Source organism: Lipophrys pholis (assembly GCF_963383615.2).
Source record: "Lipophrys pholis genome assembly, chromosome: 20".
In the NCBI taxonomy this organism is placed as follows: domain Eukaryota; kingdom Metazoa; phylum Chordata; class Actinopteri; order Blenniiformes; family Blenniidae; genus Lipophrys; species Lipophrys pholis.
Window position 1 is genome coordinate 16139573 of NC_137648.1, and position 144179 is coordinate 16283751.

The window sequence follows — 144179 nt, forward strand, 5'->3', positions numbered from 1 at the left end:
AGCAGAATGTAATAGTTTTAATAGACTTGAAAGTGGGTCCGTATCTCTGAAAGACACGCGTATTTGGCTTGTTTAATCATTAATTGAGCAGCACTGTGAAGTGGGAATATTTGAAGGAGGAAACAAAAAAAAAAAAGAAAGAAAAAAAACCACCAAACCAGGTGAACTTTTAAGATATGCATGTTTATTTAGTCATGATTTCCGTTTGAGTAGGTTGCAGGCTGCACGCTGTCATTTGGGCGCTGTAATTTTACGCACTATAATGTGAGGCTGTGAGAGGCAGGCGGAAGAGGTGAGGAACTGGGTGAAGGGGAGGGAAGAGAGACTTGCAGATGGATGGAGAGAGAGAGTGTGTGTATGTGTGAGTGTGTGAGTAAGAGAGAGAGAGAGAGGAAGAGTGCACGGTGCGCTGCGCTCCATCCACACAGCCTCAGTACATCGGACTGTCATTCTCAGTGCGGCTGCCTGCGCCTCCACCAGCTCTCTACTTCTGGTTCATGTGGCATGGATACGATTGAACAGCCGCGGTACTACTAAACAATCAGCATTGTCTTTTTTTTTTTTTTGTTCTTTCCTGTGAAATCTCTAAGTCGGGATCATGATGGAGTACTGGAGGCAGTGCGCGCTGTGGTTGATAAACTGCAAGGTGCTCCCGGCGAGCCACCGGGTGACATGGGAGTCCGCGCAGGTATTCGACCTGGCGCAAACCCTCCGGGATGGAGTCCTCCTGTGCCACCTGCTCAACAACCTCAGGCCCCAGTCCATCAACCTGAAGGAGATCAACCTGCGACCGCAGATGTCACAGGTAAGAGACAGACTGGAGCCGTCCCCCGACGTTGGTTCCTTCGCCCCACCGAAACTTAGCCTCGGCGTCGAGAGCTCCAGCCAGACTCCGTTGGCTTTATGTTGTTTTTGAAGTTTTAGCAATCTTCCATAAAAACGACAACTCTACTAAAACACAACTGAATCTTCAAGGCACCAAAACGCACATACACACCATTCGGCATGATATAAAGGACACTCTAGTGATTGCTTTGTTTAATATTTCTACTTTTGAAAATCTTGTTTGCGTTGATTAGCTCTACCATCGTCAAGTCAACACAGCGGCGGAAAACGGTGCAAATGTTATATTTTCCGCAATTTCAGCGGAGATCATAGCGAAATATGTTATCCGAATTGAAGACAAGTCCATTTCAATTACATTAAGCTACAATTGGTTGTTTGTTATACGAGTATTTTTCCTTTTTGAAAGATGAATTAATAAAATGGGGGGAAATCGTAGGGAACCTGGTAGTGGGTGCCAACTTTGCGTTTGGTTGAAGTGAAATCGCAAATGGCAAAAACTTGACTTTTTCTAATTGCTTTACCTGCTTTTGTGTTAAATGTCACTTGTATTTGTTGGTAACATTGAGCAATACTGCTTGTCATTCTGCACTTTATGGATATATGACTGATTCGTCTTAATTATGGATTATCATAATCACATGCATTGATTTATTTAAAAGGATATTCTAAGTGAAGTGAATGATAGGGTGTGTCATGCCTGTGTTTAGTTTCCCTTACAATAAGTAGAGATTGTTTTTTGGTTTGTCCTCTCATAGACGGATAGATAAAAAAAAGATAGAAAGAGCTGTGACCACATGCGTCCTGTTTGTCAGATACCATCTGCTTCAATAACAGGACAGCCTGAGCCTGGACCAGATTAATATTCCCCTTCATAACAGTGAATCTGTGCATCTGGCCTGGTGACAGCACACAGTGAGGTAGACTTTCACCTACTGAGTCTGCAGACCTGCTGGACGAGTGTCAGACTGTGCCCATAGAACACACACATATACAAACTACAGTGTGATTGAGGCCCTGATGCTCCCACACATGCAAAGCAGGTGATTATGGTATGAATATCAGCATTATGGTGTGGCCACATCTGATGGAGAGGAGGGATTATCTGTGCACGGGGAGGAAAACAGCACTCAAAACTCAATGTCACTGTGGCACAGTCAATATGATATGCAGTTAGCGTTCACTTACAAACCAATAGAGTATCCACTGACTTGAGCATACAGGTCAAGTGGACAATTTAAAACAAGTACAAAGGTTTATAATGTCATTGGGGTTTTTGGAAATCACTTGTCTGAAGATCTGTTTACTCGGAGAATTCTGTCGAAACTAGATTTGTTCTGTAAAAAGACTCCTTCGCTCCATTTGCTGATAAAGTTATGACACAGCTAATAATATGGCTAATAGTAGAGAGACATCAATACTTGAGTGTTTGCCATCGGTCATGACATAATGACACAGAGCAGAGCAGCCCCGCTTAGTGAGTTTATGAACCATACATACACTCAACGCCCCAGACCGAGTTATTTATAGGTCGACTTTGTTTTATGCATGGCTGCATGTTTTACTCACACTGTGCCAGCGATGAGGCAACATTCAGTGTGAAGTTAGCGCCAGTAGTAGGCCAGCGCAAAATCCATTTACAAAGTGTTGTCACAAGGTCAAAAGTTATAGCCTGGTGGTGTATAGCGCTACAAAATCTTCATGTTATACGAGCAGCAAGTTGTCTGAATAGGATGAAGAACAAGGTCGTGGCGGCGTCATCCTGAGCCCTGATCTTAACATGAGCATGTTTCATGTGTACACACAGTGAAACGACCGACAGGTCTGACTACATCCACAGAAGATCTTAGTTCTCCAAAATGTGTGAAAAAAACCCTTTGTGCAAGTTCCTTTAAAAACTGTGTGCAGAGAACTGATGCCGTTTAGAAGGCAAAGGGTGGTCGAACCAGATATCTACGTCTCTCCTGCTAATGCACCTTTAAGTGATAAAAATAAACTAACACATCATTTGTAAATGCACTTGTGCAGCTCTCCCCTCCCTCCGATACACGCCTAAAACCTGTGTAACAGTACTGTATGTGTGATATATACTTTGCACATGGATTGTTTGTGGTGCTGCCTGGTAGATTGTGCGGTTGTTTATTATAATTCTCTTATGCACACCACCATCATTCATTCGTGTGTTTCCAAATTCCAGAGAAGGAACTCTGCCTCTTGTTTTTCCATATAAATGGAATCGGTTTTCTCTTCTCCTGACCGGCCTGTGAGTAAATATTGTGGTCACATTTGGCTCACTCAGTACTGTATGCCAGTGTGTCAGTAGAGCATGACTCGCAGCTTTCCCTTTGATGCACGTTCACCTCGTGTGATGCTGGATTTTTAATCTATACAAAGAAATACAAATGGGTGTCACAACCCCTCCCCGAGCAACTCCCCCCCCCCCCCCCCCCTTGTCTCCTCGAAGTTAAATTTACATAACTGAGGGTGGAGTTGCTTCCCTTTCCACCTGCATAATTCATGAGGGCCATGGCAGCTACTTTGTCATTGGCCAATATTAACACATGGGACGCCGTTGCTGCCTCACCCGTGGGACCTCTGAGATGGAGAGACAAAGGCTGCGAGAGGACGGGCCTAGTCTGTCTGGCCTCCATCGAAGCATCTCAGAGGACATAAAGAGGACCTGCGGGGCCGCGAGCCCGCCACGCTGGAGCTGGCTTCTTAATTAAAGCACAATGCATCAGAAGCTCTGGAGAGTTCACATGTGGGATGCAGCCATCAGGGCGAGTTGCCTTCTCTTTCTGCAACATTAATTGTGTTTAGATGCTTTGTGTGGGCTGTATACTGAGACAGTCCTGTGGTGAAATGGACCGTGTGGAAGCAATAAGGAGGCAACAAACATCAGAAAGAAAAAAAAAAAGAAGAAGCTATGCAATGATCAGGTGTAGTGGCTGAGGAGTCTGTTTACTGTAAAGTAGACCATGAAGAATTATGCCAGTGCAAAGAGCAAGGATTAAGTGTTTGCCGTCTGTATACATGAAGGGAATTGTGTTCTTCAGCCTTTCTGCAGCTTCCATAACACAACGAGTAAATAGACAGTTAGATTTATTCTGTTTATGTTGCACAGGTGAAATACTTTCTTTTCCTGCTCTTCACGATGACAGAGACACTTCATAACGCAGCAGAAATCATTTCTAGATAAACAAAGTAAATGCAAGTCAGTAGTTTTTCTGCACGTGTGCAAGTAGACCGTCAACAAACAGAATGGTGGATTGTGGGAGTGCTGCTTGTGCTTTTCACCCATTTGATTTTATTGTAATCTCGCCATGAAAATGTAGTTTTACATAAACACAGCAACAACTAGTGGCCTCCAATGCAAACGACAGTGTTTCTAGGCTTTCTGTCGTCTTCATATGTACTCCGATCGTTACTGAACATAGACGTCTCATTGCAAACCTTTTGCTACCTCAACTTAGTAGCTATGAATTTTGTGTAGATGTGCGTCTGAGTGTGTGATTGTCACACTTGATGAAACTTGCTGACATTTTTGAAAATGCTCTGTCTCCGTGGAAACGGGGGGGGGGACACACAACTTTTCTGAAACACTGCTACTGTTTTAGTAAATACTTCTTCTGCTAGATGGACAATAACAACAATGCTTGGCTCCTGAGTGTCATGACTCCCAGTCCATTTTCTCCTGGGACTTGGCCGTTTTATAGTCGAGAGTCACCGGGATAATGACGCAACTTCATTGTCTGTCCGTTCCAACGTCCGTGTCCTGCCATTGTTAATATTTAGAGTCTGGTGTTCTCTGTGTGCATGTGTGTGGTTTCATTCCAACAACAAACGGCGCCAACTCGCGGTCCCGCATGTTAACTACATCGTTTTCGGCGTCTCTTCCGCTTCGGTGTAAATGGACGTCGTTTTAAAAAATGTTGCCGTGTAAAAAGCGTTTTCACTTGAAATGTAGTTGTGTAAATGTCGCCTTAATTGTGAACTGGTTTTAGTAAACAATAGCTAAAGTGATGATCATGATCATGCTTGGGTCCAACAAATGTAAACATTTCTTTACATTTTAACCAAGGATGGCTCAACCACAACGAGGTCCCGCTAATATTATTAATGAGGAGAGTGATCTGTGCAGATTCATTTGTGCAAACTAAAACAACAGTTTCTAGTGCAGACGCTCACACAACCGTTTCAGGGTCATAAATGAGCATTTAAAGTTGTGCTGTTTTTGTTTTGAAAGTTAAACATGTTTGTGAATAGCTTCACTGGTTAGGTTGCAGCTCCTTACTATAGAAATCACATTGGGGTTGAGGTTTGAAGATCAGCGTGAAGTCAAATTTTCACCCTCTTTGATCAAAGCTCAACAGGCCTGTAACGAGCCACTTACATAGTCTAGACACGGCTCAACCACGGCAAATGCAGCTTTTGGGTTTTATACCAGAGAAAGTTCCACATAATCAGTATTTCAAATTATTTTTGTCTTGCTCAGTGGAAATCAAGGTTTGAGCTCAGAAGAGGAAGCATGGATTGCTTGTCATGGTGCAACGGGCCGACCATGTGGTGATTCGTGCAGCAGTCATTCCCTGAGGTGTTTTTGGGGGTCGTTGTTTTGCTGAATCTCATTTTTTACCGACGTCCTCCGCATCCTGCTTCTGTAAGTTGGCAGGAGGGCATACATGTACTTTTATTTGGATTTCAAAGCCTAATGGAAACAAATGTGCTAGACAAACAAACGAATAACCAGTAATTCACGTGAATTATCTGTTGAACTCATAAAAATGGAGCTGTTTTGGAGTTTGATGCAGTTATTTTGATGGAAATTGTGCCCCGACACAATGAACCGGCGCAGCCTCCCGGTTGCCCTGCTTTCCATGACACGCGGTTCGACGCTACTGTGAACCCACCAGCTGCTTAAAGGTTCTCACACGGGCCAGCCGAGAGCCTCGGCGTGCACAGGAAATCAGGAAATGGAATAGAGGAAGGAAGCGAAACCAAACATGCCCTCGATCAAGCTCAGACCAAAGCACTGAGATGTCAGACACAATGAGGAGAAAAGCCGCCGCTGTCTTCGAGCAGCATTCAAAGAAAAAAAAGAAAAAGAATAAAAAAAAACCTCACTCTGCTCCTCACAGAGTTCGCTTCAAAGATGTGGCTCGCTCTTCAGTTTTGGAACGTGAAAGTGAGTGAAAGAGTAAGTGTGAGCAAGAATCAGGTCTAATTTTAACGAGCGTCAAGAAGCGAGCAACAAAGTCCGTCGGTACACAGAAAAACAGATTCTAAAGCAGCACAGAGGTACAATGAAGGTTTGATTGCCACATTTATGAATTAATGATCTGTTTATAATGGTATGACGTGAAACCCTGCAGTTTTCAGGCTACGTAACATCAGATTTATGCTTTGATCATGAAACTTTTCTGCGCACTTGTTTCAGACTTGCCCTCCAAATTAGGCCGTTGGTGTCATTTTCTGTCTATATTTCAGCAGGTAAACATCTGAATTAAACTCTGTGGCTTCGGCAGGTGATTTAACGATTGTCCGCAAAGCACACTTGGAGGCCTCTCTTCGAGATTATGCATGGCATGTATGTATATTTTATCAAACTGAGACCAAAGTTGTGTGATGTCGAAAAAAGAGGAGAAAAGCCGGCTCGGCACAGCGAGCGCGCCGTTGCAGCAGGCTTCAAAGGCTCCGAGGATCGAGCTTCACATGCACAGACAAAAGTTTGTTTGCGATAATGTAGGAGAAAGGGGGAGAGAGAGAGAGAGCGAAAGAGGCAGAGACGGAGATGGAGATGGAGATGTCTTCATTTTCTTTTTGGTTGCTGCACAGTGAGACAACAAAGATGCACTGGCCTAAGGAAATAGAAGTTACATAACTGTAACAGATCGTGATTCTGTGTGAACTGTGACAGGCGTCGTCTTAAAGGTTGGCTTGCAAAGTTTGGTTTAATTTTAGCGGTGCAAAACCGAGGCCCTCAAATTAGATCTTCAAGTGTGATCAAGTGGTAATAGAAACAACAAAGGAAACTATCACTGTCACAGAAATAAAACAGTTGTGCATCAGAGGAGGAAGTGTGATCGCTAATCACGTTAAACAAATTTATGAAATCACTTTTTGAACTTTAATCGCTGAATATCAATCGACTAGTTAATTACATAGATGTGCTTTTAGTAATGGTTGAGCTTTTTCTGCTACTTGAAGTCAAAAAGGATCAGATACAGTAGTTACTTATTGAAGACGGAATGAATTTACTAGTTACTTGGAACTCTTGCCCCACTTTTGTCCCCTTCATTTTGGCCTGAAGTACCAGAAAGAGCTCTCACCTAAGCTGTCAAAGCCGTGTGGGATTTACTGATCAGGTTTATTTGAGGTCGCATTAGTCATTTGAAGGAAGATGCTCTATAATCTCGGGTTAAGCCGGGTTAATTTAAGACTAAAGAGAGCCCCTCTGGTAATAATAATATTACCCATAGCAATCAGTCCAATCAGATATCCGCAGCAGCAGTAGCCTCATGCAGGCCCTATGGTTTTGTTGTGGTTGGCTCTCTCGCTTCCTCGTGAGAAGGTCATGGGTTTGAGTCCAGGCTGGGACTTTCTGTATGTGTGTGAGTGGATTTCGTCTGGTTAAAAGTTCAAACCATGCCTTTGAGGTTAATTGGCGGCGGTAAATTGCTCATCGGGTGTGGATGTGATTCTGTCTCTCTGTTTGTTCTGTGATGGACTGCTCATCTGTCCAGGGTGGCCTTTGCTTTCACCCATTGTTGTACAAGTGGTGTACAAGACTGATAGATTTAGCAATTGGCTGACACTCTGAGCAACAGTGACCAAGTAAGGCATAACTGATCACTCATACCTTTAAAGCGACTTGTTGTAGCGTTACTTAGACTACTGCTGCAGACCTAAATAACTACAATCAAGCATTATGGCTACAGTCACAAAAAATAAGTTGTTTTAGCTGGCAAAACGACACAATTGTAGTGGGTCATATAAGGTATTTTAGCTGCCGTTGAGCTTGACTGCTGATTTGTATGAATGGGAGCAAGAAGACATAATAAGATTTATGGGTCAGGTTTCAATGACCATACCGCACTTAATAATCTCATCTATATTGCATGCATACTCACACCTTGAGCGGACTAAATTTGCATACTAATAATATGCCTACTACCGATTGCACGCGATTGGTATGCAATGTGCAAAGTGTGCAAACACAGCTCGTGGGTCCGACGAAGACTACCTACTGTCTTTCTGAGGCTTGTCTACTGGCTTTGATTCATTCTGAAGGAGGGACTGTACCTGTCACAGTGGAAACGCCATGTTACTGCAACCGTGCGTGCCGCACGCTGGCCCCACGACCTTTCTGTTACAGCTCTACGGCTCTCTGGCTGTTGGTGCTGTGTCACCGCCACGACGCCACCACATATTCCTCGATGCCTTTATGCACAGTGGCACGGACGCAGATATACGCACGAAGACAAAACTACGTTGTGAACTGACCTTTCATTTCCGTCGCCACGGTAACAAGTACAAACTAATGCCGGCCAGGAAAAGGCTGTGCCCCATTGCACATTAAACCATGGATAATGTATACGCTGATTTTATTAGGAGATATTCAGCGATGGAAAATGTGCGTGCAATCGATGTGTATTACGTTACTCGGTTCCAGCGTGGATTCTTCAGTTAATCACTGTTGAGTGCCTTTGAAAGCTCTCAGGATGTCAATACTAGTCAATTGTCTTTACTGGCAAACAATCATCATCATAAGTGACGTTTTGCTGCTGAGGGCTTCCTCACACACAATAATTACAAACAGTCAGAGAGCAACATTAGCAAATGATTACTGCACTTTTTCCCTGTTCTTGCTTGATGGAAATGTTAAGCTGCAATCTGGAGTCTTAGACAATGACACCAACTTCAGGTCAGCATTGAGGGGGAGCCATTACATTGATAAAGGTGTTGGAAGAAATTGCATATTTTTTCAAAACTGAATGGAATGTAAAACTTGAAAACATCACCTGCCAGCTAACATTTGCAACTGACCAAAGAACCTTAAAGCCGAAATAAGAATCTTCATATTGAAACGTAAGAGGTGGCCCTTTCCCTTGCGTTCGTGCGCTGGCGGTAAACCACCTCACCGTCTTTACTGGCAGTGCCGCGAATAATCCACTCATCCATAAATCATCAGCCACTTCATTTTCGGCAGCACGCTCATTTAGACTAATGGTACCTGGTTTCAGTAACAGTACAATGGCACAGTGTGGAAACGGCGTCAATGCGATACTCAAGCTGGTAATGAATCTGTGTTGTCAGGTGTGTGGAGGAAAATGGGAGGAGACCAAGATATGGATGCTAACAACAGAAAATTGGCCTTTATTTTGCTGCAGAGCTCCTTTGTTTTGGGGGGGGTTTTTGCACCTCCAACACAATATAAAATACTTAGAGGCTGCTGTTGTCTTTACATATGATACCAAGCTACAGCCATCAACATTGTTCATATCCATGTCCACTGCAGTGGAAACCTGGAGCGACAATAGACTGCATCATTCCTTGCTGAAAGCTAATAGTAAGAAATCCTCCGGAGAACAAAGTGTGCACAAGAGACATTTTTTTTTTTTTCAGTTGTTTGGACCGAGAACGGACATGGATAAAGCCTTCTGCAGCATATTACATTAGTGACCTTATGTATTTTCCAGCTGGGACAGATATGTGTGAGGTGTCCTATGCAGACTGAGTCAGGATGGAAGTGATGGACGACTGTTGTCTATTGGAAATGGGAAAGTCCTTATTTGTGTAATGGAGACGGAGTGGGAATGAGAACCAGTGATAGATGAAGCACAGCACAGGCACCATACATGTGTAATGCAGCACATACAAGCAATGGAGACGAGTGACGGGGTCACTTTCAGGCCAGTGTCTTCTTCAGATGTATTTTTATAGTTTCTTGGGAAGATCTAATTTCCCAACTATCCCACCTTGGCAGGCCCCGATGAATCGTTCAGGTTCTTTCAGCTCAAATTTGTGCCTTTTTGCAGTGCACATCCAGATGTATTACTTTTACACATTGCACATTTGAAGGAGTTGTAACCACACCGTAATCCTTTTTAAAACAAAACCTTTCAAGAGGAGGGAGGAGATGCAGACGGGCGGTGGAGGGGCAACGCTGTCTGCTCACGCCGTTCATGCTTCAGTGTTTGCTCGTCGAGTGTGTACATTTTACATTTTACATGACATTCAACTCCCCACAACCCTTCCCCTTTGACAATCCTGTTTTCTCAACCAGTCACGCACGTTTGAAGCTACAGGACCCGCGTGGCTGCAGTCGACAGGGTTCATATCTCACACAGTTGCACTAATTCAATTCTCTTATCTAGCGGGGGGATGGAGTGAGCTTTGCGTATGCGCTGGGGGTCACAGAGGTTAAAACCAGGATTTAATAGAAAATGGCCTCTGAGACACTTAGGGGTGTTGTGGGGGGAGGTACGGGGTTTTCCCTTATTGCCCCATTGTCATTAGATGAAAGCGGCTCGGTGAGCCACGCTGTACGCCTTCGCTGTACGCCTTTGTCTTCTCCAGAATCAGAACGCAGGTCCTGCAGTGTGAATTCTCAAAGATTTTCAGAATCACGTCAGAAACGTCAGCCACTGTCATCTTCAGTTCCTCTAGTGATTGTTCAGACTAAATGTCAGTGTGGCTGATCGGGCCCCCGGAGCACAATTAACCTTTATGTTTACTAATGTTGTCAGACTACGTTGAACATATCCTGTCAATAGGGCATTTTAATGTGGACTGTATGATAGACGAGGCGGGGGTGTACGGTGCAGCTTGTAGCATAAATATCGATTCTGAGAATGAATTTTGGGAATATTTAGCATAGGTGAAAGAGGCTAACTGTTAAAAACCTAATAAATACTTTGCAGGCTGCAGATTCTTTATCTACATTATTTAATCTTGTGATGCTGTGTCATTTTATAGTTTTCTTTATGTTTTTACCCTGTCTTTCATATATCCCTGATTTCATACACATTCATTTTATTTGTTTTATCCTCATGTAATGCATATGTACAGCACTTAGGTAGTAGTCTGTGGTTGTTTTAAGTGCTTTGTAAATACAGTTGGATTGGATTCTATTCCAAATAACTCTGCTCCTCTGAGGTCCTGTAGGAAATTCAATGAGAACAACAGTGATTCCACACACTAATTTTGTATAATGAATAAAATGCTTGAGTTAGCTTTGGCTAAAGCAGCACCTCCAAAGCTAATAAAGTTAAAACAGTGCTTACAATTTAATTTTCTTTCTAATCTTTGCTTGGATCTCCGCTGCCTCCTGAGGGAAATATGGGGCATTTAGGTTTTCTAGTTTTTGTTCTGTTCCAACAGCTTGTTATTTGCTTTGTCTGTCTGCCGCTCGCTGCAAGCAAGGCAGCAAACACTGGCTTTATGGGAACATTTGTGCTGAAAACAGCAGCCTGCTGCATCTCGAAATGGGTCTGATGCGAGCTTTGAAAGCTGCGGGCTGAAAGAACCCAAAACAAAAACTATGCGAAAACACTCTGTCAATCAGGTGACATTTCGTGGATTGGCCATCACAAATTGCCCCCTTTAGCATACATTGTTTTCTCCCCATCAGTTAAAAAAAACAAAAAAAAACAATTTCTCATTTGCTCTCCTCCTGATAGTATAACGCTGTTCACCCACAATAACTCAGCACCCTGAATGGGAGGATTAGCAGGAGTCCCGCACACAGCTACCTCACTATCTCCTGGAAACACAGACCACTGTTATGCACATCCACTCTTCTGGTAATGCGGGCGGTGACCATTGCTCCAAACTCCTGAAAAAACAGCCGTCACTTACCGGAAATGTGGGCAGATAATGGTGCGATAAGAACCCTGTCGGAGACCGTTAAACACGGAGAGATATTCAGAGTCATGACGTGTGGAAAAAGACAAATCTGTATGCACTGTCAGGGTTTTTCAGGCTGGACACCAACACTGTTTAGTAAGCCTGGACCACTGAGTCAGTCGCCACATTGTGCTGCCGGAGTCGAACGCTACCTAATGTTGACATTATTCTGTTGAGATAAGTGAGATGGTGTTCAGACGGGAGGGAGGGACGAAGGTTTCCGTCAGTGTCAGCAGACCTTCGCCTACTCGCCACCTCCTGTTTCCTGGATACACAGCTGACAAAAGCGCCAACATGACATGGAAGTGACCCGATGGTCATACGCCACTTACAAGTTAATACATAAATAGCCTCAATGGATGTGCGGATCTGCTGACCTATATATATATATATATATATATATATACATTTTAATTTGGTGTTCTTCTAGAATAGGTTGTCAAAAACAACAAAAAACGATAAGTTTAACATGGCTAGGCATCAGGTGTAACAGTGTTGACTGCTGGAGTACAGAGCAGTGGTTCCAAACCTTTTACAATGACTACCACCTGAGAAAATATAGACCCTTTCATGCCCATCAAATAATAAAAACCTTAATTGATTATCTTTGGACAGTACACAAAGGAGACACATTTACTCTTAATATGATTTGGTCATTGGTGTACAAAGCAGCAGAATTACAGCAAGTCGCCTTAAGAAGCGGCATCTCGTCTTTAATACTCATGAATACAGCAACCCAGAACATAAAGGAAAACTGCAGTTTTTCATCAAGTATAAAAAAAAAGATCATATTTATATTAAATATGAATTGTCATGATAGTGTGCAACCAATAGCTCAACAATAACATCATTAATGATTGTTTTAATAATATCATTAGGTGAAAATGTGAGATTATTCATGAAGTATCAGTACAAAATAATATTTGCTGCAATTCTGACAATCTGGTGCAAAAAGAAAAACCCTTTCAACTACACCTAAGCTGCCGTGTATGAAATAAAGATATATCAAGACTGTTTCTTTCTAAAGCCACTGCCAAATCAGTCAAGCTGTCAATATATGCTCAGTGTCGACTGTTTTGTTTATAACTTGTTTCCGGACAGAACAAGTATTTCTTTCCTTTGATGATACAACTAAGACCTTAATGTTACTCAAGCTTTTGTTGTTTATGTAACTAACTCGTTCTGCACCGTTTCACTGTCACTGCTGTTTCATGCACAAACTCACCTCTTGTGTTTGTGGAGGGAGGGAGGGGGGAATGGCAAACTGGTGTTGATCTTACTTTTTGGAAATTATTAAGATCTAATTAAAACAAAACATAACTTTGCTTCATGTACAACAGTTTGATTAACAGTGTATTGTTCTCACATGCATGTTCATTATCAGCTTTCCTGCCATTTTCATGTAAAGAGATGTTTTCAAAAAGTTACAGAGTAAACACAAAGCTTTACTGAAATAAAAACGTTAAAATGATGCGCTTTTGCTTGAAACGTTGTCGTGTAAACGGGGTCTAAATGTACAGGTTCGGCAAACTAATATCGAAGCACCACAAGTCAGTAACATAGACTAGTGTGAGTGTGTTTACAGTTTTTGATAGAATGAAAGGAGAAGAAGATAAAGACATGAAACCTTTCATCTGTTTCTTATGAACGTAGTCTGGCGGTTGAAGCAGGAAACTATATAAAGTTGAAATATGTTTGAGGATGACAACTTTCATCTCTTTACACCCCTTGCAGCACACTTTGGTCTGAGCTCTTACTGTCACTGACACTGCAAATGCACATGGTGCAGATTTGAGAATCCTTTTTTTTTTTTTATAAGCTGGTTTTCACTAAGACACACAACAACAAAATAATCCAGTTTTTAAGGCCAGCAAATCTGAATAGAGGAGTCTTGACTAGAGCTTCTCAGCCAACTGTCATTGACGTAATTGAAAGTAGATGCAGGAACCAACCCAGCATTAAAACGTGACTGGAATATATTTTAATCTATTTTCTATACTTTTTTTTTTTTTTTTTATGGCGGCGTCTGTGTCCCTTTCTGCTTTTATCATCTGACAGTGCCATCAGTAAGCAGATGAGATAGACACACAGGCTGTGAGAGCTTTCAAATACCAAATTCAATTGTTGTTATTTTTTTTCTGCACTGGCCTCAATTCCTGCAAGAGATGCATCCATTTTATTGCCATTAATTGATGCTCCGTGAGGTTTAAGCCACGCTCTTTCATTGTGCACGTCCATGAGAGAACAAGTACAGGATTTCATTAAGCACCACAATACACACTGGGGCCATAAAAAGGCTCCAGCTTGTTGCTATGGAGCCTCGACTCGTACCGAGGAATACACGAGCAGAAAGTGGATCCTTATTGCAGATCCAGAGCACGACCCGGCTCATATCAAAAAACACAGCAGTGAGGTATCTTCCCTCAAAGGAATTTTTTCACACTCATATTCCACATGGTTGATCTTAGAAAATGAAACGCACTGGAGGGACTGTACGCCGGCCTTCTGTGAACTATGCGTTTCTATCCCAACCCAGTCAGCATGTGGGGGGTTTTCTTGCTGCGATGTCACAGCTTTGCCTATTCTTGGTTCATTTCACAGAAAGAGCATGTCTACTGTCTTCTTTGGAACACATTGATCCGTGCAGCAACATTGATTCAGTTTGAGTCAGGACAATTCTCAATAGCTGTAACGTTGTGTTTCTTTTGTCGTTTTTTTTTTTTTTTTTTCCCTCCCCGGGCGTTCATCTATTCATGCAGAGGCGTTATGAACCTCACTTGCACATGTTTGATAAATGAATAAAAAGATTCTTAGCCTTCAGACTAAGAATCGAAACTGGCTAAATGATAATATCTACGTCTGCAAGATCTTTCTTTCCGAACTGTTCCGAACTGCACAGTTTAGGATGTCAACAGTATGTGGCAGATGACAGGTTTTATCTAACCACATATTGTTTTCATAGCATGAGCTGAGCTTTGTTGCTTGCTCCTTATGACTGTTCTGGCTGGAAGAAACTAAATTCTTAACTGGAGGGGGGGTTATGTTTGTCCCAGGTAAGTTAAATTGTTTGATTTTAATAGTCCGAATAAAACACTCACTCTTGGGAAAACAAAATCAGTTTCTATAGCTTTTCAAATTGAAAATGTGTCTTTTCTCGACTGCAGCTTTTAAGTAAATACCAACATCAGAACACTCCAAATCAGATGTTTCAAATCATACAAATTCATTATTTCTCTCTGTATTTCGCTTTCCTCTTCAAATAAGACCTGGATGCTACGTGTAGAACTTTTTCAGTGGCTAAGAAACTGTCATAACCATGTATCTCCACTTGGATTAATCAAATTTTATGTAATTAGAATATATTGGAAAAAAACCACAAACAACCACCCTGATTTATTTTAGCTCAGGATGATGGCTACGTTTGCACATCAAGAGCTTGCATGCAAAAAAAATGTAGTCGCACACGTGTGAGTCCATGGACTTCCTGAGTTGCGGAGCCACTAATGCAGAAGAAAAGCTGCCAGTGGAACAGTGAGTCGTTGCCTCATGCTGCCACAGTCTTGTTAATACAACCTCCTCCCTCTTCTTCTGTCTCGGGCTCAGTGCAGCAGAGCCGCTGTCTTTCATACGTGCTTTGTGAAGCTGCTTCCCTCAGATAATATGCCGAGGTCCTTCGGGACTCTCCAGAGACTCCAGGCTGACAAGATGTGCTTGTCTGATAAAAGAAAGTGATGTGTACAAGTGTAAACATTCAATATTATTCACTCACGGCTTGCTTGCTTTACTCTTATCTACAGCCCACTAGCTGAGGGCTTTTCTCTCTCTTGTAAAACCATCTGTAAAGCCAATTGGAGTGAAGACGAGTTATATATTTGATGCATGGACACGCGTCCTGCAGGCCTATCTACATTTGCACAGTGCGAGGGATGACGGTGTGTCATGCATAGTGAAATGGCCTTTCCGGGACGACACAGCCTGGATTGTTTTCTCACGAATTGTCAAATATAGTTAGTCAGGTTTCTGAGAATGGACTTCACTCGTTTTAACGGGGCAGTACAGAGTGTGTTCTTTTTAAGAAACAGGAAATGGCTAACGAAACGCTCCTTCCTGCAAAACTTATTACCCAAGTAGAGAAGGAAGAAGATGGTACCATAGATGAGGGAGCGCTGTGAGCGTCATTTTGGAGATATGTCAGAACATTTTAAAATTGATAAAAATATCGAGCAAGGAATGTTTTATTTAACTTTTAACTGTAAAGGTCTCTCGAGGTTAAACCTCAATGTCAACTTAATTATTTAAAAATTCATTATGCCACCTGTGCATTTGTATAGTTTTTTTTTAAGTATTTTTACAGACTTTAGGTTGATTTGGTTAGATTTTTTTGAAATTGCTGTTTCGACAAAAAGAAATACGAGCACTAAAGTTTCTTCAATTAGAAATGTATAATAGATTGGTTGAGTGGTGGGGCATGGTCACGTCTGCCAAATTATGTTTGTTTTCTTCTCCATGTCACAGTGATTAATGTGATTTCATCAGCAGACTACGCAAAACACAACAAATCAATGCATTTTGAAATGCAAGTTAAAATGCATCATAACTCATGTGATTATCCTTAAAATCACATTGATATTTGACTTTATAACATGTTTTCCTGTTATTTCAATAAATATAATAATATCAAATCAAATACATGTTTATATAAAAGGACTTTTATGACCAAAAGCTATTTGAATGTAGTATTACGTCTCCTCTCTTTAATGTTTATTTCTTAAAAGTGTCTTCATATACATCAGTTGTCACTATTTATTGACTGAATACAATCATCAAACTCTTATTTTCTTTATTTCTTACAGAAAAGACTCACCTTGAGTCGGATCTTACATTTGGCTTCAGTGTATTATTGTGAAGTCACAAATTCGTGGGAACACAAACTGCACAAAAGTAAGGTTGTTTTATTGGGGATATGAGCACTTCTCAATGGACACGATAATATAATGCTCTCTCAGAATCAATATAAATGTCAGGTGCACAGTCATTCATTTTAAAATGTGAATCAATCGTCCCGGTTCAGCTAATAGTGTATATCTCCATGGTCAAAGCCACAAACCATATCTGGTTCAACTAGAGCAAATTCCAAAGACCGCTGATTACCGTGGATTACCAACTGTTATGTATTGGTGGACAATGAAGTGGCCAAAAATAAGTTGTTGCGTACCTGAGTCAGCAGAATCCTGCTCACTAATTAACAGTGTGTCGACACATTCCATTTCACTCTTCGCCCACAGTTTTACCCTCTTCAAAACGAATGTTAGAAACCCTGCCTCAGAGCTCAGCCTTCACGTCCTCTGTGTTCTCTCTGCTATTGATTAATGTTCCTCACCAGCATTCAGTGGTGCTGCATAATTTGGATAAATAGTTCCTGGATGGGGCCCCATTAGGATCATTAGCGCAAGTGTGAGGTTGCAGATGCGGCAGGAAAAACACTCGCAACCTCCGTAAACAACCTTGTTTATCAGTGTCATTGATTGTTTGATTTTTCATGTCTTAAGGTGCAGACTCAGCTCTATAATTAAGGCCACAGTGTATAAAAATCAGCTGAGGAAAGGTCATAAACACAGAAAGGATCCGTCCTTGTTAATCCCTATGGAAAATAGACATTAAATATCATTTTAGATTCTACTTAGTTTTTATTTATCATGACTTCTTCCAGTAACAGTTACAGGACAAAAGGGAAACCTTTGACTAGGAAACTTTCGTCTATTGATTTTCAACATATCTCGTGATCGATTATGGAACGTCTTTGAGAGCTGCTTGACTTAAAGCAGCCATCTTTTTTTCTTTTTTTTTTTTTTTTAACATGCTCTTGGCAGCAACATCAGACGGTATCTATCAGTCGGAGTAAATAAGATCTCTGCCATTCTCTCCATCCTCCATCGAGTTATCTTTTCCTAATTAGACACCACTCCACTGCCCTATTTCACCAGAAAATACATCATATTAATGAAACAAGATGCTCTCGTGGCGCCCATAAACAGTGATTCATCTCTCTTTCAGAAAACGTGGCCCTCCAGTGTCCTCCGCTGCGTGGCCTGATTAGAAAGCCGGAGTAAAAGTGAGAAGGCAGAATAGGGGAAAAAAAAAAAAAAGTCGATGCACACACACATCAGAACCCTTTGGATGAGGAAAAAAATGAGAAATAATAATGGGTGGTGTCATCCGTGATGCACTTATTGGTGATTCACTTCACGGCTGAACCCCTTTCTGTCTTTCCCCCGAATGCAGTTTCTGTGCCTGAAGAACATCAGGACCTTCCTGGCGGCGTGCAGCGATACGTTCGGACTGAGGAGGAGCGAGCTGTTCGAGGCCTTCGACCTTTTCGACGTCAGGGACTTTGGAAAGGTAAGGCGCAAAGCGGATGACGGCTTGCATCCTCGATCACAGTGCCTGCAAACTGTCCCCAAAGCCAGCACTGAAGCACTTTCACGCCCATTGCTGTGACAATATGGAACTCGGTCAGACATATTTGTATGCAAGTATTCGATTTGGAATCATGATGAAAATCCTCATGCGTGAAATCCATTGTCTGTAGCCTCTATATAACCATTAGTAGATGTTCATCCTGTCATTACAGGTGCTAATAAACACAGTCGGAGGCTACTTTGTGGCTTCCCCAACACATCTGAACTCCCAAGTCAAAGCTGGAGTCAGCAACATGACCCAGCAGTTTAATCGCTTCCTCTCATTAAAGTGGAAATGCCTAAGCGTTGCAGCCTTTACGAGGGGTTAAAAGTCTGGCCCCGGGTTCCTTGCTTTGATAGGGCTCTCCGTCTCCGCTCGCAGCGCTGTGAAAGTGTCTGCGGCTCTCTGACAGCTCCACCGCTGCCCTCCAGAAGTCCCCAGGAGGTTTAATTAGAAATCTCGAAGTAGCAGCCTGAAGCAGGGAGAGAAAGAGGGTGGTGTTGGATCCTAACGCGTGTGAAGCATTCATAAGATGAGAGGGTCATTTCTCTGTAGTGCACTGATGTCAGAGGAACAAAGACAGTGACTTTGTTATTCAAATAGATAAAAAAAAAAAACACACACGCCCTTTTTATGAGAAATCAGCTTGTAACAGACGATGTTTATGAAAGATGAGTTTCAGTGAGAGACACTTTGTGGTGGAGTGCTTACTGAGAATGTGGCGACGTTTTAATGTTCTCCATGGGCCTGAATGAGCTTCCTCCAGGCACTTTGGTTTAATTGACCAAAGACCTGCGTATGAAGATGACTCTGAATTTCCCACACAGGATTAAGAGATGTAGAAGATGGTATTCTTTCATTGCAAACTCTGGTTCAAATCTGAATTTGGAATTTGCATGTTGTCTCTTTGTCGGTCCTATGGAGATGATGTCGTTATTTATCGATAATCTTTTTATTTGATTTTTTTTTTTTACTTTTCAACAAACATATAGATCCCAAACAAAACAAAAGGGACAAAACATCAACCAACGACGACAACAAAAAAGGGCACAGACCATGGTCAGAATATGTGACCATTTTTTTGTAATATTGTATGAAAATGAAAGTACACGGCCTTACATTCCATCACAGTCAGAGGTCTAAAAAAGGTTTCCAAATCTCGATGAAGGCATCTCCTTTATTTCTCAGAGTGTGTGTCCGTTGTTCCAGTCTTGGTGTTTCAGTCAGAATTAGTTTGATATGATGTGGTTATGCCCACCTCCGCCTACCAGCTGTATAATATAAACAACTTGTGGTACGAGACAACAGATCCACCCTCACATGATTTAGTAGCGGCTTGGAGGATGCAGGGGCCTATTCACATTTTTTTTTATCCCCAGTTTTTTCCTTTACCTGGGTATGTTTTCTCTGGGTACTCTGGTTTACTCCAATCAGTTATAGATATAAATATGTTGGTCGGCGATTGTCTCTCTACTTCAGTGACTCTGTCAGATTGGATCAAGCGGGTATAAAAGATGTGTCAATAAAACAATGGCTTGTAATAAGGCCTTTATTTAACCGGCTGTCTTCTCCTACCACTATTACATTATTTCGCTATACCCACCTGATCCAGACTGTTGTGAAATGGGCCCAGATTGAATCCCACTGAGCGGTGTTCGGCGTAATGGCAGGGCGAGCACAGCGAGGCAGCAACCACGCTCACACTTACAGGGAGGTTTTGGATCCACCGACTCACCCAAAGAAAACCCGCACAAGCCGAGAAAGAACATGCAAACTCAACACGGGAAGGAATCATGTTACGGTGAGGTGACAACACCAACCACTTCACCAATACGCCGCCTGTGTTCTCCAGTCAAAATATCTCCACGTCCGCGCTGAACTCCGCCTCGCTGATTAAAACATAACAAGCCAAATCATCCATACACCCTCAGCAGGGGTTGATTCTCATAACTGACAATTTAATATGACTAATTGGCCAATATCCAATGAAAAGATCCTTTTATATAAAGCTTTGACTTACAAAGGATATATTAACATTATCTCTGGGAACTGCTAATGATGAAGCCTGTAAAAAAAAAAAAAAAAAGTACAATCTGAGGGAGTGTGCAGGGAGCTTTGGATGGAGTCAACAGCACATTTTTATCTCCACTTTCATGTTCATTTTTACTCCTGTGCCGAGCTGAATTAAGTGGCTGGGAGAATTAAATCATCTATTCATTAAGTCATTTATAATTAAAACACATTTGCACCGCAGGCGAGTTTCTTTCTTTCTTTCTTTCTTTCTTTCTGCTGGCAGGGAAATATTTTCACCGAGTGGCTCGTTGAATAAATGCAGGCATATTCGAGTCTTTATCCATGCTCCTTAGAAATGCACAAACAAAAAAAAAAATCCTTAAGATTTACTCACGCTTGTGATCATTTTTTTTGTTTTAACAAAGTAATGAATTTTCTATCCTCTCCTCAGTAGCTCCCGCGACTCTCCCCCTAAAGGATTTAATGTCAATACTTGATTAAGCTTTGTCACAGTGATTTCTCAATCCATCAAGGAGTGCAGTTTCTCCCCGACACTTTCAGATGAGATGATAAACTTTTCATTTATTTCTGCCCAGCCGTTTTCCCGCAGCGCTCCTCACACTCGGCTCAGGTGAAACTCTTTGATGGCTCTTGAATGAATCCCACGTTGCCCAGAGTGGATCTCACATCTTTGAAATTAGACGGCGAGCCGGTGGGTAATCCTCTCTCGGCTGACTCCGTCGAGGCTAATGGAGTGAGGACGGGAGGGAACGGTCCAGGCTGCCACTCACCTGCCCTCACTGCGTCTTTAAAAAAAAAAAGAAAAAAGACAGAGACATTTGTTTTGTTTCAAAAATAGCAAGGCTGCTTCTGAATAAAACATGAGCGGAGACTGTTTATTTTGTATGATGGCCTTGATGGAGTGTGTGGAGGAAGCCTCTCGCTGGGATTGCACTGTGTGTAATCTTCAGGCATTAAAGACCTTGACTCCACCACCTTAGAGGCGGAGGAGGAGCGGTGAAGTAAGAACCCTTTGGAACGAGCATGACTAAACTCGCAAACAGCGTCTGTGTTGCTGGAGATTCGTACGGTGGCTCCGCAACGCTGTTTATACCAGATAAACATGGATACAAACGCAGCAGGTCGGCGGCACTTTCTCCTCATAGCAACAACATCTGGTGAGCACATCTGTCTCGCAGACACATGCGTGGTTGTGGATTCTGGAGGGAGAAGGGGAACTTGGCGAGGCAGGTCATACACACCTGGCAGAGGGCGAGAGGAAGGGTGATGGTGTGTATTTAGAGGTGAGAGCGAACCACGAGATTCTCTTTCTCTTCCATGTAACATGTTTATTCTTGTGATTTTCTATTTTCACGTATAGCTTGTATACAGTGCATGCGAGCAATATGACTGTGCATACAGTGAACACTATCGTTAGGGCTGCACAATAGATCGCACACTTATGATCGCGATATGAGCATTTGCAGTATTTCTATTATAACTACGGTTAAATGCACTGTGCATGTGCCGACAGCGGCTTGTATTTCACTTCAATATTTCATTATTACATCATACCTCGTGATAACAGGCCAGAAGTCAGAAGCTACAAAGTACAGAAATCAAGAAAAAAAAAATGACTGAAGCCAGCAAAGTCAAAGCTTCTCTGCTTTGGAAACACAGCTAGTGGAAATTACATTCCATTACAGGCGCACATGTGATCGAGAGAAAAAAAAGGAACAGATGCAGTACAGTTGCGGTCAAAACTAGTTCCAAGAAAAAACTAGATCACTGTTATTTGGACTTGCAAATCCCACAGCAACATCAACGTGATTTACTTATTGTTTTTTATTTTTTTCATTTATCATATCGGAATCACAATACTTAACGTTATCACGTATCACATCCTGAACTAATATTGTGTGCAGACCAAACTATAGGAGTGAGACTAAATCTCTCCAGAAGTTAATTTTGTCCAACATTGCATGTCAAAGTTATTCTCCATCCATGGCTTCCTGTCCATTACAGAGGAACCGAGACAGACACACTTTGATTTACACCTACTGCCACCAATTACCCTCAAACACATGTCATGGACTGTGGGCGGAAGCTGGGGTAAACAACATATGAAGTTCTTCCGGCTAAGCTTCCAAGCTCAGTGTAGAACCAGGATTCTTTCCGTGAAAAGGTTACGCAATAAACTACTGTCAAGATGTGATAAACAAACTGTGACTTTATATTGTGTCTGATGTTACAGAGTTCTGTCCCAATTAAATAAATGTTGGTTTTGGAAAGTGGGATCTATGATGATGTAGAGCAGGGGTGTTTAGATCAGGCGCCACAGACGGGGCCAATTTCATCTCGAGTGGGCCGGACCGGTAAAATAGTGTCATAATAACCTTTGAATTTGCACTTTTCCTTGGATGTGGCGCAGAGTATACGTGATGAAACTATCTATAGTTTCACAAAACCAAAGAAATAACATAAAAAATCTACAACAATCTCAACAGAAAGGCAATTTTAATGATACATTTTGGTGCAAAATACAGTGAAATGTCCCAAAATAACTTGCTTTATGCATGTTTTTACAAACTCACCATGGTAGCATGGCTTTGAGGCAATGATCTCAAGGACTCAGTAATGTGTCCATTAAAGTAAAAATTTGATTTTAAAAATCAAATCTGTGTATCTTTTGTTTGGTGGGCCTTATGTTTGACACCCTGGGTGTAGTGGTTAATACTCCCTGAGAATGACTCCGGTTTGAGTCCTGGCTTGAGTTTGAAATCTTGTGCATGTGTGGGATTGTTTCTGTGTTTCAGGTTGATTGCTGACTGTAGAAATAGAAATACTTTTATTAATCCCAGAGGGAAATCTGTGCAACATAGCTCCACACAGAAAGGAACACAGAATAAATAGCATAGAAGTTAAAATATCATTATGATCGAATAAAGTATGTGAAATAGTAGAATAAGTACGTAAAATATATAAGTAATATTAACTATTCATATAAGGGCTCAGCAGTGACTGACATTAGTACAGAAGAATTAAAATACCAGAAAAACACAGCGAGCACTATTTAAATCCTCGTAGGTTTAACAGCGTTGAGTATCTGTCTCTGTGTTTCCCATGGTGATCTATATCCAGGTTGCACCCTTCCTTCCACCACTGGGATTGCCTCCAGCATCCTGCAACATCCTGAGCTGGACAAAGTGGTATAGAAGATGACTGGATGGATGTTGGGAGGCATAAAGCATCATCCTGTGCTCGTGCGTGGGGAAAAATAAAAGAGTTGACATCCCAGTTTGAATGAAAAAAAGGTGCGGTCATCATCGTTCCCGGCTGTGAGTGACTAACTGTCTCACTTCAAAATAGAATCAAAGTGCTGACAGGAGCTTTCCGCGCTCACTGTCACATGACGGACAGTTTCTTGGAACAAATGATTAATTTTTTTTTTTTTCTTGAGGTGTATGCAAGCTGCTTACTCCATCGTGTGCTACTGGTAGCGTTTTATAGTTCAAGGCCCTTATTGAATTTCTTGCAGTGAAGTATTAAATTCAGCATTAAACAGGACTTTTATGTGAGGGCTATAATTAAATAGACGCTGTGGAGACACAGTGATTGATGGCTACTCCATGGGTCTTCAGCCTTCATCACATTACGGTGAAGTAACCTCGCATCATTCACGTAGACCAGGGTTTTTCAAAATGTGAGAAGATGAGCCCTGTCTTACTGACCTTGAACTGCAGTGTGTTCAATCATTTCAAAAACTATGTGCTATAAAAAAACAATATTGTTAGTTTTTTTTTTTTATAAGCAGTGTTTTTTTTTATTAATTTTGAACTTTTCGAACAGACAGGAAACCAAAACAAACATGACTGTGAATACGAAGTCCTCGGAAACAGATGAGAATCTCAGATGTCTTTTGGCATAAAAAAAACCAGGGAAGCCACTTTTTTTTCAAAGCATCCTTTGTGTGCCAGGTCCCCGGTGTCATTTGGGAGATGGTTGGTTTAGGATTGTTGCCCACAACTTATCAAGCATCTTCTCATTTCCTTGTAGTCTTGAATTTAAACGCTCCATTGGCAGAACCTTGAAAATCTCCCTGTACAACTGGTTAACGGCCTCAACCCACTGGAAAAGATCTTCTCTGCTCCAAGAGACACATTTATTAAAACCTTTTTGCTGAGTGTTTGGAAGAAAGACGACCCAGGATCTGATTGAATATTATTGTAAAAAGCACTGATTTGTTCTATGACTTTAACCAAAAACTGAACTATAAGAGGAGAAACCAGATGCAACCTCCTTCCCGCACGATGTTCAAAGGGGGATATATTAATAGCTTTACCCTCCAGTTATCTAGTTTTGTCACAATTTTCTACTCCTGATTTTTTTTCTTGAACTCACCAACGAGTCAGTACGTGACACACCTGCATGTTTTTAAGCATTTAAAATGCAAATATTGTGGTTAAAAGAGATTAATGTTGCATGCTAATGCATCCAATGAAACCATTTGCATATTTACTGTAGATATAACCGACAGATAACAAATTACAGGAAGGAAAAATAATTCATACGCAGCTGCTGTTTTACAATATAATGGTGATTTATTGTACAGTGTCTGAGCTGACTGGGGAGGTGAACACCGTCTTTCTTTGCTTGTTCTGATGATTTTCCAGCGGAGTCTTATAAGGATCATGCCGTATGATTGTCTTTATTCATACTATACAGCGACCTTACATGCTCCTTGAATGGAGGTAGTGTCATTCTGGTGGAAAAAAGAATAATTCCTATTAGCATAGATGTGTAATCACAGCATAAAAGTCATAACATAGCATTGATTAGAGGTGACCCTTTCCAGTAAAGGGCCAAGTGGATCCAACCCATGCCAGCAAAATGCCACCAACTCCTTCTCCTCCTTCTCCTCCTCCTCCTCCTCCTCCTCCTCCTCCTCCTCCTCCTCCTCCTTAAACAGTTGCACTCATAGTAGGGGTCAAACATTCACGTTTTAGCTTTAATTTGTATCCCGTCTATATGTGACAGCTTCATTAATGAGATCAGGGTTTCAAGGTTTCAGCAGTCGTGTCACCGTTTCACTGTACACTGATACGTTCAGTGTTTTTAATGGGTAAAGACTACCGCAAAGATATGCCTGATATAGATGAAGTTTTAAAGGCTCATTGCGGTCGGCCCTTATCGCTCTGCCGCTAGTTCTGCGTATGGGAGTGTGGATTCAGTGGGTTTCTTTTTTTTGGTTTTGGATAGGGTGTGGAGAATGAAAGCTGAGATGGGGCGGAAAAGGGAGACAGACAACAGAGAGAGGTTATTGATTAGTGACTTCCTCTTCAGTTGACTGTGATAAATTTAACTGTGGAAACCCACTAAAGGCTGATGCATCTCCTGACCACCACCCCTCCGCCGCCTCCTCATCATTTTCTCCGTCTCTTTCCTTTGTCCTTCAGCTGTGCTCTCCCCAGCAGATCGCTGTGGTCCGATATCACATATCTGCTATGTGCTAATGGATTCTCGGGTTGTATCGCTGCACCGCAAGGCTGGCCGAGCTGCTGGCACAAATGTTTTAGAGGCTTTTTTTTTTTTTTTTTTTTAAAGCTGCCGTTAGATCAGTGTAGTGGGTGGTCAATATGTTGTGTGGAATTGGCCTTTTCCAAAATGATACACCAGGGTCTCTTACTTGACAGGGATTCTTTTGATTCTTGCGCTCACATCAAATGGATTACCACATAAGTCTTTCCAGTAGGGTTTGTGGGAGGTTTTTTACTTCATAGCTTTGTAGGTGTCACTGGGTTACAACCGGCAATTAAGCTCTCCGCCTCAAGTGGCTGTCCCGCCTGCAACAGATTAATTTGTCTGCCTATTCAAGCACAACCGTACGTCACCATTACAGTATGAAGGTTTCTCTATTCACACACCGCGCAAGAGAGGAATATACGCATTTTAAGTGTAGCACGTGTACACTTGTGGTGTTCTGAAATGTGGCCCGCAGAAATCCACACGCAGCCTCTGCGGAAACAGTTGGTTTGAGTTTACAGGCTGACAGCTGTAGAGCAGACCGCTCCCTGGAAGACAGTTTGATCTGTCAAATCCAGGTGAAAGCCCTCACTTTAACAATGACTGCGTTCCACTTGTATTCTGCAGACTTGCTAAACGGACACTGCTACATTTATTGGAAGAGGGTTTATTAAATGACAGTCTCCCTCCTTTCAAAATGGACAGAGTACATAGTTGTGTGTGTGTGTGTGTGTGTGTGTGTGTGTTCACAGTACATACCTGCACGAGTGTAAAGCAGCATGATTTTGTACTCGGTTCTAGAAAAACCTCAATTCAAAACCCTAAATTATGGAAGGCATTCACTTGACTTCCAGCAGGTCTGTCTACAAGAAAGTGTCCATGCTTCGCTTACGTTTTCCTCACAGTGCATTTTGGACTTAAAGCAACAACAATTTGACGGAACCTGCTGTAAAGCCGCTATGCTGAAAGCTCTGTGGATAATTCATGGACTCCCAGTGACTGGAACCACACGTCTTGCATCAACTGGCTTTCTTCAAGCGTGAACACACACACACACACACACACACACACACACACACACACACACACACACACACACACACACACACACACACACACACCCCGAGCCCAATCATGGCTTGCAGGAGATCACTCAGCCCACAGAACCTCCTGCCTCTCTGCTTGCAGCCGACAGGACTGGATTGTCTCTTTGATTGTTTCAGCGCCTCGAAAAAAACTTCTTTGATGATCGTGGACATCTGTTTGATCCCTCCGTGAGCCCATTGGGTGTCTTAGCCGCAGCAGCCGTCGACTTGTTCTCTGCACACACTCAGGCACGTTGATAGCGTTTCTCCGAAAGGAGAAAAGTAAGCATGTCCATGAGAAGCAGGTGGGTTTTATATCAGGGGGGGATGTGACATTTTGCAGAGGAATTAGAGAATCTAGAATGATAGTGTGATTATATCATGTATCCAAGAGATTGGTCATCTCGAAGATCAGTCACGAATACCAAAAACCTGCTGAGGTTTCCTTTAGTGTCAGGAACCTAAAACGTTGCATCGTGAGTGTCTGCAATGCTTCATGCTGCTTGTTTCTGTTGGTGAACCATGGAACATATTTCACGATCGTGTCCAATCTGCCAAATCTGGAGCAGACAATAGCAGCTTTGATCTTTGACCCCACTCCGTAGCGAAAGACCAGCTGGCTTTTCTTTCTCATTAAAAATTTATGCTTTTTTTTGTGTCATGTCAGGTCTAAAGTACTTTGTCCTTGGTGTCAGTATTAGCTTTCAATTGTATTTGGAGTGTTTTGAATCAACAACTTCCTGCTTCTCGCTGAAGCAACATTGGCAACCGTCAAGTGGATAAAAGTCGTTTAACATTTACTTTTCTGTTCCGTTTCATAGATTTCAACTAATTTCGACTCCTCCTTTGCATATTGACTTGAAAAGTTGTTTTGTGGTTGATAAGAAATAAAAAGGGAAGCTGCTAGATTTAACTGAAAATACTGTTTCTTGTAATTTAAAAGACTTTGGTTCTACATAGGACAGCATGACACCACAATTTGTGACTGGCACCCATTCTATCACATCTGCAGTTCCCACCATAGTGTTTCAGAAGCTGAGCATTTTTTTTACTTTATTGGTTTTATTAATCTTATTCTTGATTTCTGTACCACAACTTTGAAGGAATTATTTGCGATTAATCCTGCTTTTCTTTCAGTTTTTACAAAGCGTGAAAGCAGTGTACATGGAAACAGACGAGTTACTTTTTTCCAAGATATATGAGGGTCAACAATAGCAATGTATAGTTATAAGAATTAAGATATAAGAATATTTACCATCTTGTAGTATTATGTTACTAAATAACCTAGTCAAAGGTAAATAAAAGTCCAAACAAGTACAGCAGCTCCTCAGTAGATAATGTCCAATATTTCATTAAAAACATACATTTTAGAATTAAATGTAATCAAGACAAATTAGAGTTTTAAAATAAAGTGCAAATAACTCACATTAGAAGAACTTTTTTTTTTTCAAGCAAACCCTCCAGTTGACTTCTGGAACTTCTTTTCCACCACTGCTTCCAAATATGGTTATGGATGACAACAGCTGCTATCAATAATATAGGTGAAATACATCTACGTGAGAAACATTTGGAAGTCTTGGCTTTCCACCAGAAATGTCTGCTTTCCCTGAGACAAAGTGCGTGTGTGGCGTGGGCGTTCGAGGTGCTGGTGGGGCGCCATGTGCGTGGAGCCCTGTGATGGTGGGCTCATCACCCCAACACTTTGAAAATCCCCAAAACTATCTGATTTATTAGTCCTGATATTTAAACCCCAAATGTATCCAGAGCAAAGTGAAAGTATGGTTTCGATTGTGAATTCAGATGGATCGACTGAAAAAGAACCGAAGAAAGGGATTAAGATAAGAATCAAAGCGCGCAGATTGAAAATGCCGTCATGAGGGGAGCAGCCGTCAAACCGTTGAAGGAAAATCTGCTGAAATTAGAGAAGCAACGGCGTGATGAAAGCCAACACTTATTACCACCGTTATGGTTTTTAAAGACGCACACAGGATATAACCACGCTTCTGACGGTAACTTTCTGACATTTAATAATACCACACGGACCTTTGAAACGCGAACGTGGGGTGAAAGTGTTTTCTATTGAGTGTACCGGGAGTGCTGTGTTTGCATACGTGTGTGTGTGTGTGTTTGAGAGAGAGAGAGAGAGACTCCCCTGACGACTGACTCATCTCCACTCTGCAAGCAGCAGGAAACAGGAAGAGGAAACGGCCACCACAGAGCCCTCCGGAGTTATTGTTTTTTTTTTTTGGTGTGTGGACCGACTCAAGTTCTAGTTCAGGTGTGACGCTGCGTTCACGGCCGTACAGTAACCGTATCGGTTTAAACCAAAGCTACCTCTCTTGACGTGATGCCACGCAGTCCTCATGGGGCCAACAAGCCCGTCAACACTTTTGTCAGTGTGAAACAAAGACCACCTCACTGACCTGTCAGAGCGGACTTCCTTTGACCGGTGGATGTGTGTGTGTGTGAGAGTTTATGACACAGAGAGGCTCGACAAACTCCCGTTGGGAAAGTGGACGATCTGCTGGTGGGGTGTGTGTTAGATTTATATGCTTTCGGCCTGCTGGAGAGAGTGTATTGGCCCCATACCAGTTCAAAAGGAGCCACCCAGTGAGTGTGCAAGACGTGAGCCCTGCAGGGAATGCCGCAGTAACAAACAAAAAAAGAGTTGCTTTTTTTTTATGATGTGAAAATACCTTGTTGTTTTCCCATGAGTCTTAGAGACATATTGCTTAACAAGCGAGATTGCTTTGATCAGCTGGAACTCTTCATCACGGCATTCTGTAGCTCAGGTTTTGAGGTTAACTGTACTTTAGCTTGCGGGGACATTACTGGAATATTGAGGTTACCGCTGAATATTGAGGTTACCTGTCTGTGGAGGCGCGACAGGTATTTATAGGCCACCTCCGAGTCTCGGGCCAGCGAGAGAGAGCGAGGGAGCCCGTGAAGCTGTAAGCCACCGTGGTCAGGATCAAAGACGACAAAAGACTGAAGTACAGGTCTACAAACCAGCCCTCCTCCCCTCGCTGTCCTACTTTGACAGATTTTCTTTTTTTTTTCCTCCCACGGCTTCAATACTGAGTATTTCTGCTCCCTGGGACTAGAGGGGAAAGACCGACATCTCAGTGTGACTGAATAGGGTTGAACTGATGGATCGATTCGAAGGAGCTTTTTGAAAAAGCTTGATCCAATGCAGACAAGTATATACATATATTTTTGATTTAAAACAATCGGTACTACATAACTTTTAAGAGTTCTTGTACAGGAGTGTATTGGAGCTATTTTTACACACTCGTCTGTATTGTTGCTAATCCTTTCTTAAAATTACCATCAGATGAAGGAAACTCCAAAAACAGAACTTGATCAGAGCTGATCCAAAGGAAGTTACATCACATGATACAATACAACCCTTCATTTCTTGGCCCAGTGAAAGAATTCTTAAAAGGTTTGATTTTACTTGACCTGATGGATTTTTGACACAAGTTAAACCATTGACTCTCGACTCTCCCTGGACACTCCTCTTTAGTCCCTCCTTCAAACTCGGGACTTTTAGTGATTGGCAGAAAAAGTGAGCCAATCAGGCACAGATACCTGCCACGATTCAAATCAGCTGAGAAACAGAGGCTGGTTGTACTGTTTTTTTTTGTTAATTTACAAGATTTTCACATTGAATTCTAGCTGATGATGTATGATGTCAAGACTTCAATATACTTTAAAGATGCACTGATTCTTTTTTGTTCATCAGGCAGTTGCATGAAGAAGTACAACCTGCCACTTACAGTAAGTTGCTCTACTTGAACGCCCATCATTTCAGAATACTCACTGCCGGCGGATGTGCAAACCACAAGACCTTTCAGGTCTGGAGGAGTGTAGTGTCACGGATCTGCTGCTTAGTTTATATCTACAAAGGGAAAGCAGAACTGTGTGATTGACCAGTTTATTCTAAGTCTTTTGTCACTTTGTCACCACGTGAGGGCAAGGAGTCGGTTTAGTCTTTGAAGTTACTCAGAAACTATGTTTTTTATTGAAATTAGGGCAAATAATTTAAAGCGATACGGACTGTATTTTAAGTGTGATCGTTCTAAGGATGTTACGGATTCAAACTCTTTGAAAGAACAAGTCAAAACACAAAACGTATCCATTGAACTCAATAATAAAAAAGTTTACGCTACATTATTCCAAATGAAAACGCGTTGTTTTTACATTTTCATTTGAGAAAAGCTTTGCTTTTACACCATAGGCTGCTGTCCTTTTGTCTTAGAAGTCGTGATGGTGTCGCGCCCTTGGAAAAACTGACTTGTGATGTTCCAGTTTATCACATCGTTCCAATGAAAAGATCAGAAGGAACACACTCATTGTTCTTAGCGTTTTCCAAGGACATTTCTATTAACAATGACACTGTAACTTTATATCCACTTGTGGATATAAAGCGCTGAGTCATTAGATTATTTGAATACAATTTGGTTGAAATGATTTCCTACTGAAAGGTGATACTTTGCGCAGCCACTATGGATTCCTGGTCAAAGTTCAAACTGGGAAATTCAACCTTTTAAAGTGGGTCTTTTCCTCAACTCAAAAAAGGTGGAATCCTAAGGACTCCTAAATCCCTATATCATTCAGAATGCTAGCATCAAAGCTTTTTTTCCCCCTCAAAATTTAAAAGTCTTCCTGATGGAAAAGCGGGCTATGTCATGTTGGAATGAATCGTCCTTGATTGTGTCTCATCACTATATTCCCAAATTCAGTTTGATTAACTAGAGCTGTGCGGACATTTTTCGTTCAGAAACAGACCGTGACTAAAACTTCCATGCAGGGGTTTGATATGAAGTGTATCCAGGAGCAACACCGTTCAAAATGTCAAGTTCTCCTACCTGCACATTTTTCAGCCTGCTGACTGTAATAAATCAGACATCAGCTTTATCCAGAGCTGTGAAAGTTAAAAAAAAAAAAAAAAACGCACCATCACATTTCAAGTTTAGACATCAGAGTGGAGCCGTAGAGCTTTGATCCTGCACGCAGATGACTGTACTAAGAGAATTTATTCGGGGCAGGAATTGCCCGTGGTCAGTGCTTCCAGTTGGGCAACCATGCATCTTCAGCATAGAAATGTTTACATTCGGCATGTTTGTTTCACTCTCCGCCGTCCACTGACATTTTTTTTTTTTCCCTGGGCACCTGCTCGCTCCATCTATGAGGAGACGAACGCGTGAGAATCCACTTTGAACAAGTGTGTTCCTTGTTTGACACATCTTTAAAAACTTCCCCGCTAAAACCTTTGACAGGGCGCCGGAGGCGTCGCCTGTCATCTCTGTAACGTATCCGAGTTAACGGCGGCGAATGGGATTTCACAGGGACGTTTAGCATCTTCTGATCTCGCCGAGATGTTTCTCTTGTAAAGATTCTCCTGGAGCGGCGCAGACGACGACAGTGTGCATGACAGCGATGCTTTTTCCAGATGCTGAAAGGGGGGGATGGGGTGGGGGGGTCTTTTTGTCATGTTATTGCTTCCCAAAGGTGGAGGTGGAGTGGGTGGATGCGCTGTCATTCACAGTGTGGGCGATTGTGAAAGCCAATCTCCATCCTCCACGCTTCACAATAAACTGTGTGCAGTTACATAACACTCAAAGAGGCAGTTTGCCTTAAATCACATGGTCTATAAAAAACCCTAACTTTGAATACATGTAGTAAATGAAATAATACAAAGCGGCAGCCTTGTCATTTATCTTACATTTAAAAAAGAAAAGCTGCGGATCGGTTTCTGGGTGCATGGAAAACACTCAGCAATAAAGCATTACTGCATTGATATTTAATGGGAATCAAACAGTGGCTGTATAGTCTTACAAGAGAAATATGAGAAGCGTCTGATACATTAGTGTTAACATTATTACATAATGGATATTTATTACTGTTTTCATTCAGATTTCTTTCTTAATTACCCTAATCAGAGACACGAATAAAGTGTTTTAGCATTAGCAACTTCACTGTCAACATTGTGCAATTTGTTGACAAAGGATTGTTGGATCAAACCCTTTGTTTGATGTACTTTTATTGCATGAGGGGGATAAAATCTGGTCTTAAATGAACTTTAAAGTCATAGTTGAAGCTTTTGTCTTTTGGGATCCATAAACAATAGAAACTTTTCATTTGTTGTGCCAATTAGAGAACTGCAATTCGAAAGTAGAAGTTTGTCGGTCATTGACGTGAAGGCCTGATCTTGTCATAAAACTTGTGGTTTTGCATTTTAGCTTGCTTTATCATTTTAATATGCAGCGTTTTGTCCACTTAAAATTTTTTTTTCTAATAATGCATTGTAAAAAAAAAAATCTGTTAAAAAAAAAAAAAAAAAAAAAAGACGTGTTTTAAGTAAAAGCCAAACTTCTGCTCCTGGTGTGTTCACAATTGAGCATTAGTGGGTTTTATATTAACGGGCACTTCAAATGCAGGTGTTATCCGCAGCTTTAAATAAACCGTTTATAATCAGCTTCTTGAAAACGGGGTTTCATCCGGTGACTTCTAATGTCTCTCTCAAGACACAATTTATAATGGAAGATAATGTATGTGATCCATTACATCTCACATCTTCAGGGGAGGTGTTGATCAATACTAATCTCTTCATCCAGTCTGATGTGTGATAGGAAGTCTCATCAAACAGCGTTTCCCTGTGCGGCCTTCCAAAGGCACAGGGATAACTGAAAAGCTCAGGGAACATAAAGGCATGCATCGTAGACGCATGTTGTTTTGTGTGTCAGTGTGGCGACATTGTCATGATTACAAAGCCATCTGAACATAAACTCATGCATCTTGTAACATATCAAGAGTCCATGCAAGCAGCCGGTCTTTCCCTAACCCGGAGATGTTTCCCCACTTGTATCGTCACGTCTCAATACGCGTTGTGTTTAAACCGAGTCGGACTTGGATGTGACGGAAGAGCCACAGTTTACATGAGATATATTCAATTTATCAAGCCAAAGTAAAATACCATGGCAAGATTGCACACAGCTGCATGACTAATGTGCAGAATCTGCACAGCGAGATTGAAACCGTGCGTATTTAAGCACTCGTGATTATGACGGCAACTCCTCGGGGTATGCTAAATGATACTAACCCACTTATGCCATATAGATATGACAAGCCTGGCTATTTGTGGCTGGAGCTTCAGCTGCACACATCCAGAAGTGGAAAAACATTTGTTTTTTTATTGCAGATGAGCTGACTGTGCTCAGTCTGGCCTTTTTTTAATGGCTGTAGTTTCAAAGCAAGTTTGGAATTTCATCACTTGGTTTGATGTGTCATGTTATGTATATCAAGAAGATCTCGCACATTACCATAACTTACATCAGAATTGAAATTGAGCAGAAGAAGTAATTTCTGTTTTGCAGACTTTTTAATTTTTTTTTTTAGAGAATCGGTCGACATATTGGTCCTGCCTGTTGCATTTTCAGTATACACTACTGTGTGATGAAGGGGCCAATAAAAAGTGCTAAAGCTGACAGGTTAGTGACACATTTAAAACCATTGAGCTACACTGACAGCCAGGCTTTAATAAAGTGGGATGTTGGAATTCCTCATTTGCTTTCCAGGCTTTTAGTCTTGAGCCAATAATAGAGGTGTTTTTATATTTACCCTATTTCATGGGGATTTGGATTTATGGCGTCATCTCAGCGAGGATTTGCCTGTTATGGCTCTGGTCAACACTATATAATCCCACATCGATGGAAGGAGGCAATAAAATGCTTGACATGTAAACTACCATGATGAATAGCACCTCGAGCTGCTCCAGCCCTTGTTTACCTGCAGCCAATGGGACTGTACAACAAGCAAACGCAAAAAAACAAGTATTTTGTTTGCCAGAAAACACTATATGTGAGCTTTTAGAAGGTGCTTGCTACACGGTTTGATGGATGGACATGTTTGTGTTTGTCCCCTGAAAAGCTTGCAGTGATAAGTTACTTCCCATCAGAGTGAGTCTTCTCTGAAGCACCGCAGGCCTCCTGGCTTATCTGACCTTCCAGCCACTTAATTACATTCAGCCGATGTCCCAGGTGGAAGTCACCTTCTGATGTGTGAGTACAGTCTGAATAAGCTGCACTTCAAGTTCAGGTCATATTGGTGGGAAGAAAAAACACTTTGAATAATTCATTATTTAAATATAACACATATGATCTTTCTTGCATAATGCCTTGCTGATTTTTTTTTTCTCTCTTTGCCTTGCTGACATTGAAACTGACAGTCCAAACCAGTGACATCATCATGAACAAAACACAGAAAAGGAAGATAGTGTTATATTTGAAAAACAGGAACTGGGAAATATTGAAAGAAGATATTGATTACTGGAAGATATTGATCACTTTTCTGTCACTACAATCATAAAAGCCTTATTTTTCACAAATGCATCTCGTCCATGGATTGATCCATCCATCCATCCATCCATCCATCCTACCATCCGACCATTTATCATTCGTTAATGTATGCATCTATCTGTCGATTCATTGATACGTTCATCCATCGTCTGTCTTTCCATCAATCCAGCTGTTCATTCATCAGTTCATGTCTGTCTGTCCATCTGTCATTCATGCATGCATGCATCCTTTCATTCCATGATCCATCCATCCATCCATTTATCACTCTCTCTTTGTCCATCCGTCCACTCCAGTGAGGCTAAAGTCCATCCTAACAAACTGGATGTGAAAAGTAATTGTCATTGTGCTTTTGCAGGTAAGATGCAAGGAATCAATAGACTTTACAGTGTCTTTTTGAAATGATTGTATATGTTGGCATGTCGGTTCGATTGTAAACTTGGAAAGTCGCTGAAATTCTTTCAGGAGGAAAAAAATTCTAACATTTTTCTTTCTTTCTACCCCCTAATGTAAGGTAAATCCCCTTAACTGATTTAAACACTGGGCGTCCACTCTTTTGGCTTGTAAGGTCTTGCTGGGTGAGACTGTATAGACTCAAACTGAGGCGTAGGGCTCCATGACTGATGCAGCAGGATCAAAGACTCCTCGAAAAAAGAAAAAAGGAAGAAAAAAAAAAGATCCAGAGGAATGTCCATATGGATTTTCACTGACTGCCTTAGGACATCGTTTACAGCACAGACATCCCACTCAAACTCGCTCTCGCTCTTTGTTACGGTTTTCGGAGAACCTTTCAAGTCGTTGCTCACCCAGATGAAGCCCACGAGGAGCCGGAACGTGCATCTTTTAGGAAACGGCGTCCCGGTAGTCTCGCTACGACGGCTGCTCGAGAGACCCCTGAAACTAGAGTTTATATTTTCAACTGGAAGACCCCCTCGGGGAGACAGATTTTCCCTCTTTCGCTTCATTTCATCCTCACTTAACTGCGAGATAGTGTTTCAGCCGTGAGGGAATGAGATTGCCTTGTCAACCTGATGAAACAATGGAGATCGTCTTGTAGATTGCTTTGGGAGTGGGCGGAGGGATGAGGTTATGTCTTTAGCGCGGCTGCCACGATGAAGTCAATGGTAATAACAGGAGTGAACACAATAGAAAAGGAGCTCGGGGATGCTTGGTGCTATCTTTGAGTCGGGGATTCTTCGTAATCTTTTAGTATAATGTCTTGGATTTTATTCTGCGGTGATCATTTACAGCAACGCACAGATCGGGTCCTCAGGTTAAAAAAAATAAATAAAATAAAATAAATAAAATATGGTGACAATTGGTTTGTAAAAGTGCCAATACTTGCTGCAAAAGGACTTTTATGAGGGAAAAAAAAAACCCTGCTTCATCTTGAACTCATCAATTAAAAAGAGTAATTCACTGATGTAACGGAAACACAAAAACGACACGTCAACCTCCGAAAATATTGCTGGAAACTTTCTTTTGGCCCTGAAAAAAATCCTTTTTTATGACTTAGAAAATTGCTCTAATGATACTGTCATAACTCTGACAGTTTCATTAGCGATGTTATGGATTGAGTTTGGCAGAAATCCTGAATGAATTACAGATGTATGCAGAGTTTGAAAGAAAAGAGGATCCAGAAGCTGAGGCAACTCCCCTCATGGGAATTGTAGGATTGAGTATTGTGGGGCTTTAGGGACTTAAAATCAGGCCATTTCTTCTTTTGCTGCCGTGCCCATGACAGGTTCATTCTTTCACAGTAACATTTGTTGTGTATTGCTGCCGATATTCTTGTTGATAATTTAGTCCAAGTCTAAAATAAATAGATTTTCATCCACCAAATGCTTTGCTCTTCTGTACACGATTGCAATAACCGACTTGCATCAGTATGATTTTCAAGATGTCTGAATTACACGAGTTCACCAACTACACAAAATGATTTAAGACAGCCCTCCGTACCCACAGTGGTTAAATCTTAGCAGTCCACGTCGGTTGCCGCTGGTTGGGTGTGAGCGGCGTGCTGATTCTGACGGTGTGGGTTTCAGCTGGAGTTAAATCACCTGTCAGCAGCAGCAGCAGCAGAGGAGAGGATTTGGCAGGTCAGATGTGTGCCTGGGAACATCAGTATGCTTGTTGCACACTTGTGGGTTTGTCTCGGTGTGAAAACCAATGCAAATGTGTGACCGTGTGTGTAATACACTCCCCTATCAGTACAAACAGAAAATATCCGGGAAGGTAGGAGGAGAGGTTTTCTAAGATCTACTACTGAGAGTGTGAACTCGTGTGTGTGTGTGTGTGTGTGTGTGTGTGTGTGTGTGTGTGTGTGTGTGTGTGTGTGTGTGTGTGTGTGTGTGTGGGTGGTTCCCCTGAGGGGCTGTGCTCCGTGGAAGTTGATGTGATTTACCTGGACAGCTAGGATGACCTTACTTTTGACCTTTCGTTGTTGAGCCAGAGTTATTAGGAGGAAAAGAGATGAGGGCAATACCCACAGCTTATACACTTTATTGTGAGTTCCTTTGCCGGAGCAATGATGAGCTTAAGCAGTGCCCACTGTACCCTGGCTGCACCCGTATAAAATGAATTTCTCTTATTATTTGGTCTGATTTTGTCATTATGTCATCTAGTGAGGTTAGTTTTTATTCTGTCAATCATGGAAATCTGTTTAGCTGTTACACTAATAGAGCGTTCTCTCGCTGGAGAATTTCTTTCTCCTTTCCAGTAAATGGTACGTTTGAAAAACTGAAATGCTCAGAAAACAGTCAAAAACGTTGGCGTCCGTATTAAAGCACAATTTGTTCTGCTTTTTTCCCCCGTATTTGTCTGTTGTTATCAATAGGGAAAACAGAAACCTTCCTGAAGCCTTTACCTTCATCAAAGTGGAGATGAAACTTCATAATTAAGGCCAATTCATGATAAAACACCACATCGGCAAAAGTCTCTGCGTCGCCCGGCGTGTACCTTTAAAAATCCGTTACTACACGTCGAAACGACGTAGACTGTAAGGGCTGTGATTGGTCCGCTCCACTATCAGGCCTTGCCTGTAAAAGAGATCATTTGATCTCAATTGACTGCCTTTTAAAATAAAGCTGAAATAGACATTTCCGATACACCTCTTTTCCGGTTTGTTCCTTATACTGTAAATTGCTGGTACCGTTTACTGGTTGTCAGTAAAAATGGACCAAGCTGAGGAACAGACATTGGAATAATGTCGTCTTATAAATAACTCACTGCGTTCACCTGAACAATAAACTGGACTGGCCAGAAAACACCACAGCACTTTATAAGAAGGGTCAGGAGAGAGCAAATCTTTTTATGACTCTTATGTGACATCAGCCATTTTCTACCTGGTGGTCAGCTCGGGAGGAAGAGGCTGAACAAACTGCTGGCCGATGCCCCCTCGAGTTGTGAACAAACATGATGTGTCTTGATTTAAGTCTAAATTTGGGGGAGGGGTTTGACTTGAGGATTTCTTACTGTCTTGCTTAAACTATCTGAAACTGTCAGGCTGCGGGTGATTTCCACACTTTCAAGGTGGACATTTCACTTTGCTTGGCCGAAGTGGTTCGACTGATCTCATGTCATTCGCGCAAATTGTCTTGAGGGCGCCACATTCCGACACGAGTTTATAGTAGTTCTGACTTGATGACTTTGAACGGCTTCAAATCTAGCTGACTTGGTTTATAGGAAGTTGCTTTGACCATATGCACAGCTGCAGAATAACGCCGGGCTGTATTTGATGAGCAGGGAGCCGAGGACAAAGTGAGGCAGACAGTAAAAGTCATGATGAGGAACGGCCTACGTGCGCTGCACTCCAATCGACTATACATATGTATACCCAAACACACTAATTATGTATTATGGGCCTTAATGAGCCATGGCGCTGATTGTCAAACATTAGCTACTCTTTCTCTCCGAGGCAATCAGGGATTTTATTGGCTCCTCTCTGGGTGAATTGAATTTTCTGCGCCGGGCTGCATCTGTCACACAGCCGTGCTCGGAAACACAAACATGTTCAAGTGTGCATACGTGGACAAATAACAGTAATTATTCACATGTGCAACAGCAGGCGCGCAACTTAGCGAACACATTAGTTGGGAGTCACACATGTTCTGCATCACCTGCATAAACACAAATACATTAAAAAAAGGCGTATTGTATTTGCTCAATTAATTGCATAGTTCTATGTAAATTTGAGTTTTCTTGTCATTTCAATTGGTAAAATTTGTTTATCTCCAAACAGGAAACGTTTGAACGGCAAAAAGAAAATGTGTCTTCTGGTTTCCATCACAAAATACAAACAAGATTTATAAAATGTGTCCGGCAAACACTGACACAGTGACGGTAAAAGGTCTGAGAGATCCTGAAGATTTTCAGACCTTGAAGATTAGTTTGATTGATGCACGTCGGCAGCAAAGGAAGCACGCCACCTTTTATATACGCTCTCAAACGACCGCTTTTCTTAGTGGCTTTCAGTTTTTCTGTGCTGAACACAAACGGAACGCGCTGGAATTGTACACGCTCCAACTCACCCTCTGAGACACAATCCCGGGTCCTTTGTGCAGAAAACAAACTGAACCAGTTCCAAATGGAGGCTGCCGTGTGGGAGGACACTCCCGAGACACGACGCACTGCCATCTTTCAAGTGACCGCTGAAGCGGTTGGCGAGGAGCGCTTGCTGATGCTAACACGCTGTGAAGGTGTGTTTGCACCTGTTTGTTTGGGGGCGGACAGATCGACCCCCGCAGGGTGAACCTCCCGGGATAACTCGGACGGAGCGGGGCGAGATCCCCTGAAGGCAGAGTGATGTCAAACAGCTGATCCGGGAGGCGGAGTCACGTGCTGCGTTCGTGTGAACGCTGCAGAGATGGAGTGAAAATAGACGAGGGAAGATGCAGGTGCAGTGGTGAGCAATCTCCCCTCACAGCGAACAAGTACCTGGTTTGAATCCGCGTGCAGCCCAGCATGCAAAAATGGAAAATACATTATTTTCTGTGCAGCGCAGATAAAAAACCACCATGTTTGTTTGTTTGTTTAATTCTTTATTTCATTCAAAAGTAAAAATAAAATAAAAATAAACAGTCTCCGTAGCAAAACTTCCAATTCACATTGTGAACAAAAAGGAGCAGAAAAGAAGATTACTCTTATTATATCATACTATCTATCTATCTATCTGTCTGTCTGTCTGTCTGTCTGTCTGTCTGTCTGTCTGTCTGTCTGTCTGTCTGTCTGTCTGTCTGTCTGTCTGTCTATCTATCTATCTATCTATCTATCTATCTATCTATCTATCTATCTATCTATCTATCTATCTATCTATCTATCTATCTATCTATCTATCTATCTATCTATCTATCTGTCTGTCTGTCTGTCTGTCTGTCTGTCTGTCTGTCTGTCTGTCTGTCTGTCTGTCTGTCTGTCTGTCTGTCTGTCTGTCTGTCTGTCTGTCTGTCTGTCTGTCTGTCTGTCTGTCTGTCTGTCTGTCTGTCTGTCTGTCTGTCTGTGTATGTCCATCTGTTCTTCCGTGTACGCTTGCATTTTCCCCATTGAGCCGGAGCATTTTCAAAAAGTTCTACCTCGGGAGCCATTTTCCAAAAGTTGCGTTTTCAGTGGCTTCGAGCACCGTTGTCATGTAAACGGACACCCAAAACGCAATGAAAGTTTTCTGTTTTCATTCGAAAATCCTATCAATGGGTCCTCCGTTTTAGTTTGATAAGGTCTTCAACGTGTTTTCACAAATTCCCAACTTTCATGGTTATGGTGGTTTATTACTGCATCTAAACAGCGTTTCTGTCGCCTACTGTTGGGTTCTGTGTGTCAGTGTTGTGTGATGTCCTCCACCCACTGGACAAATACTTTAATGGCAGAATGGTAGTTATCTTTATAAAATGTTTTTTACTGCAGGTCAGTTGACGGAGCTTCTCTTCTCATGGAACTCCTCTCTCGGTTTGCTTGACGCCCCTTCTTAAGAACATGAATTGATAGATGGATGTTCCAGTTTTTGCAATTACAATTGAGTGATTATATGTTTCAGTTCTCACAAAGAACAGCTTGATATGTTCTTGTCTGACATAGAAAATCAGTCAAACTAACCGACAGTCCCGCTTTTAATGCATGATTCTCTGTCAGCTTGACAACTGGTAAGCAGCATTTTCTCAGCACTGATTTCAAAGCCTCTTTCAAAGCGTATACGTGACCTCAATTGCAATGTGCAATCAAAAATTCCTTTTCTTGTTTTCTAAAAGAGAAAATGTGTACGCAAAAACACATAATGTGACCGGCCGCATACGCACCAGCGGATTACCTAGGTGATCTCTATTTTTAGGCTGTAATGAGTAATTTAGGAGGACAGAGAGGAAAGAAAATAAGAGCGGGAGTGAAAGCAGAAAGCTGAAATCTGGGACAGCACGCCGGCGCGCGTGTGAAAGCGATGCAATCGTCGACACGTTAAGACGTTCGAAATGCATTGGCTATTTTCACGAGAAGGAGCGACACCTGTGTCGTAGTGAACGAAGACGCGATGATTAACAGATACGAGGATTTTGTTGCTATTATTGATCGGTCTGTAAAAGAAAAACAAACATGTCAAACCATGCATAAGGCTGCCTCTCCAATCAGTGGAATCATAGGGTGTTAATGATCTGACTGCAAGATTCCCGAACAAACACTTGTGTATGTATTTCTAGGGAGTTTTTACATTCTGCAACGTGATTACAGCTTGCATGACATTATGATGTTATGATGTCATTATTTTTGTCAATCTCACATTTCCAATTTGCAGAAATCAGTGGAGAAGTGTCCAAGATGTTTCTTGAGACATTCATTGACGTCTTTTTTTTTTTAAACAAACTAAAAAACTTCTAGTTATTGTGCATAAGATGTTCAAAACTCAAGCAACAAGTTTGCTGGTGAGGAAAAGTGTGAACTGTGGTAGATGTAAGTGAGGCTTAAATACGTATACTAGAGTGGGATCCATGAGTTAAACTAAAAGGAAAAGAAAAATCAATACAATGCTGTTGTGCTTTTCATAAATTCTTAGATGTTTTACAGGATAAAATCACAATGAGAAGCACAACAAAGGCACAAATATTAAAAGTTGTTAAAAAAAAAAAATACACACAGGATGAGGAATTACAAGCAGCTCTTGAAGTGTGTATTGATTATCCTCTCGATGACTTGCTTTTTGTCCTGGCAAAGATGACAAGTACGCTGTGCACTCGTCTGGCTGTCTGCTGAGCAGACGCATCACTCACCCTGCTTTAATTGCTCTGGTGCGGCTCAATTGGTGCAGTGGTGCAGGTTCATTAGAAGGCAGTCCTGATCATGTGCAGACACACACACACACACACACACACACACACACACACACACACACACACACACACACACACACACACACACACACACACACACACACACACACACACATTGCAGACCAGCCTTTGACCTCTGATGCTTGTACAGCAGAAATTATTGATATTTTTGTTGCAATGCTTACTAATGCAGCCCCATTGCTAAAATTATATAAGTCTCATTTCCTTTCTGGACATTGCCTTTCTATTATTAGCGGTAGCTGATGGATGCAATACTTGTTGTGAGTGTCCAGAGAGCGTTCTTGGCTTTGTGCAGATGGTCAGATCAGTTTGTGAGTGACTCATGGCGTCTTGCGAAGCCAGAAAAATGCACAGCGCTTCACAATTTGTACCCTCCCCACCACCACACACACACACACACACACACACACACACACACACACACACACACACACACACACACACACACACATCCTTCGTAACTCGTCTGCCAGCTACAACTGGAGCGCCTCCAAAGCTCTGTTCTGCACGCCGTGGATCCTCGGCTTTTGGACATGCTGTACCTGCCAACTGGCCTCCGGATGTCATGCCCTCCATTCATTATTGGAGCCATCAGCTGGATTAATAACTGGATGGACGAAGGTCGGCTTTGAGCGTCTGATGATTCAATTAGAGATGTTGTCTTTTCTGTATTCAACTCACTTTCCCATGTCTGCGACTCTGACATCGCTGCGCATTTTGAAGTGCTCACGAACACACTCGGTGTCCTCGAGGGTATTGTTAGTGCAATGTTGACATGTTGCAAATGCATTGTTTCATCACGGCACTAATGAAGTGCAAAGCAAGTCTTTACACACAGAATTCTTTTTTTTGCGGCAGAATGTTTGCAATTACACTGAGAAATGCCTGAAGTCTGAATGTGTTTCCATGCTGAAAGGCACATTAATTCCAGGGGTTGTCGAACCTCCAGGCACCTGCTCCACAACATCTGCCTGCTTTTGGCTGATAGTTTGACAACGGCTTAAAAAGGCTTTTTATCTGTTAGTTTTGGTTCTTGTTTCGGATGTGACATGCAATAGAAGTTTCCAGGCTCCACTTGGCTGTTGTAGGCCATCAAAAGAGCTCAATCATTCTGAATGGTACTTTGTTTTGTCGGGTAGAAGAGTGACAAGGGCATGCCTCAGCCACACAAATGAATGTGAGTGCTGTTTTTGTTCTAGGAAAAATAGAAGATTTGTAAAAAAACAACAATTTACGAATCTGTAGTGGTTTGAGTTTTTCTTTATTGTGGCACCGAGTATACATGACGGAAATGTCGATATTTTGACAAATCAAACTACGATCTCAACAAAGCCAATTTCTATTCTGCTGCAAAAAACTGAAATGTATAAAAGAAATACTTTTCCTATAGCTGATGCATTATGCATGTTTGTTTGTTTTTTTACAAACTCATGGTTACAACATGGCCGAGGTCTTAGTGTTGTATGTTTGCTATTTCTATGAAATTTGTAAAACAATTAAATAAGATAAATAAATCTATGTTTTCTTTGAAATTCCTACATTTGGTGAGCCAGACTGGAGCCAGAATTTGCTCTGTTTCATTAATGACCTTCGAAACGGCTGACAGTTCTAACTAATGTTGATGAATATTCCGTCGATCCATCAGATTGTTCTGTCGTACCAAATAAGATTTTTAATCACACAAAAAACTCAGTGGGAGGTTGTTGCTCCATTTCTTTCTTACCGTTCTGTGAAGCTGGACACAGGTGTGATGGAAGGGGCGGGGCTAATCAACCAGGAAGTGCACCAGCTACACTTCCTGGGGAAAGGTGTGGCGTGAGGTGATCAGACAGGCTGGAGAGAAAGATACTGACTCAAAGAGAATAAAATTCAAAGAAACTGTTGAGACATTTCCTGAAACCATAGAAGGAAATTGGAAACAAGATGGGAAAATGGACTTCTATGGAACTGGGATAGTTTCCAACTGGGAAGGTTTCATTTCCCAGTTTGGGAAGCAATATGGCCGCCTCAAGCCTGTCATCACAAACAACAACCGAGAGGGGAATGAAATGAGGCTCAGGAGGTACGATTTAATTTCAAACTTTGTTTATGAACATTCAAACTTTTGTTCCCTCTTTACTTTTCCAACAATAGCGATACTGTTACCATGGAGCTTTATAGTTGCACACAGTGAGTTTCTGTCAGTGAAGTGGTGGGAGGAGGGTTGTGTTAATTTATTCCTATGAGTAATGACTATAAATACAATGAAGATGACTTCACTTCTTAACTTTCACTAAAACTTTTGCCATATTATCAAACATGATTTTCCCAGTTTGACTGCATTTAGAGGAATTTTCCCCACATCAGTTACTCATGAACACACTGTAAACACTTGTGATAGTAAGATATCTGCTTGTCTGGAAGTCAGCAGATATTATTGTTAAGATTATTGATGACAGAACAGAATCAGTTTGATGATCAATATCACGCATGCTGATTAAGCATCATGTCTGAAACCCTGTTTCACCGCCTCTCTTCCCACATGTGTAATCAGAGTGCTGCAGAGCTGCGCGTGCTCGCCGCATCCTCCCACTGTTCAGCTGCTCACAAACTAGTCCCTCTCTTTGATCACGAGCTACAACTAATGAACTCCGCTTTAATTCGTGTGTCACGGTGTTATTAATGCACCGCTGCCTCGATCCCTCTCATGTCGGGGGGGGGGGGATTAAATGTGGCGCCGCATTTGGGATCTGACAGATTTATCAGGCACGGACTGTCAGTCAGTCTCTGGTGTCATGGATGTGATGCAGTTGGATTAGATATTGTGATGCGTATCAATATGCTTATCTGTTGGAGATCGTCCCGGATAATAAAAAAAAACCAAAGAAACACCTCTGTTCTCACAGTTTAAGGTTTAATTGATGTGAACAGAAGCTGCACGCGTCTGTGTCTCTGTCCTTTGTGTTTATTGTGCTCACAGCTGGGGGGGGGGGCAGGCCTGTTGTGTGATCAGTATTGATCCGTAAGAGCTTGTGCTCCAGGCTGAATGTATCTACATACAGTGTGAATGTGAGCTTGTGGGCCACAAAGAGGTTTAGTGGGCCGGTTGCAAAACACCAACCAACGGGGCTCCCTTGTTGCGGTGATGAGTTCTGTTCATTGTCAAAGAAGTCATAACACACACATGCACACTCACACACACATACACATACGGGGTCAAGGGCACTCACAGGGCTGAGCACTGTAGTGTGAAATCACGTGTCATACTAATAGCAATCATGTCGGCCCGTGCGGCCGCACGGTTAACTTCACACTGCAATCAATTGCGCGTCGGGTCATGTGACGCCGTCTCGCTGTTACAGCATTACGAACTGTTGAGTGTGAGTCAACCCTCCTCTTCTGACGGCTCTCTATTCCTCGCTCATTGCATTTAAGTATGAATGGAAATTCACCTGAAACCACAAGTACACAATATAAGCTGCCTAGTTTGGTTTCAATTATGAAGAACAGAACAATACATCACATTCTCATTCATGTCTGTGGACAGTTTTTTTTTCATGTTTTCATGAGAATCCACATGTGCACAGGGAGAACATGCACTCTCCAAATACAAAGACCCGAGAATGAATCTGTTAGTCAAGAGTGCTAACTATGTCATCATTACATATCCTCATTTCATGGAGTTTCTAACTGACCTGGCTTGTGCAACTCAACTGAAATTGAGCGTGTGTTGGTATGGTGTCTCTCACACACTCACACACTCACACACACGCACACAAGTGATCCTCAGTGTCTGCTTGCTGAAGTGTTGGAAAATGCTGCCCTCATGTGTTTCTTCTAGGAAATGCTGCATGGTAGTATCACTGATAACATTTCTATTTCTTTCTGTTTCAGGTTATGGACACACTATCAAAACTTTCCCACACAGCGATTGCACAACAAGCTGGAATCAGGTATGTTCCACACAATAATATATTCTTATTATTATTATTATTTCATGCAAATCAATTTCTTAATTTAAATATAGGGAAGTGTATATTCAGAGTATTACAGAGTCTGTCTTTTTCCTCACAGAGCCTTTCCAACAGAGGAAAGTGTTGAAGATGACAACATCTACAACCACCTGGAGGACCTCATAGAGTAGGTCTCATCCGTCTTCCTGTGAATAACAAAACCCTGTGAGATACCTTTCTCCCCCGTGAACATTTCTGTGAGACATTAATTTCAGAGAGTCAGCCACGCTTTTAGCCCGGAGATCACTTAAAAATTTACAGTCTGCTGTAGACTGAGGCACCATTTGTTCCCTGGAAAGCAGCCACCTCCTCCAAGGCTTTTTCAGCACTCTCCTCTTAGTTACCCACAAGTTGTGTGGGACTGCGACTTAATCATCTGTGATTCAAGCTTTATGCTGTGCACAGCTCTGCTAATTTAAATGACAGATTTTTCTCTATTAAAAATAACCCGGAATGCTCCAGCAGGGTGACGGCTGCAGTGTGTAGCTACGGGTTTTACAGTTTAGTCCATCGTTTAGGCGCCATAACAAAAAACTACATTTAAATCAACTATATCAAAACAGCTAAATAATGCAATTCCCACTTCTTGAGGTTGGAGGAACAAAATAATAAACATTACATAATCCTCCTCTGCCGCAGACGCCACTCTTGGCACAATCCCATCCAAAGCCGTTTATCAGAATGCGTTGATGTGAAAACTCTCGGCTCTGCTCAGGTTAAAATGGATTTCTGTATTTGACTGAATACATCTCTCACCATGTAATGCGAATGTATTCAAAACTGTTAAACTCCTCGCTTATAATCCCAACAAACCTGCAAATGTATGGATACATATAGAGACATGCCGTTAATGTGGATGTCGCCTTTTGATGTTTCCCCTTCAGCTCCGTTTCTCTTCGCTCACCAACTCACTCCATGTTGGCCCGACAGGTGTGGTGCGACTTGTGAGTGTGCTCCTGAGCCACTTTCACAGCCGTGGATTAAACATTGTCCCTGGCTAACAGGATTTGCAATGTTGTATTAAAAAAAAGCAGAACCATGTGTGTCTTTGTGCGACGCTTTCATGTGGCGGTGATGAGGAGTGAAAACCCACCAGAAGTTTAAAAAAAAAAACCTCCACAATAAAACTCTGGATCAAAGAGGCTCTGTGATGTGATGTAACCTCGCTTCCATGTTCCATGTGTGTCCTGCAGCGAGAACGAAGTGGAGGATGAGGAGGATCTGTACGACTGCGTGTACGACGATGAAGAGGGCGGAGAGATCTACGAAGACCTGATGAAGACGGAGGCGATCCCTCCTCCGGTTTGTCCAGCCTCACTTACTTCGAAATTAAAAATGCACTAAAAGTATCAAGTGTTTGTTGGATTAGTTTGAGAAAGCGACGCAACGTTCATACTCGGATCTGCTGCTCATCACCTAAATACAATGTTCCTTACAAATGGAGAATCATACAAAAGGAGAAAAAAAACAGGCTTTTCAAAAGTCAAGAATTCATTTCAAGGATGATTTCTTAAAAGAAAGAAAAAAAACTAATTTCCTTACTTTTTGTGTATAGTTTAGTTAGATTTGACTTAGAATTTTGTGCTTTAAAAGTGTTAAGTTTTTGTCACCCAACTGTCCTGTCCTAAAAGCTTTGTGTCATACAAAGACAACATTTTTAGTTAAATTGACACCTTCATGTTTTCACACCATAAGATTTGAATGTCTTCTTATTGCCGTCTCCATTACACTAAAGTAATAACTTCTGCTCTAAAAATCAGTCGTTCAAGTAAATAAGCCCTTTACTCACTAATTAGGTTTTTTAATGATAATTTCTCAAGAATAAAAAGAAAAAAACTCATGCCTGGAAAAAGGTTGTCACGGAGATTTGTCCTGCTTTTTGACCTTACTTATATTTAAAACAAACAAACAAACTGCTCTATAGCCTTAACTGTTACATTTCCAGGAACAATAAAGCATTAACCTTCATATCACATGCATCCTTTAATAATAAAACTAAATCCCAGATTACATTACTATTATTAAAGTCCTTATTGTTTCACATGTGACCCCCCAAAAAAAAAAGATTGTAAAACTCCTGAGCGGCCATCTTCCAGTTTCCAAGTTGGCAGTTTGTTCCTCAATGTGTGACGTCGATCACCTCGAACAGCAGCCGGTGTGAACGTGACTAACAGAGTAAACTCTTGACTTTATATGCGACGTCCATTTTCTACATTGCATTAGATTGAGGACAACGTGAGTATTTTCTTGCTCTGTGATAGAATTGATCAATATTTTACATCATGGAGCATGTGTGACTTGATCTCGCTCAAAGGGGTTAAAGTGACACACATTAACAGTCCTGTGTGTGTGTGTGTGTGTGTGTGTGTGTGTGTGTGTGTGTGTGTGTGTGTGTGTGTGTGTGTGTGTGTGTGTGTGTGTGTGTGTGTGTGTGTGTGTGTGTGTGTGTGTGTGTGTGTGTGTGTGTGTGTGTGTGTGTGTGTGTGTGTGTGTGTGTGTGTGTGTGTGTGTGTGTGTGTGTGTGTGTGTGTGTGTGTGTGTGTGTGTGTGTGTGTGTGTGTGTGTGTGTGTGTGTGTGTGTGTGTGTGTAGGCCTTTCAGAAGCAGGCGGAGACTGACATCAGGAGTTGCTGTTTAACAGAGATCAGGCAGACAGAGGAGAAATACACTGAAACCCTGGAGTCTATAGAGAAGGTACGTGAGACCATCGTCACATTCCTTTTCTTCAGACAGACAATATCCTCTTTCGACTGAATTCCAACACTTATGAAATTGTAACGACCTACATTGACCACCGCCACTGGTTCTTCAAAGTCCTGTAATTATTGGACAGCAAGCAGCCATTTTTATTCACAGTAGAAACTAGAGATACTTGACCTTTGTTGTCATGGAAACGGTAAACATATCAAAAGTATGAGAAGTGAAAAGTTTTGCTTTGTCACGACAATAATATATATATATATATATATATATATATATTTATATATATATATATTATTTTATTTAAATTTTTTTCTCCTAAATATCTTGGTATTAATGGATCTTTTTTTTTATGACAATGTGGAAAATAAAATGCACAGAGGGACAAAAATGCACAGATGAATAGAGGACAGAATGATGGTCCAGGTGGTACTGCACCAGTCAGAAATTCGCGGGTCCACACAGAACAATTCGGGGGGCTAAACTGCACAAACCATGGCCATCAACAATGTGCAGGGTGAGGAGGAGGAGGACACAGCTCCCTCTGCTGGGGTCGGCTGCTTCCTCTCAATGAGCCTCCAGAGCAACTTAGTCAGATGTTTATTGGATAGACGTGCACGGGAAACTTTAAAATTGTCAAGTGCTTTTTAATTTTCGTTGTTCTTGACTTGAAAAGAGCTTCTCTTTGCAGGATGTCGAGTCAAGTCCTTTATTTGTCACAAACAACAATTATACACAGTGTATTGTGTCCGGTGGTTTGCACATCTTTGGGTTTCTTGTATTTGGGCATTTTTCACAGATTGTCCATTCTTAGGTGAAAGAAAATAAAAAAAAATACCAAACAATTAGTGCTCATTTCTTCAAATAGCCATTTTTATGTCTTTTATGAAAGTTATATTTGTAAGGTAACTAATAGCTCAACAAAGTATTGGAAATGAACTGTACAGTATGTTTTTATATTAATAAACATTTTAATTATTACATTTTAAACCAAGGTAGTTAAAACAAAACCGAAAATTTCTGATGAAATTTTGACTACTTGTTTTGTAGGCATGTATTGATTATTATTCTTATTCTTATTCTTATTCTTATTCTTATTCTTATTCTTATTCTTATTCTTCTTATTATTATTATTAATAATAATATTAAAAATCCATTTGACTAGCACAGGAGAGTGACAGCAGTGGCTGCTCTTCATGGAATTATAGTTGATAGGACTCCCCCTGGTGGCACATTGGGTAAAGTCTTGACTTTGAGATTTGGAACCGTGTGTTTGAATCCCTCCTTTGGCACAAAATTCATTCACCACATAAAAACGGACCAGTTGTAATGACTCCCCGTGTCGACCCCAGTAAGCAGGAAAAAGCCAGATTGACTCTCATAATAAGTTGCTATAAAAAGTGAAACAAAACTTTGTGAGGTTAAATAACCTTTTGACTTCCCATCGTAAATTAACTCCTGGAATTAAATTTGGCCTTCTCATCACCCGCAAGCCGAGAGCGGACTCTGTAAAGTACCTGCATTGGGCGTAAAAAAAAATAAAATGAAGCGAGGTGGAAAAAGTTTCTACTTTTGAAATTAGCATTGGGGAAAGAGTAATCCCTGGAAGAGCAGAACTCGTGGAAAAGACCTTTCGTCCTCTGTGTTTTCCACCTTACCCTGCACTTTCACAGGCCTGGGTACGACTCCCATTTCTTACCCCCTCCACCGCCCTCGCCCCCACAGTTGCAGCTACTCTTTTTCTCCCTCTTGTGTACGTTCACTCCTGCAAAAAGGCCTCGCCTGATTTCCCAGCGGAGTGTCTCAGTAGATGACTTTCGATATGAAGTGGCTGGTGGAATTCAGTTTGCGCCCGCCCGCTCCTTTGAGATGTAGAGGTGACTGTGTGGTGGGAGCTTTCAGAGAGGAAATCATTAAATTGCAAACTCTGAAAATGAGATTATTGTCGTGACCCAGACAGTCCTCCTTGTTTTCGCTGACTGCAGCTCTTTGCGACCCCCTCCCCACCCCCCCACCCCCCAATAATATAATCGCAGCTCGCACAAAATGACTTTCCCACTCTTACTGGAGACGAACGAGCTTCATTCTCTTTCATTCTCTCTCCTTCCCGCAGCACTTTATGACACCCCTCACCATGTTTTTATCCGTGGCCGAGTTGGACAAGGTATTTGTGAATATTCCGGTAAGTCTCAGTCGTTGGCTGCGGTCGACTCAGGGTCACCAAATTGTCCTTTGAGTGGAATTTTCCACTAAAGGATGTACGTTCAAAAAAAAAAAAAGAAAAAAAAAAAGTATAATTAAACCTGTAAAGGCTGAACACAACTTCCTCTGGGTATTTCTGTAACAAACATGGCTCCACTTTGTAAATGGACAAATTCCATTCACAATGAATCAAATGTAGTTAAAGCGTGACACTTTGTAAAAGCCCTTTCAACTGAATTCAAACCTTCACATGCTTCACATTGGGTAGATGATTGACTAAAGTTTATATAATGGTGTATAACCTTAAAGAAGTAAGGAGCACTGCACAGCCGTAACACAGTATAAATCAGTCATTGATTACTGTTATAAACTTTCACTTATTTTCAGTAACTGAAAGTTTAGTGGGCTTGTTCACTTCAGTCCTTGGTGAAACCGTAGCATACAGGCTGGTATTTTATGACCAGCTCTTAGCATTCGCAGTGTCAGTATTTCTCTAAACTCTTGTTTACCGGAGGAACAAAGCCTCATTGATCCTGAGCAGGAAAATGACAAACTGTGATAAACATCCACGTGGAGCCACAGCAGCTCTGGTCTGTTCGTAGCTCTAAATAATTCATCCCCTTTTTATCAATGGGATTCTTTTCTGAGTGTGTCTGTCCACACCTTCGACCTGCTATCTGAATCAATAAATGTAAGATTTCCTTTCCCAAATAATAATTAATGTTTCAGTCACAATATTTAAGTGACTGTGATCAACTACATTTTTTAGTGAACAGAACTGGTTACATTTGAATGAGATATGTGTAGTATTAGACAGAGTACTTCTGTTTTACCTCCCCATTTTTATGATACTATTTTCTTACATATTTCAATAGGATTTATATCAAGAAGATGACCTAAGAGACCTAATTGTTTCCTTGACAGGTGGCGGATTCAATTATTGGCTATTTATTGATTGATTGAATGCATTCATTAATATAAATGTACACCGGAAAGCGATCAATGAATTGCTCCTTGTGGGAGAGATAAAGTTGTATGAGCTGAACTGGACTTTGCTGAATGTTTTTAGGACCTTGTTAAAGTCCACAAGGATTTGCTGGTGGAGATCCAGGACTCGGTCCACCACAGAAGTGCCCAGAACCTTCACCAGATCTTCACCACGTTCAAACAAAGGTACACATCTGTCATCCAACCATTTCTTCTAGTCAGATTTGTAAAGATATTTTCTCCCGATAAGATCAGACATCACAAACATTTTGAATTTTCTTCATACAGCCTGTGAGCAGTTTAATAGACAAACGTGAAATAATCTCTTTTTAAAACCTTTTTAGCTCATGAAGTGTTGATAAATCGCAGGTTGTTGATCTATGGGAAGTACTGCAGCCACGTGGAGACGGCCATCGCCACCCTCGATGACATCTGCAAAAACAGAGAGGACGTACGCATGAAGCTCGAGGTAAATGAATCCCTGCCGCCTTCAATAAAGGATGAACGAATAAATGGGCAGTCTCCCAGAGCGGTCGGAGCATGCCCTCAAGTGTGCGCCCGAGGCATTGCAGGGGATGATGGTGCTGCTGCAGCTGACAGCAGGATTTACAGTGAAGCTTTTTGTTCCTGGAAGTCGGGGGAAACACAGTGTTCTCAGCATGGTTTATATATATATATAGTGTATGGTGTTTTTTTCTGTGTTTTTGCAGGAATGTTCAAAAAGAGCAAACTACGGCAAGTTCACACTGAGGGATCTGCTGGTGGTTCCTATGCAGCGAGTCTTGAAATACCACCTCCTCCTGCAGGTACTCCGCTCCAACCTCTGCTGTTCTGAGGATCAAGGTCGCCCTATTATTTACCTTGTGTGTTGACAACTCTGGTTAAAGGTCAAATGTGAAACAAAACTGGGTTTTCACTTCATATATACATTCAACAGATAATTGATATCAACATTGATACTGATACTGGCACCGTTAATATGTGTTTAAATATACTCGATACTGTTGAGGTTGCCGCTAAGCAGTTTCATTGCATCTTCCAGGGGTGACAATGATTCCTACTAGTTCACATAGATTAGATTGTTTTTATATTAGTGTGTGTCGTTTTAGTTGTTAGCAGAAAAACAGTGTAACTTATCAGTTTGTCATGAACTACCTAAGGATGAGGCATGCTGCTTTCTGAATAACAACAGAGCAATTAAAGCTAAAACGTTAATATATTTTGTTTTTAATTAAGAGCTGCTGTCTCCTCCTGATCTCTTGTGAGCCTACCTTCCAGTCCTCTAAATAACATTGGCTTTACTTTATAAGGCCTGTTTGCTGCTGCGTGCATGTGTTTTCTCTGCTGCTGTCTCTTCTCATCGTCACTCATTCATTAGTTTCTTTCTGTCAAAAATAGGTGTTATGCAGAGTTTTGCATGATTGCTCTACGTTGTATTCCCCTTGTGGGAGCAGATAATGAACGATTCCATAGAAACAGATCAAAATAACACCTATCCGTTTCAAAATAACTTCAGCTGAGTGAATCAGTCGTACACATACATGCACCTCCATTAATACATTCTAAATATGAAAGACATTTAAAAGTTCAAAAGTTAAAATGATATTTTAATTGCTCAAAACCTGAAAAGTGACTCTTGCTTGATATCACTATTTTGGCTCCACCGTGTGAAACGAGCTGTATAATCGAACTGTCCGTATTTATCTCTCATCCCACATTTCCAGCAAATCTCTCAATACACAGTGGGAAGTGATGTCAGTGCTGTCATTTTAGATTATATTACAAACGACACTGACTTCTTCAACTTCATAGATGACTCTCAGTGAATGACATGAGTCCCATCAGAGAGTTTCTGTTCTCCGTTCGTCCACCAGGGGCAGTGTTGACCACGTTTCTCTCCTCCCTGGCCTCTTGCTTCAGGCTGTGAGGGTTTCTGCAACTTCTTTATGACTGCCCGCCAAAAAAAACACACACATTACTGTAATCTGATCGAGACGGTCAAGGAGCAGTTCAAAGAAAGTAGATAACGAACTGAAACAGGGGCAAACAAGCACAGAGACAAAAACAGAGATAAGCATTACTGAAGTGACGGCAACTCAGGACAAACTTAGAGAGAAGCTACTAATGTGCCTCTGTGAGAGGAAACATCCCCAAATGGAACAATTTAATCATCCAGAATGTCCCACTGAACCTTTTTCTCTTGTAATAAATCCTGAATTGACTGCTCACTGTACTGTATAACACCCAATTATCTTCTCATTATTCAAAATTGGATACAACGGCATGAATTTTTAACAGAGTAAAAGTTGTAAATCAGGACAAATACCAGATGCCTAATTAGGTTTAGTCAGTCTGTGGAGGAGATCTGCTGTATGTATGTACATATACAGCAGCCTGTGCAGGGTGACTGGACTTTTTAATGCAACGAAAAGAAATGCCAAACTTGATTTCCACTGAAGAAATGAAGGTGAGAACCATCTCTTTTGATTCATGTAGGTTCTAATTGATGAAACCTCGCCATGTTAAATGTCATTAAAAAGTTTAATTGTGATTTAAGTTACTTTTACTCTCATGAAAAGGGTTGACTGTTTTGGTTTTCTATTTTAAGATTAAGTTCTGATCTTATGAAATATTGTTTGAGGTACTGTGTTTCTGGTTTTCATCACTAAAATAAGTCACCGAAAACAAAAATGAAAAGTGTTTTAGTTTGCGTCTGATAAATCAAAAACGTCACAGTCTGAATTAAAGTATGGGAAAGGAAATCTTTTTTATGTTTTGATTACACTTTTTCTATGATGTACCTGTTGATGCAGAAAGTGTGAATTCATCATTTATGTGTTTTCAGTTGAGCCAGAGCGAATAGATACAGTTAGGAGACATTTCATATATTTGGATTTGGATTATTTCCATTTCAAACACACAAAAAACACATCAAAAGTTTGGGATAAAATCTTAGTCAGAAACTAAAAGTCGGAACTTCGAAATATAACAAGTCAACATTAAGGTCTTTTGGATGAAAATGTACAACCACTGTGTTCATCGATGACAACTTTAAAATGCAGTTGGATGAAGATGCTTATCCTCTCCCATCTAGTCACGTGATCAAGATGAAGAGCAATGGAAAAACAAAACATTAAATTCAAAAATAAAAAGAAAGAGGAGAGAATATGTGAGAATAATATTAACATTTTCCAAAAAAAAAAAGCTTGCCTTCAGTTACAAGACAAAGCATGAAAACTACTTTTTACACATTTCTAATTAAGTCTCTTTTCCCTAAGGAACATTTTACACCCACTGTTTTTGAAAAGCTTGTTAAAATCGTTCTGTTCTGTGTACCTGTAATATGATGCACATGATCATAGACATTGCAATTAGGGGTTCTCGATGAATGCCGCACACACGGCCTCACATTATTATGCTCATTTATTCATTTTCTCTGGGCAGAAATGTGCTGATTCCTATTGTTTCATGAGCCATAGGCGTCCCCTAACCTTCTGCTCTCGCCCCCTGTAATGATTGCATTAAAAACAAATGCGCCACCAAAAGTTAAGGGACAAAATATCCGCGGGAACTAAGTGTTTCAGTTGTGTCAACATGGGCCCCGGATCCCTGCGGACCAGGTGTGTGATGGCGAGCTGCGCTGAATAAAGCATCCTGTGGGTTACTTTCCCCCGTGTGGTGACAGCCTGAATCTGTGCGACTAATGTCTTGTCACTTCCTCCACTCCCCGAGTGCCTCTCTTTTTGCCGTTTCTTTCTCTCTCTCTTTTTTTTGGGAGGGGGGGGGTCATCAATCCTCCGTTCTTTCTACGCTCATCATTCCCCCACCCCCCCATGAACCTGCGGCACCGCGGTTCCCTCGATGAGTCCATCATGTACGGTGCCGGCTATCAGCACGGCCGCTCCCTTCCTCTGTATCTGGGTGGAGGTGTGGAGGTGTGGAGGTGTGGAGGCTGGAGCAAGGCTTGATAAATAGGCCTCTGTCGTCTTGCTAGTGATAATAATGCCCAGGTTGAGCTTGACTGACACTGGGGATTTGAGCGGTGCCAAGCAGACGTATATATCTCCCTCAGCGGCTCAGTGTGTAGAAATGTCCGTGTGCGTTTGTGTGTGTGTGTGTGTGTGTGTGTGTGTGTGTGTGTGTGTGTGTGTGCGCGCTTGTATGAAGGACATGCATGGCATCCTTCCTTATCCTCCACTGCTGGGGTCTAGATGTCTTGTTTACGCTGCAGTTAGGTACTGGCAAGCAATTTCAGATACACACACACACACCTGCAATAGATGAGTGCACACACATACACGGTATCTGATTTATTTCAGGACCGGCGTTTTTTCATTTCATATCTAAAGCCACAGCCTTAAGTTCACCTGCTGCATTATGGCCGAGGCGGATGCGTGCAGGAGGATAACCGTGCTCATGAATTTTCCAATGCGCCTTTTGTTTTATGATTGACAGCCTTCTTCTTCTTCTTCTTCTTCCTCTTTGCATTCTTCTGAGCTTTGCGTGCGGTTTGTCCAACAGGAGCTGGTGAAACACACGCACGACGCCACCGACAAGACTAATCTGCGCACGGCACTGGATGCGATGAAGGTACGGCGACAAATCTCCCGGTTCCGTTTTCGTCTCCTCCCGACTTTGAGTCAATCCATCTGGGAATAGAAGTCGTGCGTAATGAACTCATGACCTGTGTGAAGTGCACACGTATGTCAAGATATTCATCTCACAAGCTTCGCCCCGGATGAATGACAATGCGACACAACTTTGTGTGACGTTTTGCATATTCTCCCAAAGCCATGGTATGATCTCCGCAGGCGCTCCAGGTTAATCCCTCAACACAAAGGCGTCCATGTAAATCGTCTCTCCAGTATCCGTCCGAACTTCAACGAACTGGGAGTAACGAGTGGATGGATTCTTGTTTGTACTTTGCTGATGGACATTTGGATGGAATGACTAGAATTGAAAAGATTTGTGCAGAAAACCAACTCCAGATTTAACCAAGTACCCAATGCGTAGATTTTCGTTTGGAGTTTTTCATTTTGGCATCACTCGATATAAATTGGACAATAAACACAAAATCATCATATATATATTCTGAAATTAACGTAAATGTTGAAGAGAAACTATTTTGTGAAAGTGTTCATTAATATAGATTTCCTTTGCGTGACTGCATCTCGACAGTTTTTTAATCCCTAACGGGATGCTAAATGCATTTTCTGCATTTGACCATATAATTTAGGAAATATATTTAAGGCTACAGTGATATTTGTTTTTTACGTTTTCAGTACAATGTTAAAAATCAAACTGATTGAGACAAAACCACAGGTATCATTTCATCTCAAAGACCTGCTAAAAGTCTTCCATTTTTCCAACATGTCAAGTCTTGCAATATAAGTTTAATCTGCAAGGAATTAACACAATTCACACAACAATGACGGAAGGCCTTGACCACGACACACTGGGATATTCTTTGTGATGAGCAAGTTACTCAGTGGATCCAATGTGGACGACTGCAGCTCCCACCCAAAAATAAAAACCAGAGAGAAGCAACGAAAAGTACCGGCTCGTGCTAAAGCGGCTCAAAATGCCCACCTCGTATGCAACAGAGGCCAGAGTTAAATCTGACGTTGTGCCTCTTTTAAAAAGCTGAAAGCTGCGAATCTTCTCTTTAATCCAATCTGTATTATATCTCTTATTAATTAATAAGAAACGCATAAAAGCTTACATATCTTGGAACAAAGCTCAGCATGCTGTACTGTGTTTAACCCAATTCAATAACGTGATTTTCTGGTGTACGTGTGTGTGTGTGTGTGTGTGTGTGTGTGTGTGTGTGCAGGACTTGGCTCAGTACGTTAATGAGGTCAAGAGGGACAATGAGACGCTGCGAGAAATAGATCAGTATCAAAAATCCATTGAAAACCTGGTAAGCTGCAAATAATGAGAGGCTGATATCTTTTGGTGGGATAAAAAAAAAAAAAAAAAAAAAAGCCTCTCTTTCTGCCCGTTTGAAAGCAGACTCTTCCTCTTTCCTCCTCTGGTGCAGAATCAACCTCTGAGTAACTACGGGAGACCCAAAGGTGACGGGGAGGTACGGGTGGCCTCGGTGGACAAACGAGCCAAACAGGACAGGTGAGATGTCGGGCTGACAGGCGGCTCGACGAAATGACTCGGAGCTGAACTCCAATCATGGGTTGTTGCTGGAAAGCTGCCTGAGCAGACGTCAGCGCTGCTGCAACCAACACTTCTGCACAATATCAAGGAACTGCAGGTGCATCGCGCCTCAGACAGTCCGTCCGCAGCGCCCGCGTGACGGTTTGGCATCGAGCTGATGCGCGCTTCCTTCAGGATCACAGATGACATTGCATTTGCGGCCGTCTTCACGTGTGGATGTGAATTCTCACCTTTCCATCACGCGGATATTGTATTGTTAGTCCGGCCTTCCTCCGTCTCCAAGGTTGTGTTTGCCAAAACACATGCCGGCTACCTTTATGAACTGTCTGCTGTACTTTCAAACAAGCCTAACCATCCGTAGAGCTATCACACGGTGTGCAGAAGCACAGCGTACATCCGAAAGAGGATTTATTTTGAGCACACGGAGTTCAGGATAAACTCTGATTAATTAGTTCTCTTCTTTTCCTTGACCACATTAAACACGATGCACATTTAGTATTCATGTTTCTATGTAATTTGGCTTGATTTGTTTGACTGGTGTTTCAAACCTCCAGGCACATCTTCCTCTTTGATGCCGCCGTGATTGTTTGTAAGCGGCGAGGAGACAACTACGAAATGAAGGAAGTGATCGACCTGCACCTCTTCAAGATCACCAACAACCCCACATCGGACAAGGAGAACCGCAAGGTTGGTCCAGATACGGTTTATGTCTGTACTCCGTCATCTAAATGTCTTCGTGTAACGGAAATCCGGAAAGAGCTGCTTAAACGCCTCTTTAGACGAAATGAAGACACTTTCCAAACCAGAACAGGTAGTCGGTAGAGCGCTGACCTTCAGCTAACGGCAGCTGCAGCCCGCCAGTGTGTCTCCATGGCAACAGACGCTGATCTCCTTTAATCTCCCCCATGAGGTGCCTCTCATGAGATATTGTATGGGAGGTTTTTTCTGCAGTTTTTGTGGATTTATTCAGAAACGGTTAGCCGTCAACGTTCCAAACTCTAATCGATTGGTCCTTGGATGATGACTAATCATCCCTGAAGATTTCTCGGAATTTGGGTTAATAGTTTTTTGCGAAAAGTTGGTAAAAATCATACATACATACATACATACATACATACATACATACATACATACATACAAACCGATAAACACACGCAGACAAACGCATAACCTTCCTCCCAACCTTCGTTGGCGAAGGTAACGAAGTTACTTGCTACTTGCGTTACTTTATATTCTCTCCCTTATTGCGCCACCGTGTGGCCATTGCTGTCTGTCTAATAAGTGGAAATTCCACCGCTCAGTGGGAGGAAGATGCTCCAAAATCTGGATTTTTGACTCATGAAAACTGAAAGAAGCAGCAACAAAACAGTCGAGATAAACTGCCAACTTTCAAATAGATTTCATGAAGGTAAACTCATCTACATGTGATTCATCTAATTTTAATATTTGTCACTTAAATCATCATTGTTCCAGTGAAACAGTTTTTGTGAAGCTGTTGTCCAGGACCATTTAAGTATACAAGAGTTTAGTGGCATGGTAACTCACCAGCTCCTTTAATTACTGGGTGTAACGGTTCAGATAGCGCCAGTGTCAGCTTTGTTGCAGGTTGACAGAGCGTTGCATTGTTCCTACAGTAATGCAGTTACCTAACACACCGTTTCTTCAGTGCCTCTTCTGTTCGGAAAATCTGGGCTCTTGTGTTTCTAGAGTATCTCGAGGTGCACGGCAGGCGATTTAATGACAGATCTGAGAAGGTGACGGAGCAAATATAAGACTTTTAGAGATCTCTCGCCTCACAGAAGTCGATCCCGTCGTGCTATACAGACAAAAAAAACAAGTAGAAAAAAAACAACGCCGAATTGGTGCTGCGTAGAAGTGTTCAAGTTTCCATGATGGAAAGTCATGAAGAATCCAATATGCAGGTTTGGAACCCCCCCCCCCCCCCCCCCCCCCCCCCCCCCCCCCACTATGCACAGTGCAGGAGTGAGTGTCCCAGGTGTATTCATCCTCCAACATGTACCTGCCAAGGTACACGTTTTTCAACTTTCAGATCTGGCTCTCACCTTGGAAAAGATTTTGGCACATTTTCTCATGAACCTGGTTTTTTTTTATTAATTTTTTTCCCCCCCCTATCTTTCTGGCAATGGCAGCACATCTCTCAGTGAACATTTCATTTTTGGTTCCAAGAGAGTAACTCAATAGCACATTTGGCGAGGCCACAGTGATGATGTTTTACCTCAGACTTGTGCAAACATTAGCCTCAATTAAATCAAGCTGATGTCAGAAAGAAAACAACACTGACAGGGTGTGTTGGGATTTTTTTGGGTTGTTTTTTTTTCCCTGCCAGCCTCTCAGACCGCGCTCAATTGCACATAACTGTCTAGACACATTTTCGGCTTCTTTATTATGATGGACACAAAAATGGGGGAACAATGAAAACATGGGGCTTGAATTTTAATCCAGTGAAGAAAAGTCAGCCGAGCAGCTTATTTCTGCTGCTAACACCTCCCAGGCTATTTTTTTTTTTTTTTTTCCACAGCTGTCAGGGAAATGTGATTCCCACCTCTGCTTTTTTCCAACCCCCCCCCCAACTTTAGTTTCTAATTCTGATAAAGATATTTCTTTTGTCAGGACCGATTGGGTGGGGAGTCGGTTTGAATCCGCGCGGATTCGTCTCGTTAACTGGAGAAGAAAATACGTCTCCAACGTTCAACTTTTAATTTTATGGCGTGTTATCATTTCCAGGAAGCAATAACCCACTTTAAGCTGTGATTTGCAGTGATTTTATGACGGGCTTTGGATGACATTTAATTTTACCTGAGGCTGTACGCCGCACACTCCGTACAAGCGGGACTTGAGGGGAGCAGTGAGTTTATTCAGTGCTTTACTTTTATGGCTGCAGTAACTTTACCACATGTAAAAGTAATATGATACATTCTGCAAAAAAAGAAAATACTCTCAATTGTGCGTGTAGTGGTTAGCACTATTGGCTCACAATGAGAAAATGCCCAGTTCGATTCTGAGATCGACTGTCTTTCTGCATGGCTTGCACGCTCTCATCATGTGACTGGGTTTAGTCCCACAGTCCAAGGTGGGTATAAGGTGAATTGTTGACCTTTTAATGGCCCACGGGTGTGAATGTGTGTGTGTGTGTATTGGTGTGTTTTGTCCCGTCATGAATAAATTACCCGCACTAGGTGTAGGTGTAACCCGATTCTTCTATTTAAAGTTGGGATCAAAACTGTGTGCCTGTGACATCTAAATAAAATTCAGAAATTGATGCTTAAGACAAAAATATCTTGGATTTGATCTGTTGCCTAAGTCTTAGTAGAGGATGAAGGTGAACACCGCAGGCACATTGAGTTTTGTGTCGTCTTGTTGAGATGTGTAAAACCATGACCTAAAAAGCTCTAAATACTTTTCATCATTAATAGTTGCCTTTCAGTTGCTTAATCTGCCCACACCATGAATACAAATGCAAACCCACACCATCTAAGATGCCGTCTTGTCCACAAAAATGTATTCAGTTTTCCATTTGAAATGAGCTTTGGCACAGAGAAGATAGCAGCCTTTATTTATTTATTTATTTATTTCCCCCCCTTTGGATGGCGTTCACATGTGGCTTCCTCTGCGCACGATACAGCTTTGACTTGCATTTGTGGATGAACCGAGTTCCCAGGCAATTATATCTGGAGGTGTTACGAAGACCATTCAGTGGTTTCCAGTGCAGATTCGTGGCTGATTTTTTATGCAGCGCCGCCCGAGGGCTATACAACAGCCAGCATCTAATCCTGACTTTGGCCTTGTCCCTGTTGTGCACAGAGATTCCTCCAGATTTGCAAAGTCATTTGATGATCGTCCTAACGAAGGAACTTTTTTTTTTTTTTTTTGACATCTTACATATTTTGCCACTTATTTTTCTAGCCTTTCCCCTGTACAATTTACAAGTATGCCATGTTGTGAATAAAATATGTGTTTATTTACATTTTAGCACTGACCCATTAAGAAAAGTTGGGTATTAACAGGTCTTAAAATGAAACGAACAAAACCCAGCATGGCACATAACAAACCAGTCGGCTTTAATGGAGGCCAGTCGTGCGCCATTAGGCCCATTATTGCCTCTTCATGACTGAGTCAGCAACCGCTCGAAAACCGTGCTGGACTCCTGACAAACCAATTAACAGCTCTACTCCCGCATAATGAGCAGTCATAACAATTTATCAGATAAACGCAGGTTCATAAAATTCTGAGAAAATGGAGTGAACTCGCAGTGTTTTTCTAAGCACCTGCAACAACCCCCTCTGCCCCACCGCTGCCTTTAAATGTCCCGCCGCGCAGACGCCGCCTGCCAGCTCGTAACACAAACAAGGAAATAATCAACAGAAAGGAGTCTTAAATAATTTGGTACATGCCTGTTCCAGCACATGTTTTGCATTGTCGTGTTCATTTTAGCAGCAGTGGGAGAAACAGTGTCGGGTGAGAAGAGTCTGACTCCCATCCCAGATGGTGTTATCATTAAACCTCGCTTTGGGCCCGACTACACACATACACACATTGAATACTAAGTGCCAAGTGGGGAAAAATATTGCCAATCATAATGAGGAATGATATCCAAGGCGTGCCAAGAAACAATGATTTGGGTAATAATGTGGCCTGTAAATAGCAGGCATTAGTAGACTTAGACCCATATGGGTTTATATGGTTGTTTTTTATGAAGGTTGCAGCCAGTTTGATGTCATTCACTTTTGACATGATAGATGTAATGCAGTTTTTTTCTTTTTCTTTAGTACATATTTATGTTAGAAATGATGGAGGTGGCTATGTTAGGGAGGCAGCAATAAAAGCTTTCAGCACAGCAGCAACTTTTATATTCCCTTCATGTAGAGGGAAAATAGTCTAAAGAGGCTAAAGGGAGGCTGAACGTTGCCCTTCTGATGAATGTGTCAACGTTTCTATAAAATCCATTATTAATGTAACCATACTGGTTTGACAGTGTTTTTGGATCAGATGGTGTGTTTCACTTGTGCACATCGCCTTCAAAAAAGGTGCGATATAAAGCATGATTATTGTATATTTTGGGAGGGTTCTCAAAGAAACGCTTCCTGTTATCAATCTGTGATCCTTTTAAATGCCAGAGACCGCCTGAGCACAAGGATGAAACCTGACAGAAAGACAGACAAACACTCCTCCCTCTCTTTACAAATTGGTGTGCTAGATGATATCTTTGCTGAGTGTAAGTCTTGCCGTCCGCTGGGAATGGCTCTGTAGATCGCTGCTTTTCTTTTCTCTTGTCATTCAGTAGAAAAGCTGAGCCGCGGCGCTTCGCTGACAGCCCCGTGAGCTCGCCTTGTTTTTTTTTGGGGCTTTTTTTTTTTTGAGCCTTCAGAGCTGAGAGCTAGAAGTTCAAAAACCACAACGAGGAGCCATTAAAAAAAAAAAAAAAAAAGTGCATCTCCTAAGCATCTGCTCCGTTTTGCTGTCTGAAAACAGACGCCTGTGTTGACACGGAGGCTAATGGACTAATATTTAGCCTCTGAAGTGGATAATGGTAGCTGATTACCGGCCCACTCGCTGCTTGCTGTCTGATGCCCAGCAGTGACGTGACACAGCGAGCCTGCACTCCTTTTCTCCTCCTCTTCCCGCTCTGCCTCGCTGTTTCTTCTTCGTCTGTCGGTCCTTGGGCCCTCCAACCCTTCAGCCTTTGTGTTCGCTCTCCCCGAGGCGTCCCCGCTTTCATTTTGCATCTCTTTGTCTCCATCTGTCCCCCTTGCATCCCGTCTCACTCAGCTCCCGCTCCCTCCTGCTCTGTGTTTGTCTTCCACTAAAGCCCTCGTTAGATTTAACACTGTTGTATTGCATCTCTCCAAAACGTTGTGTTTTCTCTCCCTTCTCGCAGTGGTCGTACGGATTCTACCTCACTCACAACCAGGGCCAGAACGGCTTCGAGTTCTTCTTCAAGACCAAAGAGCTGAAAAAGAAGTGGCTGGAGCAGTTTGGCATGGCTATGTGAGTGCGTGTGTGTGTCTCCGTGTCTCAGCTGCATTTTGTCACCTCATCAAAACACCGGCGGTGGCCCGTCTTGTTATTCAAGTAAGACCACTCATTGATTTACGAGAGACACGACACTGTGACACCAAAGATGAGACGATAACGAGATGGCACTGAACTTTATTCTTGGAGAGCGCTCCACGGAGTAAATCTAATGCAGGCGTCGGGTTGCCAGACTGCATCAACCAGTCCTCGAGCTGGGCCGGATCCAAATCTCACTCAACGCGATGGACAAACTGGTTCCAAGACAGAACTCTGCTGTGTCATTGGCTGAGGCGAGAAGAATAACAGTCTAATATGTCCATCAAAGTGAACCTGCACCACAAAGGGCAGCGCTTCCAAAAGGGAAGAAAATAAAGTGACAAGTCTCTACGTAGATTCTTATTTGTTACATGACAAGACGTTTATGTCTTTAGATTCAAATGGGAATAAACTTACTCATTGTTTAATTCTTGATTTAGTTTGTTAAATTCATTCTTTAAAAAAAAATGAAATAAAAGGTGCATGATTTCTTAATATAAGTCAAGTTTATGTCATTGTTTACCATGATAGAAACTTGACATGTCTTCTCAGGCCCCGTTTCAAGTGAAAGAGGAACGTTTCTGCATTTTCATCTCAGAAAAGTTTCACGTTTATACGGCATTGCCTTGAAAACAATGTGTGTTAACACGGAAACGCTGAAAACAATGTAGTTTTCATGTCGGGACACGAGTAGGTGCTGTTGCTTGTTTCTGTAAGGAACCACACACGCAATACGCTATAAACATTAACAATGGGAGTGCACGGGCATTCGTACTTTTGTTTTGCTTCATATCATATTGAAGTCTTATATTTTCTCTTTTCCTTTTGTCTTAAGAATGAAATTAACGAAACAAAAAAATGGACATCCAAAACACAACAAAAGTTTTCCATTTTCACTTGTCGTGTAAGCGAGACTTTAATCACATGTCGTCTTATTGAGAGTAATTGATCCACTCAACAGTCTTAAGTAGCCTGAGCACAAGAACAGCCGTTTTGTTTTAGCAGAAATATCCTCAATGTGAAATCGAGGACATCATTCTTTCTGTTGAAATGACTATCAGCCTTGAGTTTTATTCCCTTTTTATAACACAATGTTACAGACAAAAAGCGCGTTAATGAGACCTGGTTTTAAACCGACAAATGAAAAGACAATTAAAAAAAAAAAAAAAACTTAATTTTTTTTTTTTGAAGAAGAAAGGTGAGTGGTGCTCGTGTGCAGCTCCTGTTTCATCTGCAGTCGGGGGGCCAGCAGTGAGGCAGGACTCAATTTCCACATTTCAAACCATGAAATAAAGCTGTGATGCTGCTAAATCCCAATTACTTAATTCGTCGAGACCGAGACCTGCACGCAAATCTGTCCTCAGAAAACGGGCAAAAATAGACATTCCTACAGTTTTGCTGTCTTTCTCATAATTTCTAAAAACAAAAACGATCCCGCTGGATGTTCCCAGAGTCGAGGAAACCTCCCCTGGGTCCGGCTCAGGTTCCACCTGTTGGAGCTACCCGAGGAGGCGGCAGCGACACGCAAAGTGAAAAACACTGGTGCTTTCGAACCGGTGCCATTTCCCTTAAGAAAATCTGTGAAATAACATTAACAAGTTTGAAGAGAATTGACAGGCCCGATCAGGAGGTGAGAAGTGAGAGGTGTTGTGTGATACCCCACTGGCAAGATGGGAGGTTTGTTGCTGATTTAACGAGAGGCGTCGCCGGAGAATCACACGCTCACTCAGTGCCGCCTTATAACCGATATAGGTTGCAGTTGTTCTCGCAGCCGGTAACTGAGATGAAGCGGTTATGTAGCAGTCTCCGCTCACGGTGAGATTATCTCCGGTTTCCAGACTGAGAGTTTAGAGTTTCCCGTCCTGCAAACACTGTCCTCGCTGAGGCTGGAGTCTGCCTACGGTCAAGGGTTCGGCGACACCCAGGACAGGCCATCAGTCCAGCACATAAATCTCACCAAAAGATACCAAACCAAACCGGAATCAAACCACGACTCACTGTGCCACCTTAAGACAGGATCAGGCTGCACCAACTAGGATTCAACGTCTTTTAAATTTGCATTCTGTCACAGTATTGAGACAAGAATCGAGCTGCACCTTACTGTCTGAAGTAAAGAACGAAAAGGAAGGCTGGAGGCAGAGTTGGGCAAGTTACTAAAATTACTCTGAGAATAAAGTTACTAGTTACTTCAAAAGTTTTACTCAGACAAAAAAATTGCAGGTATATGGTAAAGTGGTTTGTATAATTGTTATTTTTGATGTTATAACCTTTTATAGAGCAGTTATTGAAATGTTTTTTTTGTTTTCTTTGCACTGTTGTGAATATTTTTCACGGTTAGTAAACGTGCCATGATTAATATACAAATACAATCAGTTTGAAAGTATAACCCGGACCAGAAGCATATCTACTGCCGAAATTAAAGCAGAAAACTATTGAAGGCCAACAAATTAAGGTTTTATTTTCAAAAAAGAACCATAAACATCACTGTGCAAACATGAAAATATAATTTTTTCATATTTCAAAGCAATACTTTAATCACACAAGGCAATTCAAAGTGCTTCACAAAGGCTAATAAGTGCATACAATGACATTAAAATCTTGGACATAAAACAAGATATTAAGAAAATAAAAGTGCATTTAAAAGACAAAAGACAACTAAAACAGGAGAATGAATTAAATTTAAGGAGTAATGTATTAAAAACCACAGCGAATAATAATGTTTTCCGCCCTGATTTTATTAAGCCGACAGTTTGAGCAGGCCTCAGGTGTTTGTGAACTTTGTTCCACAAGTGAGGATCATATAAACACCAAGACAAACGTCATAGTTGGAATAAATTCTCAAAGCCTCTATACAAGATCTACCTCTCATCATTCTGTTGGTGTTTTGGAAAAAAAATTTAAATCACTGGTTCCACTTATTTGAGCTCTGTGAATCAGGTTTAGGTGAAGTTACATTAGTTAGAAGTATTTTACTCTTTTTTCAGGTCATCGCTTTTTTTGTTTTGTTTGTTTTTTTCCAACTTCAAGCATTTCCACAACAACGATGCAATATGAGTGCGGCAGTCATGCGTAACAACTGCTCTTTGGAAGAATAAAAAATGTATCATTGAATGAGAACAAGTAGAAGCAGCAACAAACAAACATGCAAACAAGTTCTAAACATAAGCCACGTAAGAGCTGCTTCAGTTCTGCTTTAACAGCTGATGTGTTGTTGGGCCTCAAACAGAATAGAGACGTTAAAACTGACCTTCTTTTACCAAACAACCCTTTCCTTCATCTCATTACCTCGCCCTCCAGCTTGACCGTCTCAATGCCCCGTTCACACGACAACGCCGTTTCGTGTAACCGCATCGGTTTTTTTGGCCCATCATTCATACGTCGCGGCGTTTTAGGAGCCTGAAAACAGGTTCCGTGTTAGATTGGTCGATTTCTCTGTTTTTGCATGCTGCGTGTCGTCTTCTCCGTTTTTTCGGTGTATTTCTGTGGCAGCGTTACAGCGCCACCTACAGGCCTGGCGTATGCACTACGTCATTTTCAGTAGTTTTCATGGTGTGGCGCGGAGGAAAGACAAGAATCGTTTTGGCTCGTCTGTACCCAAGGGCCCAAGTTAGTGCTTATTCAGCAAAAAAAAAGAAGAGCTCCAGTAAACAACAGTGCAAACAAAAGAGGGACATCTTTCATTTGACTATACAGAACTACTCACACAGTTCTTTGCTGTCTGTCTTTTTATTTGAATTCTTGATTTTGTTCACACACACACACACATACACATACACACACACACACACACACACACGCACACACACACAGAGCCATTTCCCGGGGGGGTCCGAGAACACCTCTCCACTTCAAAGAGTGTGTATCAGTGAGACGTTACTGTAGCCACGGAGGAGTTTGTTGGCGGCAATTATAAGTGTTGGTCGGGAGCGAAAAAAATGTTTTTGCTTTGAAAATGATGTTTTCATCAAAAAAATACAACCGTTTAGAATCGGTAACAAGCCGTGTGAGAAACATGTTTCCATTCGGGAAATTAGTGAAAATTGAGTTAAATTGAAGCCGAGAGTCTTTGTTTGTATAGAGTTTAGTTCTTTGTTTTGATCATGCTGAGCCAAAGCTGTTGGATGTCGAGGAAAGGTTTATGCAGGTTTGAACTTTCAGAAGATTGTTGGTGTTTAAGATTGTCGTAGGTCAGAAATGTAAAGGAAAAAGTGATGTCTGCATGCAGAGGTGAGTTATTTACAAGTTCAAAGCCAACAGGCTTCTTTACACCCCGTTTGAATCCTCCGTTAAGTGACCTTGCACAGATTGATGTGTGTGTGTGTTTATTTTTTTTTCTTGCAGTTTGACGTTTTGCTTTGTTTCGTTTAGATCAAACATCCGTCCCGAGAACGCGTCCAACAACTTCCACGAGTTCCATATGCATACCTTTGAAAGAATCACCTCCTGCAACTCCTGCCACATGTTACTGAGGTAGGAGGCTGATTATTATTCAGACACACACACACACACACACACACACACACACACACACACACACACACACAGCAGAGAGCAGAATAAAACCCCCTTCAAGGCTACCGTCAACATAAAGACTGAGGACGAGATGCAGACCTTTTCCCTTCACTCCACTGTCAGACTTTCTTAAAAAAGAAAGTGTCTCTCCAGTGTATCCTAACAATGTATTCGTCACTTAGCCTTGACTCCTCTCTTCCTCTGTACATATGCCTCAGTTACAACAAAGTTCCTTTTGAATTTTTCTGAATGGTATCGGCCCCTGAAGGACTGCGCCTCGCGGTCCCTCTCACAGCAGGGACGACTGAGTGGTTTCACCCAGCGAAGACGGTGAGAAAAAGTGTCTGTCACACTTCAGCACTTCCTCTTCAAGGCGACGGACGGATGTCGGGGGGGGGGGGAGACGAGATTATTGCGCTGTGAATGTACAGAGGCAGACGGTTGGATTTACCGGCCTTTTTCTGGGGGATAGAATATCAGGAAAGTTTTGTTTTTCAGAACACGGCGTCACTTTTCCCTCAAACTGTTGTCCATCTCAGTTACTTGTCAGGCGGATCAGTCGGGCTGATCTAGAAGATGTATACAGACCAGCCGTAAGATCATGGCCATCTGCACCTTTTCTGTGGACCAACGTCAACTTTAATCTGGATCAGATCACACAAGAACATCTTCACTCCCCACAATGAGCTTTAGATTCATGACCCTGTTTCCACTTCACAGCTTTTCCTTCCTTGGGCCATCGTTGAAAGATACCGTACCACATCCACGAGTTGAGCAGTAGTTTCGGAGATGATCTGGGCCAGTTCTGGACTGTTTGGCTTATTACACGTGTCCATTTTTACTCTTTTTACGTCAGCTTTGATGAGAAAAACCATCAATACCCACTTAAACAGGGGTGTCAAAAATAGGGCCAAAACCTGCCCGCAAGAGGCTCCAGGAAATGATCAAGCTAAATGAAAAATATTACAACAAAACAAAAACCCCATCAACTTATTAACACGGCTTGTCAGGGTCAGTTTATCAAAACATACATTCCAGAGGTGACCGTTACAGGAGACTTTTTTTTTTTTGTACATTTCATTGAATTTTGCTCCAGAAAGTAGCATTAAAAAGTGAATTTGGCACTAATTACAAAAAATTTAGCAAAAGTAGAGACTTTTTTTTTTTTCTTTCTTTTTTTTTAAACCTCTACTCGACACCACAATAAAGAAAAAGTTTGAATTTAAGTGTCATTATGGCACTATTTTACTGATCTGGTCTCCTGAGATAGGTTATAACTCAACAGGTTGAGTATCTTGTCCTAGTGTAGTTCATTTAACCATTACGGATGCTTTTCATGTAAAACCTCATCGTATCACAGAAGGGATCCGTCTTTAATTAACTCTTCCTGCTGCTCCGCAGGCTGCCCCTGACCTCACAGGAAAGGATTTTTACCCCAACAAATGGCAACCCAAAAAAAAAAAAATAATCATTGCACGAATTTTGATATTCTCATCATAGTTTGCACCGCTGCGACTCTGTTTATTCCATCAATCATTCTCTGTCTCGAATCCTCCCGTTACTGTGTCTGCAGGGGCGTCTTCAACCAGGGCTACTTGTGCTCCAAGTGCGGTCTCGGTGCCCATAAAGAATGTCTGGGTCGCTTCGGCTGCTGTGGAAAAACAGGTACGTTTGCTGCACGGCGTCTCATCATGCACGTCTCGTCGCCGACAGTTCTCCGTTTAACAACTTGCCACTGAACAAAGCGTTTGTTAGGACATTAAATGTAATTGCACAAATAGCATTGAGCTTTTACGGCACTTGATGACAGACGACCCAGACTGCCACATAAAACATGACGTACGAGCGTCTTGCGACGAGTCGTAGGTTCGGGCGAGATTTGTCGCGGCGTGATTTAAGAAAGCCTGGCGGAGACATTTCTGAGGAAATTCAACAAGGTTTGTGGGGGGAAAATGAGATGCTTGCTCCAAATAAATAAGAAAAACTTCCCGTGTCCTTAATTCGCTCAACCAAGGTCATCCAAGTATTCGATCGGTATTGCAGATACTCGTTCAAAAGCTCCCCCGCTTCCCTGGGTGGTTTTGACACTTCAGAGCACCGTAAAGGCAATGTCACTGCATATCGCTGCACATATCCCCAAAGCCTAATAGTAGCTTTACTGAGGAGTTTTAAGAAACTCCTGACTTTTTTATTATGCCCCTGTTGTGTATCTGTCACTCAGCTCCCTGTGCAGGAGCTCTGACAGCTCTGAGAGAAGACGGAGGGAAACTTCAGACATGTGGAATGAAAAAAAGGCCGTCAGAAACCAGACTAACATGTCCTCTCGGTGTGCGCGCGTCAAAAATGTGCGTGTGTGTTTTGTGCGTCGCGAGAGAGCGTGAAGAGGTGAAATAAACTAAATTTACACTTTTTGTTTGTGGAAGTTTTTTCGGGAGGCCTCGAAAAGTGCACGTTCGCACAACACCTTGAGAAACTCTGCGGTGGCCCGACCGGCCCCGGCCTGCACGCGCCGCGCCGGTAATGCGGTTTGTCGCAGTTGCGTGAGCGGGTGTTTGTATTCCCCGTGGCAAGCTGCCAGCTCCTGTTGGACCTGGCATCTGTCATGGTGCTATCAGGTCGCAGAGGCAATAACGCCGCTGCCAGGCCCACCTGGGCACAGTGTGTTCCCGAGTAGATTGAGGCGACACCGGCGGCGGCAGAGCGCGAAGCTGTGAAGGCTGGGATGTTGGTTTGAATTTGCCCTCTCATTACTCCACTCCGTAACACCCCCCCCTCACTCTCTCTCTTTCCTGCTGGTGCAGTAATATGAGGTCTCGGCCGGCATTTTGGTAACGTACTGATTTAGAAAAATATTGTGAGAAGTTTCCTTACGATACAATACTAATGTGAAAGCTGAGCTCAAGAGAAGCTCCACAATAAACCAATGCTATGTACACCCCAGCAAATCTCCACTGCTTGTACAAACACACAATCACGGGGTCAGGGATTGTTGGATCATGTGCGTGTGTTGTTGTGATTTCTGTTTGCTCTCGTGTGTGTGTGTGCGTGCGTGTGTGTGCGTGTGTGTGTGTGTGTGTGTGTGTGTGTGTGTGTGTGTGTGTGTGTGTGTGTGTGTGTGTGTGTGTGTGTGTGTGTGTGTGTGTGTGTGTGTGTGTGTGTGTGTGTGTGTGTGTGTGTGTGTGTGTGTGTGTGTGTGTGTGTGTGTGTGTGTGTGTGTGTGTGTGTGTGTGTGTGTGTGTGTGTGTGTGTGTGTGTGTGCGCGTGCGCGTGTGCGTGCGTGCGTGCGTCAGAAAGAGTCAAAGATAAGCTGTTGTTTACCTGCATTTGTCTCCGTTATCAGCTCTCTTGCTGTGTGTTTGTGTAACAGGTCAAAGTTCACTTTAGGAACAACAGGCCTGCTGAGAATGAGAGGTGTGTGTGTGGGTGTGTGTGTACACTTTGTTTATGTCTGTGGCTTCGTGCCAGTGTTCGTGTGTGTGTGGAGGTATGCATGTGTGTTTCTGTAATTGCTCTGCGCATGTACTGTACCTGAGTATGAAGTGTGTGTGTGTGTGTGTGTGTGTGTGTGTGTGTGTGTGTGTGTGTGTGTGTGTGTGTGTGTGTGTGTGTGTGTGTGTGTGTGTGTGTGTGTGTGTGTGTGTGTGTGTGTGTGTGTGTGTGTGTGTGTGTGTGTGTGTGTGTGTGTGTGTGTGTGTGTGTGTGTCTTGTGGGGGAAGGTGTAACCCATCCCTGAGGGAGCCAATGAAAGAAACTGGTGGAGCAAAAACCACAGGTCTGCCCCCCCCCCCGCCTCGTTACCTTCTCCTTCGCGGCTGTCAGGTAGTGGCAGCGCAGCAAAACAAAGTGAACCACGGTCAGACACGAGCGTCCGCCGTCTCCACTAATGAGGGAGTGTTGCCTTGTACAGATGAGAGCGTGCAAGTGTTTGCGTGCACCCGCGAACCCGTCATTCACTATGCCTGTTCTCAAACTTCTTTCAGATTCCGGCTCCGTCAGAACTCAGGTAAGCTGCTGCTGAGCGTGTGTTGGTGTGTGTGTGTGTCCATGATGATGTGTGTACTGTCTGTCTGTGCCTGCCGTTCGCCTCCTCTCCAAAGCTTCGCTGCACTTTGAAGAGTGCTCTCTCCTGCAGCTATTTGCCAAGGAGACCCCAATTGACTTTAGTTGCTGCAGCCCCACCTGACACCAGGAACTAGAATGTTTTTGGGAGATTTACCCTGAGTTGTCTGTGCTGTTTCTGAAGCTGCTTTCTCCGCTACAGTGCTCACAAGTCACCTCGATCAAGAAATTACACTGCAGGACTTCCATTCTTTTAAGTTGTATTCGTGTAAATGCAACCTGGGCATTTAGGGCCTGTTGGCCTACTTTCCATAGTCCATTTCTGGATTCACATAATGAGTTGGGTTTTTATGAATTTGTCATATAAAACCTGCAAAAACATGTTGACGAGCTGTTATGATGCAACGCACAGATAAAGTACATACAAACCCAGTGATGCAGCATTATGAAGTCAGCACTAATTACACCACTATTTCAGCCTGAGGTGGAAATGCAGTACACATGCTGCAAACTGTTCTCTTTCTCCTCCAGCTAAAGTTGTCTGAAACAGTGCATTCTTTCCTTTATGTGAAATATTTATGCAACATTAAATAACAAATCTTTTTTTTTTAGCAGAAAAAACGAGCCTCGCCGCTCTCTGGTACCCTGAATTATTTCTGCTGCAGCTCATAGTGTCACTGCATGTGACATGAATACATGCAAGGCAAGCAGCATGTGGCCTGTATGTCAGAGAGAGTAGGTCAGGTTAAAATATTAATTGTGTGCGTGTCTGTGTGTGTGTGTGTCTGTGTGTGGGTGTCTGTGTGCGTGCGCAGCAGTAAGTGTGTGTCTTATATTTGATTTAGTAGGTAAGGTGCTGGTAGAAGGGAATGGCTGTGTAGTAACCCCATTTAGGGCCACAGGTATGATTAGTGACCAAAAAGAGGTAATTAATGAATACAAAAAGACAGATGTTTTCAAATGTATGCATGTTGTTTGTGCGTGCCTGGGCCTTTTTTAATATGACTATCCTTGTGTTATTGCAGGGCAAAGATCGAGATCCAGGTGAGGCACTGAAACGCAGCACCTGAACAGACACTCACTTCTTTGTCGTTCAGAGTCAACATCTGTGTTCACAGACATTGAGCTCCTAAGATCCTTTAAAAAAAAAATGTTGGCAAGCAACAGAAACAAGTATTGAGATGCAATTTATTGCATTTTCCACTTGACGTTCAAAGCTCACTTCAGCTTCTGTGTGCATGTAAAGTAAGTGCAGCCTCTGTGTTTCCCTCTTTCACCTTCCACTCGCCTGCGAGGGAACACGACTTACATGCAACTCTCCCCCTCTGCGGCTCTTTGTGTCTGTGTGTGTGGCGGAACCGCACCGAGGCCCTTTAATCTCTCATAAACCTGGCTTCAACACTCATTTTTCCACCCCTCCGTCCATTATACTGGAGAAAATCATTTCTGACTGAAGACGCATTAAAATCAATAGGCATTTGATTGCCCCGGCCGTTGGCGTTTCATAATATTTCAACGCTGCTCTCTTTGTCTATTTTCAAAGGTGCACGAACACGTGGCTTGTCCTTGTGTGGATAGGACTGCAATTCATGCCCCCGAGACTCAATTCTCCACGGCCCTGTGTCTTTAGAAGTGCTATTCAGGCGGGATCGCACACGTCAGGCTGCCAGCCACAGTGGCACAGCACTGGAACGGATCCTGAAAGAGGAGCAAGGCAGATATAGATGTATTAGCTTTCAATACAATGTTGTTGACTTCTCTGTTATTTGCCTCCTTCTTTATATTGTCACTGGATTTTTGTAATTTCTTAGATTTTTTTTCTCCCCACATGTTGTGACACTGCACAACACTATCTCCCCTCGGTGCAAAGTCAGATATGCCCAGTTAATTTTATTAGATTGTGCATATTGGGATTTGTTTGTTTGGCACGGGTGAGCGATTCATAATGACATTGCAAGTCAGTTGCAGGGATTTCTTGGTGGATAACGAGATCAAAGTTGGCCATTGTCTGAAATCAAATAGTGCTGACTGAGGTCATTTCCAGTAAGCAAATTCGACCCAATTAAAAGGTGATTCTTTTATTGCACGTGCAAATCCCAACCACTATATGAAGTCAGTGAGTCCTTGTACCGGGAAACGTAGCTGGTGAGGAAAAGGTGTGCAGACGGTGGGTTTGAGTGGATCTTTTTCGAATGCACACTGATAGGAAATAATAGTTAAAACTTGGATTGAATTTCACGTAAAACCTCCCAATAAGTGGTCAGGACGTGTTGTTAAGTAGTAAACGGCGCTTAATCCTGCTTATCTTTTAATCCAGGAGTCCAATAGCCCACTCTGCACCAGAGTGCACTGTGTAGCTTATCTGTAATATGATAATGAATAATGGGTCCCAGTGATTTGCAAGGGCAGTACAAGGGTTGTGTGTGCGTGTGTGTATATACACACGTATACTCCATCTCATTACCACCTATAATGGAGCCATGAATAGTTTAGCAGAGGCGAGAGGAGCCCCGAGAATCACAAACATGCCCTCTTTGACCAGAGGTCGGACACATGCGAGTGCACGACTGAGCTCGAAAGGTCTAATAGACACAACTTTCATCCACGTGTCTACAACTATTTGACTACCTCAAAAAAAAAAAAAAGTACTCTGCAGGATTTCAATCTTAAACGGACGGTAAACTTTGCAATCATTAAGAATTATTTAGGTCACATAAAGGTTTCAGCATTCACAGGAGATGTCCCTGTGCAGTTAAATGTGTGACGAGTGAAAGCGTAGACTGAAAGAAAGAAAAGCCGTTCTTTAGTCTGTTGAATCAAATAGTTGTTTACAAACTGCATTTTCTCACACTGAAAACTCAAATTAAGCCTCTAAGCTTGCTTGTTTGTAGAATTAGAACCAATGGTTCATCTGTTGCTCACTGTATTTGAACACAACGACCAAACTCTTGTCCGACTCGTAGGTTTGCCCAAGATGCTGGTGATCAGGAACTACTTCGGCGTGCCGAGTCCCACCGCCGGTCCAGCGCTCAGCATCCAGACGGGTGACATCATTGAATTAATCCGCGCTGACCTTCACAGCCCCTGGTGGCAGGTCAGAGGTCACATCTTCTCTCCACTCCCTCATTTCACACCATAAAAATTGCACCTGCTTTATCGGAATCTGTAATTTCCCTCATGGTCACTTCATCTAACCTTTCTGGTATTTTATAATAGGGTTATTCAGCATGCTTCATCCTTTTAATAAATTGCTCTTTTTTTTTTTCTTAATACATCAACTTTCTTGTCACTTCCAGATAAGTTTTCTTATATCGGTGGATATTTTATACGGCCTGACGACATGTAATGATATTTGCACATTGCAGTCAAACAGTCTTCGCTAACAAGCTGCATACGAGACAGAAGTTTAGTACACAGCGACTGACAATTATACACACAACACTGCCCCTGTTATAAGGAAGGAAAACTCCCACATGCTAGTTTTTATGCAAGCAATTACTGCTATGTGGTGTAGCACATGTGCTTCAAGCCACACTGAAAGAGAGAGTCTTTCCCTGGAAATGTATTGTCCCCGGCTTGCTTTGTGTGTCGGCTCCAACAAGAGCCGTCATAATAATAATTACACGAGATGTAAAGATTTAACCTCAGGCCTGTAAATAGATTTGCTATTGACATGAACTGCTCAGGAGCAGAGACACAATGAGGAAAGCGCACAAATCTCCCCACACTTATACAGAACAGATAAAATAAATAAAGTATTCAATTAGCCGCGTGTAAAAGCGTCACTGGGGGCGGCTATCGCCGTGCAGACAGCAGACATTCAATATCCATCACCTTTGTAGCCAACAGACCGTAATCATTTCTTGTGTGTGTGTGTGTGTGTGTGTGTGTGTGTGTGTGTGTGTGTGTGTGTGTGTGTGTGTGTGTGTGTGTGTGTGGGTGTGGGTGTGGGTGTGTGTGTGTGTGTGTGTGTGTGTGTGTGTGTGTGTGTGTGTGTGTGTGTGTGTGTGTGTGTGTGTGTGGGTGTGGGTGTGGGTGTGGGTGTGGGTGTGGGTGGGTGGGTGGGTGTGTGTGTGTGTGTGTGTGTGTGTGTGTGTGTGTGGGTGGGTGGGTGGGTGGGTGGGTGGGTGGGTGGGTGGGTGGGTGGGTGGGCGAGAGACAAACAGAATCGATCACTGTAATTTCATTTCATTCACCAGCAAACCGTCTGTTTACTCTGTCACTGGCTATAATCAGTATTAGAGTCTTGGCGAGGATGCACAGAGCGCCCAGCTTTTACACCCGGGATGATCACATGACCTCGGGTTGCAGGGACGTCCACAACACCCCAGAGCTTGTCTGTCAAAACTGTGATTTTCTCCTTTGCATGGACTGAAAAGTGAGGGATGACAAATACTCCCATTACTTTAAATTAGTATGTATTGCTTTTAGTTGCATTGGACAAAGGATGTTGAGATGAAGTTTAAAGAAGAGTCAGCAGATTCATGGAGATGTTTGGAGTCATAGTAAAAAAAAAAAAGCAGGAGACGATTTTGGTGGCAGAGGATCTGCTTATATCCACATTTTGCAAAACTAATTGCTGTAGTGTGAACTTTATCCGGTTGTCCTCAGAAATCTTCTTTAAATGTAAATACATGCAAATCACGAAATCCTATTTACAATCCAATGGAACGCAGTCAGAAAGAGTTTCTTTAACTTGTAATTGATTACATTTAAGCACTGTAACAATTTTCTTTCAGTTGTAACTCCCATTTATCTTAACTCATCATTTATTTTGGGATGGAGAACTTTCAACGTCTCCAGACTGATGTGCCACGTTACTGTTCTGCACTCTCTAAAATAAGCGTAAACAAACTCCTGGATTTGTTTCCATATTTAAACAAACTTAATCTATATTTTCTGCTTTGCAATTTTTATTGTGCATCCTTTGGTGCAGGTTTCCTCTCGTCAACGTAGAGCATTTTAGCCTCCGGTTAGGAGTTCTATATCGACGGGTCAGGGACAGAAGGGTTCCAAATTGATTTAGTTAAAGCCTAATTGCAGGTCAATGGCAGATTCAACACACTCTATGGTTTTAAATCTGGTGGCGAAAATAATTTTCACTGCAAATAAGATCATTTAGTCTGGCTGTGTTTGCAATTATAGTTTTTGAGTGTCTTTTATTTTCCTTGAAAGAAATCTTGACTTGTCCTCCATTATAAAGTCTAAAGCTTTCTCATTACATTATCTTTCCGCAATGATCTCGTCAATACTGAGCATTTTTCACTCTTTCATGCTTCATAATTCCCCTCATCTGAAATCTTTTCACTTCGACTGTGATGACTTTTATTATACTCAGTGACGCACACAGTAAGTGACTAGCCTCTTCACAGCCCCCAGCGCGCGCACGCACGCACGCACACACACACACACACACACACACACACACACACACACACACACACACACACACACACACACACACACACACACACACACACACACACACACACACAGTTCAGCCTCCAGCATTTCTCCGTGCACACTTACTGAACATGTGACAAAATAAATAAAACCTGCGAGTCTTGCATGTGACGCTGTTTCTTCACCACCTATAGGACCGTTAAAACTGCAAACTTCCTCACATTGTGGGAGAGTGTTTATTCAATTTATTTTTGCCTCCTCCCGACGATAACTATGTATTGGAAGTAATGTTAAAGTGTTAAAGCTAAGTAGCGTCTCGATAAGAAGAGGCGTTTTTTTGTTGTTCTTTGTAATTAAACAGAGCAACCCACAGCGTCCAAGTCAGGAGGAGCAAACTGGGCCGTTTCCCTCGGAAAGCTTCAGTTTAAATGGCCTCCATCTCCCCTGTGCTGATAAATCACGGCCCTGAGCTTTAAGAGTCATCACCGTGGGAGGAATAAGGAACTCGTCTCCTTTCTCTCTTCCTGCCGGGAATTATTTCAAACAATAGTTAACTGCTGCTGTAAATTTGCGCTGCTGTGTTGCCGGCTAATTGTTTCTGAGTTATGGAGACGTCGTCGGCCAGATGTATGTAACACAATTATCTCTCTGTGGTTTCAGGGCAAAATCCTGTCGACGAAAGAGGTTGGCTTTTTTCCAAGCGACGCCGTGAAGCCTTGCCCATGCGTAAGCAGCATTTTAGACGCCGCATATGCATCTACTCACATTTAGCAGTGACGGGGATATTTTGGGGGGGGTTCTTTACAGAAGGAAGCTTTCTCATCTGTACATGAATACTTGTGGACCGAGGGAAGTCTGTGAACTCTGATCTGTTGCTTGGTGCGCACCTCCACGACTGGAGTGTCGTGTTCCACTTGATAAAATGAATATCAGACTCTGTCCAGCTGTTGGAGGAACACGAGGCCTCCAGTAGATAACACGCTATTATCACTGTCCCTCACTGTTGTAAAGATAAGAGGAGCGTTAAGCCGTTTTATTGAGGTCGTACGCTGCAACAGCATCTGTTTTATAGACGGGCTGCTGAAAAGCACGGCCGTGGATGTGGCGCCGAGTGCAGAGTTTTATTGTAGCGGGTCCATGTTTGCGCTGATGCAGGATAAGTGAAAGCTTCATGACAATAACAACAACACATGTCCACTTTCTGCTCTGTGCTCCAGGTCCCGAAGCCTGTCGATTACTCCTCTCAACCCTGGTACGTTCACAAAGCTGCTGTTATACGCAATGCCACGATTTCACTCAAATCCCAAAGGACTTCAAAGTTTCTCAAAACATCAGCTGGGGTTTTGCATTTATCTGACTTTGCACGGCAAAATGAGCCGCTCGAATGTGTTTACACTTGCGAAAGTGTCAAAATTGTGCAAATGAGTCGTACGACATGCATGCAAACTCCAACTGTGGTTCAAAGTTCACTCGGAATTTATTAATATTTGTGAGAAAAGTACCGGCAGCCCAGTGCGATAGGTGGAAGAGCAGCATTCTCTGTGAATACTCAAGATTGTGAAGTGTCGTTACCATCAGATCACCTGGAACAGGATTATTGGCGATTCATGTTGCCAGATCATTAAGACAGTATATTTTTATTTGATTTGTCTGTGCATTATCTAAAAACAAAAGCCACTGATTTGAGCACCGTAGTAAACAGAACGTTTTCTTTTTCATCTGCTCCTCCTTGGGCGCCGTGCTGTAGGTTTGCGGGTCCGATGGAGAGGCTCCAGGCAGAGGCAGAACTCATCAACAGGGTCAACAGCACCTACCTGGTCCGCCACCGCAGCAAAGAGTTCACAGAGTACGCCATCAGCATCAAGTGAGTCTGCGGTCAAGCCATCATGCCGTCAAGTCTTTTCAGGACAAATTAAAAACACACATTGTCACCGCTGAACAGTTAAAACTCTGCATACAGCAAATTCAGAAATTTGTTTGGACTTACTTCGATCTTAGATAAATGATTATTTCTTTGAGTGGCTGTGGAAGAGTTGGGAAAAAGCACTCGCTATGGTCTTGATGTGAAAGTTGCCCAGAATCAGGAGTACACAGATCTTAGTTGCCTCATTTAAATGCCCACAGCTTCATTCAAAGTCCATCCATTTTGTGAAATGCAAACAGACATTTAGGTTTTTCTTGCTGTTATTTCAAAAATAGTACCTCCAGTTTCCTATCTTACTTTCTTTGTGGTCACGTTGTCTGTTAGATCAATCATACGCCTTCGGTGAAACCTCAGTGCTGGCCACAAGTAACTCGGGGCTATACGACGCAACTTGATGGAGTCATTTGTAGTTTGTTAAAGGGATGACGTGCCTGTCCTCTGAGGCTGAGACTGTGGTTAACCGAAGAGAAACTGACCAAGTTAAAGTCCATACAGTTGTGCTCATTACGGTTCGACTCGACACCCACAAAAGCTGCCTCGGTGGCTTATAATTACAAGCGCGCAGCCATGTTAATCTCACTAATGAGGAATTAACAAAGCGTGCTTCAGAACCTCGGGGGTGCGAGTGACCCGAGCAATCTTTGTAACTCCGTTAGTGCTGTGAAAGGAGACCTGCCATCTCTGGCTGTCGAGCCTGCAAGCTGGAATGTTTTTCTCAGACGACGACGAGGCATTCTTCTCCGTAAGCAACGGAAACGTTCCTTTGAACTTAATTTAGACCCCCCCCCCCCCCCCCCCCCCCCCCCCCCTCACTGAAAGGGCCGCTCGCAGTGCCTTCATGCTCCTTCTGTGCTGAGGTCTTAATTGCGTGTGTGCACACAGACTTTGAGCAGAAATGAATGTAAGGCTGTTCAAGGTTATTAAAACCTCCCAGTGAAAGAGAGAAGCCGGCTGGAAGGAGACGCACGTAGCTGTGGGAACGGCATTTGAAAAGTATTACTCACAAATGGAAATGCCCTCTATACCGCCTTCTGTGTTCATCATAGAGGGTTTGATGATTTGGTCTGAATAGCCTAAAAAGGCCCCGTCTCTGTCTGCATTAAACTCCAGCACTTAAACTGAACTGAATTCCCCACAAGTAAGATTCAGCCTCACAAACTGTTCCGGGCGCCGAGTGGAGCAGGAGTGTCAGTTATTTCAGCTCAGGGGCCACATACGGCCCAATTTCAACTCGATTTAGCTCAACCGCTTAATTTATAAGATCATAACCTGTGAGTACCAACAAGTGCAACATTTTCTCTTGGTCTTAGTCCAAAGCGATACAACCACATGGGGAAAAACCACAGTTATTCAAATTTACATTGATAAAACCTCAACAAAATAGGTGCAAATTAAACATTTTCCCATTTCTGATGGTGCAAAACACAAAACACATCAACAAATGACTTCACCCCCTATCTGATGTTTATGTTTCCCAGAAAACTAAAGCTCGCATGAGTTTTTTTCCTCAAACTCGCCTGCGCAGTCTAACATTAATGGTAATGTCGTTTCTTTCACAATAAGGTTCTCAGCTTTAGGTGTTGTTTCATTGAGCTCTCTGATTGGGTCTTAGTTTTCTGTGTTACTTGAGTATTAATTACAAATAATCATTTTAAATGATCAGATTAAGGTTGTCTGTTGTATTTACAATTTGCAAAGTCCAACATAACGCGACCTTTTAACCGTCTTTCCCGACTCATTTGTCGCTTTAAACGTAACGCTGTCCTAAAGTAAGAAACGACAAAATGAACACAATAATAATTTTGTAAATGTACAACAATGCTTGATAGATTCGGCGATAAACATGAATAGCTGCGGAAAAAAGTCTCACCTAAAGTCACGCTATGAAGGACATACATGTTAAATCTGCAGTTCGGAAGCCGCAGTCAGCCACACATGCAAACACAAACATGCTGCTCGGGGGAAAGCGATTGGTCCCGATCACCCATCATTCATGCGTCACAAACCTCTGGGACCCCGATGCATTACCACGCCGGCGCAGACCTCCACGGGGGCCAGGGGCTGGCCACCGATCGATGGCGGTGATCAGGGAGGGAAATTACACTCATAACTTATTCAATGGCCCACAGGTACAACAACGACGTGAAGCACATAAAGATCCTGACCAAGGAGGGCTGCTTCCACATCGCAGAGAACAAGAAGTTCAGGAGCATATTAGTGAGTCTTTTCAGCCTCTTTTCTTTTATTTCTATTTATTTATTTATTTGTTTTTTTAATTCCGCCACTGCGATTCCCAAATAAATCATTCTGTTGGCTTAATGAAGTGTCAAAACGGGAATTTTATTTCGGCAATGTGCACAAAAATAGCCGTGATTAGAGCCACGTTTATACTGGCCCCGAGGGCTGCAGCGTCATAGTCTATAGGTTCAGTTCACCACTTTTTCCCCTGCTTCCTTTTTCTCACATTGTCGGTTTTATGTGAGTGTTTTGTTACCTTTTCATTTTTAAGTTGGAAGGTTTGATGAGCTCGCAATCAGCCTAATTATGTGAATGACATTTTCTCTGCATTATTTCCACTTCTGGGTGGATTGTTGGATGGCTACAGCAATAATGAGCTTCTGCATTTAGGCAAACTCCTCACGGTGTGACAGCTATGTAAATTAGACAGATGTTTCATTAATGTAAGTGTCACAAGAGGTAAAAGAAGCATTTATAAATGTGTCATTTTATTTCAGCAGAAATGTGTCATGCAGAACAACAACAAATGCATATAACTAACTATACATGCTGTGCGTGTGCGCGTGTGCGTGTGTGTGTGTGTGTTCAGGAACTGATCGAGTACTACAAGCACCACTCTCTGAGGGAAGGTTTCAGGAGTCTGGACACCACGCTGCAGTTTCCTTACCGGGAGCCGGAGAACGCGGCCGTGCACCGCCTCAACCGACCGGGCGGCAACAGTGAGTAGACGTCAACGAAATGGCGGCTCGTAAATGTTCAGCCAAGTGGTCACATGTTGCCTTTTGGACTCATAATACTTCTCCCATGTTGATTTTGGTGGAACAGAATTAAAAACACAGCAGCTGTTTGTTTCACTCTTTTCGGTCTCAGTGTGTCACTTTCACACGTCTCGGTTCAGATTCAGATACTGATTCATTAAAAGGTGTCCTGCGGAGTTTTCCCACCACTGGTAGCTCTGTCGAGCAGGTCCTCATACTGCGCGTAAAAACTTTAAAGTTCGAGAACGGCTGCACCCTCAGATGTTTAGTTTAATGTCGCCAAAAAAAAAAAAATAGGAAAGGAAAAACAACAGATTTAATGTGAAAGTTTGAAAGCAGCTGTCGACAAGCTTCCCCTCCTGCACTGTAGGTACACTTTTATTAATATAGGAGAGTAATTTGCGTGGCTCACCAACAGCATATTGTTTTATTTCAAACATATTTTTTCCACCTCAGACGGCCTGAAATCTGAGAAGCTCTCCGGGAACAGTTCGGGTGAAAGTGGCGCGCTGTGCATCCGTTGTTGGGAGTGAAGATTTACGCAGCGTGATTTCTGTCTACCCGCGTAAAAAAATGAGCTGTTTGCTCTGCTATGAACTGGCGCGCCACACCTCGACACAAAGCAGCATGCTGTCACACACACACACACACACACACACACACACACACACACACACACACACACACACACACACACACACACACACACACACACACACACACACACACACACACACACACACACTCCCGATGTACTGTACACGAATGCAACGCGCCGATGATTACTTATGCATGCAGCTGCTGTTCTGTACTCCACGACTTTGTCAGTCATTACCGTTACTAACCTGATTCCTCTCAGCGTTCAGCCGCTATTTATCAGGGCTGACTGAAAGGGAACACACACACTCCTGCGAGAGATTCTTCTTCGTCTTCCTCTTCCTCTTCTTCTTCCTCTTCTTCTTCCTCTTCTTCTTCTTCTCCTTCTTCTTCTTCTTCTTCCCCCCCCCCCCACACACACACAGAAGTTAACAGGTGTGAGATGTGCGACTTTGAGCCGAGGATTTAATGAGATGAGGTTTTGAAGTGAAGCAACAGATAAAACAGCCTATCTAGTGGAGTTTGCGCGGGGAAGAATAGTTTTTGGCGTGACGAATGTGTTTTATGGGAATGAAAAGAGGTTTTGTTTTGTTTTTTCCCCCTCAGAAGGGGTGCACTGTAAACAACTTTTATTCTCCGTTTCATTGGCTTGGCTGATGACTTCAGATGGTAAGAGAGAAATTAAAACAGGTTTAATGCGTATAGCTCAGTGGTTTCACAAGCGTGGGATGGTCGTCACCCTGGGGGCCAATAGTGGCAGTACAAATCTGGGTGTTAGGAGAATCCCATTTCCCAGGAGAGGAACAAATCACAAGACAAAGAAATTAAGCAGAGGGAAACAGTAAGAAGGCCGTAATGGTCTTAGAGATGAACTGCAATAATTAGACAAATATAACAGTTACAACAGTTTAATACTGTATGTTTATGCGTGTTTCGCCATCAAAACTACCATAAGAAACTGTTGCATAAAAAGCAGCTGGTAATATTAACTTATAATGTTACAGCTGGAAAAGATAAGATATTCTTTAAGGACCTGAAGACGTTTTATCAGAAGCAGACGTTCATCCATTTTTATCTCTCGTCAGTCTCTCAGAACGAGACCACCTCTCTTGCTGAATGTATTTTTTGGGGACTGTTTTACTGCAACAACACTGCAAACGCTCACTATCAATCATTTCTGGAATCAAGTTCCTGGAAGTGGAAAGAATTCAGCAGCATGCTTTAAAAGAAATACAGTTCTGATTTTTAGTTTTCTCGAAATGCATAATGGCATGATGTCTCTTAAAATAATGAAAGATGTTACAACCATGAATGCAATCTGCTCTATTACTGATATAGTCTGTGATAATATCTACACTTCTTTAAACTAAATCTCAATTTAAACAAAAGTCTGTCTTCATTATTCTCTCTGTTGTGACATATATGGCAGTAAATGTCCCCTCTTGAATGTACACTATACTACCATATTTTTCTTTAATAGAAATATTAATAATAATGTGCACAGACAATAGGGGAGCCTTCAGACAGAGCATGTGTGGCATGCAGAGGTTGGTTTAAGCTATATGAGGGTTGGGGGGGGGGGGTCTCATCCTCTTTAAAGGCCTTTCGCCTAAAGAAACACGTCACAGGAGCAGATTGTTCAAAGAAACCGTATCCAACCCAGTGTGTGCCAGACAATGGAAAATTTAAGTCCTGCTGCATTCGGTGTTCAAAATGCGTCTTCGTTTGAAGCCAGCATGCCTCTGCGTGCAGCGGAGAAGAAATGCCTCTGGCCTGCCGACGATCGCCCCTCAAACTGTTGAATCGTGAACAGATTGTTTGGTTGTGGCAGAGCGAGGCCTGTTGCTTCAAGAACACAAGTCCAGACAGCCCGTTTGGTTCCGCTGTGGTTCCCCTCTCGTGCAGGCGGCCTCCTCCTGATGTGCGCGTCTCATTTTACTCCCTTTCACTTTCAACAGTTTTGGCTTCCGTCTTCCCCGAGCTCCGCTTGAAACCTCCTAATTAATGTCTGTGCTTTGTTTTCGGAGTTGGATCTTTTTTTTGCTCGGGCTTGTTGGTGGCACAACCCCCCCCCCCCAAAAAAAAAGTCCAGACCTGACTGATTTGCATGTTTTACCCATTAACTCGCAGCATAAATAAACACGCAGCCGTTGAAGGAGCTCGGCTGACGTGCGGGACGCGGGGCTGCTGATTGGATTCTAACTCTCATCTTCTCTCCCCCGGTGAAATGATGTGAGCGTGGATGTTCTGCGCTTGCGGTCTCCGCTATTAGTCAGCCGGCTCGCATTGTGTATTCCGGCGCGGTCCACAAATCAGATTGTGCCAAAATGAAGCATGTAAAATGCAGCTGGTGTTTCTGTGGCTGGTTGAAGTGGAGGGCGATCCCTCTTCATATCGCTCGTACCGAGACACCATTAGTGCTTGCTGAGCTGTCTCTCAGTGCGCTGATTAGTATTCATTTTTTTATTTTTTTTAAACCAGCAGAGCCGTGCTCCCTTTACTGCATATCAATAACCGGGGCCAGTTAACTCGCCAGCAGTATTGTTGGGAGCGGCGCATTTTTCATCAAGTTTGGGCATTTATCTGCCGAGGTTAGGATTCGATTTCCTGCTCCCAGTGGCTCTGACGCAGAGGGGCTGGGTTGGAAACCTAAATGGGGGGGTAGACTGTGTTATAAGAAAAATAACAAGACACTTTTAGAAACAAGTAAAAACATGCCCGACCTTAAACTTAAAGTCCTGGATCATGATAGTATCAAACTTTCGTAATAATAATAATTATTGTGCAATTTGTGTGGTACAGTCTGTGTTTTTCCACCATTCCTTTTTTTTTTTTTTTTTGCTACAAATCTTTAGAAGCATGTATGAAACATGAAATAAAAGAAATTGTGATCAAGTGAACAACTGGAAATGTAACGTGTTTGACAGTTGGAGACCAGTATGTGAGGACCGACCCTCACTTTTAAAGTCAAAGTATTTTGATCTGGTACTTATAGTTCAGGGGCCGAAAAAAAAAAAGGAACGTTTGCTTACGAATGCAGATTAGTGCAAGTATACTCCTGAATACTTTACATTTAGGCCCCGTTCACGTGACTGCTTTTCAACCGCATTGTTTCAGAAAAGTCAACATTTTTGTCAGTTTACACGGAAACGACAGAAATGCTGAAAATGCTGTAGTTTCCATCGAGGACCACTAGTGGATGCTGTTTTTTGTTTTTGTAATGAAACCACACACACCTGCACAGAGATCAATACGCTATAAACATCATCAATGGCGAGTACACGGACATTCGTATGGACAGACGACAAACTTGAGTTGCTATTAAGTAATTATTCGATGTACTTTTGAAGTTGCTTCACTCAGATGGAGACAGATTTTATCTTTCCCATGATTTAAAAAAACATATATATATATATATATATGTGTGTGTATATACAGTTGGGGTAAGTCCCTCCCATCAGCCCCAGAAAATAGGATGTTACTGATAATAATTCCTCCATGATTTGTTTGAAAAAATACACCAATCCCCCCCAAAAACCTGCTGGAATTCTACTTTGATAACAGAAGCTATTTGGTGTACAAATGTGCACAGATTTTGAGGCGTTGTGTTTCTGTTCACAGACATAAATACCAACACACAGCAAAAAAAAAGGTCTTTTGTAGTGACTTTGTTTTTTTTTCATTTTGGGGCTTCCTTGTTATTTTGCATCTCTTTGAGGATTTTTGCCTGTGTAATGTCTCTTTGTGATCATTTTGGTTGTTTTTGCATGTTCTTCCAGAGCTGTTTGACTGACTTCCAATCTCCAAGTGACGCTAATAGCCGCTTCACGGTGCAGCCACATTGAACCGCTCCGACTGCTTATAAAATGTATTTTTTCGTTCAGAGTTCGATGCTGCGGATGATTCCCATCAGGTTTCCATCTGCTCCGCTCACCTCAGTTAAACTTTTCCCAACAAAATTATCTGTTGGCATGCATTTAAGCCCGCCGCCTGTATTGGGTTTTCACTTTTGAAGATCTATATTTTTTTTTTCACTTCACTAACACTATTAAGGGAAACCTTTTTAGAATTGGCGCCCGGTCCCGACTGTACTCGCGCCGGATTTTCTCTGTTCTCTTGTTCATGCTCCAAAATAACCCCGTGGACTGGGATCCACCAATTCTTTAGAGGTTAGAGGTTCTGCTCCCCAGAGCACGGCAAGGCACCGACACTGCCAACTCCGATATCGCTGGACATGGATCAGTGCTTGCAGCTTCTTTCTTTGTCGGTCCAAAATACTGCAAGACAGATAAAAATACAAATGCAGTAGCTTTTTTTTTTTTTTTTTCAGCTTTGTCCCAGAAACACTGTGTGTCTAAAGTGGAGAATGACGCACTGTGGGCACCCTTGACTTCCTTAATGTGAAACATTAAGAAAGCATTGTAACACACTGTGTTAAAACCGCCTGATAAGTTATGAAGGTAAATGCGGGTGCAGTTGTGACTACATTACAGGGGGATGATTGTCTTTATAAATATGCAAATGGAGAGGATAAGAAATCTATTCCCCGCGCTGTAATTGTGAGTACACTGCATGTTCCTCCCAATTAAGTGCAGAACTGAAGATGTCATCCCTCATTAATGAAGCAGACATCCTTGCTGCAAAGTGGAAAACAAGATATGTCATTTCCTAATACGTCGACTGCAGAGACAAAGTTGTGTTGGGCTTCTTTCCCCGACCTCCCCTCACTTTTCCAGCAAACATTTATGAGGATTTGGCAATTTCTTTTGTATGTTGCGCACCTCTGAAAGCCAGATTCTGTCATGTACATGTGTAAAAAAGGTGTGTTTTGTAGCTGGTTGCTGTATTTACAAGATTGTACACTTGTGAGTTTCCACAACCCTTGTTGTCTTTAGATAAAGTTTCAGGTTTGATCTCTTGTGTAAAAAAAAAAAAATATGCAGATTTTTTAAAAATGTATTTTTTATTACAGTGCCTACACAAGCAGGCTGGATACTGTAACTCGTTTAATTAATGAACCACTGAACATCAGCGGCTGTGCACAGGAAGTGCCACTCGCCAGCCTGTCGTCATATATTTTTCATCTGTGTTCCTTATACCGCGGAAAGGGAAAAAAGATCAGAAATTTATTATTTTTTCTCCTTTGCTTCTCTCTCTCCCTCCACCATCCCTCGCCCTCCTCCTCCTCCTCCTCCTCCACCTCCCCGCCTGGCCTGCCCCGCCATAGCCCCATTGCTCTGCGGCCTCTCTCTTGTAACTCCTGCCGGCTACAGCTTTGTACCTCCTTCCTCTGCTCCCTTCTGGTCAGGTACAGGTATCACTTCTCTCTGTCTTCCTCTCCGACTCTCTCTCTTCCCCTCTCCCCCTCTCTCTCTCTCTCTCTCTCTCCGTCTAACTCTCTCTCTCTCCCTCCTGTCGTGTTAAATGCTGCTTTTGCATGCTGGCTGTAACTCGTTGCATTACATCCTTCATCCGGCTTCATTCCGCCTTTTCCATCGTGGCGTGCAGACACACCTCATCCTCCATAGGGTGGGTTTATTTCAGTAATGCATGTAAGTGTGGTGCGTCAGTTTGTTTTCGCCTGCCCTGGTGTGTGTGTGTGTGTCTGAAGCAGCGCTGTGAAACAAGTGATGGAGATTTATATGGCCGAGACCAACGAGTGTGTGTCTTACTGTGTGTGTGTGTGTGTGTGCGTGTTTGTCCATCAAAGTAAAGGTGGAAGTGTCCAAATACACGGGGAGCCTCGGTGTTAGATATTCCATCCCCACGGCCGGGCGGCGGTGGTCTGACATTCCATTTCCACCTGTCAGCTTAGTCCAGTCCGGCCCACCAGTCAGTGTCTGGGAAGGAAGAAGGAAGCCGGCAGGGTGGGAGGCAGCCGGGGTAACTGGCTTAGCTGCTCCACATCTGTCTCTTACACTGCTGTCTCCTCGACAGGAGACAGCTAATCACACACACACACACACACACACACACACACACACACACACACACACACACACACACACACACACACACACACACACACACACACACACACACACACACACACACACTCTGCTGCGGCCGAAACACTTAATACGACTAGTTCAACTCGAGCCCTGGATTCAATAAACCTGCAGTAAATATGTGTTATGTTCCTTTTTTTCTCGTAGAAGAGACTGTAAACCAGCTCACAACAGTTTATTTGTCTTAAATCAGTCATTTTCTTTGCGGAATATTTGATAAATCCTCTATCATTTCTGCCAACATTAATGCTGTTGATTAACAACCATTAAATACTTAACATGATGAAGTTTAAAGAGCGCATCGAGTTTCTACATAAGCACATCCATTATTTCACTGCGTAAATTACAATAAAAATTTAAGTGAAAGAAAAAGAAACAACTCCCAAGTATGAGACACTTTCAATTGCATTTAATTGAACAGTCAATACCAGGCAGATCTGACATAGATGTAGATTTGAGTTTTAAATTGTTGAAATATTTGCTATGTGATGAAGTATTCATGAAGCAGTTAAATTAACTACGTTATTGGCTAGAAACCTGACTAAATTGTTGTGCTGGAGTAGTCTGTACATTACTCGTCTGAACTACACTGTGATATAAGACTTTCACTAGAACACAAACACTCGTTAAAGTTCAAATACACTACTTAGTTTCGGTAATGTATTTGTTACTTCCACCCTTGCCTATAATATGTGTTGTGATTTTCTTCCCCTCCCTTTTAGAAAAACAAGCATTCAATCTGAAGTATTCAACTTGTAGAAACTGTAGTATCATCAGCTTTACTTATTTAGAACAATACAATGAAATTGCATGTACGAATTATGTGTGAAAAGACATCAGCAAGCTCTTTCCCTCCCACCTGTGTGTGTGTTTGTGTGTCGATGTCACTGATCATCAAATTAAACCTTTTTTTCTTTTCCCTCCTCTCTCTCTGCAGTGTTTACTCCCAAAGTGATCGGCGTGGCGATCGCGCGGTACGACTTCAGCTCGCGGGACACGCGGGAGCTGTCGCTGCAGGAGGGCGACGTGGTGAAGATCTACACCAAGTCAGGAGCCAACGGCTGGTGGCGGGGCGAGGTCAACGGCAGGGTGAGAGATGAAGAAACGTATACCGCGGGGATTTAGTGAAGACAAGCTCTGACTGTGTTTTTTTTTATTTTATTTTTTTTAAATCTCAAACCAAAATCAAAGTTTGTGGGCACATCGTCCTCGTGACCTTTTTGGAAAATCAGTTTTAATAGGAATCTGTAACCGAGCTGCGATGCTCGGATATCACCTTCATGTTCGCACTTTGTGACATTTAATAAAGCCGCAGAAGTTTCAGAACTTCTAACTGCTGTGTTTTTTTAAGGGATCCTCTTGGTTATTGAGTCCTTAAATCCAGTTTCATGCAGCACCTAAAACGAGCTTTTTTGTAGGAGAGCAATTGGCAATTATTTTAGTCTCCAGGTACCCAGAAGGGGCTGTTCGGATTTAGTCTCTTTTATCATTAGTTTGTCGTGTACGGCTTTTCTGTTTCCACGCCGTCTCTTGGAAAGATCGTCTTCTTCTTACTCTTAAATGCATTAATCCCTCCTGCCAATACCGAGAGCGCTCTATAATCAGGCATCCAGCGCTGAGGCGATCCAGCGTCTAAATGCAGGGAAGTATATGTGCTGACTCCCACTCGCATGCATTTGAGCCTGGCGCAGAGCGAGTGTGTGGGTGTGTGTCTGTATGTGTGTGTGTGCGCGTGTGTGTGTGTGTGTGTTTGTGTGCTGCAGTAAGTAAGTAAGCGACACATCTGTGCTGCGGATGTGTTTTTGAGAGCAGCCGTGCTAAATGAAGAAGCTTTCCTCTCCTGCTAAAGAGTGTTCGGATGCTGCTCTTGTGAAAAGCGAAGCACTGCGAGAGGAGTCACTCTGTGGAGAGCGGTTACTCTGTCTTTAGGGCCGTCAGCCAATAAAGAAACAATTGCTGCTACATGCTGGAGAGAGAGAGAGAGAGAGAATAAAGAGCCAGCTCAATTCATTGAAAAGCACTTTTCTGGAGATATCCTATATATAATATCAGATCAATAAAACTTCAAGTAATAATGAAAACTACTTTTAAACCCCTTTGGACTTTCTTCTAACTTTTCTTTTCCATTAACTTCATCCTACCGAGTTAACAATTTGTCCCAGCTGCTAGTTTCTGTGAGGAAGATTTGAGGGTTTTTTCACAGTTTTCAGACTCTGTGTTGTTCTTCTTTTTCTATTTAAAGTCAGAATTCCTTATGTACTTATGTACTATAAATATATTTTTAACAGACGTGCGATTATTTGACGCCTTGACTCAAAAAGGCAAATTAAGTCTTTACATGCAGCCTGTAGTTATTGAACCTCGTAGACTTGTTTAAAATTCTTTTCATTGTATTTTCTGTTCTAGATTTTACTTTAAAATGTGTGTTTAACATAACAACTATTGGATTTGTCTCTGTTTTTTTAGAACTTGAGGAGTATTATTAATATTTTTGCTCCAAAAAAGGTTGCATGTCGGCAGTCGAAATGTACCCATGTCATTATACTGGCTCATAATTTAATTACAATATATTTATGAGGATTAATCTGTGTTAATAAAACAGGTTTATCAGCACAACACACTTTTATTTATCTGCGACAGGTGCGGGGACATTTCAAAACATCTGCTTCAAACACTTCACGACTGTTTGAGTTAATTATTGTGATTGTTACAGTAGTACCTGCAACAAACGATAAAAGCAAAATAATGTATTGTTTTTCTGTGTGTTTCCCAATCGGGAAGAATTTGCATACAGAGTCTGATAGTGGTCCAAAGAACCTAACAAAACGGATGAAATGTGACGTGTTCTTCGATCTTTAATACCTGTGTGATCTTTTTTCATGTTGCTCTCAGACTTGTGACCTATTTCTGGCAGTTCTTCAGTGTCACTGTGTGTTTTTGTCCTGAGAAACTGGTGTTGTCACTGTGTGACCTGCTGGGGAAGATTGTCTGTGGTTGCAATATAAGAATGACTAGTACACCTGCCCAAATCCTGCCGGCAATGGTTACAGGATACTGAGCCCTGATTCTTTCAGCGAGCTGTCAGTCAGCCCCCGTCTGATGACTTGTTTCCGTGCCTCCTCCCTCAGGTTGGCTGGTTTCCATCCACATACGTGGAGGAGGGTGAGGAGTGAACGCCGGTCCAGCGTTGAGTGACGAGAGAAAAAGGAAAGCACGCCGAGCACACAGCGGTGACGAGCAGCGGACTCCGGCGTTACTTCTCCCATCAAGGCAGACGGCTTCACCCTCCACCCCGCGACGCCTGCTGCCTGCAACCATCCCAGAGGCCTTTGGAGGAGAGGGAGAAAACAAAAAGGGGCGACAGGAACACTGCAGATGCAGAGATGCCCCGGCCGTTTCTGCAGCTAAGCGGCTCCACCAACTCGCAGCTTGCCTGTCAGCGGGGTGGGTATGGTGGTGGGGGGGACGAGCTCTCGCCAGACGCCACACCCTCCCCCATCTCCCCCTGACTTCATCCGTTCATCCATAATTCATCCCTCACTCTCTACCTCCTTGCCCGAGCCGGCCACAGCCCCCCCCCCCCCCCCCCCCCCCACACACACACATACACACACACACCGCCGACTCCCACCTGTTTCCACTTGCCAAGTCAGGCGTTGCCAAAACTGTCAAAAGCAGGTACTCAAATGCCGCTCTTCCATTCATGCACTCATCCATCCATCCTCCTCGCCACGCCGTGTGGGAATAGAGTCATCTGAGAGCTGGAGGAGACCCACACTGGGCTTTTTGTTTTCTTTCTCCTCTCCTCTCCTCTCCTCATCTCACTCTCACTCTCATTTCATTCAGTTTTGACCTTGCCTGTGTGTTTGTTCCTCTAATGTAGGTGGTTATTGATGACTTGATGACCCAGATTCACACACACACACACACACTACCCACCTCTCCTCCCTTTCAGATTATGATCGCCTTGCACGCACTCCTACATGAGATATAGGAGAGGCATGGCGTCGGATAGCATCGATGCACAGTGCCAGCAATTGATCGCTGTTGTTCCTGTTTTCCTCCCACCTCCTACATTCTTTATCTGCAGCCCAGCCTCTCATGTTTTCAGTTGTCTTGGCCGTTAGCGATCCTCCACTCTTATCGGTGGCAGCTCTGTCAACAGGCGCCCGCTCGCTGAGGCTTTATCTTATTGGAGGCATTAGCAGCTTGTCGGGGAGTAAGCTGCGCTACCTGGAAGACACCTGCACCCTTAACCTGTAACACAGGGAAAGCAAAGCACATGAATCACAAAGACAACCCGGCTTTAGGCGACTTTTTTCCTCTCGACGTCACTTTTCCTTTATCATTTCGATGATGGATATAATGCAGCAGTCGATACCATAAAGCATGACGATAATCTGTCATCTTCCAGGCTTTTAATTGCAGTTTCACAGATATTTTTCAGCCAAAATCAAAATTTTGGCAGAAAAACTGATCTCCTTGGCATTAAATCCAAATGAACCAATATTAGCTTTCACAAAACAGTCCACCCTCGTATTTTTTTTTTTCTCTTTCAGTATTTCACCCTCACCTTTCTAAGCACCATGTCCACAAAGTCTCCCTAATCCACTCGAAAAAGAGGATTTTCCCACATTTTAAAGAATGCGTGACAACACGCCATAATCCTGGCTAGAAATGTTAACAAAGGAGGAAATAACGGTGATTAACAGGAAGCTGTGAGGTGAGACTGAGCAGCAGCTGGCTCTGTGCAGCGATTTGTGCCGAGCGACTGTAAATCAAACTTTCTGTTTAAATTGTGTACATAATGATATATATTTTTTAATTTAAGTGACAGTCGGTGCTATGTGGAGGTCAGCGTACAACCGAGTGATTCTGAATCATTATTTCTGATCGTCACAACACTACTTTGGTTCCGTCTTGTGTTGAGTTTGAACTGCAGTGTACATACGACAAAGCAAGCAGTTTATTTGGGCGCGGCGTTCCCTTTAATGATTACATTTTGGACTTTGTTGAGTCGGATTAAAGTTTAACCACTTCATAGGATCAAGAAAGCTGTTTTCTGTCACGCCTCCATTGCGTTGATGCCACCGTGTGCTAAATTATATTTTTTTGTAGAAATTAATTGAATTAAAGTTATACTTTCATCATGCTTTGAAGGTCCTGTCACTCCATGCTACTGTTATTTTTAAGTCAAATCATGTGGACTGGACTGTGAGAAATGTGTGAGAAAAAGAAAAAAATGCTGTGGCATCACTTTCTGGCATCTTTTCATCAACCGTAGCGTAAAGTGGCCACTAGATGGAAGCATGTTAAACACAGCTCCACCTTTTAGAGGCAGTCACTCTGGACTTGTTGAAGTTTGGTAGGTAGCATCATGTGATGAGGTGCTGAAAAACAAGCTTCAGTCTGCCTCACACTTGATGCTGTGAGTGTGAGGGGGGGGGACGTAAAGCCCTAAAAACGAGAGGTTCAGAATTTACTAAACTGAAGGTACTCCAACTTGTTTTTCCCAGTGTTGAGGAGCCTCTCCTCCTCCCCTCTGCTGCTCCTGAGCAGTCACACTAGAAATTTGAAGCATTTTTAAGGAAAATCTCAGAAATCTCCCGCCCCATCTCAGTGGAGGAAAAACCCTGAGCCGGAGTGGGCTCCTAATCGCAGGCTCCAATAATCCACTCCTGCTCTGCCTCCTCCGCCCAGATGATCTCTGACAGCGGGGCCATTTACAACTGCAGGCCTTCCTCTCCTCCGAGTGCACCTCCGGATTTTTCCGTGTGTGTGTGTGTGTGTGTGTGTGTGTGTGTGTGTGTGTGTGTGTGTGTGTGTGTGTGTGTGTGTGTGTGTGTGTGTGTGTGTGTGTGTGTGTGTGTGTGTGTGTGTGTGTGTGTGTGTGTGTGTGTGTGTGTGTGTGTGTGTGTGTGTGTGTGTGTGTGTGTGTGTGTGTGTGTGTGTGTGTGTGTGTGTGTGTGTGTGTGTGTGTGTGTGTGTGTGTGTGTGTGTGTGTGTGTGTGTGTGTGTGTGTGTGTGTGTGGACGTTAGGAAGGCTCAAGGGTATCTGTGATCTAATCATTACACCATCTCCTCACCTCGACGACCCTGCTGCATCCATCTCTCTGTCGGCTCCCCTCTCTCTCTCTCTCTCTCTCTTTCTCTTTCTCTCTCACTGTGTCTCTCTCGCTCTCTCTTTACTACTCTCCTTCCCCATCCATCTTTCATCCAATCTGTCTTCTCCCTCTGTATTCTGTCCCTCACCTCCACGTTTTGTAGCCTGGGCTGGAGGAGGATGGAAAAATTTTTAAAAATCAGTGTTACAAATAGGAGAGGAATATTATTTTACACATTAATTTGACTGAGAAATTAGTCAAACTAGAGAATAAATTACTTCTCACCATTATTACTAATTTAGTGTGTAAACAATTCTGACCACATGCACTTTGTGTACGAGGACTGATGTATGAAGAAAGCGTGTCGTGTGGCTTTCTTTTTTTTTTTTTTTTGCCGTCGGCGCTGTGTCTTGACTGAAGTTTTGCATCCACTGTGTCCACGCCCCATGTTTATATAAATCCACGTGATCCCGATGAAGCCAAAGATGTACGCTGTACACTCGGTTATGTCTCATAATGACGGTACCCGACCGCTGTGGCCTAACTCTAAAACCGTGCAATCCTGACTGTGTAGCGTAACCATGTACTGTTGCTGTATCATACTGTAAATGATGTACATAGCACATAATAAAGATATACACCGCTTCTTCTAACACACTGTCGTTCCTGATGGTTTATATTGAACAGCATCATTCTTCCTCTTCTTTTTTTTTTTTCCAGGACTGAAAAACTAATTGAAGGTGTTTTCATAGTCAAAAGCACTGTTCTAAAACCTCATTTCTTTCACTAACGTGTTGAGAATAACTCACACATAACTTGGCATGCTTAATGTATTTAAGTACTCATAATAAAAAATAAATACAATTATAGTCACTGCACACAAGACACAAAATTCCTTGTTGTGGTGCCCTATTCACTCCATCCATCCAGTCATTCATTTTCTGCGTTACTTTATGCACTTCAGGATCACGAGGCTCTTGAGTTGATCTCCGCTGACTGTGGGTGATGTCAGCAGTGCATCACACAGGGCAGGGCACACTCGCAAAAGAGATCATTAATCTCAATGTGGTTCTCCGACTGAATAAAGGTTAATGAGTGAAATGAATTCAGCAATGCAAACAACGACCCCCAATCAGACTTGAACTGGAGATTCTCATCACCACAATCCAACTGTTTAATACGAGAAAAGCTCAGGTTGTTTGTCTTCCGGGTGAAATAAATAAGGTTCATGCTACAGGGATATTATATCATGAGAGTGGGGCATTTTAAGTAGAAGCATGCAACGGTGGCTTCCTCATCTTCAACAATTTATTGACACAAAAATCAACAACACAACAGAAAATGTAAACGTCTCAATAACTTCTCAAATGTTCTTCAACATCAATTACAGCTCGACAATGTCGTCTCCTGCTGTTCACAAGTCGACTTATGTCTGAAGTGCTTTATAAATGATAAAACTATTAATATTGTTGGTAGTTTTAGAGGCTGGGCTTTCTTGCAGGAAGTTCAATCGGATGTAATGAAGAAATTCAATTGAAAACAAAATGTTTTGTTTTAAGTAACATGGCTTCCTACCGCAGACCACAGGGCCGTTCAGCTGCTAACATCTGACCAGTTCATCCTTGAGAAACTTTGCAGAGAATATACAATAGGAACCACGTTCGTTGAATGTACTGATGGATGGACATTCCACAAACACAAAGGCTCGGGCCTCTGGCCTTCACCAGTGTGACGGTATGAAAGGAACCCTTGGCCATAGATGATGCTCCCAAACACTCTTAAGTAATTCAGCTCAGCCTCCATTAGAGCGAACACAGAAGAAGCACAATGTTAGATTTTCTCAAGTGAGTTTCAGCATGGCAGTTTTTTCTTTTTTTTTGCATTGTCGTGCTTGTTCATTGTTGGTAGATGTGAAGACTTCAGTCATGGAAAGACTGGATGTGCACACAGCCATCTAGAGTATTATTTCTTTAAAGGACAAAACATAAAATAAATTCCACACTATGTTGAGTGCCAACAATTAGAAAGACCTTCTATACTTTATACCCATTTTTTCCAACTTAAGTTTTCTGTCGGGTGGAGCCAGTAATGCCAACAACTCTTGAAGAAATCAGTTCGCTTAGCAGCGTTTGTCTTTCACCGATGCCACTTCCCATCTCCTTTACCTCAGGCTGTCCAAAAGTGACTTTCTTTGTTTAAATCAGGGCTCAAATTACGCAGATTTTCACGGTGTTGCAGTCTTGTTTTGATGTTGTTCCCTCCACAGGACTTAAATAACCTACAGTCAGTGGGGTGCTGTTTCTCACCAGCTTATTGGCTAATAAGTGTGAATGAATGTGGGGATAAACAGTGGGTCTCATGTCTGTGTTATCCTGCTGATAATGAACCACGTTAACCCGGCTTCTAAATATAGCCGGTTAAATGAATAGAGAAACTGGGAACGCTAACAGTTCTGTGGGTGTGTGAATACGTGCAGCGAAAAACTTGTACGTGCACTGAAGAAGTTCTAAGTGTGTACAAGACGCAGACCATATGCTGGTCTGGTCTCTTACTGCAGCGATTCATTGGAAAGGATCTGAATCAGGTCTTGTTTACTTGTGTGTATGCTCATGTGTGGGTGGTGGTCTCTCTTTGGCCATCTGGTGCCTGGTCACCTGCTGTTGCTGGAGCTAGACGGAGGCTCGCGCAGCAAAAAGGATCAATGTTGCCGGTGCTGTAGCAGCCAGTGCTCCTGGCACCGCACGGGTGGGGAGACGCGATGTACTAAATGCCCACCGGGTGGGCTTTGCCTTGGCTGGGCCAGTCCGGATCACACCAGTCCACTTCCAGCTGAGGTTGGACCACCAGTGTGACAGATGGCTGGTGAGACAGTGACACCATCAGTGCTCCGAAACAATATAGTTCCCAACTTTTTGGACTGGTGCCGGTCTGACATGAAAATCTGAAGATTTGTATAGTTTAACCCACATTTTCCTGGATTTTCCTGAAACTAGTTGAATGAGAGCTCAAACCTGAGCCAACATATTTTGTACCGTCTGCGATTTCATGACCAGAACTTCAGCACTATAGATGGTCAGAGGATTTCTTAGTTTCTGAAAACGTGGATTTGCTTGAGTTCATCAAAATGCTTCAAAAAAAATGCCAGAAGACAACCACTACACACTGGTTGATATGCTCTGATTTGTGATTAATCCTTATTCATTCCACCACAAATATGAATATATAGACATGTGAGGTTTACCATTCCAACAGTATTTGTCTCTTTTACCATTAGCAGCATGATCCCAAAATAATCCCGACTATATCACCATTTATGTGATAAGTAATTTGAGAATTTGACATAATACTCAAGGTCCAGTTGACTTGACAGTTGACTGTTCTTTACAGCTCTTGACACAACACTGCTCAAGAAAAGTGTGAATAATTCTCTTAAAACCATCCGCTCAATGAAACAAACCACTTTAAAATAATTCCTCCTGAAGAAATCATCTGATATGAGTGCTATTTTTGGACTGATTCCCCAGATTACGCCTGGAGATCTGTGTTGAAGCAGAAAAGGGCTTGGTTCAAATGTTTTGTCGGGGAGTCAAACCTCAAAAAGCTTGTGAAGATTTTATTGAAAGTTTTCAAGAAGAAAGAGACCGCAAACAGTTTGTGTCATCCGAATGAGTAACAGCAAAGCTTTATGTATCTATTAGATGCAATGACACATGCAAACACTATAAAAAGAAATAGATCTTAAAATCTTGGTCTTTTAAAGCCGCGCTGTGGCTACATGGACCATAAATAATCGGATTAATTAAACTGGCCTGAGCGGAGGACGCCACCCTGTTTAGGATCCGATAGGCATCTATGTGAGCAGCACATTGGATTGCTTCACACGTTTGGAGCTTTGCGTTCATGTACATAATGTCACCACGTGATTCGTCATGCAAGGTGTTTTGAGAAAAACAGTAAAAGTCACTGCTGCTCATTATCATCTCCTCCTCATCCAGCCCTAAATCGGGGGAATGATCTTTTGGTGCTGCGGTTTTCCCGAGACGCACAAACGAAACGGGCTTGATTATTCAAGCTTTTCACTTTCAACACTTATGAGATCCCCGTCACAGAAAATGTCACAGTGAAAAGCATTATGGGACTGATGCACAGAGAGAAATGGATGATATTATGTATATAAAAATGCACATGACTCAGTTTTCATGAATGCAATCTCTCAATCAGGATGAATTTAATCAGACCGACACAAAAGTGACCATGTAAACAAGCTATTGTTATTCCATGCCCCGTATAGTGATAACAGTGGATGTACCGATCTTTTATCCATCCATCCATCCATCCATCCATCCATCCATCCATCCATGTTGACATAGGGTCTAAAATAAGTTCCTGTTCCTTTACTATTGTGGCCGTTTTGTCCACAAAAAACGTCACTGAATGAGAAAAAAAAAAAAAAAAAAAGAATAGTGGAGGATTCTCTCAGAAAAGCCTCCGATCTCAAATTTGAACTTGAAGCTTGATAAAGACTGAATAATGTCACCCATCAATTCAATTTAGAGAATCTGAAAAAAGCATGCTCATATGTATGCACTGATTCCACTGCGGCCATTTTTCTAGTTTTTCTCCCAGATATATATATATATATATATATTCAAATCCCTCATAAAATCTGCCATGTTTTGACTTGTTCGCCTGCACTCCATATATCTCGGTCTATTTCTCATTCAGTCTCGCTCGTGCTTTCTCTGGGTTTATTGCTGTCTTTTGGGGCCATGAGGGAGCCATCATCATTGCCAGACGGTATGGCTGCTGTGTGTAAATATCAAGCAGCACACACACACACACACACACACACACACACACACACACACACACACACACACACACACACACACACACACACACACACACACACACACACACACACACATGCACTACCCCACCCTCCACCCCACCCGGCCCTGTTTTCCCGGAGACTATCAGCACTGCATAAACACCGAGGTGCTGTCTACAGAACACACTCCAACGGCTCATCACCATAAAAAACACACATATGCACGTGTCCATTCTCAAACACACGCACGCACGCACACACACACACACACACACACACACACACACACACACACACACACACACACACACACACACACACACACACACACACACACACACACACACACACACACACACCTCTCTGCACAGGTTGGAGCTACATTTCCGTTGCCTCTAGCGTCTCCTCTTACAGTAGTTATTCATGCAGCGTTTATTTAAGAGAACGTAAGTGTGCTATAGCTCTGTGTGCGTGTGTTGACACGGCTTGGCTTTTCTCAGAAACAACCAAAAAAAAAAAAATTGCATTTATTCAAACTGGCACTGGCATGAAATACACTCATGCATACTCTAGTGCACTTTTCAGAGCTGCGGTTCTGTGCCGCAGCCTTCTTCCTTATTCACACATACAACCACAAACACACGCAAGCTATATAATATGTAGGCACCCCCCCCCCCCCCCCCCCCCTCCTCTTCCACTCACATCAGGAACAGATGGCAGCACAAACAAACACCTCCTTCAATAATAACCCGTTTAAAAATGTAGCCTATAATTTGCTGTAGAGGCCCTCCCCGAGAGTTATTTGCCACATTATGTTTGCAATATTTAACGCGCTCGGGTCCGATCTTCTCCTAAAGCTTGGCACTGGGAGGTGTCGTCCTTCCAGATTCCCATTCAAGGTCAACAAGCACGGCTCAAACTGAGAGATCTAAATCTACATGTAAATGCATTGGAACGCGCAGCACAAATGCATCCTGACAGACATCATATTCCACAGCATTGCAATTATATTCTGTCTGTGAATAAATACTTGGGTGTGATGACACATGGCAGGGTTTCTTCTCCTCAGAAGAGAGATGTTAAAAAAAAAAAGGAAACTGGGAGTGTGTGTTTGTGCACGTGTAACACACCTGTAAGATATCTGGTGAAGATACAGTGATGTCAAGCACGTGGCTCTATTATTGCAATCTGCTGTTTTGTTGCAGATATTTATTCATCCACACACCACTGAACTTGATTGTTTCGCCGGATTGTTACCCCGGTTAATATGTGTACGTGACCGTAAAGCATCACCAAACTGCACCTGATCCTCCTCAATATATGAATGAAGGATCAATTAGACATCGTTGGTGGATTGTGGAGCGGAGTGATGCTTCTATGTCGCCACACATTGTTGTGGATTTACTGATGTAAAAAGTTTATTTGTAAAACTCACTGCCCTCATTGCTCCTTGTTTGTCAAATTTCATCATGTGAAAGCAGCAGCAGTGGATTGTATTGTCAGTGGTGGAGTATAATCGTTTCCAAGCTGCGTTTGGATTATGTTGAAATTCACAAGAAACAATGCATGCAGTTGATGTAAGAAGCTATTTTACATAATCTTTAGGCTTGCACTGATGTCAGAAAATGATGTAATCTAGCAAGATGGAGGAGCTAATTCATGGAATTTGCTGTATGTCAACTGTAAAATGAAAATAAAGACAGCTATATGGAGGTATTATTAACAATGACAATGGCTGGCATAATGTATAGAGAGCAGTATAATCAGCAGCAATTTGCATCTTACGTACATGAATCTACCTTAAAGTCGATCAAAACGTTGTAACCACTGCTTCATATAGGGGTGTTAAAAAAAAGGTTTTCTTGTATATTGTTAAAGATTGAAATGGAATGTGCTGTTGTTGGAGCATTCGCAGCCACCCGTGCTTCAGTTTCTTTTAATTCCTGAGTTTGAGAGTCGGGCAATGTTGTGACCTTGGTTCTTTTTAACATGCAATTGAAGTTTGCCTCTCTTTTAAAGCTTTTGTAAAGGTAAGTTCAAACCCACTGTACTTATTTTTACTTTGAAGTTAGTTGCCCAAACCTTTCAAAAATGTGCAACTTGTCTCTTTGAATCACTGAAAAATTGAACATAAAACTGTAGAATTCAGCATTTCACAGGAGGGTCCGAGGTAAAAACATGCTTGGAGGCATTGCTGGGACACACAGGGCGTATACAATGTGTGATGGCGGTTTAATAGTGTTGAAATCTAACTCTGAAGCAGCCTGAGGGCACATTTGAGGGAGGGAAAAAAAAATACTTGGAACACAACATTTAAAGTGAGTAAATGAACTTCCACTGGCCTTTTATTTTTACTTCGGTTCATTTGAATTTCAAATCAGTGTTTTGACTCGTGTTCAAGTGCAATTTCATCACAGCAGAGGTGCTTGCAGATGTCAGGGAGATGCAGGGATATTCCCTCCCCTGTGTCTTCCAGGCATGCGCGCACACACACACACACACACACACACACACACACACACACACACACACACACACACACACACACACACACACTGATCTACTCCAATTTGGCAGAGGAGATGAGAGAAGCCATCACTCTGTACGATAAGCTACCGTCTCGGTTACAGTTCATTTTGCTCCCATCTTCCAGCATTATCCCATCATGCTTTGTGTTATTCCAGTGGGACTGGAAGGATTTTCCAGCTGCGTAGAAACTTCTGTTACAGGATGCTTAATGCTCATGATTATTCTAGACAGGCAGCATGAAATGCCATTAGGGTTTGCAGCAGCCAATAATGTAATAATATTGGTCATTTTGAATGTAATTTTGTCAATAAAGCAATAAGCTGTCAATAACGTAATAAAATAGTAAAATATTTGTATCTTTAATCAATATTAACCTATTTTTCATAAGCAAACTTACAAAAATGTCAAACAAAATGCAGTCTTGTTTATGTATTATTACATTTTCAAAGGGTTTACTAAATTCAATAATGCCATTGCATAAACATTAAGATTAGATGCAAAATGTTATTATGAAAATGTCTCAAACATTCTCTTACACTATTGGAAAGTTCTTTCTTATTGGCTTTAATATAATGAAACAGACCAAAATCACTACCCTTAGTTGTAACATGGCTACACAATGCAATTGCAGATTTATTGTTTTCGTGATATCAACACGCACAATATACATTCCACAATGCTGGATGAACTGATCCAGTGCACTGCACATTCATGATATGTACATTTAAAAGGTGAAAGTAAAGTGTGATTTATTGCAATAAATTCCCAAAGAATGTGTGATTTAGCAAAAAAAACATTGACAATCCTCTATATGTTATATTTGGTTGCCATATACTAGAATAGAATAGAATAGAATAGAATAGAATAGAATAGAATAGAATAGAATAGAATAGGTGCTGCTCCCCTCCTCCATTAGAAAATCACACAAAGTACACGTAATATAAAAGGCCGTACCCATAAAATAAGAATATAAATAGAAACTGTAACAGTGTAAAAAGGTGAACAATTGAAAACGCATTAAAAAGAAGAAGTGTAAAATAAAAAAAAGAAAAGAAAAGCTAAAACTGAAGCATGAAATCAACTGGAAAAGGTTTAAAAGGTCAAGAGAAAGAGCGCCGTTAGATCAGCAAATGTGAATAAATAAGCTTTATATACTTGAGCGTTTGCAATTATTACAATTCAAGTAATTATTGCACATTACATGCCATCTGGTCACAAGCCATTGAGTAACTTTTCATGCTAACAGTGGTATTACTCGGTGTGGTGAAGTATTTACATGTGGTTACGTCCTTCACTGCACATTTTCTCGACAGTTAGAAACCACTGACGTCTGTGCGCGGCGGCACGTTTGAGCAAACGGCCTCTACTTGTGTTTAAACGTGAACTTTCCTGTGCTCGCTCCTACATTCCCACCGCGACCCGAGGCACAGCCAGTTGATAGAATACACCTTCAGTTGGTTTTTTAGTGCGGTACGCAGACCCCTGCTTCCTCTCGCGTGGCAGAGCGATGATGGAGACGTGGGAGGCGAAGCTTCTATTCTGGGGTCTTTGAGTCTAAGTCACTCTTATGCTTTTGCTTCTCTCTTTCCGTCCTAACCTCAACTGGCAATCGTGCCATTCGCAACGTGCCCATTCCCCAGTGTCCCCTGAAGCACCTCCAGATGTATTCAGCTCCCATTTGTCATTCCCGGGAATGTGGTGGCGTCAGCAGTTATGTCCCAACCTCCACCGACGGCACCACGCCACCACCGCCACTGCGAGAAAAAGCCAGCCTCGCCTGAGGTCACCCTACTCCCTTATTACAGTTTTATATCTGCACCGTGATGGATAATGATGATGCTGTTGCCCTATTTAGTCTGCTGTGGCAACCGGGCTCGCGCATGAATTTCTCATTCACTTGCATTTCATTTAAGGTGCTGGATCACAGACCTGATAGCTACACTCATTCTTTTCATGCCCGACCTGAATCACTAAAGAGGGGCTGCTCTGTGCAACCGTGGAAACGCTTCCCGGTCAGTGAGACGAAAGACAATCACAAGAAATAAACCTACCTGCTTAATTAAAATCTAAAGAACTTGTTGCAATTATATATGCAATTAGAAATACAGGCAGAAATTTGTAACATGCTTGTGTCGTCTAGAAATCCCTCCATGGTTTGGCCCCTCCTTCTTTAGAGGGATTTATTAGACGAAACAACAAACCAGATCAGCTGCGAGAGGAGACTGTGACGTTCAGACGAACCACCACTAGACAAAACATCATTTCAGTGAAAGGGTTAAGAAGCTGGAATAGTCTTCCAATTACTATAAGAGAGTCTTCCACTTTTACAGCATTTTAAAAAAGAACTCAAACAATGATTAAAGGCTGATCAACCTTGATTGAATGTTATAGACTGGGGGATTTGTTTATATTGCAGGGGTGGTTATAAATAGTGTATATACCATATGTCCATGTTTGTTTGTTTTTAAATAATTGTTGTTGTCTTAAATGCACGAGGACTATGGATTTTTTATTTTTTTTTCCAATGATCCATGGAATATTTGTTCGTTGCAGAGGGTTTCAACTTTGCAGCTGCAAATGACTCTGAGAGAACTGACAGTGACCGGAATCACTAAAGTAGCGGCCACAAAGAACGAATGTCTAAAAATTGAGGGTGAGTGCAGAGTCAGATCACACTTCACACTATCAGAAATGCTGCTCACAGTAGTTTCTCACCACCACTTTAACATTCTAATGATAGATAGGTTGTTGTTTGTTTGCTTTTTCACTGAAAGGTCTGATTTTCACTCTCCACGTGTGAGAGGTCACAGCTTCACAGCTGACATTTCATTATTCACGACTGCGATGTGTTTTGTCTGGTCTGCAGGTGAAATAACTCCAATCGCGATGTTTAAGGGAAGATAAATGTCTCCCCCCGCCTCGAAGCTATCGCGGCATCTTTGCACGTGTGCGCCCCCCAAAAAAAAATCATTCTGTCAGACTGTGGCGGCTTTGACGCCACGGATCACACGCAGTTTGAAATAATGACTTATCTGGATGCAGGATCATTAAGGAACTGAAGAAGAAGAGGAGGGGAAAAAAATAATAATAAACGAGCTGAAAAATCCAGACGCCACGTGCTTCATTAGATTCTGCTCACAAAACAAGAGATGTGACTTGTGAGAGAGACGTTCCCAGTAATGAATCACAGGAGCCGCGGAGACAAGATGTTAAGGCCCGGAGTAACTTGTTGAGCAGTTAACAGCCCTCATTTGAAACCGCGCTGACAGCTCCGGCGTATCAGCCCTCCTAGCTACAACATCCACCTATGGAAACACAAAGGCCCATTGGCAGCAAACACCGGCGATGATCCAATAAATTAAACTCAATTAATTGCCATGTTTAGCATAATTCTGGAGTTTAACAAAGGTCTTTGTGGTAGATGTGTGCATTACAACAATTATTCATTTTGATGAGCAGGGATTATAAATGAGGCAATTAACAGGCTGTCAGATTGGAGGGGAAAGAGGCCTCGCTGCTCATCCTCTGAATCCCTTTTTTTTTTTTACGTTTTTGCATGTAAACCACAGACAGGCGTGACGTGGAGGCTGGAGTCAGGCTGTCGTATGGGGAGGGGCTGGTGGAGGTCAGCTGGACGCCGCGGCGGACCCCTTTAAAAAATATACAGCAGCCGAGTTAAAGTAGCGATGCCACGTCCTTCAATCTTCTTCTGAAGTTAACCTGATTTAACTCAACAATACACACACACACACACACACACACACACACACACACACACACACACACACACACACACACACACACACACACACACATGCATACACAGGCTGCCAGAGAGTTCAGTCCCCAGGCGAGAAGCGGGGCTGCGGAGAGGGGGAACACATTAGCCTAATAAGGGCCATCTGGTGGCCATTCATTAACTTGACCATCCTTGAAGTCCCCGACCCAAAATGTCATTTTTCACTTTTGCCGAGGAATCCGTTAGGCGACGAGACGAACCCGGGCCAAATTGCCAAAGACGGAAAGTGCGGGGCGAAACGTAGGGAGACGGCGAGCAGAGGAGGGGGTGGGAGGAGAGGATGAGTGAAAGGAGGATGACAGCGGGTGGGAGCATAAAGGGGGAAGTTCATTAGCAGGGACTGTATACATTGTGGGCTGAGCCACTGAGCCACTTTCACAGCACCAGCTAATTCATATCATACACAAGCGATTCAGCCATGCGGGCTCCTCCAGCATTTGAAGCTTACTTCTCCCGTGCAGAAATATGACATTTGATACACACCAGGGGAAAATAGTAACACCGTCAGAAGTGCGCTTTGTGTAGGGATTACCGACGAAACCCCCGTGACGGACACCTTTGCAGATCGTCGCAGACCCTGACCGACACTCATTCACTGTGATAAGTGATTTTTAAATGAGCGTGCGCTCGCAAACGTGAGCAGCGGCGCCCTGGTGCAGCGGGGGGTCCGCGTGGGTTTAATCAGGCTGTCTGATTGGAAACCTGCGCGGAGAAGCACCTTTCTGTCTCAAACCGAAAACACCTCCCACAAGGTCGTATGCAAATATCCCCATTATTTCTCACCGCCTTAAAATTCTTTCAAGTAGTAACTTGAGTGATCAGTGTGGTATGTCTTTTTAATCCTCAGCGTGAGGCGGTCATTTCTTTTCTCTGTTGCTTCCACAGAGGATAACATTTTTATTTATTTTTTTACTTTGAACATCCACCGCTATCTATAGGTTCAAGGTTGTTTTACAGTTTTACATCATCAGAACAAGCAAGAAATGTTATCTAGGTAAACTGCTGTGTATTCACTTTTTCCCTCTCCTGTCACATTATATACAGATTTATTTTCTCAACACAGCTGATGTTACCAATAGAGCGACATAAAGGATAACGTGACCCAACATGGCACAATGCTGCTCTTTGTCACATTAAATTCTCAATTGATTTCTTTATGTGTCATTGATTTGCCTTCACAAGTCCCTCGTACAGCAAACAATCTTGTGAAACAGATTATATCGGGAAATTTGAAAAAGGGTCAAAAGTCCCAATCCATCTCACTATGTCTCCTATGTATGTGTTTACATTGAGGGTGATGAATGCTGGGTATTCAGCCACATCCCTCAGTAAGATTAATCCATAAGGAAAATAACAACTAAACAATAAACCAGAAGCCAAATAGATAAAACTGCAAAAATGACAAAAAAACAAAGCAAAACTCTGAAACAGCTAAAGCAGCTAAGCTTCTGTTAACACAACCTCGTTTTCAGCGTTTCATTTTCAAAACATTGCTGCGTCAGCGCCACACTTTTCTGAAACGAAAATGCAAAAACTATGTGTTTATGACCTGAAGCGCTGTGTAAACGGAGCCTCAGACACTGAAAACAACTCAATAGGCTGAAACAACTAAGGGATACAGATAAAATGGGAAAACAATCTGAAGCAACGAAAATGGCTTCAACAGCTAAAATGACTAAAACAACTAAAGCATCCAAAACTATGAAAATGGCGAATAAAGCAAACGCTAATAGCTGTGTTGTCTTTACTTTTCTAAGTTATAGGTTGCTGCTCCCGACAGATTTTATATGGTGGCAACTAGATAAAAACAACAAACTTGATTGTGAAAGTTGTGGATATTTCTTTTTTGTTGTTGTTGTTGCAGGTTTTGCATTCAGTTTATGATCATTTCCAGCTGAACCTGGATATTCAAACCTTGAGTTGCATTCTCAGCACCACAAACGCTGAGTGAGCGCTTAAGATCCAAATACAAATGCCATGTCAAACTTTGATTTTACCAGAGAAAATTTTTCCATGTTGCCCAAAACAATTTGAAATGGCCTTGAAGAGACGGCAAAGTGTTTCACATGTGATTTCTTTCTTGCTGGATAGAGCTTCGGGTTATACTGAAGTTTTCAAAATGTGTAACTTCTGCCCAGTTTGTTGTTTTATCATGTACTGTAGTACTTAGGGTTTAACAAACCGGAGAAGCCTTGCCTCTCTGAATTGGTCTTTTCATACAAAGTCATGTTAATCGTGTTAATGACCGGTTACTCATAAATCTAACTGGATTCAAAAAGCTCTTCCAGCTGTTTTCACCACTGACCTTTGACCTTTTAAAGCCCTTGTTTTCTTTTTGGAGTTATGTCATTGTGGCTGAAGTGTATTCCAGTAATTTCCAACCTTTATTAATTGAGTTTGTCTGACAAATCTGTAAGTTTTAAGGCATTTATAGAGTAGAAGACAAAAAACGTAACCATTCAATTTGTGAAAAATATTACGGTCATTTCAAGTGGGCCAAACATCTGTGCCATATTAACATTTAACTTCAAACTTTAAAACTTGTCTTTGTTGTGGCACAGAGTCTATGTGATGAAAATCTTTGTATTTTTGCAAAAACCAAACAATCACTATGGGAAATGACTATAATCTCAGCATAAAGCCAATTTTCATGAAACCTTCTGCTGCAAAATGCAGTGAAATGTCTCCAAAACTTCACAACATCAAAACATTATATTAAAACAGTTTTTACAAACTCATAAACTCACTTCTGAGGATAATGCTCGTTTGATAGCAATTAGGTAGATATCTTTCATGGAAGAATCACAGCTCAGGTCTCGACGTTGCGTTGTGTACACTACGATTAGGATACATATTTATGAATTTCCTTTTAAATGGGTTTTCTTAGAATATTTCTTTACATTTGCTTGGTAGTTTGACCCGATTGGAACTTCTTACAGGATGGATTTGGCTCACAGGTTATGAAGTATTACCAGTGAAATGGCATCCAGTGTTTGACATAAAGAAGCAGGGTCAAATTGTCCACACTTGCGTGATGCGTGATGCTTTTTTTTCTCAGTAAAACAGACTTAAGGCGTCGCATACAAAAGCTCACGGGTGGCAGTTTGCAGCTTTTTAGTGGAGTTCAGTTTTAATCACTCATAAAATACATGCCCAAATGGTAATAAACATAAAGTAAAGCAATTAACTCTCAGCAGCACAACATGAAGACGAGCAATCGGCCCATACCCAAATTAAAACACTTAACAAGTCTCTGTAGTCACAGCTAATGTAAGCACAAGGAGCCATAAAGTGAGAGAACAAGCAGCTGGAGACTAACTTAATACATATCTATGCAGAGAAAGGTAGACTTGAATAAAGTTCATTCACAACGGCTGACTGGGGAGACGTTTCCTCCGCGTGGTGCAGGGATTCGTGCAGCCTGCTCGGGTCTCAGCCGCTGTGGTGATCAATCGGCTCGTTAGGGTGCAAACTGCCGCATTATTCCAGCGTCGGGCGAACTCAGGGCTCAGAATTTAACTCGTGGAGGGCGACGACGTCCAGTGCTATTGACGCAAGCTGTGTATGTATGTGTGTGTATATACTGTTGAATTTACTTGAATCAAAGACTACGTTTAGGCCGAGGTTAGAACATTTACATTGTCCCAGTTTCCTAGTTTAAAAATAAAATGCTGAATTTAGTACAAATACCGTTTCGGTAACTTCTTGGAAAAGCATAAAGCAATGAGAGGTAATATGATAAAGATAAACTACAATCAGTCCACTGTGTCACACATGAAACATCCGTGATAACATTTCACGGACAGGAGCGAAGAGCATTGCATTCAGCCTACAAGCGAATGTACACTGAGGTGAGATAATATTCAACCATCGTCCACAATGACGGTTTAAAATGACTGAAAATGAAGAAAAAATCTGTCATGATAGCTACAAAAGAATTCCACTTCAATTCTAAACATTTCCCTCCTCGTTATTAAATCTTTTGTGATTTCTTCTTGAAAATGAAAAGAAAGAAAAAGTCATGCCGGTAAAAGGCCTCTCTCCCTCTGACCCCCAGTGTCTGTTGACTGGAAGTCTCCCCCCACCGTGAAGTGGGTTCTTTTGTTGTTGTTTTCTTTAAAAAAGATCTACGTTGTGTAAAAATCTGAGCATCCAGATGCATGTGCAGCTTCATCCCACTAAAGCGGTCAAAGTAGGTTTTTTTTTTTAAATTCCAAACACAGCAGTGCAGTTTCTTTTCATGTAATTTCATTTTGACACTCCTTTAGAAAAAAAAAAAAAAAACAGGAATGGAAACTGTCAATACGGTAAGCTCAGATATATTTATATCCTCACTGAAGTCACAGCAAACCAACGCCACGAGGAAGACTTTAAGCGCAAACTTGCCACATGTAATTATTTCACTCACACCTGTTTGTGTCCTTGGGGAAACACAAAAGCGACAAAAGGTATGCTCTGTCTCGTCTTAATGAAGCTCTTCCTAGGCGACAATCCGGGTGACTGAGTGCATTTTCTCATCAGCGGTAAGCCACACAAAGGACGGATCCTCAGCTGGTTGGACATAAGTTTCCTGCAGTCACACTGGATAATGAGAAGACGTAAGAAGACTTTGTGAAGTTCAAAGATAAGTTCACATGTGGCAGCATCACTCAGGTTAATATTTCTCTACAACGTCTGCAACATGAGCCTCTCAATTAAATTCCCCCCCCCCCCCCCAACACCTACACATGATACATGGAAGCAGTTTAGTCATCTCTTTTCTTGCATTGTCCCACATTCGTGTGAAGCTGCCCGGGGTAGTTAGTCACGCTAACACACAGCAGACGAGATGTGGCTCACTCAAGGGCACTTTTGATTCCAGCAACCGGGAGGCAGGCGAGAGGGAGGCTTTCATTTACTATTCCATGTTGCAGCAGCCGGGGCCCTGCCAAACACCATACTGTGCTATCCAAACCCTGGAGGTTGCCCAGCGGTCCGGCTGCCAGGCCCAGGGACTTTTTCGCCATGTTTGTGTTTTTTTTTTTTTTTTTGCACCATCCAATCAACTGCTTCTGTTTGATTCGTCGCCAGAGCCTTTGCAGAGATATTCCCATTAGTAGGGCTGGACCACAATGCGTCTGATTATCCGCTCCTTATTAAAGCTGCCGGGATGCCAGCAGTGGAACAAACTGTATTTTTACGGCATCAGAGATGCTCTTTTGTTCTCCCAATAAAAGAGAAGATGCGGGAATGTTGCCTAATGACGGCACAGATGACCATCTTGGCCCTCATTTGTAGTTAGCAAAGCTGCATGAGGCCTCATTCTCATCCCTCAGATCATCACCTTTTTACTCCCATCTCCCACTACATGCTGTACCTGCAGGAGCATCAAAGATAGCAGGAATTAGCCCGCCTCTTTGAAGGTGAACAATGCTCCAGTGATGCTATTTCCCTCACTTCTCTCTTCAAATGGAAATATCAGGATGTGTCGAGCACGGCCTCATTTATTTATTTATTTTTTTAAATCAGGATCTGCTGGCCTCACGTACGGCATGAACACGTCAAGAGATGGCAGACAATTTCATTAAACCGAGTGGGGGGAAAAAAACACACAGCCAGTCCAGAAACTGGTGTCTTATCTCAGTGTGGTTCCTAAAAGTCAAAACCGTGAGTCTCACACATCGAGAATGCTTTCTTACATCAGGTGTTTTGCCATAGGCATGGAGCTGGATCAGGCTTTTTCTTTTTTTTTTTTTTTCCTGGAGAGACAGATGCCTCTGGTCTTATTAGTGCAACACACACATGCACACACACATAGAGAATTAATAAAAGTGCCCCTCTGAGAAGACATGAATAATGCAATTTTACGGTTAAATTCTGTGGCAGTGATATGACAAACAGCTTGCCTTTTATATGTTTGTTTCATTTAATTAAGCGGCTATCAGACGCAGTGATAATGTCTCTTATACTGAGAGGCTTCATGAATACAGAAAAACTATTTATTTTCCGTGTGTGCTTTATGACTTGTTATTTGACCCTACATTTGTTCAGACCATCAGCATACGGATGTATATAGAGAGTGTTGACGCTGCGGTTGCACACTCTTGTTTGTACACAGTACACACTACATCTGTGGAAAACAGCCAGTGTGTACTCAGGTTGCTACTATACACACTGCGCCGAAGAGCACGACACAGACAACAAACAGTCTGTTGCGTCAAATCGCTGCACTTCTATATTTGGCCATTCGCCTCACTTTTGTTGGACTTTGCTACCAAACAAGCTCGTTCTAATCAAACGCATTCCTCAAAATAACATCAGGACTTTGGAATTAAAAAGTGATTGTGGTGAAATCCTTTGCTCCACCCGCACAGGTATTTTTGATTAGATTTTGTGGGGGCGTGCGCTTGATTGACGTCTCCCTCACTCTGTTCTTGCACATGAAGAGGAGGAACGAGGGGGATTATTATAATTCATGTTGGTGCGTTGGTAATGAAAACCTCAGCAGAAGCTTAAGGACTAATTAGCCAGAACAGCTCAAAAACACCTGGATGGATCTGCAAATCCCTGGTTAAATATACCTATTGCTTTATTTATGCAAAAAAAAAAAAAGTCCCATTATATCAATTTCAATGTTATGAAGGCACATGCTGTAAATCAAAAGAGATCGCATCAGGCGTCAGAGTGAATGTATGTTCTCATACAATACATACAAAAGAAAATGTCAAAATCCATAATAGATTATCTGCACACATTATTGTTATTTTTTCTACATAGAGAGCAGGCAAGCAGCTTCGTGATTAGCATAACATCAAACTTTGTTCTTCATTAATATTCATTTAGATATTCATTTATTTTTCTCCTCTTCACTCAGCGCGTGTCATGTCAACCCACACAGGCTTCCATAAATATGACTCGTTCTCAACTCTACTGTAATTCCACTCATGGATTGAAAAGTTACCACTGACTGCACATCTGGTTTACAGGTACAGGCGCAGCTCTCCACGGCGACGCCTCAGATGGGACTTTTCCTTCACTTCTAACTCTCCTCGGCTTCAGAGTCGAATTTGATATCCGTTAGGTGTGTTGAGCCAGGATGGTTTCAAGCACGCCCCTGCACAGACACATCAGGAGTGTCAAAGATCCTAAGTACCATGACGCTTCACGATAAAGCTCAAACCCTGATCTTTATACTAATGCACAATATTTTCTGTTTCTTTTCTGTATCACTTTGCTGGATTGCATGGAAGTCAAAAGATCATGAAGAAGTACTACACAACGTCTCAAATGAAATCGCATCCGGGTTTTTTCCGTTTCAGTTTCAGAAAAGTTTTGCATTTACATGGCAATGTTTTGAAAACGGTGTCCGCTTACACAGAAATGGCAGAAAGGCTGAAAATGTTTCATGTTTGGCCACTAGTTGGTGCTGTTGGTTGCTTCTGCAGTGAAACCACACACTAAACAATAACAATGGGCGTACAAGGACATTCGTATGGACAGACGACCAAGTTGGATTGTTATTCCAGGTGACTCTCAACTATAAATCCACCAAGTCCCAGGAGAATCTGGACTGGGAGTCATGACACTCTGGAGGGAAATTTTGTTGTTATTGTCCATCTGCTCGTGCACGTGCAGAGGAGCTATATACTACGACCGAGGTGCGCAGTAGCTGCGTTTTGGAAAAAGTTGCATTTACCATGGAGACGGAATTGTAGCTTTTCCACTTTGAGAGCTGTTTTCAAAAAGTTGTTTTCAGTGACTCCATTAACCGTTGTCGTAGAAACAGACAGAAAAAACAAAAAAACGCAACACAAGTTTGGTGTTTTCACTTTTTTTATTTACAGTGTTTTTCTCAGAACTCCCAGTATAAACGCCACTGATTCGCTTCAATAATATTTCTAGTGTAATCATCACAGTCAGCCTTCCTAACTTCACCTGTGAATTCAAACACTGCAGGAAGTGACTATTTGACATTTTCCCCCAAGACAAATGCGACAGCGGTATGTTGCAGCTGTTAAGAATCCTACATTTGTAACGCTTAATCACTCGTAGGGAGACATATTACCTTGGTAACATCACTGTGGAAACTCTCAGGTGTCCTGGTCTCCAAAGGAATCTGTACCTTTGAAAAATGGAGCCTTGAAAGTATTCATTAGTTAGCCAAGCAGTGAGATTACCCTGCTAATGCCAGTGTGATTTAAAAGGAAAGATGTGGGCCAAAGGGGAAAAAAAAGAAAACTTTGTTTCTTCACAAAATAACCATTTCTAATGGGGGAAAAAGAAAGAGAGTATGAAAGGCTAACAGTTTCATTCAAGCTTTGTGAAGGTTCCGAGCTGAGCAGCAGCTTACTCCCCATTAGTGGACGTACTGTATGTCTGGTATCTGAGAGGAGAAAACTGGGCTGTGGAAAAAAAAAAAGAAAAGAAAAAAAAAAAAAAAAAGCACTAACCACTCAGCGCCCACACTGTAGGAAAAAAGAAACAGTGATCAATAAGTGCTGTGTGCGGTTCAATAAGTGCATTGATCATCGCACAAACAAACACATCACAACCTTAGCGGGAATAACAGTGGCGGGGCAAGGTCAATACCTCTCAACCCGACCTAATGCATTTCTGCTCAGGCCTCCATTCAGCGCCCTTCTGACAGGGCAGCAGTCATTAAACATCTGAAGGACAGACGGATGTACACTAAAAATAAATATGTTTGACATGTGAGATGTTTCTTTAGACACCGTGCAGATTTTTCCGATCTTATCCATCGTCATTATTCAGTATTTTCTTTTCTCAAAACAAGGCCATAACATATGATGGACCAGCTGGCAGAAATATATACAACCCGACGTAATTCCCATATAATGGTCCATGTTGTGTTTTATTTATTGTAGTTTAATAATAACACTGCTGGGTTCAATAATGGTTCACATGGCGTGATGATGAATCCATTGGGAATTATTTTATAGACTTTATTTATTCATTTTTTTATGCAAACAGCTAATGTGCCAGTTACAGGAACTCAATGAACACAGACATGATCAAAATTGCTTTCAAACCAAGTGTGGGAGTCGGGAAGAAAGGTGATTTAAGACACTTTGGGATGTTTGTTGCTGCCAGACTCGCTGAGTGTTTGTTGATTACCGGGATTTTCTCTGCATAACTGTTTCAGGAGCCTACGGAGAATGGTCTGAACAAACCAAAATATCCAGTGAGCTGCAGCTTTCTGAGCAAATACCTTCTTGCCATCTGATGACTCTCGATTTCTGCTGCCAGATTCCGATGACAGGATCAGAATACGTCATTAAAAACATGAAAGCATGGATCCATCTTGACATTTCATTAATTGAAGCTGTAATGGTGTGTGTGAGACTATTTCTTATCATTTAGGCTTTTAGAATAATCCATGTAAGATGCTGCAGTTTTATATATGAAAAATTCTTTTACCTTGATTTTAAATACAGTTCCTGCTTCCAGCAATGCAAAAATGTGGTTTAGTGGAGACTCAATTCAGGCTATTCTTGCTCTCGAGGTTGTTTTATATGGACCTTGAACGTGCCGATGTGGATTGTCAAAATGTGTTTTGCTTCTCCTGAAAATCCAAATATACACGGAGAAGAGTAATCTCTCTGGGCTTGATTTGGAAAGGTTCTACTTTTTTGGCCATATGCACTTTTTGATGTTGCAATGAGTTCCTAATGAATTGAGTTTCAGGGCAGGGGATCCCAAACTCAGATATATCGCAGCTGATACAGTAAGTGTTAACTGTGACAAAATCTTCGAAGTATCATCAGCTAAGCCGCTAGCGGTCCCCCTGAGGAGGTGCAATGTCAGCTCTGTGGAGATTCTTTCGAGATAAACAACACCAATAAAAGTACATCTGACAACAGATTTTGAGCTGCATCTGTGCCAATTGGCAATTCAGTTAAATGTTAGCCGTTGAAGCGACGAACTCTGTCTTTTATGTGATCCTGACTGGCGCTAAGTGGATGCTAAGTGATGATAAGTGGCACAATTGCTTCAAGAAAAGTTGTGGCTAATGCGCAATACACCCTCCAACTTCCACCTGCTGATGTAAGTGTGATTATTCTAGACAACGCTTGTGTTTCCACCAGAAGCTGTGCTTTCGAGGCCGTGGCTCGGTTGCCGTTGTGGTCGCCTCTCAGTCAAAAGCCTTCAGGTTAATTTTCGGTCTCGTTTCGTGTTATTTTAGAAGTGTCACGCCGTCTCTCATTTCAGGCTCCTTGACTTCCCCTCCTCATGTCTGATTGCTGCTCCTTGCCCTGATGTGTTTCGCCTGAGAGTGTCAGTGTCTTCACCTGGTGGCTGCAGTACATAAGGGGATAGAGTTACTGTACGTGCCTCGTCGCTGGTTGATCTCTGTCTATGACTGTGTTTCTCGGTGACAAACAGTACAAATGAAAGAGTGGTTACACAATATTGTGTTGCTATCTCTTCCCTCACCCTGTAGAAAAGCTTCTCTGGAACAATGTACAGGAGACTCACAGATTTAGATTTGCATCGCTGGATCCACACTCACCTCTTTATCTGTATGAATCCGATGAAAACACTCGTCCCCCGTGGCCTGTAAGTGACACCAGCAGTTGTTACATGACAGGAGCGTTTTACCTAATTACGGATGCATCCATTACCTTTTGTACCAATGAAAGCTTTTCTCTGAGTCCTGCTTAAAACTGTCACACAGTTTTTGCTACAGGGCACAAATAATGAAAAATATATAACACACTCGTTGCCCCTTTAAACACTGCTCACCACTCATATCCACAAAGCGCGTTGTGGATGGGGGGTAGGGGTGGGGGGTAATCCAGTGGCAGGAGATGGTTTGCTCCGAGGTATTTGTGCGATGCTTCATGGTCAGGTCAGCCAACAGCTGCGGAGGTGAGATTTCTAGGATGGAGTCCTCTCCCCGAACGACATCGACTCTATTTTAATTCACCACGCAGCATGGTGCATCGACACCTGGGCTGAACACATGGCTAAAATTAGGGCCACTGCAGGGGACCTTGACAAACAAGTGACTTTGACTGAATTTATCAGGGCGTCTCGGGGGTCGCCCGCTTCTCACACACACACACACAACAATGCCTGAGGAAACTTTATTTCAGTTTATTTTAATAAGTGCTGGTGTTTTACACTGTCCTCAAATTGTTTATCATACTACAGCACAATTATCTTCAGCTGACTTTGGTCTCGCTTCTGATTATAAACACACATTTGTTTATTTACGAAGGTGGAAACACTTAAGCACAACTATTGTTACTTATCTTCAATTTTACTCAATTACAAATGCGGTAATTAAAAATGACTTTTCTTAGAAACTACTCAAAGTTTACGTTACTTTTTAACCACAATTATCATTATCAACAGCAGACATTTGGTTAATTTTACCAAACAATAACCTGAGATGTAAAGCAGATAAATAATAAAGAATATTATAAATACAGCTCAAAACATTTGATATGAAAAGGAGCAAAGTTGTGCTTAAATATGAGAACAATGACACTTGAAGTTGAGTTGACAAAAAAAACCCTCAAAGTATTTATGTTCTAATTAGATAGTTATTCATATTATCCTCTGTTTATTTCAATGTGCATGCTTTTTATCTAAAAATAAAATGAAATTTTTCTGCTGAGAAAAGGCGTCCCCCTGAAACCTCTTAAACTCTCCGGCAACCCCAATGGAGAAATATGCTCCACATTGAAAAAAAAAAATTAAAAATCATAAACCATAAAAATACATTTGTGACACTTCTTCTAAGGCCCCCTCTAGGACCCGCAAGAACAACAGTTTCAAGTAAAAATAGAAAATTGCTCGGAGCCACTGAAAACAAAACTTTTTGAAAATGGCTCTGAGGCTGCTCGGGCTCCACCTCCATGTAAACGGGGGGAAAACACAGCTTTTCTGAAACGCTGCTACCGCGCATGCCCACCGCAGCTGTCGTAAATAGTTCTTCTGCACATGAGCAAGTGGACAGAAAATAACCATGTGTTCCTCCAGAGTGTCATGACTCCCAATCCAGATTCTCCTGGGACTTGGTAGTTTTATAGTTGAGAGTCACCCGGAATAATAATCCAACTTCGACCATCTGTCCATTCGAATGTCTGTGTGCTCCCATTGTTAATGTCTATAGTTGTTCTCTGCTGCATGCCTGTGCGGTTTCTGTATGAAGACAAACAACAGTGCCAACTTGTGGCCTGGCGTGCCCACTACATTGTTTTTTAGGGTTTGAAAGCAGAAATCATATTCAAAACGATACTGTATGAACACAAATCTTTTCTTAAATGAAAACACAAAAATAAGGCATTTCCACTTGAAAGATCACGTAAACGGGGCCTAAATGATAAAAAAAAATTTGTGACACTCTTTCTTAAAGTTTTGCATTTACAAAAAAACAAACCAAAAACAGAGCAATAAAATCTTAAAAATCTGGGATGAAGACCAAAAACTGTTGTTTTTTTCAATCAAACTGTGTTTTCCTGACTTCGAGGCGATTTTGCGGCTCTGGATCAGACACAAACGAGAATATGAAATATCTGACTCAATTAATGTGGCATGCACGAGTCAATATGCCAGGAAACAACAAGCTGTCGTTAATGAGGCATTAGCAGAACAATCAATGGGCCTATAAGTTCTCCCTCGTCTGAGTCAAACTTAGAAAAAATGAATTAAAAAAACAACAACAAACTATGAAGTCTATTTAGCCGGAGCTGTGGCTTGAATATTTCAGGTTATGGATGAACTGTCAAGTGTCTGACAAGAGCCACTATATAAACTTTGAACACCGGCTCTCTGGGAGACATCGATAGTTGTAAATATTTAATTTGGTGCCTCCTACAATGCACGCCACTGAAACAAATCTTTACCAGATTGAATTCGAGAGAAATAGCACGGAAATATCACCAGAGCTGATACGCCATCATTTTGTCAGGGTGGCCTCGCCGGGGTTTTTGTTGCACGGCGTGGATTAATTTGTCTAATGCGTCAGCAGTCTGAGACAAAGCTGAAAGTCAGAGACACGCTTGTGCAGTTTTACATGAGAAGACATGGCAAACAAACACAGTGCTTTAACCGAAATACTAACTTCTTTTTGATCTGAACCTGTAAATAGGATTTAATACAGTGATCATGAAAAGCAACAAAGGTACAAAGCACATCGACAATAAACTGAAGATGTTTCGTATAATTCTCATTTCTGCATCTCAATGAAAGTTGTGAAATCATGAAAATACACCTGGAGTCATCGAAAAAGAAAAGCCTGAGAAGGTCTCTTTGTGACTTTATGTTCTTGGAGAACACCGTGTAGCTGTAATGAGAGAGATCACGAGGCAAATATTCACGCACTCCGAGATTTCATGGACAAAAGGATATTCTCCTTCTTTGGTAACACTTTGAGGAACAAATTGAAAATCCCGACATTTCAAACCGGAAACTGGCTGTTAAAAGTTCCCCCACGGAACGGACTGAAGCAATAATACTTTCGCCGCTGTGATTTTCTTATAAATATCGGTGGACAACAATAAAAAAAATAACTCAATCATCTACTTCTTGAATGTTTAGTTTAGTGTCAACACAAGCAGGGCTGCCACTAAAGCACTCTTTGTTGCTAAGCAACACAATACAACACCGCTTCCACACGATGGTATTCCTGATATGTTCGCTCCATGTTTTCGTACACATTTCTTGCCGTTATTGAAGCATTTGCTATTACACATGAATTTTGTCTTTTCCTATCAGATTCGTCGGTCTGAAGTAATACTGTTAGAACAAATAGTAACTAAGTTGGACAACGAGGTAGAATTCTGATGGAAACGGTACCCAATTAAATGTAGTACTGAAAAATAGGAAGTGATGAAGTGAAATAGTAATCCAATTTTCTTTTTAAGATATAAAAAAAAATCCTCATTAAGCATAGATTTAAATACAATTAAAGAACCAGACATTAACATGTTCGCCTTATAGTGGTAAAAATCTGGCTTGTGATGTGCAGTTTGCATGTTTTCCGTGTGTGTGTGTGTGTGTGTGTGTGTGTGTGTGTGTGTGTGTGTGTGTGTGTGAGTGTGTTTGTGTGTGTGTGTGTTTACTTTGTTTACTCCACTTTCTTCCAAAATTCAGAAATTAGAGATTAACCCTTTATGAGGCATGCGACCATATTTAGTGACGTCTATATTTCTAAGTGGCAGTATGTTTGCTTTTAAAATATACATCTTCTATATCTTGTTAGTCTTGTTATTTAGGATCATTATATATGTGCGAATCTGGTAAGTCTGATTTTAGTTCATATAAGGAATGATTTGAATTTAAGTCTCACAAATGAAACCAAAAACAACCTGATATAGAAGTCATGAATAATTTCAATGAGTCCCAATAAAACGTTAATTAGCATATTTCAAGTCTGAGTTTGATGATGAGAAGCTGGAAGGAGCTCTTCTGTTGGTGAAAGTCTGAATATTATTATAATTATTTTTTTTTTTGCTGTGCTATTTGTTTTTAACTGTAATTAAAAACAAAAAACTCTCAACACATTATTACAAATCTTACCCAGCGTGCATTATTTTGATGCTCAGTTGGCCCGCTGTTCACAAATTCAATCAATCCGCATGGGACCGAGGCACTTAATTCCAATACATTTATGAAATAAACCAACACAACAATTGTCTCTAATTTCACTCCAATTTGCTACCAAACAGCACAGTCGTTTTGAAGAGATATCTCTGAAATGATTCCCTCTGAATTGAGATTGCACCAAAACATCAACCTTGTTAAAAAGAAAAGAAAAGAAAAGAAAAGAAAAATAAAAAGGCACAAATAAATGTTCAAGTTCAAAACTGTGATTATGGACTTATTTGACATGCAAAAGTGATCAACGCCGTTTATTTTTTAAACTTTTATTCACTTAAATTCTCCAGTGTTAAAGCAAGAACAAAACATTTATGATGTCCTTTGGTGGGATTTTGTTACACTTTATTAATACTGTATATGTAAACTGATATTCTTTGATGCCAGCACGTTGCCAATACAAAGGAGAAAATCAACTGCACAACTCAAAGTCATAAATAAAACAAGTGAATTGAAAGAAATAGAATTTTGTTTTTCTTAAAAAAAAAAAAAGAAAAAAAAAAAAAAGAGGAAAAAAATAAAACAATTGCTTCTGCATTTGGATGTTTTAAATAGATACATTAAAGGTTGCCTTTTTTTCAGTCACAGTTCGGCAGAGATACAAAAGGACTACATCTTATTTTTTGTTTGCTCTGTTGAGAGAGAGAAAAAAAAAAAGAACTTGCAATTACAATGATGGTTTTTCTACGCGCTTCTCGTCTGCTGAGGTGAAAACTACCCCTCTGATCATGATCGCAGGGAGCGTGGTGGCTCGAAGATAGAAAAAAAAGAATCAGACAGCTTTACTGGATTATCTTCTTGGAGGTGGAGGAAGAGGAGGAGGAGGGGGGGGGGGGCTTCTTACACATGTGCATCACTAACATCGGACAAAAGAATCTTCCAACCAACGAGGGTTTACAGAGTAACGTTCACGAAAGCACAGGTCAGTGGCAGCATGAGGACGGGGTGGGGTGGGTGGAGGCAGGGGTGAACAGGAGGGAGGATGAGTGCAGGGGGGTAGGGGGGTGTAGACAGAAAGATAGAGCGGGATCAACGTTGGCGAGGTGTGTGTGTGTCACAGAGTGGCAGTCCGGACGGGTTTCCTTCGATCCACAACGCACTGACAGCAAAGAATCTCTTCCTGGGTGCGGCGTCGCCTCCGTCTGCGTGCGAAACGTTTTCCGGGGGCCAGTTGTACGAGATTCTTCTTCTTCTTCTCTTCGGCGTCAGTTCAGCCAACATTGAGTCGCAGAAGCGTCCCGAGGGGGATCGGCGGCCGCCGCCATCGGCCCGCGCTAGAGCCGATTGGTCGCAGCTGTTGTTGCCGTGGCAATAAGAGAGGAAGTGATGGAGTCTGTCATCTTCAGTTTATCCCCTCCTCAAAGTGGAAGGAGCTCGTGTACCTGGTATGGCTTAGAGGGGGAGGGAGGGGAGGAGGAGGAGGAGGGGAGGGTGGGGGTGGGGGGTGGCTCACTGCTCATTGTACTCTTATTAGGCAAACGCTCAGTTACTTTTAATAATATCTGGCTTTTTTTTGCTTTTTTTTATTTAGAAGTATATGTTTTTGTATTTCTATATATTCTTTGAAATTAAATGAAAAGTCTTTGCACTCGTTCGTCTGGCACATTCCATTCATCGTCAGCGCGAGTGTCCGTTGAGTCTGGCGGCGGAGAAGCTCAGTACAATACAGTCCAGAAAGCTCATGGTTCTTCTTTTATTTTTGTATTTTTTGTTTTTTAAATGGTTGTTGATTATTGGGAAGAGGGGATGAGAGGGTTCAGGTGGAGGTGGTCAGGGGGCCAGGGTGGGGGCGGGGGCGGGGGCGTCACTGCCACCAGGTAATGGGTCTCTCTAAAGCACCGAGGGCCTGCAGGAGGCCTCCGTCAGCACTGCAGAGCCCAGCAGCAGCAACAGCAGCAACCTGGAGGGGGACGCGAGCGGTGCCTGGCCCGAGTCGGGGCCCCCGCAGCCCCCCAGCTCCGACTCGCACCGGCGCTTCTCGCACAGCAGGCCCGTGTAGGCCGAGGGGCAGTTGCAGCGGACGTTGCCGACGCACACGCCGCCGTTTTGGCAGCGCAGGAGTTCGTTGTCGCACACCCGGGCTGCGGCGAGAGGGGAGGAGAGCGGAGTTAGAACCAGGAGACACACAAACACAACACGACACGAGCTCCGGCACACTTTACTTGAAAGTGCATGTGAATGCAGAAAACAGAATAAAGACAAAACTGCTTCCAAAGAAAAAAAAAAAAAAAAAAGCACTTCTTCAAGTAAAGTGTTCCTGAACTGTTTAGGAGAATATGGTCATTCAGATTGATGTCATACACCTGCACAAATCTCCCCATCAAACTCTAAAAAAAAAGAAAAAAAAGCTAAATCAAAATTTACAAGCAGAATTAAATAGTTTAATCAGTATTTTTGGCAGGGTGCGATTTGCTAGGGGTGGTGGTGGTGGGGGTGGTGGTGTATAAATACCTTCTGCTTAATTCATTTTTTTTACCATCGAGAGAAGCTCTTGGATTAAATGTGTTTTCTCTCTTAGTAAAGTGGAGCGATCACCTCTACTGCATAATGAATCAAATTCACAGTTTGATTCGCAGCATTTACATTGATTGAATTTCTGATTTCCTGCATTATCGTTTGTGTGTGTGTTTTTTTTTTAAAAGATATCACTATCAATTCCTGATCCATCAGCAACAAACTGCTTGTGTTGACGGATGATGGCGTCTCTGCAATCGATGCACCTGAAACTGATGCTCAACAATGTCAGGCGAACGTGTGATGATCTTGTTTCTAAACATGACATAAAAACGGATGTAGTTGATGCTGATGACTTTTTGAGTCAAAATAACGGCGCTCGTTCTCTCGCCTTGAATTTTCACAATTAATCAGTCATTTTTGTTTTTAATATTAAACATGTGTGAAGTATTAAATCGAGTTAAGTCAAGTTGCGTACTGCCGTAATGAGAGGTTTACTATGTATTGTGCAGCAGTATTTGATTTTTCCTGCTTCTCACAATTAAATTGTCATTATCATTATTATTCTCCTGCTTTTATCACAAATCGCACCCTGATTCTTGGTGTATGTTTGCAAGGAAAAACATGTTGAAACCACCATCTGGGCAATCTGAAAACACTAATTTTCCCACCCCAAAAATTTGGCATCCTGCACCAGTGACTACAGGACATTTTGTAATCAACACACAAAAAAATAGAAATAGAAAACACAAATGGTGGCTTTAAGTTTTCTGTTGTGAAAGCGATATAAGTCCCTTTGTGTTTAAAATGGCTCCGACTGACATTAAATCCACATTTTCCATATTCTGACTTTGTGCAGCATCTTTCCAATTTCAAATGTCGCCTCTATAAGACTGCAAGTCCCTCTATATCAGTATGACATGCAGAGAAGCATCTGAGAGTCTGTTTTTTTTTTTTTTTAAAGCGGCACGCTCAGTCTTTAAACAAGACCGAGTCCATTTCTTTAATCCCAAACTTTATTCAAGCCCCATCAAGTCAGCCATGTTAGCACACAGAAATTCACACTTGCCTCAAAGCCTGCGAGGCTTTCCCCAAACAGCACTGACTTTAGACAAACTGAACGTCAGGTGAAAATTGGTGTATATTTAGAGCTGGGACACCGAGGCCACTCTATTCCCAGCGGAGGCAAGCTGTCAAGCAAGCTGGAGGCAAACAAAGCTGCGCTGCACAAACTAATAAACCAACAGAGACAAATAAACAGTGATAAACACAGGGGCCACTTCTGCCCATCGCAGTCCTTTATGGGAGTGGAAAACAATGCGGTGAGCAATCTATGAACTCTATGGGACATAAATATCACAATAACAAATGTAAGACCCCTCTCCTAATAGTGGAGATTGGATGCATGCTGTCTCTCTGGAATAGCCAAATAGAGCTTTGATGGGAGGCTTGTTAGGAAACATCGACTGCGCGCATCCTATTTGTGCGACGTCTGTTTTGCCGGAGAGGAGAGAGCTGCTGTTTGGCTCAGTAACTTTAGCTTCAGGCCACAGCTCACCAATTACCATACAGCAACGAGATCCAAAATAAGACATCTGAACTCTATCTTTGTACCGTTTCTCCCCCCAAATAGCATCATCTCCGAGACCAATCCAGCCACTCGGAGCAAACTGCGGCGATGAGCCGACATGTGAGGACTGTCGACGCCGAACACCTTCATTCACCGGCGTTCTCCTCACCGCGAGGCAACAGCTGAACTTGATAATGAGAACGTCTCCTCTAAGATGACAAGGAAGGGCCATCAGCTGTATTAATTAAAGAATCATGGGGCTTTGATACCATCAGTACACAGGAGAGCCTCCTTTAATTAGGCAATGACCTTTCATCTTGTCCATCTCTTTGCTCTTCTCTGTCACGAGCTATTTCGAAGGAGATTTGAAGCGGCGTGTGTTGTTTCTGCACTCGGTTATGAGGACGTGTGTGAAGAGGCGGGACACTGCGAAGGAATACCTCAGCGATAATTGTCAGGACTACGTGTTTTGTTTTCACCAGTTAAAGTGCATAACGTTTGCGAGGATGAACCCACTTATGCTGGTCTGCGAATAAATATCAACGGGTGTGCAGGTTTTTCTGGCTCTATTTTGAGCAGCCTGGTTCTCCTCAGGTTGCAATTCGACCTCGATTTAGAACTGAATTATCATCTGGTACACAGATTTTTTGGGGGGAAAACTTTCTGTGTGTTGTTGGGTGTCTGTACGACAACGGTGCTCGGAGCCACTGAAAAAGCAACTTTTCGAAAATGGCTCCCGAGGTGGAACTTTGTGAAAACGCTTCGTCTAAAAATGCGATCCACTTGCAATCCAAAGTCACCAGGGATAACTGTCACTAATACGTCACTTTTTGATCTTTCTTCCGGCCACCCGCGAAGCAGAATTCACCAACCACTATTAGGAGCACGAGATGAGATTAGACCACCGTGAGACAGGTATATGTTGAAACAGTAATAGTGTGCCAAATTTTCGTTTCAGTGATTTTGAGCACCAATGTTGTGTAAACGGACACCCGAAAAGCAACAAAAGTTTTCTATTTTCACTTGAAAACGTTGTCGATGTGGTTCCTACGTGAAAGAGAAGGAAAAGCACAGAATGTGATGGGCTTCAGAAGCACCATGTCCTTATAGCAGGCCAGAACTAATAATGATTTTATTTTATTTCTTTAACACTTTTCATCAACTGTTGTTCATTTCTTGTCTGGCAGGTACGACGTTAGAATCAGTCAAAAGTGTCAAAATCGACCAGCTCTGAGCACATTAGGAGCACATACAGATACTGAGACAGATTTTTTTTTTCCCCACATCATTACATTAAAAATGAATTCTGCATGATGCTCAAAATTGCAATGATTTCAAAGCAAAGTTCAGGTAATGGCCAAACCCTGCAGGCAGAGCGCTTCGACGGCCGCCAATTAAGCAAAGCTAAAGTCTGAAATGAAACAGAGGTATTGATTATTAAAAAAGAAGCATCAATAACAAGTTGTGTCAAAGACGTAGATTCAGGGAGATTAAAGGTACTGTAGCACTTTAAAGGAATGACCACCTGAGGGCACGGAGAGTTTTGAAAAAATAAATAAATAAAAAAAACAACCCACCAAGGCATCATGGGATACGGACTATCCTTGTGCTACCTGTTTGGTAAGCCTGGAAGCTCTCCTCAGAGCTGCGCACCTTTACCGACTTTGAATTTCTCCCATTGAGCGCTTTTGCATTACCGCATGTAAACAGAAGCGGCACGGGCAGTAAATGACGAGATTTGTTGCGTTTGCTTTTGATATGAGTCATAATATTTAGAGAGGGGACCGGTGAACTAGGTGTGTCTGTCTGAGAGATTGATGTGTTTGATGAGAGATTTAAGTTTTAATTGCATTTTTCAGTCTGCATGCAGACAAGACTCTCGCCCATGCACATCAATACTGCAGCAGCGGGGGATGCTTCGGAAGGTCAAGGTCACAGAGTTTTCAGATTCTCTCAGCCGGTGAATCACGCAAGAATGGAAACTCCTTCTGCAGGCATTTCTTCATGTGTTCAATATGAAAGAGTTCTCTGAGGATTTAAAGCAATGTGAGCAATCTATGTTGTGGCCCATGTATCATTGAAATGCTGCTAATCTGTTTGGTCTCTTTACTTTTATCCCAGAGGTCAGCAAGGCATTGCAACTCGGTTTAAGTAGTGTCACACCAGATGGCTTTTCTACCACAACCAGGATTTGAACCTGTCTCCCACACTCAAGATAAAGATAACTGACGACAATAGGAGAAAAATCCATAGTTAAATCAGTTTAGCACGACAAACTCAGTGGGTTTGGTTATGATGTTGTGATATTTGACACCTGCCACTACATTAGATCGTACACAAAACTGAATGTGCCAAGCTGCAGCTTCCCACTGTGAACGTGGGAGGATTTTAAAAAGCTCCCAGAAGAAGGTCTGACTTTGCTCAACATGGCAGCAAATACATCTTTTCTTTGCTTGCAACTAAATTCTAAATTTGTTACTGTACACTACTTTTAACACCGGCTATAATGGCGAGACGTTAATGACAGAAAATGAATGTATCACCATCAAAAGTTCATAAATGAAGCGTGAAAACAAATTATGCCTCCCGAGCTTCATTTCATCCCTCTTCATCTGGATGTGAAGATGAGCTTGTTTGTCTTTTTTTTTTTTTCTGGATTCTGACAGCAGCAATAAAGCGGGAGCCACAGGAGGCGGCCATGCTGCTTGTTTGTTACTGTCATGTAAACGCTGCAAACTGGGAAATAGGACCTTCCCCGAAGCTAACTTGGTTTGATGGTATATTACATTATATCATATTAGCTATGTGAATAATGTCTTTCTGTCAATTATATTAGAGATAACGCTTTTTCATAAGTAATTCTCTCTGTGGAATAGATATTGTATTACTGAAGTAGGTAAATTCATTCTTAAATGTCACAAAAATCAATTTACTGTCATTAAATCACTTGGTTTTCTTCTTTCTTTTGTACATACATGCGTGCCACATGTAAAAACCACAACAGAGGAAGCAGGTTTGTTGCTATCTGCATCTGTATCACCACATCTGGAGGCAAGGTTGACCTTTGGGAGCTTTTAAAGTGCTGCAGTGATAGTTAACCCTCTGAGATCTCTCTCTCTCTCCCTCTCTCTCTCTCTCGCTCTCTCTCACAGCGGAGTGGAAGTTGAAGGTACGACGCCGCTGCAGACGTTTTGCCAACACACAAACACTTCACGCAGTCATGCTTATTTGGTTGTCTGATCACTGCATCGTGACTAATCTGACAAATAAAACTACTGATCCACTCCGTGCTCTCACTCTCTGGATGTGACTCCCCATCTGTTTTCTTTGGCTACGCTTTAACAACAAAAAATATGCCCCTCCGTATTTCATCTTTGATTATTGCCGTCGTGTGGTTCTTCATATGATTCGAACATGCGTTCATCTCCAAATGACACGGGATGTAAACCAGACCGGGCTTTTTGCCTCAAAACAGATGTGCATGTTGACGCTGTGTATTTACACTACACGCACACTGAATAATTTAGTACTAACAAACAAAAACGGTGCATTTTAATTGAACTTCTTCTGTCACAGGAACGTCTAAAAAAAAAAAAAAAGTAGCTGTGACTCATTTTGTTTTTTATGCTGAATTCAAGTGAAAGTGCAGCAGATTCACACCTTACTCATATGTTGCTGATGGTTGTTTACGGCAGTTCAGTAAAGTAGGGTTGGTCTCAATTTGGAGCGAGATGTTAAAAATATTACAGAGAAAGTGTTCAGCTGCTATGTGAGCTGCTGAGTTATATTATGCACACATTTCAGTGGGTAAATGACGTGTCGCGTAGCCATTTTTTAGCTTGAGCCAATATTGCATTACATGTCTCTTGCGCTTCTCCTTTGAGTGACTCAATACACCACCCTGTGGTGCAAAGTTGTATTGCAAGACCAAACAGGCTGAAATACAATAATCTGCTTACATTGGAAGGTATACCAACAACAAACCCTAAAGATACCTTTTAAATGACATCATATCTGTGTTTTTTTTTTTATTCGGCTGAATATCTCAGGATGCATTGAGTTTTCATTAAATGAAAACATCACATATTGTGCTTTTAAAGAGAATTTGTTTTGCCTTCACAAGCATATATTTTTCCTGTGCTGATCAACTCTAGTTCCACATGTCAAAGGCACGTAATTTCTTATTAAATATATTAATTCATTGAGCCTGTGCACAATGGAAGATACTTCAATGTCTTTGAGAATATTGTGACTATTATGTGTGCAGACCGATATTATATATTTAAAAAATGTAACTGAATATACTTAATTTAGACCCATTAAACAAGTAGTTGGCATTGTGATGTACTAAAGTCTGTTGAGTTTGGTTTGTCGCTCTTGGCGTCTTTAACTTCCAGAGGTCAGCAGTGGGTTTTAAGTGCAGCACTTGAAAGGCGATGCTTTGTATTTGTCTCAGGGTGAAGCGGTTCACCTTTTCAACATTTATTCCTTCGTGCTTTATTGTAGATATACCTCATTTTATTTTTGAAATGAGCAATCATGATAAAATTATAGTGTTTTTTCTCATATACTGTCTTTTTTTATTAGATTAGTGATTCAATGAAAGTAAATAAAACCATTACCTGCGCTAAGTAAAGGAAAGAAAGACATCCACAAGGAATCAGTTGTAAAACAACGTCAGTAAACATGGTCAAAGTATCGTATTTGGGACGCCTTTGTTAGCGAGTACAGAGATTAACGTAAAACTAGAGGAGGTTTGGAAAGAGCCCCGATTAAAACATGAATCTTGAATAATCTGATACAAAGGTGACTGAGGGGCCAAATATAAATGATGACAGGGGCGGAGGTGATTGAGTATTTTGACTGGAGTTGTCAGATTGATCCATAGTATACCTGCAGCAGGATCCATGTCCAACACGCTCTTTATTTTATCTACCTCCTGTAGGTTCGTCTGAACAAACCTTCACAGAACAACTTGACAGAAACAATGAAAAATTGTTGACATTTAAAAGCAAAGGAAAAAAAAAAAAAAGGAGACATGCAGAGGAAAAATGACCAGGGGAAATATAAACGGTCGACAGTAATAAATGATCTGAAACTCAAAATGACCTGCATTCTCCTTTACAAAAAAAAAGAAAAAAAAAAGGAGGAAATGTTAGTGTTGGATGACATTGTCCTGTTGTGGACAGGCAAAGGGAGGTGATGGCTACTCAAACAGATCACGGGCAGCTAGTCAAGCAGTCAATATTGACTCAGCTGTTGTGTTGTTGGTGTGCGACACGCCTGGATAACAGAGTTACCGAGCAGCATGCATCCCTCTTCTATTTAAGCCGTAAAGGGCACCTGCTGATTCAACACCGCTAGCGCAGCCACAGCAAGTGTGAAAATGCAGGTAAAAAGAATTGGCTTAGGTGTGTTTTGGTTGAGCTGGTGTTGGGTGTTAGGTGTGTATTTGTCCAGGCAGCTGGGCGTTTCCTGCGCATGTGCAGCACAATCTTCCAGCCAAAGCTCAGGAATCACACAGACAGAAAAGACATCAGAGAGAGAATAAAAGAGAGAGACAGAGCTGAGGGAGGGAGGAGGGGAGGAAGCTGCGTGGGGAGGGAGTTGTGGTTCTACTTACATTTGCAGCCATCGTCCCACAAATATCCGGGTAGACACTCCTGACACTTGGGCCCTGTAGTGCCCTCCTTACATATACAAAATCCTGTGCCATTACAGCGATCACTGACTGAGCCAAAGCGATTACAATTACACTCTGGAAAAACAAGACACACACATACACACACAGGCTGGAGAACAGGGTGGTGCTTTGACTTTCCCGGCACGTCTAAGATTTTCACAGCGCCGGACCGCAGTCCTCGAGCAGTCAACGTAACCAGGCACTGCATTATTTTTTGAATATTTTTAAAGATTCATACAGGAAAATGAAAAATGCTACCATTTCAACTGTAATGGAGACAGAGTGAGAGGGAAATGAAAGTTGTTCTAGATGCATGAACTCTTCATTACAATGTATTTGTAATCAATATATATTTAAACAATTAATTTATCCATTACATTACACCATGCAATGAGCAAATATGCAAAGCGTTATCAGTAGCTTTGAAATTGGATGGAAAAAGTAAGATTATCTGCAAATGCTCCTTTTACAGACTGAGTCATTCGTAGAGACAGAGGAAGAGAAAGATGCAAAGAGACGACAGTATGTGTGATGAGCAGGTTTCAGATGATTAATGGCATGAAACAAAGATAAAGAGAGAATGCATGAAGGAGGTATGAGGGTAAAGTACATTGAAATGGGCATTGTAGTAATAGGTCCTTTAATTTTTCCTGATGGGCAGAAATACTGAGTGTTCTTATTCTGCACTTAACTGACTGGAATTACTCTCGATTAAAAATTTGATATTAAAATAACCTGTCAAGTCTCTGGTGTCCCACACTCCACTGACCTTCCAGCTTTAAACTGGAGCAACGGGGGCACTCCGCAGTCCAAGTGACACCTATTTTGACAGGCCCTGACCATCACATTGCACCTTCTGCTGCGCTGGCCGCACGGCGGTGACATCCAGGGGTCAGGCGGGAGGAGAGAGGTGACGCCAAGTGACAAACTGAGGGGGGTCAGTGAGAAAAAGGAGCAGGGCGATGGCAAATTTGGCACGCAGTAACACCTTGCTGCCTTGTGACGGGTTTCAGCTGCTACTCCCGAGGCCACTTCATGTATGTGACATATGCACTTGCGTGGCACGTCTGACTGGCGGTGTGACTTCCCTGCAACGTTTCTCTCAGAGCTCTTGTTGCTTGTCAGATTACCCCCCACCCCCCACCCCAAGGACTCTGAATGCACCTGGCACCGAGTGCTGTGAACTCAGGATCCACACGCCAGGCTCCAAAATTCAACTGGGAGCCAGACTATTGCTTTTAAGAACTATATGGGATGTCATTTTTACACCTCGGAAAAATAAATGATGTGGCTCATGAATGTACGGCTAGCAGTCATGAACAAAATAACAGAAGCACCTGGTGAAATATCATGACTATAAAAGTGGCAGTAAAGCCTTAAATAATCATATTTGAACATATGAGTAGTGATTTACCTCATGAAAAAACTAAATGCTGTTAATTGATAGCATCCTTTTAAGGGATGAAACTGGGGTCATACTTAGGTGACTGGGATGGATTAAACTGTGGACCTTCACCCAGGAGACTTCTGTTTGTTTGCTGGTGAAGGCTTACATCAAGAAATTGCTGTTTTTAGAAACATCTTAATTTAACTCTTCATTAAAATGAAATGGTTTGGATATTATTAAGGTTGACTTGGACAATGAGTAGCCCTCTCAAATTGTTTGAGACGTCGATGGCTTTAATGTATTAATGGTAGTGTGCATTTTGAAGTCATAGTACATTCACTTTTTTTTTTTTTTTTTCTTTTAAATGAACATAGTAAAGCTAACCAAACTAGCCGGCAATATATTTACAATTATCTCTTTCTGATTTAGACAATGTAGTAAATCGAAAATCGAATTATTTCAAAAAACTAAATGAGAAAATTGTCAATGGTAAACAGTAGCCATCCATCAAATTACCCATCAGCACAATAGCAATGAATCGGATAGGGGTTTTCAAAAGTTTCTTTTTCTTTGCATTCAACTGTGGACATTATATTTCTGCCTTTTTGGTTCACTTCACAGCTATAACATCTTCTGCATTGCTGTGTCAATTTCTGGAAAACAGACTGAACCACCCCAATCTGCAAGATTTAGATTCAGTTTCCTGAAAGAAGGACTAAAAAACCATCAAGCACATAGTGACCGGCACCTTCCGGTGAACACACATTTTGACGGGGATGTTAATGAGCGACACCTCTATGCAAAAGCAAAACACGCAAAAGAGTAAGATCACCGAAGTGCATGAAGACAGGAAGGTGTGCCGATGAGGTGAAGTGGTGATGGACGAAACTTTCTCTGGTGAGGAGTCGAAGACAGGAGGTGAGAGGCAAACAAACAAAGTGTTTGTGTGGAAGCAGTGATGGGGGGGGCCGGGTGGGGGGACTGACCTATGCACACATTTTCAGCGTCCAGTTCTGCTGAGGCATTGCGGTAGTAGCCCAGCTTGCATAGCTGGCAGTGCTGGCCCCTAGTGTTGTGCTTACAGCTCACGCAAATGACGGTGTTTAGCAGCTCGATGTAGCTGCATCGGTTGGAGTGGCCGAAGCATTCGCAGTCTTGCAGAGAGAGAGGAGACGTGAAGAAGGGGGTAAAGAGGCAGACAGAGAGAGAGAGAAGAAAGAGAAGGAGAAAGAGACGCGGTGGCGAATGTTGGAATTGTTGCTGTTGCTGCGAGCGCGACGGCCGGCGGGAGGGTTAGCCAAAAATCTGAGCAAGGCGACATGGCATGCAAGGTTAGAAATGGAGACGCTGGCGAGGTGGAGGGGGGGACCAGGAGATCGGTGGAGGGGTGATGAGAGGTCGGGTCGCTGATGATTAGTCTGGCATGGGCACAGCCAGAGTTAGAGAAAAAAAGGCATCACATATAATAGCACGGCGTTAGTAGAACGTCGGGAGGTCACAACACTTTAAGCACAGCACAAACACCAGGCGGGGAAGACTCCAAAATGATGGCACAGAGACACGATCACACTGGGGAACACAACACAGCATAAGGCAGGTCAAACCATGAATGATGGGAGTCTCTCAACCACTGGCAATGGCGTGGCGGGGGGGTGGGGGGTAATCCCAAAAATATTTAGTGCAAGTGAGCTTTTGTTATGCCGTGGTTTATCTTGGTAAATGACATGAAACTTCAGATGAGGTTTGTAGATTCAGGACACTCCTAATTCACGCAACAAATATTCCAGACGTAATTGCAAAGAGAACCCAAGTCGCAGGGTAACGTCCTCTGAAAGCAGTCGGTAAGTGTGAGTGTGCAGTACAGCGTGTTGGGTTTAGGACAGTGTGTCACTGCCTACTATGCAGCACTGTGTCACGCTTGATTAGATGTCCAGTATATGGAGTTAGAGCGGGACTGCGAAACCTGCTCCAGTCCGTGATAGTCACTGGCAGCCTTGCCCTGAGGCGTACAGCGAGGAAGCTCAGCTCTCCCCGACCGAGGATCAGTCCGCCACGCTGAGTGACCACTGACACTGTGTCACGGCGGCAGACAGATGTGACCCTTAAGCTTCGCTCCAGAGTAGCGGGGTTAGCGGATGGGGCTTCCGTCCAAGGGATTGCGGTTATTAAGAATCTGTATTGAGGTCAATTCTCGCTGTCTGGACACTAACAACCTGGCAAAGGCTCGGGACCCAAGTCCCGTCTGGGCGACCTTTCACCTAAATCAGCGCACGTCTTATCTGAATGTGAGCAAAGATCTTTTACATTAGATGCCTCACTCTCACAGACATACTCTCAGAAGACAAATAATCTCTCCTTTCTAGAAATAGGCTAAGGTCATAAATCATGCACACATAGGGAAGAAAAGAAAGGCTTGGAAACACCCAACCGACCAAAATAGTCAGAGTCTCAAACACCCACTTCTTTTTCACAGAAAAATAACTGATTCCAAGGGACTTTGATAGTGTTTAGAAATCGTTCTGTACACAAGAGTCCACAGTGCAGTTGTACGGTGAAAGCAATCAGTCCAGAGACTGAGCCAGAGATACGGATACAGGAGTGCTCCGGCACTGGGTAAGTGTTGCAAGGGTTCAGGGGTGAACAGAAACACCAATTCAGACAGTGAGGAGGCTTGGGTGTCATCCGGGGGTGGGGGGGTGGGAATAGGGGTGTCAGGGAGCAATTCCACGAACTCCAGAGATCCTACCTCGCTTGCTGTTTGCAACGTGGACAGAGGGGGCAGTGGACAACGCAACCTGAGGAGCTACTAGACAAATTAAAACAAGAAAAAAAAAAAAAACGAAAAAAAAAAATGTGATATTGCAAATAAACAAAACACATCGTAACTAAGAAAATCTGAACTATACAAAAAAGAAAAAGAAAAAGAAAAAAAACACACGTAATGATGATGAATGATGGCACTGAAAATAAGGTGTGACGCTGCGGAGGGAAGCTAGCGCCATGTGGCAGCGTCTGTTACGGAGGCCTTAGATGCCGAACAATTCAAATATTATGGTCTCTACACTTCATTTCATTAGCGAGTGCTTTGTATAATTCAAAAGCCTGTGCTTGGGTGTGTGTGTGTGTTTTCCCAGACAGAAACTATCCCCTGACAAAGTACTCTCCACCTTGGTGGCAGCCAGCCAAGAATTCTCACTCTATAAATTTGTGCACGGTAGCGTGGTTAAAGAAGCCGGCAAGCAGTGAACACATCAATCCCTCCATTCCTTTCCGGTCATAAAACAAACAGTGTGAAAGAGAAATAATAGGCCCAGCCTCTGTCATTGTACCAGGCGACATAAGCCCCGGATACGTACGACTCTGTGCGCTTGACTGCAGTCATGGAAACACAGAGCCGAGAGTTTGTGTGCTTGCGAGGAAGCCGCACATCATATCTGCATGAAGGATTAAACTGCGCCCAACATCTGCGTAAAAAAAAAAAAAACAACAAAAAAACAAACTACTGCGATACCTCTCCAGCTTTTCTTCCTCATAAGCTAATATGTAATCGAGTATCGCTGGAAGCTTTACACCTAATTAGAATGAAGTGTTTATGTATAAATAAACAGTACAAACATTGAGTGTTTGAGAGGATAAAGTGTGGCGCTGCAGCCTTTTGCATGACGAGTGTCCCATTATTACACAAACCTCCTCCTTTTGAGCGCAGCGAGCGGACTCGGAATATGTTTATGGTTTTGTCAGGAAGCCCGGGGAAGGGCAAGATGCTTCTCAAAATACTCTCAGCTACTAAAGAGTCTCTTTTTTCTTTCTTTTCTTTTTGAGGTAAATGAATCTGTGGAAAAAGTGTTTATTCAAGTGTTGCATAATCTTGAATGCCTACCTTCTTTTCGGTTAGCGACACCTAGGGATGACACATTCGGCCGAACTGCGTGCAATTGAGAGAAACCAGGAGTTATTCAAGTGTCCTTGTGTGATGCACTTTAACAGATCGACTGGAGGGGTGGGGTGGGGGGGGGGACTACGAGATAGTTGACACACACAACTGGAGACACGAACATGTCCAGCATGACTCAAATCAGTTCATTGGGAACAGCAAATACAATGGGGGGGTGGTGGAGGGGGGGCAGGGCTGACATGGACGAGCAGAGAGAATGCATCCAAAGACCCATTGGGAGGACATCGGAGAGACGTTGTATGTAATTTGTGTGTCTTCCATGGGATTTTCAGTATATATGTATGTATGTATGTACATGGTGATGGCAATGATGAGTGGAAAAAATGGAAGGAAAAAAAGAAATGACAAAACCCTGCTAAACCCAGCATTTAAGTCATGATTTATGCAAAGGAGTCAAAACTATGTATAGCAAGTGAAGACGTTAGGGGGCATTTTGTTTAATTCATCACATCGACTATGTAATCAATATCTAATTACAGTGTATTTCTGGTGAAGGAATAACAATGAATAAATAATGGCAGGTGTTGGGGCTTGGAATGACGGACTGCTGTGGGTAGCATAACCTCATAATTACATACAAGTCAGTATTTCCGTGTCAGGGAAATACTTTGCGGTTGGAAATGGAGAGGACTCAAGCAAAAAGGGGAGGAATACGGATAGGTTTCCTCACTGTGCCCCTTCATCTCTTCACTTGATCTTTCTGTCCTTTCGCTATTGACTCCATGAATCATGCAATCCCAGGCAATTAACATCCAGTGGTGTCTGTTCCCCTAACTGTGCGAATGGAGAATACGATGAATCATTTAATGTATCGGGAATTTATATTACATTAGCTGTGATATAGCATGTATACACACAGCGACAATCACTTACTTAGCAGCCATAGTCAATCATTTGGAGATTGAGATACAAGGCTAGCATGCACCCATCTCCTTTAAAAAACAACAACATTTAATCGCCCCCCCAAAGAAATGCTTCACGACTGATCCTGCGTGGGGATTCTGGCATCGCTGACGACTGGTACATCTCCAGTGGGTTATAGCCACATGAGTCACTGGATGAGAGTCCTTGAAAACGACAGATTACCAAATAAAGAGCTTAAGAAAACAGGCACACCACATCACCACTTAAAATCAAGGCTTCTATCTTAAAAATCTTTTTTCTTTCTCTCGGCATATTTTTTTGTTTTTTTTTATCGTTTGTTGTCTTGTCGAGAATTTGGTACTGAAAATATTTGCTCAGAAGAACATCTGATGGGCAAGGACATGGGCCATCGATTCGTGACAACCGCACAAAAGTATTCATTCATCTGTGAAAAATATACAGACACACATGAGCAAATTCTACTGTCCAGATTGAAAAGGTCCAACTGGTATCGAAAGGTAAGGTTTAATTACTCTGTGCTGGCAATTGATTGGATGTAATTCACATCTGGGTTCCATTAATTATTTGGTTATGGGGAATGTTCAGGTAAGGCGAGCGAAATGAGCGGTGACAGTTTTTAATCAATGCTTTACTTACAATGAAATGCAATCTTGCAGGGGCCAGAATTTTTTTTCTTCTAATATTAATTTCTCTTTAATGGTCTTCATTAGGCAATTCTGCCTGGCTTAATAAACTTGAAATCGAATTGAGAAAAGTCAATAAGGAATTCAATTACCTTCAAACAACAACATGGAAGCGCATGGGATTTTATTTATTTTTTTCCTTCTCCCCCACACAAATAGTTTTGCTTGCACTTCTTTTAATAATCCCAAGGACATTCTAATCTCTCTCACACTATTCTTTAGTCATAACGCATGCGTGAACCCGATTTGAGCTCACATTGAAAATGAAAATGGCCCCATCCTCTTCAGTAGGCTTGAGAAAAAAAAAAAAAAAAGAAAAAAAAAAACTGTCAGCATGTTTAGTTTTTAGTGTTACGTTGGTTCTGTGGGAGGCTGCGGCGACGAGACAGCGACTCGTGAGAAATCTAAATCCCCGTGGGCCAATCTGGATGAGAAGTGAAGACTTTGGTTTGTCAGTGTCCTTTCTAGCCCCTCTCCTCTTCACACACTCTCACGTAGACACACACAAGTACACGCTTATCAGCATGCACACTCGCCCTGTAAAGGATTTGAGGACAGCCGTTGGACATGGTCTGGCCTTGCAATTCGGATGGGAGGTAGAAGACTGATGCAGTGGTGAGTAAGTTTGTACGCATACACAGGACGTATGAAGAGCATGCCCACACACACACACACACACACACACATACATACACTAAGCACGAGTCATGCCATGCATGGACGGAAAGTGTAAATACTCAGGGATGGGGTGAAGAGGAGGCAAGCAGAGGAAGATTTTTTAAGGGCAAGTGATGGTTGGGTGTGTGTGTGGGTGTGGGGTGGGGGGTGGGGGGTAGGGGATGGGGGTTGTTCTTCTTGGCCACATGTCCATTTCTGACTCATGACACAGCATCAGACTTTACAGAGAGTGGTCACTTCCTGTGTAAGCTACTATGCTTAAGCCTGATTAAAAAAACACCTGGGAACAATCTGTTTCCGCCCGGTGTTGCACACAGCGCCTTACGGGCAACTTGCCCAGTGGTCATCTGGCCTCATATTGCCTTGTTTTCATCAATCAAGGCAAGTCTGGGAAATCTTGGCTTGATAACATCCCAGCATACAATTGACTGTGAGTCAAAATAAGTAGGCTGTTGGCAGCACTTTGTAAATTAACACTAATAAGGGAATCAAATAAACAGAGGTGCATCTCAGACAGTAACATACCACAGAAAGTGGAATATCGTTTTCATTATTCCAAAAAGTTAAAGGCGAGTGTGAACTGATCCATGCCAGAGGCTTTAAAGTAGAAGAGGCGGACCTCAGGCTAACTTAGACTCAATACATGTGACTTAAACATGTTTAGACTGTCACTTATTTTTATTTGTATTATTATAGCTTGCAGTTAAAATATTTCAAAATATAAAAATATAGCATCATTAGGTTTGAGTTCACTCCGAGAGGCTGAGGCTTGACAGCTGATTCAGGGTCAAAGCCCACCTGAACCAGAGTACTGGACCATCTTTTGTCATCGTTTTAGCAAGGCCAAAGACAACATAAGGTCGAGCAGGTGGTTTTGGAGCAGTCTGCTTTGTGGTATTACTGAGGTCTGATTGGCCGGCTGACTGACTTTACCTGATTGGCTGTGGGCTTTGGTCAAGCCAAAGCTGAGAGACGCCCAAGCTGCGATACAAATGAACAGAAGGTCTCGATCAAAGCAACCAGGGCTTTGACACCACATGAGAAGTCCCTCATGCCACACAGCATTAATGCAGGAATTCAAGGAAAAGGATTCAGTGTGTACACTTTCCTGATCATCTATTTTTGGACTGACCCAATAAGAATTACTTGCAGAATTTTAGATTTTTATTAGCTGAAGCCATAATTATCCAACTAAAGACAAAGAAACTGATGACATGTCTGAGTTCATTTAAAACAGTTCTAAAATTAAGATGCTTTGCTTAAAGGTACTTTGACTTTCTGAGATGCACCTGCTGTAACACATATTGCTTAGAATATGCTGATGGGGAAAAAGTGATACTTATTGGCCTCCTCTTCAGCATATTTCTAAGAAAGTTGGAGTGTCCATTAGTATAAGAATATTGATTATTAAATCTACATACGTTTAGCAATCCTGGAAATGTATCCTAAAGTTACAAATGTATGAGGACGCATCCACAAAGCTCCATTGTCAACTTTGGATGGAGGTAGTGAATTCACCTCTGTTGCCCCTCCAGGGGATTGTGGTTTCTCTTCCTGTTCATCATCATTTAATGGGTAATTTCATCAGTAAAGATAGTTTATCAAAAATGATCATGCCTTTTTAAGAATTCAGTTTCTGCCCACGATCAGGCCGGGGCGAGGGCAATTCGCTGATCAATTTTCTGCCCCGGGAAAAGAGGATACTTGCTTGGAACAGGGCAATGAAAAAAAAAAAAAAAAAAAAAAAAGATTGAGGGTGAATTGAGCCCGGCTGTGAATGCACTTTGACTTGTTCAATACAGTCCTATGGTTCCTGCATCACACAGCCTTCCAGGCAGCGGTAACTTGAGACATGGCACCTCTCTTCTTTCCCCTCCTCCTGAGGGGCTACTGGTTGACGAAGATAATACCAGCCGAGGCGCTTGCGGCTTATATTAAAATGACCTCCTATGACATTACACTGCCAGAGAGGTCTTGGCACTTTAATAAAGTCTAGATGCCATTTATTTATAATGCATGGGAGAGAGAGGGGAAAAAAAAAAACAAATGACATTTGGCATGCAGAGCCAGGCAAGTGTTATCTGGTTGAGTTGGGTCTGGATAAAGTAAATTAATATGCCCACCGCATGGCAATATAGCCTCAAGCAATTGCTTACCCTCAACCCAAAGGGGGAAAAAAAAAAGGTTAGTCAACAATAGTTGAGTGATTGTTTTGGAGAAGATTGGAATCAGAAATGAACACTTGGCACCAAGTTCAGGGATGTACAGTGAAGAATGAAACAATAGGCAAAGCAAAGCATTGAGCATTCATATAGCTGCTCTGTGATTGTTTACTTACTGACTGGACCAATGTTATTAGGGATACCTGCAAGAGAAAAAGAGAAGAGGATGGTCCATTAATCATAACAAAGACTTGAAGGCAATAACTGCGACTCATATCTTTTTTTTTTTTTTTTTTGGATGCAAGAGTTCTATAGTTCCCCAAACGTGTAATTTCCCTCATGCAAAATGTTGATGATAAATAGGAATATAGAAAATATTTACACTATGACACACTCTGATCCAAGCTTCATTAGGTACGCGCTTAAATCTCACTGTTTCCTCTCTATCATGCTCTGGATCCAACGAGTAGCTTCAGACCCTGTTTATATGACAACGTTTCTAGTCAAAACAATTGTGTTTTTGTTTCTTTCGCGTTTACAACATTTTGAAAACGATGTCCTTTTAGGCTGAAAGGGTGGAAAAGCTGAAAACAATGTAGTTAGAATGCCAGGCCAGGATTTGGTGCTGCTGGGTTTTTTTTGTAATGAAATCACTCACACATGTGCAAAGAACAATAAGTTTTACAGATTTAAGCATGGCGACCAAACAGACATTCGTATGGACAGACGACGAAGTTGGATTGTTATTACAGGCGACTCTCGACTATAAAACTACCAAGTAGTCCCAGGAGATGACACACTGCAGGAAAACACTGTGATTTTTGTTCATTTAGTATTTTCAAAAAGCTGCATTTCCCCCCCGTTTACATAGCGACCAAGTCAGAGTGTTTTCATAAAGTTCCACCTTGGGGGTGGTTTTCAAAAGAAATTGCATTTTCACTGGCTCCAAGCACTGCTGTTACATGAACAGACACTCAGAACGCAACAAAAGTTTTGCATTTTCACTTGAAAACAGAGCCTTACTGTTGGCATTACCCAACATTTCTGAGATCGACCGGCTTGCTCTCTGCATGTTGGTTTATTTCAGCTATTCTGTCGCTGTTTCACATCATAAGTAAATAAATCAGATTCGTTCACCACAGGATAGGATCCAGATTACCAAGCATCTTCTACAAACAAACTAATGAACTTGATGAGATAATCAGTTATCAGACAGACGCACACAGTGCAGCGACTCTGCAATAACGTGGACAATAGACAGGCCATCTAATTGAGAAAGTAAATTAGAAGTACCACAGGAGTTACTTTTCAAGCACTAATTGAAAGTTACTTAAACAACACTAGTTGTATTTCCTGCGATTTAAGGATGTTGTCTGCTGCTTGTTAAACTTTATAGCTCTTATTTTCTCCTGTGATTTTTGTTTTTCTTTCATGTCCCAGAGTAAGTTGTGGTTATGGTCTCCCACCCCACAGGGTTTAGCTCATAAAAGGTAGAAACATCACTGACAATAAATATATATATATATATATATATATATATATATATATATTCCAGTGAACCCACCAGGCCTGTGAAAATCTCTTTTTTTTGTGATTAGTGAACATCAGCCAGCAGTGTTTGTGTTGTGAGGGAGTTGAAACGCAGAATCCTTACCAACACGCACATGTGACATGGATGACAAACTTGCCAAAGGAGAACAAGTCTGATCCTGCTGCCTGCCTGCCTGCCTGTCTGTACGACCACCGCTGAGCAATCTCTTGAGCCAGGCAGCCACTGAGCAGATAATGCAGTCTGTCTCATTCCCATGGTGACCAGATCTCTCCCACACCGGGACGCTGGCTGGCTATGGATCTGAGGACACTGAGGTGCTCACAAGGCTCCTTTCACCAATCATTTCACTATCTAAACCAACCAACAACATCTTGGTTTGTTGATTAACCAGGGCTTTAGGACAGTGAGTGCAAAAAACCCAAAAAGACCAGACAACATGAGGGGCGTGCGGAGTCATAAAAAACACAGGCGCCATATTTCTAGTTGTTCTGTGTATTTTTTGGGTCACGATTCGTCTTCAGAGGAATTTGCTGTCAGGACGTCGATGCCAAGTCCACTTTTTCTAATCATCCGTTTAAACAGGGGCCCTCCTCCTGTTCGCTCTACCCCCTGCCCTCAATAAGGCAGCCTGCCCACAAAAACAAACAACCCCTTCACCGTAGGAAGAGAAGCATGCTGGGCCATACGAGGCATTCGCCCACATTTCTTCCACACAGGAGAAGAGAAAATGAAAGAAAAAGTGCTCTCTCTCTCTCTCTCTCTCTCTCTCTCTCTCTCTCTCTCTCTCTCTCTCTCTCTCTCTCTCTCTCTCTCTCTCTCTCTCTCTCTCTCTCTCTCTCTCTCTCTCTCTCTCTCTCTCTCGTACCTCGTCATCCACACACTGTCACACTTATGGACGAGGAAGCGCAGCGCTGAATTTTCGGTCGGCTCTTTCATCTAATGGAGCCGACACGAAGCATCTCAGAGTGCTCAGGGGAAACATGAGGATCTCCCGAGCGTGTGTTTGTGTACATGCACTTTGATCAAACTGCTGCCATTCAGACCGCCCTCCCTCTGATCTCTGCCTGCTGGTTGTATTTAGGAGTCACGTCTGCGACCGGCCCGAGAGCTGTGACGCGCAGAGAGGCTGCGCTGACACGCGGTGACAGAGTGTAATGGATGTCAGACC

General features: G+C 42.3%; 2 protein-coding genes across 2 annotated transcripts in view; one reads left to right on the plus strand and one right to left on the minus strand.

Moving 5' to 3' along the window:
- The first annotated feature begins 363 nt into the window (after positions 1–363).
- On the plus strand, positions 364–93445 carry vav3 (vav guanine nucleotide exchange factor 3). Its single transcript, XM_080489423.1, has 27 exons — positions 364–805; positions 18034–18150; positions 46390–46448; positions 46570–46635; positions 47702–47810; positions 49100–49201; positions 51321–51389; positions 52479–52582; positions 52766–52865; positions 53107–53202; positions 56918–56986; positions 58230–58316; positions 58437–58522; positions 59119–59251; positions 64461–64570; positions 69002–69103; positions 70719–70810; positions 73126–73148; positions 74230–74248; positions 76168–76298; positions 79268–79333; positions 79825–79859; positions 80355–80471; positions 82661–82748; positions 83359–83488; positions 91070–91221; positions 93261–93445. The coding sequence occupies exons 1-27, from the start codon at positions 599–601 to the stop codon at positions 93303–93305; spliced, it is 2514 nt and encodes an 837-aa protein (XP_080345549.1). The 5' UTR covers positions 364–598; the 3' UTR covers positions 93306–93445.
- A 30274-nt stretch (positions 93446–123719) lies between these two features.
- The window catches only part of ntng1a (netrin g1a), a 114458-nt gene continuing 93998 nt past the window's right edge, over positions 123720–144179 (minus strand). Inside the window, exons 5-7 of the mRNA XM_080489424.1 lie at positions 141636–141662; positions 136977–137021; positions 123720–124083 (exon numbers count right to left, since the gene is read on the minus strand). Coding sequence (XP_080345550.1) covers positions 123833–124083; positions 136977–137021; positions 141636–141662 — 323 coding nt within the window. The 3' untranslated portion in view covers positions 123720–123832. The remainder of the gene's footprint in view (positions 124084–136976; positions 137022–141635; positions 141663–144179) is intronic.

Excerpts from the sequence above, each read along its gene's own strand:
- vav3 (XM_080489423.1), top strand. The coding sequence starts at position 599 with ATGATGGAGTACTGGAGGCAGTGCGCGCTGTGGTTGATAAACTGCAAG. Across the intron at positions 47,811-49,099 it reads CGGAGGCGATCCCTCCTCCG|GCCTTTCAGAAGCAGGCGGA; the intron begins GTTTGTCCAGCC and ends GTGTGTGTGTAG. Across the intron at positions 56,987-58,229 it reads CGGCACTGGATGCGATGAAG|GACTTGGCTCAGTACGTTAA; the intron begins GTACGGCGACAA and ends GTGTGTGTGCAG.